The 144,179-nt window shown below is 35.2% G+C and overlaps 1 protein-coding gene across 3 annotated transcripts; it reads right to left on the reverse strand.

Moving 5' to 3' along the window:
* Positions 1 to 14,585: 14,585 nt before the first annotated feature.
* On the reverse strand, positions 14,586 to 81,820 carry LOC149802781 (netrin-1-like). 3 transcript variants are annotated; one of them, XM_089952212.1, is made up of 7 exons: positions 79,976 to 81,820; positions 39,327 to 39,515; positions 25,997 to 26,146; positions 24,836 to 24,898; positions 22,047 to 22,076; positions 19,081 to 19,146; positions 14,586 to 18,454 (listed from the first exon to the last, which is right to left on the reverse strand). In XM_089952212.1, the coding sequence occupies exons 1-7, from the start codon at positions 80,970 to 80,972 to the stop codon at positions 18,123 to 18,125; spliced, it is 1,827 nt and encodes a 608-aa protein (XP_089808338.1). In that variant the 5' UTR covers positions 80,973 to 81,820; the 3' UTR covers positions 14,586 to 18,122. The 3 variants fall into 3 exon arrangements, with proteins under 3 accessions (XP_089808338.1, XP_089808337.1, XP_089808340.1); XM_089952211.1 differs by lacking the exon at positions 39,327 to 39,515 and adding an exon at positions 39,570 to 39,758 and having other exon boundaries at positions 79,976 to 81,816; XM_089952214.1 differs by lacking the exons at positions 24,836 to 24,898; positions 39,327 to 39,515 and adding an exon at positions 39,570 to 39,758 and having other exon boundaries at positions 79,976 to 81,816.
* Positions 81,821 to 144,179: the final 62,359 nt, after the last annotated feature.

Here is a 144,179-nt window from a genome sequence, read left to right on the forward strand (position 1 = left end):
TTTTTGAAAACGAGTAAAGTATTTTTCTACTTCTTTTTCACTGAAAGGGGGCACTATAATATTATTTGCAAGATCAAAGCTTAAATTTGGATTTGAACTATGAATGTGCTTTTCGCTTGCCATTTCCATTTCTTTCATTCTACATTGACATTTCCTCTCTTCCTTCTCTCTTTGCATATGCTTTTGCATCTCTCTCTTTTCCTCTATTTTTCCTTCTGCATTTGTTCTTTTTGTTAATGCATTTGTCTTTCTTTCTCTTTATCTTCCGCTTGTAAATGCATTTTGTTCTTTTTGCTACTGCATTTGTCTTTATCTTTTTCTTCCGCTTGTAAATGCATTTGTTTTTCTTTCTCTCTTTCCTCTCTCTCTCTCACTCACTCTCACTCACTCTCTCTCTCTCTCTCTCTCTCTCTCTCTCTCTCTCTCTCTCTCTCTCTCATATTGTAACTGCATTTTTGTTTTTCTCTTTCTTCTTTCTGAAGTTTCAGCTTCCTCGGCTTCAGTTCCATCTTGTATTTTGATTCTAATACCATGTCAGAGTCTGATACAGACTTATTGATCGAAAACAAAGCATTCTTTTTTACCAAATACTGAACAAAAATATTTCTTTTTTTCCTGTTTTGTTAAGGAAGCCTTTACTTCAGAAAGATCGTATATTCTGGCAAGTTGAATCAATTCACCTTTTTTGAAAAGATATAATTGTTCCTGTGTAGGATTTGAAAGGATTTCCACTTTTGATGACCTTTTTGAAAACCTTGCAGATTTCACTAAGATTTCAACCACTATGGATTTTCAAATTTCAAAAAACAAGATTTTCTGAAATATTCTATCTAAAATTAAAAATTATCTCGGGCGAGCCCCCAATTCTTATGTCACGTGTTTAGGTTCGAATAAACAGTAACACATGAACGAGTGAAAATAAAACTTTGACAAATATAATAATTTTTTTTCCCGGAAAAAGTCTGTAAAAATGAATATATATGAACTTACGGGTTTTAGGAATCAAATCCAAAAATAATCCACGAATAAAATTGTAGTAGTCCTAATAATAAAATGTTCTAATGATTTCAAGTTCGAGTCCCGACGAAGAATCCAAGACGGAAGAGGATGACGTATGCTGTAATATGCAGTGTTGAACTCCACAGTTCCTTGTAGAAATAAGAAATATCACTCCGGTTTTGGAAATCTGAATACATTTTTATAAGAGCTGTTTTTATTTAAGAATTTCACATGAGCACATGTATTTTTCAGGGAAAAAAAGAATTATCCCTTTTGAATCCAAGTAATCTGAAACAACCCCAAACAGCACAACATTCAACTTCCAGTGTAAAACCCCAACTACAACTGAGAATATCTCTCCAAAACAAAGGTTATATCGTATTATAAAACGCAAAAAGGGGGTCATGTGATCATGTTCGTGAACCTTGTCAAAATTAATTACTTGTTAAAGATAACGTACACCCAGTGTGGCCCTGACGAAAACCAATCATTTTACTCTAAGAAATAAAAAAGTTGTAAAATATTGTTTAAATCTTAAACTCGTAGATCCATCGTGATCTCGACAAAAACCAATCATTTTTTTTTTTAAAAAATAGAACTTATTTACGTGGTTGCTACTAATTTTGAATCAAGGTCAGGATCTAGATGAACACCTGGTGTTTACAAAAACAAACAGTCAATGTCAAACTATTTTCTGGAAAAAGTATATCCAGTGAATACATTTACATTACAATAGCATATAATGAAAAATATAAAAGAATTAAAACTGACAAACAAACATTTAAATAGAAATAAATATATATTAAAACAGATATAATTAAATCAAATATACATAACAATGTACGATCTACCGCGTTTGTACTTTTTGTATCGAGCCAGCCACTGTTCAGCCTCTGCTGGTAAGAAGATTTGAACCTCTTTAATCCATTTTGGCTAAAATTATGTTGGTATCTGATTTTTGGATATATTAACATTAAAATTTCTCTATAAGCAGGGTGATGTGAGAATCTTGGTGTGCCCTGGGATTTGACTAATTTTGCTCACTCATACATTTTCGAATGTCTGTACTTGCAGGCAGGACGATGACGAAGCCAGGGAAGTAGATAGTTTCCTTAATATCACCAGATGCCAACACCAGTATGGTCAGAAATGCCATGTCTTTTAGCCGGCTCTGTGACGAGTGGGTCTTGTTGCCAAATACTGCGATTTAACAAAGTGCATCTTAATAATAACAACTGTTTTGTCGTCGTTGAGATGAGAGATTGAGGGATTTTTGTACTCCTACAATGTTTTCACAGGTGTGAACTCTTTTGTTCGAAAATTACGCTGCTATTGTAGTAGCTATCACGCCCCTTTGTTAGGTGACTCGATATCTGACATCCATTTAAATAGCACCATCTGGTAGGCAGAGATGCGGTTTATCGACTAACCCAAAGGGTCAGCTGCGATCCGAACGCAGGTACCAAACAGGTAGAGGATACTAATACATGACAAAAGCATAGAATGTCAGGTCAGTCACACGGTCAGTAACAAAGTAACAGACTTTAGTGTTGCGGAACATTGAGGACCGACAAGGTCGCCTACCTTTTGATTAAGCTTTTGTTCATCTCCAGCGCGCCATATATCGCCGGACTTTAAGCCCCTCAAGAAACTGTGACCAATTATCTTGGAGAAACTTGGTGTTTCTCTTTGTTTTTCTCCAATAACAGAAGCATTTGCCATATCAGCCGAGGCAATTATAGCGTCCTTCTCAATAAACTGTTAATTTTGCCCAGTAAACGTATGGGCTCGGTAAGCATTCTTGACCTGGTCATTCTTGTGGGCAGCTTTTGCATAGCAAGCCTTAGGCATTCTGGCAGTCTTTCCAATACCAATGCGGTGAAGAGCTTCTTTTCTTTTGACTGCTTGTTTTTTTCCTCGAATCTCCTCACATGTCTCCTTGGCGGTCTTTGCAGCGACGGCAGTGGTCTTAGCGGTCATCACTGGTTTATGAGAGAATAAAATCACTTGTTTCTCACCCATGTAACAGAGAAATCGCGCTGATTTGCTAACCTTACTTTTCATATCTCAGTCTAGTCATCGCAGACCAGTCGTCTCAACCAAAGTGTCCACGAGCTCATAACTACTTCTTTTAAAAGCAAACCTTGTCATGTTCTGCTGTCCCTGACGTAGTTGTTCTAAAAACAAACAACAACAACTGCAAGAACAACACAATATATAACCAAAAACATATTCAGTTACGGTCAATCCATCTTTGAGAACAAACCATACAAAACATTTCGAGACAGACACACACACGCACACGATGTCGAGCTCTTTGGTATTTCGATAATTAGTTTCACACAACATGGTCAATGTTATCCTATATGCGATTTTAGGTTTATCTGATTTAATTCATATTTATTTTAATGTAATTGCTTGTCAGTTTTAAATATTTTATTATATTATATGCTATTATAATGTAAATTTATTCACTGGAGATGATACTTTTCCAGAAAATTGGTTGACCTGAATCATTCTTTTCATAAACACCAGGTGTTGGCCTGGATGCTGACCTTGATTTAAAATTAATAAACAAAGTTCTATTTTTATTTTAAAATGATTGGTTGTTGTCAAGGTCATGATCGGGCTTTGGGTTTAAGATGTAAACAAATTTCTTTTTTTTTTAATTTCTTAGAGAAAATTATTGTTCTAATCAATGTCATATTCTGTGTACGTCATATAAACATGATCAAGTGACCCCCTTCTGATTTCGCAACTTGGGGGAATTTCAAAATCGTATAATACAATATAACCTTTCTTTTAGAGAGAGAGAGATCTCAGTTTGGGGCTTTTTTACACTGATATCAAGTTAGTTTTGTTGTAGACAGATTTTGAGCTATAATTTTCTTCAGATCAGTTGGATTTCAAAAGGATTAATTCTTTTTTCTCTGGAAATATTTTGAGGAGTGCTCACACACAGATTTTGGAAAGATATTGCTTGCAAGTTTAATTTGGATTTCCAACATCGGAGTGCCATTATTTGTATTTCTACAAGGAAATGTAGATAAGCACAGTACTGACCACATCATTACGTCATCGTCATCCATCTTGGATTTTCCATCAGGATTCGAACTTGAAATTATTAGAACATTTGTTACTAGGTCTTTTGCAAAATAATTCGTGGATTAGTCTTAGATTATTTTTGGATTTGATTCTTGAATCCGTACGTTCTCCTCCTTTTTTAATTTTTACAGAATTTTTCCAGGAAATAATTATTTGTTAAATTTTAAAAAGCTTGTTGTTTTCACTCTGTCTGTGTTACTGTTTCTTCGAGCTTAAACACGTAACCTCAGTACATTTTCAGGTCAGCGTCATTAAATGATGCTAAAGCTATCTAAATTTTAAATGCTTCTTGTGAAACAAACTATATAATGTTAGCTCCATTTAATGACGATTACCTGAAAACTGACTGTTCTACAGATAGGATAAAATTATCAATGCTGTGCGGAATGAACTATGACAGAAAACTCTGATCCATACACATAGACTAGACCTACACACTTCATAGCCTCGTGGAGAGACAAATAATATAACCTCTTAACTGGAATTTCCTTGTCTTGGTCCGAAATCCCAACAAAGATTCTATTAATTACGGGACACTCAGGCTATACACATAACGGGTCACAAAAACCTCAACTCTCTCAACAATTACAGAAAACTTAGGAGCAGCCAGAAATGTGTTAGGCCAAACATGCGTTCTTCTAATTTTGTTAAGCATCTGAAATTGTGCCCCAGTTAAATCAAACATATTCCTACAAACATTAATGATGAATAATGCACTTATCAGTCAGAAGGAATCATTTATCCATCCATAAATTAATCCATAAGCAAATTTCACTTGCCATATTTCCAAGACAGAAAAAGTAATTTTCATAGCAACCGTAAGATTGAATGTTCAGTACAATGTTATCCAATAGGGTCCGCATGGGCGGGGTGGGTGGGGGTGACTTTGACACACGGAGGTAATTTTACAATCAATATTAATTGCAACATAAGTATGTCACAACACAATTTCACCTCCTGTAAAGAAAAGGAGAGTTATATACGATAGTGACACAGATCTCTAATTACCAATGAATAATCTAATGCAACATGTTATTCTTCGTTACAACTTGTACTAAGCATAGCTACATTAGAGATGTTTATCCAGTATCGTTTCATCATTTGCAATATATCTTTTCAAAATTGTCACTAATGACTATAGCATCGAGATATTAAATGTTATAAAACCTCATTACTATGCGACGTCTTATGTTGTTATTTTTCTTTGCTAACGCGTATAAGCTGTCTACTTCGGATGCAACGATCACACCACAGCCCTCATTAAAATATTTGTATCAATGAGCCGAATGCAAACATTTGGACGTGAACTATATTGCACTGGTGAAGAGTTATTTTTACTTTAAAGGAAAATATTGGGTGAGAAAAATAATCTACGTTGGGGTTTGGACCGAGACAAGAAAATCCCAGTCGCGGGGTTACTGTATGTCTCATACTCGGCAAGCATCATGGGAAGACAAGTAATGTAACCCCTTCACTGTGATTTTCTTGCCTCCGTCCATCAACATAGATTCTTTATGTTGCTCCGTTGTTCGCCCGTGGTCGCTGACAGCATCTTGACCGCTAAAAAAACAGCGCCGGCGTTGATATTCCGCAGGATATCAAAGCGGTAATGATCGTTTGTTCTGGCTGCAACTGTGAAACACCTGATCCATTTTATCTTCTGTGTCATGAGGTTCAGCAGCAGCTGCGTTTTTCCATTGTCAAATAAGTAGCACGTAAGGCAGCAGAGCCCAGTGGTGACGCAGCTCTTTTGTTGAACATTTTATATCTAAAACGTCAATGATGTCCATGATTGGAAAGGATTGCTACTTACTTTAAAATGGTCTCCCATTGTCTACGCTAGAGGATAAAATACTGAGACTGTAAGCGATTATTGGGTGTTACTCTACATGGGAAATACGTAATCCAAGGAAAGTATGAGGTTTGCGGGATAAAAATGCCTAGCTTTTGTCTAAAGAACAAGTGCTTGTCGTTACGGCAGAACACACAGCGCATGCATTGGCAGGCTGCCGAAGTTGCTCTGAAGCACGCATCTCATGGAGAAGAATTTAACATGCTACAACTACCTCAGACCTAAATCTGATGCCGCGTGGTACCGTGAAAACCCGGCGTGCTAGCATATCAGCGACATCAGCGACCGGTTATTCTAACGTGAACATAATCAAAGACCTAAACAACATCCATAGTCACATGGTCTGCGAACGCCAATGCCACTATCATGTAAAGGGCGGCACGATCGCCAAACTGGTTCTGGGCGAACACCATTACTGTGTAAACAATTGGTCTCCAAAGCACTCGCTAGGACAGGAAGAGCTCTGCTCCCAAAATCAGACCAACATGAACTTATGGCACTGAGAGTGGTGAGCGTCTAAGCAAAATACCTTTTGAAAACCAAAAAGGTCTGCTAAACTAACGACAGAGGCTGCTGTGCAAACATCGCGGAGAAGATTCGCGAGATATCTATTATTTCCGGCCACTGTTTGTTCAACCTGGAATTTGCTTTTTTCTTATTGTCCGACATGGAGATTTCATAACTTTATCTGTCTCTGTCTCTGTCTCTGTCTCTCTCTCTCGGTTTTTGTTCTGCAACAAAGTGATACGTTTTCTACCTTGACGTTCATGGGTTTGGTCTGATCGCGTGTGATATCTGTATAGATACACAATTTTCATGAAGTATCGTTTCACTCGCTGCATTTAAGTCATTTATATAAATGTATTGATAGATGCAAAAGAAATGCCGGGAAACACTCGATGATAAAATCAATGTTGTATGTTTAATTCGTACAACACCTTTTTCGTCAGTTCCATGCTAGGCTCTCATGCTTAGCATGTTGTTTCTGAAAGACACGCATTTGATTTACAGATTGTGTGGCACTTTGACGGAACTGTGATACAAACTTTATTGCTACTGGCTAATCCCATATTTCTTTTTAAATTGCACTTGCAAATAAGCATCAACATGTTTTGGGGATTTGTTGAAGTAAAACTTATGCAATGTTCATCGAAAATTTAGAATAAATCGTTCCAAAGAAGAGAAGATTCGATCGGTGCAGATACAATTTGTTATTTGTATGGAATGTGTCATTTATAACCAAGGACTCGTCAATAATGATATCTTTTAATCGAGTGTTGCATTGGACATCCACTAATATATGTGATACTCGATACTCAGTACTGTCAGCCTTTTTCAAAATATAATTACTACATATTTGTACAGTCCTTTAATTGGTAAGAAATATTAAAATCTCCAGATTATTCACAAGCCGTCTAGGTCCTATATTTTGCTTATTCTTTGCGACTTATGAATGTTTTTATTTTAGTTTGCTTCACTTTATACCTTTAGCAGGATATGGAAAATAAGAACAAGGAATCTTGAGAAATCGTGATCACAATGAATTGTCATGACTGATTAGAGTCGCAATATCGTTTTAAACGCTTCTGCACTGTTACCTTTAATAATAATAATAATAATAATAATAATAATAATAATAATAATAATAATAATTAATAATAATAATTAATAATAATAATAATAATCAAAACCGTCGTCATTTTGTTGTTACCTTCATTGTATCTTGATGGAAAACTGTATCTAATAGAATGGCGTAGATGGTTTAAGCAATCGTTTTGCCTATTTTATTTACCAGTAATAATTTCATCCTTCATTATTGATTTTCTAGAATAATTAATATGTCCCTGTGATAGTATCAAAGCTATTTATTTGGATATCACCGAATGCAGATATATAACTTTTTATATTTAATTTTCATTATATTTGAGTTCCATATCAGAGAGACTTCTGTTGCCTTATCGCGGTTTATGATTCTTACTTGGCCATGACAAAAACTGCTGGATTTGTACATGCATATTTCCTACATCAATAAAAATGAACGTGCTAGAAAACTGTGGTATTGAATTTAATATCGAATGCAATATTGGCTGAAATACAGGAATAGGCTAAATAGTCGTGTGATTTTAATTTAAGAAGCAATAGCTGTCTCTGTTTTCACGAGTCAGCTTATGTGTTTCGCTTGCAAATTCATATGCTATTAACAAAAAGCAGTTCAACGAGCTTTACCTAATCGAAATTGAACCGTACCGTGGTCGCAATTCGACCATCGAATTAAGCTGCAGAATATTTCCTGCTTTCTTACGTCAGCATGCAGATCGGTTTACAGCAGGTCGAATGTTCTGCTATTTTCTGTAGCTTGCATGGCCGCCGAATGATGTATTCCGCCTAATCGTAATCCCCATTTCCATTATTCTATTATGGCTTATTTCAGCTGTCAACGCATTTTCCCCATCAGTCGAAAGCAAAACATTCCACCTAGAAATAACTCTCTATTATACAAACAAAAGAATTACAATGACTGCATATTCAAAAGAAAGTGCTGTCTATTTCTTACTCCTTGTTATACATTGCAGTAATTTTTACATAAATTCGGTATACTGTTCTAAATATGGTTTACGATATCTTCATAAACTACCTAACAAACAAAATGACTGATTTTGTAAGTATGTCTCGTCTCGACTTCTAAACACCTGTATGTATGTATGTATGTATGTATGTATGTATGTATGTATGTATGTATGTATGTATGTATGTATGTATGTATGTATGTATGTATGTATCCATAATTTTGAATACGAATAAATTAATGTCATAATGAGAGAGAGAGAGAGAGAGAGAGAGAGAGAAATGGAATATATAAGGTATGGGGGTCTAGTATATATACTTTATATTTTATATACTACGAGAGGTATACATTTCTCATTAATAGGTAGACTATGGGGAAAATGTAACTGAGACTGTGGTGATCAAGTAATTTTAGAGATATAATTACCACATTAACTAATTTCTTACTAGTGATGCATAATATACAATTATTGTATACTTAATTAATAAACAGTCCCATTGGTTTAACATTCTTGCTACCGGTAATTATCCAGTGGTATTGACCGAGTTAAGTGAAAATATTCACCGCTTTCTTATATGTTAATTACGTGCCGCGTTCTAAGAACTACATTTTGTCAACGACAAAATAAAAACGAAGAACTACTTTTGTCATAGGCAAAATAAAATGTTAGCAACCAACTCTGACTCCGTCCAAACTTTCTTACGTATTGCTCGGAATGAGTCAAAAAAAATAGATTTATTTCTTCGATCGTTTGAGTTGGAGACAAAGGTTGAGGCTAGAGATCTACACTTGAATCCAGGTGACGTAGAAAATTTCATTGAGAATTATAAACAGCAAAATACCAAAGTGGCAATGCAACGAGATGTAAAAGTGTTCAGCAATGGTTATAGGCTGTTAAAGGAGGGCGAAGCACAATAGAAAACATCCAATGTTGCGATGCATTTGCTGTTGGGGTTTTTTGTGTGTATTTGTATGGAAATCATATGGGAGGATAACTCTTTGACTTGAATATTTAACGTTACTAAGTCTGTAATCATAGTCTTTACATTAACCTGCGTGTTTTTCTTCCTACTTTTGCATTATCTGGTATGTTGTTGTTTGTTTTTTTTTGTTGTTCAGAAACTGAGACAACCTTCCTGAAACTGATCCATCTGAGCCAAGCCTACCACCAATAAACAAAACATTCGTATAATAATGGTTCATTGAAGCCTGAACATAATGCGAACTGGTCCTAAGAATTTAACTCATTTCAAAATGTATTTAAAAATCATTTAAAGAAAAGAACCTCATAATGTGCAAACTATAATACCTTTACGTCCTTCTGCTGAATTTGTTTGTGGTTTATTTTGGGTTAAAAAAAATTTTAGGATTGTTCCATCTTTCACACAAGCATTTAAAACTAAACGCAGTACAATGTAATACGATGAACTTCAGCGTCTACCAATATTGACCCCCACCCCACCCCCAATCACTACCACTTTGAATGACACAAAGCATAATAATTGTATGCAAGTTTCTTTCGAATAAGAAAGGAGAAGTTCCAATTCAAATTACGGTATGCTCCTGTGTTGAATCTACGTAATAGTACATCAAAGATCTTTTCAAACTCTAAGCATATAGCGCTAAACAATGAATGTTTTAAACAGCTCATAACACCAAGTGAGAAACGATCTTTCTACCAAATTGATCTCTCCCATAATAATAGTTTCATTTAAACCAACTGGAAAAGAGTCATTTTATTGTGTCATCAATTCATTCTTATCAAATATTTAGGATGAATAAGTCAGTGTTGCAGGTGTTCAAGTTTTAGAAAAGAAAAATAACAACAGCAGAAACATTAATTATTTTCTTTAGTAGTCAATTTATTATAGCACCCTGTTTCTGGAAGAATGGTTAATTAATTTCTATATTAGTCCATTTATTACAACACCCTGTTTCTGGAAGAAAGACTAATTAATTTCTATTCAATTGATTCCAATGCCAAATAATCCTTCCAGACACGTTTGGAATGTTAACGAGGTGAGCATATGGACATTAATAATTTTCATACTTCATGACTTTAGATTTTTATTTATTTTAGTGTTAGGCCGTTATTTACACTTACCATTCTATATCGAAGTTACAACCTTACGTCCCTCATAACCTTAATACAACCCGTTTCAAAACTTTTACTCATTTAAATTTTTAATTCAAGAATTTTACAAATGTTTTCTGTGTCAACATCAACCAACGTTTGATATTGGAATTTATCTAGACCAGAATGAACACTGTGTATGTCCATGGATAATACATACATTGATACATACATACATACATACATACATACATACATACATACATACCGGCCTACCTACCTACCTACTTACCTACTAACCTATCTACCTACCTACATACCTACCTACCTACCTACCTATCTACATACATACATACATACATACATACATACATACATACATACATACATACATACATAAATTAGTGTTAAACATGTCTTATTACGAGAAGGTATACCGCCCTAATTGGTTAGACATCTGGACAGTTTGCCCAAGATTAACATGATTAAGTTGAATGTACAATAACTTTATTATCTTTTATCTAAATTGCCTGAAATTTTCACTATCAATTGAAAATACTTCGCTCACAACGTTGTGAAAGTTTCACTTAAAAACCTTTGGCTTTACGTACGTACTATTCAATTGAGTATTAGTAGTATTAGTAGTAGTAGTTGTTGTTGTTGTTGTTTTAGCAGTCGCTATCTCGGCTCTGGTGATTCGTCAGTTCATTATATTTCTTTTTATTCTATTAATATCATCCTATTAATAGATGAGGCTTTTATTTAAGCACACGTCTATAACTTGGGAAGAAAGTACCGCATGTAACCGTAATGCAGGCATAAAGAGAACAGCTTCCGACCTTACTGTTTTACTTCCATCTTCCGTCATGTTTTATTTACAGCTATTTCCTATAATAAACATCGAAAATACCGAATTTGCCTTAGGGAATTGATGAACGTACATCACAGATTTTACAAAAACGATGTTTCCCAAGCAGATATTCATATATAACAGAGACCGCAATAGAGAAACCATATCACAAAACCACAATGTTATCTCAGCTTATGTTGTTGGACTGATTGTCATCAATAGTTTGTATCTATCTAACTTATCTACTTTACCTTTGAACCAGCTTGCATTGTATCTTACAACTGGTGTATTTACAACATTATTGCGCAGTATGAATTCATTGTCTTTAACTTTGAGTACTCTTGTCGGGTTAATGGACGCTAATTTTGATAGTAGGGTTATATTTGTCATAACTCCACCATTTTCGAAACTGATCATTACGAATTTGAGTGACTTAAGTTGTTGTTGTTGTTGTTGTTGTGGGGTTTAACGCCATTTTTCAGCACACGATAGGCTATACATGGCGGCCAGTATTAATGGTGGAGGAAGAACCCGGGAAAACCCCGGGAAGAACCACCGACCCACGAGAAGCTACTGGCAAGCTTTCTCACATACCCACAGTGGCCGAATCCTAGACTCGAACCCACGCAGACAGAGGTGAGATGGCAGTGATCCGTAACGGAGAGCGCTTTAGACCACTCGGCCACTCGGGGCCCCAGTGACTTAAGTAACTATGGTCATATCAACAAACTATCACTTCTTTCCATGACCAGTGTATATGTTGCCTTGATGCAATATGGTCGGTGATGAAAATTTAAAACATGCGCAGGGGGGGGGGGGAGAAAGAAAGAGGATCATGTAATAGATTCTTCATTATGTATAAATTTGAGTTTCAAACTTTAACTGCAAAATGTACTTCTTTTAAAATGGAGGTATAAATTCATAGAAATATTAATCTTTTAGTCAGGTTATTTTCTGTATCACAACCATTTTAGACAAAACCTGTCACTGAATTCGAAGTACTGCTTGAGAGTTTATGCAGCGCATCACTTTTCCGTGTGTGGAGCGATTGCATTCTACTCTAGTTTTCTATAAATAACTGCAGTTTAGCATTTTATATTTTAAAATTCTCTTAATTAACCCTGTTAAGTCATTTGGATAATTTATTTAATACATAAAAATATGATATGTAGTTTGTCATGCATGATTTATTACATGAAGCAACTGTCATGCAACGAGGTCTGAAAAAGTACGAAAATCAAGTATTCTATTCACAATATCCATCATTCTGTGTTGCTTCCACAATTTCGACAGCGTTGCTGCCATATATATATATATATATATATATATATATATATATATATATATATATATATATATATATATATATAGTTGGCAATTGCATTTGAAATGCATTAATGTTACAATCTACATTAACTTTCAATGCAAAGTTTCACATGCGGTATGAATGGCATTCAATACAAAATTTTATATGGTCTCTTTCCCATAATTATGTAACACTGCAATCTCAGTTGAAGAGGAAATAGAGTCAGTCAGTCAGTCAGACACACACACACACACACATACATACATACGTACATACATACATACACATACATACATACATATTCTCTCCTACATTATTAAAATTTTAATGATCAAATGTATTCGCAGATAAATTAATTTCTCCAGTAAAATATGGTTTCTAAGACTGTGTAGCTCATTTCATGGTATCTCTTGTGCAATACTTTTCACAGCAGCTATCCTTTTACGCATATCGACTGAAGGACGTAAAAACAAAGAATTATATACTGGCCGTTAGATTTAGTGGACATTTCTTGAACTCAATTGAGTAATCATATTTACAGTTACAGTAGAATTGGCAGTGTTCCACTACAAGACGCCTTTAAATGGGGGTGTGGGGATTTTCGTCTTGTGCTTTACTTTGTTTATTCTTCAGTCACTGTAGTGTTGTTCATGAATTTATGTTGGTGGTTGATGGTTGTATATATACTATGTTAAGAAGTCATCCCTATCGAACGCCACCAATGTTAGCTAATCAGGCGGAAATCATATGGGAAATCATTAAATTATGAACGTTGAACATACTTACGGTTAACACTTCTTACTGTCACAATGGTGCAAAACATGGAACTGATGGAGATTTCTTCATATACTTAGGCTCATGAATTCTTGTGGTGGAACATATATTTCCTCCAAATAGCAAAAAAAAAAAAACCCCACGTGTTTATTTCTTTCTCTTGAACAGCTTTATTATTCAAAATTAGGTCACACTGGTGGCGGTACAAGATTCTGGCTGACCAATTAGTTACAGCTGTTGAAAACAACGTCGTTGTCTTGTCTATAAGTGCTCATTATATTTAGAAATACAATGCATTTGCCAATTACAGAACTCATCTACTTAAAGATCAGATGTTCATAAAACGTTCATATAAGTTGAGCCTAGTGATGGCTCGACCTTAACGCAAACAGACATGCTCTGATATTGGTTTGGTGTACATGCGGTATATATGTAGAAAAAGATACGGCAAAGTTGCGATGACTTTTAAAAGAGTTTTCAGAGGGGTTGGATTGTATATGATGCTATAGTTGGATTGTATATTATGTATAGTAAGTATCACATATGCGTAATAATCTCCGTCGGAAACGTGGCTTCATCGTTCATCTGAGCGCCAACAGTCGCACACATGGTTTCCATTCTCGGTACTGCAGAGACACTTTTGGCAGCCATCCTGTTTCTTTCTCCAGAATGCAAACTGATGGCATAGTTAAGCAGATACTAGACTGCTTTTACATCAACCAACTATAAATTCAACTTCAGATGGAGCGCTAACTGAAAATGTATGAATAATTTTGAAAGTATGTCTCAGCATGTATTTAAACATGTATGTATGTGTGTGTGTGTGTGCGTGCGTGCGTGCGTGTGTGTGTGCGTACGTGCGTGCGTACGTACGTACGTACGTACTATGTATGTATGCATGTATGTATGTATGTATGTATGTATGTATGTATGTATGTATGTAGGTATGTAGGCAGATAGCGGTAGGAATATGAAGAACAAATATTCGTATGTATTACACATCCATTAGAGTTGAAACATCGCCGTAAAGACCATGTAAATAAGAAATCTCGAAGCAGCTTACTCATAAATATTTATCTACGTTCTAGAATGTAAAATGTGTCCAGAATGTACAGTTTCAGATTCATCAATTTAAAATGAACAAAGTGAAGAAAAGACATAAGATTAACGGGATGTATACTTTGATATACTGCTTGGTTCTTTTTTCACAACAAAGCCGTCTTCAACCTTATGGAAAATGTGTGTACTTATTGTTGGCGCATTAAGAACTTTAAAGGGCGTTATTTTAAAAGCTCATTATTCCATATATTTTTCAGTGAACAAAATTCAAGTCGATCAAAAATGAAATTAATCATTGATTTCAAGTTTTTAACAATATTCCTTTTAACTGAGAGACAAATTCAAATGTAACTTAGAAGTTATTCGAGTCACCAGCTTATGGTCTTTCTCTAAACTTATACTTATTCTTAAAAGATTTATTTCGTAACTCTCGTATAAATCTCTGTTTGTACTCAGAAGCTTTTCCTTCTGTTAAATATGTTTAGATATTTATACAGACAACATGTAAATTCCAGAAATTCCAGAGAAACGCACGGTTAAAAATCCAGTCCATTTCGTGGATATCTAGTGTTCGACTAATCAACGAGAATGTAACTGAATCTTTCCATTTATTATTCTTATTACCTTACTATGCATATATATATATATATATATATATATATATATATATATATATATATATATATATATATATATATATATATATATATATATATATATCAACCCTCGCGAAACCTTCTTTGTGTCTAACTGCAACACGGAACAGAATGAAGGTAACATCAAATAATGGAAAACCAATTAATTTGTCACAAATGTGTGCTTAATAATACTTGCTAAGTGTAGAAAGTTTAATTTGCGTTTTAATGAGGAGCAGTTCCATGTTCCTTCATATTACCTTTCTTTTGCACCTGTAATTTGCGTGTACAGATTAGAGGTTTATGCTGCATCGTGATTTTCAGATTTCGACCATTAAAACAACTAATTAACAATGCATGTTCCCACATATCCACGTAAATTAGAAATGTATTCATTAATGATTAGTGTGGTTGTTCTTTGCTTATACTCCGACTAAATTACATACATTTAGTCTGCTGTGTTATTCAGAACGAAAAATACGAACATTGCCTAACAATCAAACACTGATATACAAACATGTTCCCGGTATGATCAAATTTAATTTGTGTACTTTATAGATACCAAGTTTCATCAACACCATAAAGTCTAATCTTAGTATAGTATGTATATATGCCAAGTTTCATCGACACCATAAAGTTTCATCAACACCATAAAGTCTAATCAGAGTACATAATGCATATATGCCATGTTTCAACACCATACAGTTTCATCAACTCCATAAAGTCTAATCAGGGTACATTATGCATAAATGCCAAGTTTCAACACCATAAAGTTTCATCAACACCGTAGAGGTTCATCAACAAGATAAAGTTTCATCAACACCATAAAGTTTAATCAACACCATAAAGTCTAATCAGGATACATTATGCATACATGCCAAGTTTCATCAACACCATAAAGTTTCATCAACACCATAAAGTCTAATCAGGATACATTATGCATATATGCCAAGTTTCATCAACACCATACAGTTTAGTCAATACCGTAAAGTTTCATCAACACCATACAGTCTAATCATGGTACAGTATATTCATATCAAACTAGATTTGTTTGTAATGTTCAAAATTCTAGAAGGACGGTATGGAAATGTTAAAAAGATTGATTTTCACATTCAATGTAGTGGTAACTTTATCGTATATTCACTGATAGCAAACTAAATGAACCTTGGCACTTTAATCAGCAGAAAATACCAGGAGACAGAAGACTATACCCCTTGTGACTGCATTTGTATTAGTATCTATAAGAAAATTGACGAAAGTATATATTTTAATCTTACAGTTATAATACCAACTTTAATTTTTAATGTTATCGTTATAAAGCTTTTAAACAAACTTTGATATGTTCGTACACATGAATGTTAATATATTATTGCAGTTTCCATCAGTACTTCAACTTATAATTGCAGCTGGCTGCAAGAAAAACGTTAGTTGTTGTTGTTGTCGTCGTAGTCGTTGTTGTTGATTTAAGATAAAAATTATGATGATAAAAGGTTAGGTTAAATATTGTTCCGCACGAAGAACACGTACCGCATGAGATCACGCATGTATGTCCATCGTTATGTACCTCTTTAACTGCTACTTAATTTAGAGTGAATCTTATAACCTTTTTTTTAAAAAAAAGAAACACAAATTGTCGAAGTCAACCCACACCCACAAAGATCAAATATGCGAAAAGTGTCATTTGTTGGTTCAAACACAGTTCTAATTTGTTTCTTCCGAATTATATTAGTTTCTCGAAAGAGTATTTACACACATAATCATATACATAATACACAGTCATAAAGCGGCCAGATAATACTTAAAGATATCACTAAATATTGTAGGACCGATAACGCCAATAAATATTGAATATCATCAAAACACGTGGTCTACACGTGACAAACAAAATTTTACAAAATGTCTTTACAATATATTCACAACCTGGATAAAATAAATACATACACCATCAATCCATGCAGGATGATCACATAGTTTATGTAAATTATTGATCAAATAGTCTACTATCAGTACATATATCCATACCACAAATGGAAACAGATTCCTTTCGATAACGGTATCGGGATGTGTATCTTCGTTTTAGCATAAACGTCACGGAAAACTCCTAGGCTATCCGAAGTATTCTGAATCATCGATATTTGGTAGCTTAATCAACTTTATAAGAGTAAAAGAACAAAAAGAACATTATGTCATGTACACGTCATTAGAAATATAGGTATCCATCCATTACTATTTACAGAAAAAACGCATAATACTATTAAATGCAATACAAGCTAATGTGTAAACTGAAATTAGAAATTAGAAATATCGTCTAACTGGCCATTAGAAGAGGAGTGGTCACGACAGACAGATAAATATAAGTACATAATTATTCACCGCCTCCAAATTGTTTATGCAGTTCTAATGAACCACTCCTCTCCTTGCGCGAATTTCACGAACGATTCCAGTGTTCTCAGAACTCATTGGCATTTGTCTTTACTTGACCGAGCTTTTGAATTGCAAAGTTTAACTGGTTCATCCATTTATTCGAGACTACTGAAATAACCAAATGTATGGTAATGCGTCATATTGAAGGTGACCCCAAAACGTACTAACCACTGGATTGTCCCTCTTTACTTGAATTGAGTTCTCAGTCCTAAGTACTTTCTATACGTGACTACTATACATCTCTGTGAAGACAAACTATTTTTGCCGTTCAAAGAATGGAAGAATTATCCATAGAACTGAGTATTCCAAACGGGTAAATAAATGATGGGGTTAAACTTGGTCTGTCAATATCATAACGCGCTTCACAACTGAAGCACATACGTAACGATCACTGTTCTTATGAGGTATTTCAGATATGTACAGCATCAGGATTTGCCATGACGCCACCTTCTGTCCTCTATCCGACTCATCTTTGCAATCATGTAAGGCATCTGCCATGCCTATCTCTCTTCATGAACTTTCTCAAGTACTCCTGCCACTTCTCTTTCCAAGGAATCACTATACTTTTTCTGTCTGCGATGTAACCGGTCCTACTATCGTCTCGACTCTGTTTACCAAGAACCAGATACCGTCGTCTTGTTTTGATTCTTGGACATTTGCAGGCTAAATCCTCTTTTGGCACCCACAGATACGTTTCTCCTCGCTTATTAGAATTAGCTATTTTACTCTTTTTGTAAATGCTGATTACGTTGATGGTAAACTTGATCCACTCGTCGATGGTTTCTCTAGCAACCACTTCGACTTGAATAGCTGAAACGGAAACAGTAAAAATGGGTATAAAACAGGTACAAACTCAAGAATGAAGGCTTACATTGTAGATCGAATCTCTCTCTCTCTCTCTCTCTACATATATATATATATATATATATATATATATATATATATATATATATATATATATATATATATATATATATATATATATATATATAATTTTGAGAGTGTACCTGTCTTGTTTATCATCTGGATTTTATGAGAATTTACTGTTTTGATGGATACTAAATGACCTACACTTGGAAATTAATATTTACATGTATCAAAATAATTGTTCTCCTTTACCTGTTCATTCTAGGAGTACACGTCGGAAGACATTAAAAGTATATTTAACAACGAATGTCCAAGTATTTTAACGCATTTCACTTTCACGATTGATGCCAAAAGCAAAACAAAATGATGTGTAAACAATATGTTTGATAACATCATTCCAAGGCCTGTAAATTACTAAGGGAAAAATCGACAAGTTGTTTCAAAAGTCTTTGTTTAGAAAAACCTGAAATGTAGAGTAAACTATGATAATTGATACAATTATGCCAATAGAATAACTCAAATCAGTTGCTTTTGACAAATTCCAGAACAAACCATTGCTTAGAACTCACCATAATCACGGCGGCAATATTTCTTTGCAGTGAGCTTCTTTCTTTTTTTACAATTGCCGCATTTATCTATAAAAAAGACATTACAAAGAAAATCGTAAATATTCATCGGATAAAGAAAACAAAACTGTACCATGCAAAGACACACCACACCACACCACACCACACCACACCACACCACACTACACTATACTATACTATACTATACTATACTATACTATACTATACTACGCTACGCTACACTACTCTTCGCTACACTACGCTTCACTACTCTACGCTATGCTATGATGCACTGCACTGCACTAAACTGCACTGTACTGCATTGTACTGTACCATGCAAAGCTACGCCACATTGCACTATACTATACTTCGTTGTACTTTTTGGTTACTGGATTTGAATTGGAAATATGAGTTTTTTCTGAATAATACTACACTATCTTTGGGAGTAAAGTATCATTCCGAGAAAACGAGTTCATATTTTCCCATACAAATGCAGTAACCTTTAAATTATATACTCATTTTGTTATTCTACCTAAGGCTTAATTATAAAAATATACTACAAGAAACAAAGTATTTGCATTTATGCTGTATACACAACCGTAGATTCATCAATACAAAATAACAATATTAATGCGCACATAGCACCGCCCAGCGACCTTTGAACTTCTTCGCGCGGTCTACAGTAGTTTAAAAAAGAACTTTCGTTTTGGTCTTCTTAAAAGTGACATTTAGAGTCATATTGTGAATTAATGCAAATTGCAACAATTGTTCCATTTGGTCTGGATTTGATGTATTTTGTTTTTATGTTGATCCACCTCATTTCTGCTTTTCTGATTATTATAGACTGGATTATTCAGCGCAGATTCCGTAGGAAATGTACTCGGAATTTCAGTACAGTTTCGGTGAGAATAGGGTTTTGCAGGATATGTCATTCGGATTTAGCATACACCGGACTTCACACAATAAGTCAGCTACATTCCCTGGACAATTGTCTCGGCTGTACTGTTCATGACATTTTCGACTGTCTAATTTGGAGAATTTTGGATTTGCAGAACGTAGAAATTACATTTGTAGGAAATTCAAGATATGTGTGTGTGTGTGTGTGTGTGTGTGTGTGTGTGTGTGTGTGTGTGTGTGTGTGTGTGTGTGTGTGTGTGTGTGTGTGTGTGTGTGAGAGAGAGAGAGACAGACAGAGAGAGAGAGAGAGGGGGGGGACACATAGAGAAAGTGTGTGTGTCTGTGTTTGATATTTTTAAAGTAGATCTAACAATTTTTCAGTCATATCGCAGGGATGTCTGAAGTGTGGCGGTTTATAGTGATGTCTAGCACTGGGGCATCATGCCACAGACATGTAGCATGATGTCCCACCCAGTCACATTATCTTGACACCAGGCTGACCAGCCCTAACACTAACCTCTTAATGCTGAGCGCCTAGCGAGGCAGCTGTCACTACCATATTTATAAGTCTTTGGTATGACTCGGCCGGGGTTCGAACATAGAACCTCCCGCATCCGAGGTGGGCTAGGCCACCGGAGAGGTCGAAATTCAAGATGCATATATTTAGGTATTTTCATTATGATTAGCAGCTAAAGAAGATATATATATATATATATATATATATATATATATATATATATATATATATATATATATATATATATATATATATATATATATATATATATATATATATATATATATATATCACTTGTCACTTGCATCTCGCTGTTGGAAAGACCCCATCTATGACCTGTATCATACAGTGTATGTATTATATCGCTAGCCTAACATTGTATCATATTAGTTACAAGGAAAAATTGCGAAGCAGCGGTTGTATGACAGTCCATTTAGCCAGCGTAAATAATACTTTTTCGTCGTTTTGGCTAATTGGCTCTGAGGCTCTTAGTTTCCTACCAAAACCTTTACTGCATGTTTTTCTCGAATCTAGTATATAGACAGACTTGTTAAATGTTACATCTCTGATAAATATGCGATAGCCCTTGGCCTTAATATGCTTTTCTATGCTATATTTATTATAGACCTCGGAGAGCATTGGTCGTAGTCTTAATCATTCTATTTGTGAAAAGATACAAATACTTCTGGCAATTTCAGTTAATGCGTATCTCACTTTTGTTGTTGACATTGCGAATATCACGTTCAATCGTGTGCTTGTTTTAAAGTTTCGTTTCTGACTCAGTGAACTCGTCTACATCGTTACCTTTATCATCTATACTTTCAAACGGACGAAACGGCTTGTTTAGTTCATTCACAAACAAATTTAATCAACCAAAACATAAACGTCTACTACATGAGTGTATATGGTTTGTTTACAAAGTAGTTCCTAATACACAATACTATTTTTAGGCACGCGTGTTGTGCACGAGAGTGCAATATTAGAGTGCTAAGTATCTTAAAATCCTCACGATTCTGACAATGTAAAGTTAACGGAGACAAATATGACCATGTAATAATAAAGTGTACTGGATAATTATTGGATTGTACGTTTCACCCCTCTCGATCTTTCCTGTGGTTATCATTGTCCATTTTTTCAATAATATAGCACGTTCTTCATGAGCATTTGGTTTTGTTGTCATTTTCCCATTTTTATATTAAAAAAAAATGGTTTTCTAATTTGGTTTCGGGAACTGCCGTGGCTCTGTGGTTAGCGTGCGGAACTAACCCAAAGGTCAGAGGTTCAAATCCCGCCCCCCCCCCCCATTTGACTGATTATTTTGGTGTTTTTCTTGGCAAGACATTACATTCCCATTTCTTGCGCACTATACAGCATTTCACGTGCTAGTGTGCTAATGTGTCATTAAACACTAATGAAGTTTATTTTACAAATGGGGATGTTTGCTGTATTTTTTTTGAGGGGAGGGAGTTGAATATTTTATTGAATTCAATTTATAATAGTTTTTGTCTATACATGATGAATTGCTTTATTTAGAACTCAAGTAAAATGGACTTACCTGGAGGTCTCGTCGACACTGATGGTATCTCTGCAATAAAGAACAAGAGATGCATGTTGAGTCCCGGCTTGTATGTTTTTCAAGGAATTAATTCATAGATTAATGCACAATGTACTGTAGAAGAGACATTCTATATTCGTTTATTTCAAATAGTGTTTACTTGACGATGTAGTTTTGTGAACAGATATAAAATTGAACATGGGTATAGACTATGGACTTAATCGTGTCTGCTTTTACTTGTGTGAGTTTGGTATCCTTATTAACCAAGGCTGAATTGCGTATACAACTAGTTCATATATCATACGCGACAAACATGAGAACGTGAAGAAAATATGAATCTAGAAAGTTATCACTTATTATTTGAGAAGCAAAGGAGGTTCATGATTAGATACTGAAAAATTCAATAATAAATCCGTGACTTCTAGTTCCCTGTCCTTGAAAATACAGGAAAATGATCACCAAAAGAATGTTATAGGTTTAAGACACCTTCTGTCGATGATTAGTGATCGCAAACCATAATGTTTTCGACAAAAATATTTGAGAGTAACATGCTGCGACACACATATCACACAATATGATCAGATGTTGCCAAATTAATCATGCAGTTGTAGTGCCTATCATCATAATGCATTACCCTACGTGCGTCTTATGGGGTATTTTCATTTATGCACAACTGGGTTGTGAGTTATAATTATACAAATCATATACCGTCTATAACGTCTATACTCACTTATAAGACGAGTTACGAACTGCACAGACCCTTCTTTGCATTCGTATTGTGCGCAGGCAGATCTGACTGGTTCTGTGCAGTTTGTTAGGAGCAATCAGAAGAACAAAACACATAAACCATAATCTGCGGGCTCATTATGATCCTGCAGGTCAGGATCTTTGTTTTTGCCATTCAACTTGTTTTATAAGCGAGTAACGACGGTTATAAACACCATAACTCTACACACTAAAATGTCATATCTCTACAATACAAAAATGTCATAACTCTACAACATATTGTCTTCTTTAATGTCTGTAGAAAACTAAATATTTGTAGTCAGGTGATTATAGCTGTATATATGCATTTTATATTTTTGTTTTAGGTTTATAACACCGAAATGTAATTCTATGTCTTCCAGCATTTCTGTATGCAAATCCAGAAATGTCAGTTCTGTGACCTCAGTGTGAAAATTAGCATCAAATTCCTGACACGTAATGCATCTGTAACAGATGTTCGTATGATGTATAAACACACCCCCTTCAAACTGAACAGTATTGCCAAATGAAACATTCCATACGGTGTACGTGAAAAACGCTTCATCACCTTTAAGATGGCCTGTTGCATGTCATTTTAAGCGTCTACGGGTCTTCCTTCTACTTAACTCAATTGTACAAAATCCACTTGTAACCTTTTCAAATTCTACAAGTAGATTTGATTGCTTGTCCGCATGGCCATGACATTCCGTGAAGCAGAATTGTATCATGGTCCAAAAGTTGTCCCTGAGAGAAGCGGATTACAGTGGACGAACAACGATCTTGTGATTTGTGATGCTCATATGATCATAATGACTTTTTTCCAATTCCAGTAATTCCGTGTTTGGCACTAGGTCATGAACTGATTAATGTAACAAGTCTGATTTTAAAGATACATTACTGCATTTAAATGGCATTCGTGCGAATATAATAAAGGGGAGTGGTGAGGGTATCTTTATTCCAAGATTATTCACATCTTACTGATATATAAAAAAATACATCTGGAAACAATGATGCATCTTGAAGTATGCATGACTTCCAAGCAAAATAATAAAACCTTAAGCCACAGGTGACTGCTTAAATATGTAATTATTTTATTGCAATTTTCTCATGTAGGTAAAAAAATACCATTCATTGAAATGATTTCTTTTTCTTAAAAAATAATCAAACTCTGGTGAGAAAAAAACGTAGTGATAAATAAAGGGGATTGGAAATAAACTAATTTAATGAACTGTGAAAGAGAAAATAACTATGAGCTCTTGCCTGAAGTTGAAAAAATTTTATCTTTTGATTTTATTCGAACATAGAGGCGTGCGAGCGCTTTGCAATATCCTGTCACACTGATTCAGGGAATTTATTTAAAACCATAAAAAGATTATCTAGTTCAGTGATACCTTCAATTCATGGAATTTGCAAATGTAAACATGGATAGACATGAACAATAGCAGTGTCGGTCTTGAAAGTCCGTGCATAGCTTGAAAGTCCGTGCATAGCTTGAAAGTCCGTGCATAACTTGAAGTTTTTGAAACAGCAAACAGTTAGAGAGAAAATTGTTAAAGCCTAAATGATATAAGGTTAAAACCACACTCTAATATTACATTATTAAATGTTAGTATCGCGATTTAGAAAATAATACAAACCGCAAGACAAAACTGCGCAATATTTATTGATTATTGTATAATATTCTTGCAGTTATTGGTATATATTTGTTCTTGGTTTCGATAATAACAATAAACTATGCCCACTGGCCCTATGATGTTTCAGACCTATTTACAGAAAAGGTCTCTCACATATTTACCTCGTCAGATTTAGTGAATTTTCACAAATAAACACGCCTTATGAAGTCTACTGTCTCAGCAGAAGTCATATGGTGTGGAATAGCTTCAAATAGCTTTGACAAGTAATTTAAATTTTGGGTCAACCGCATTGTAAAGCTGTGGTTACTTTATGAATTGACTGTTTCAGCTTTAGACAATGATAAATTTGAGTCATGCCTTTCTATATTAAAACAAGCAAAACGCCATGCCAAAAATAAAACAAAAACTAACGATGGGCCGTAGTATCAACAAGACCTTCTTTTGGAGAAGTCGTAATATTCACTGCCTTTTGTCCTGCAACAAAAATGGCTTTATGGAATAAGAAACCGTGTACAAGTAGATAAAACATTACCATTCAATAGCCATAAACCTTAAATGTATTTTATAAAACAAAACACTGCATGGAATCCACGGCAATAACCCCATTCTGCACATTAGCTTCGTCTGTATGGAAGGATAAATATTCAAGGTAAGACACGAGATTTAGCAGGATATTTACTTTTCCAAGATTTTGTACCTAACCTGAACGATAGTGGAGCATATTCCCGTCTATACTCGCCTATGAGATGAGTCAAACTACAAACGACAAAGCTCCTGATCTGCCGTAGCATAATGCGCCCGCAGGCTAGAGTCAGTGTTGTTCGTTCTACTGATTGCTACTAACAAACTGCACAGACCTAGATCTGCCGTCATTATTTACGAGAGCAGAGCTAGGTCTGTGAAGATTGTAGTTGGACTCGTCTTATAAACCAGTATGTACGGTACCTTCAATTTAGAAACCTGGTGAATGATCAAAATGCATGCATGGAAGGGAACTAACAAATACATTCTGAAGTTAAAGCAGGGGAGGGTTGGGGAACTGGGTGGAAAATAAGGAAATTACAGTAAAGGAAGGTAAATATACATGAGAACTATAATGAACTTATTTCCATGTAGGGATCGACTGATTCGAGGACAGGTATCAGACGGAAGTTTAAATTAACGAAAACAGTAGGCCAAATAATGAGAAATGAGAAAATTGTGTTCACTCTAAATGTCATTTTCTTACGATAATATTATAAATTGATTGTCATTTTTAGATCATCTAACTTATATGAGTGTAATATCTAAATAATTATTAAAGTCTACGAAAGATTATGAGCTATACAATTTTTACACAACCTACCATGAACTTTAAGCATGTTTGTGTAATTTATTATTATTATTATTATTATTATTATTATCATTATTATTATTATTATTATTATTATTATTATTATTATTATTATTATTATTTAAAATTCTAAGTAAACTGTCACTGATCCAATAGTTTTAGAGGGACCAATAATGTAATGTAATATCATTTTACATAGGTGTATTAATCCAATACAGCTGGAGCTTAGAAAAACTTACTAATGCAGGGAGCAATTGGGGACTTGCTCTGTTGGTATCCTGGCGCACATTTGTTGCACGTCAGACCGGCAACTCCATCTTTACATGGACACTGTCCTGTTGTTTGGTTACATGTCTTGCCCAGAGCTCCGACAGGATGACAGTCACATGCTGCAATGTTAAATCAAGAAGTTTAGCTTCATCGTCATATACACGCATCACAGGTAATATCTCCACGTCATTGTGCTAAAAGCATGTTGTCAAGTACATGTCTTGAACGTCACACTTTAGCATGCTCTTTAAAATGTTTCTTACATTTTTTTTCACAATAAATTATAAATTATTATACCTTTCTCGTAAATGACCCATACAATTACAGATTAGTAAATTAAAGAATTAAAGTTTGACATTATACATAATTATCGACCTTCATTATGGAAAACCTTGCTCCTTCTGCTGCCAGATATATGCTATTAAAACATATATATATATATATATATATATATATATATATATATATATATATATATATATATATATATATATATATATATATATATATATATATATATATATATATATATATATATATATATATATATATATTGCTGCTGGTATATTAACCCTGGGATGCACCTTTATTGTCTACGGAACATCAAAGGATAGCGGAAAGTCCCCGCTGTGTTACAACTCGGCTATCGCCAGTTTCTGCTCTCCATGTACTAGGGCAACGTTGATTACCCTCAGGTTCACGATAAGGTTCGACAGTTCAGGCTTACACTTTACTCTCTAATCAGTAAATATCGAATGACTGCAGTTACTAATATGAACATTTACCAAGGGCAAATTCATAAACAAAATTATATAAGATAGAAAACGTTTGAGGAAATACTAAAATATCATCCAGCAAGTTTCGTAAAGCTATCATATTTTGAATTTGTCGGGGGATAACGAAATGTTTTAGGTATTTGATTTTTTTGAAAAAAAATAAGAATAGATTAAAGGCTTAAATATAAATTATCGGAATTAGTTGCAATCTTACATCAGAATTTCATTTTGTCCCCTAAAATTTCACTCAGCTTTCTGATATTCAAACAACCCGAGAATCATAAATTTATGTTATTGCTGGTAAGTGAAATCACCAAAATAACCAGTAATAATGTCTTATCGCATCCCACGATGACGTTTGATCTTGATAAGAAAAGGGAATAAACTATAAAAACGTTAATATCGTGTATTAAAGAAGCAGATAAAATAGTCTGACGTTCATTAACAAAATTTATCAACCACATTTTAATGTCTTCATTATCGTTGAAACTTATTGATTATAGATAAATCACACTATCAAATTACTTTTATTTTTTCTCTCGCTTCATCGTGGTTGGTCCCCAGAAAATGTATGAGATAATTATAATCCTCCTCATTATTCAGCTTTGGCTGCGATTTTAACAAACCAAGTCATTAATGAGCTCAGTTCTGAAATCTTTTCTGTCTCAAATTTGTTTGAATAGTCAGGAATACGTACTTGATCAACAAAATGCATTGTTTGTATAAAAAATATTAAGCATCTTTTGGAATTTTGGCAAATACTTTACCATCTTTTTGGGTTGAAAGATAATCTGGAAACATAGTAAGTTGGGTTCCTATAATCTTGAGACATCACGTCGTCGTAGCGGTGATAATAAAAAAAGATCAACACAATGAATTCATTGCTGTCCTGGTATAATAATTTTCGTCGATTCCCTCCAACTGCTACAAACCAAAACTTGAGAGACCCATACACCAATGGCCATATTGTACAAAACAATAGTACTCATTTCCCAAAAATGAGAACTAAAACGAGTAAAATATTTTTTTAAAGCCATAAAAATTTACCCCTATCCCAAAAACTAATCGAAGGTAATTTTTTTAAAATCTAGATGCTTAGCGACTCAGATCTTTTGTGTGTGCATGGTACGGACTGTATTCGATTTGGCATGAAACGGACTGTATTCGATATGGCACGAACGGACTGTATTCGATATGGCAAGGAATGGACTGTATACGATTTGGCATGGAATGGACTGTATTCGATATGGCATGGAATGGACTGTATTCGATTGGCACGGATTGGACTGTATTTGATATGGCATGGAATGGACTGTATTCAATATCACATGGAATGGACTATTCGATCTGGCACGGATTTGACTATATTCGATATGGCATGAAATGGACTGTCTTCGATATCGCATGGAATGGACTGTATTCAATTTGGCACGGATTAGACTGTAATCGATTTGGCACGAAAAGGACTGTATTCGATTTGGCACTGAATGAACTGTATTAAAACATAAATTTCAACTTTCATGCAAAATCAAATGCGACCGAATTCAATCTTCTGTTCTAATTTGCTCATCTGCATTATCATGTGATTCTGACACAAACAGCATCCCCATCTGGTTTACAATATCCGATAATGCCGCATTAAATTTCCTGCAGAAGCGAAATATTACAGTGTAGGTCTTTGGGTAAATAAAACAGATTGCGCAAGAATTTCCGTGGTCAATTTGTTTCTGTTCTGCACTCATTTTCGCAAAAATACTGTACAAACGGAAAACTAGTAATGTCTTGCCATATGATGTAAAATTCCATGGAAGAGAATTATAGTGCGTGCGAATAATTATAATACAGATTTTCTACACACACACACACACACACACACACACACAGCTTCCGTGACAAATAAAATTACATTAATAAAAGAATCGTTTATGTGAAATATTTTCATGAATATCTCACTTAAGAATAAAGAACAGTATGTGTGTGATTCGGATTTTTAACGTAGCTTTAACAATTTTTCGGTCATATCCTTACGATGTCTGCAATGTGGCAGTTTATAGTAATGTCTAGCACAGGGGCATCATGCCGCATACATGTCGCATGATGTCCCACCCAGTCAAATTATCCTGACACCAGGCTGACCAGTCTTAACACTAACCATTTAATGCTGAGCGCCAAGCGAAGCAGCTGTTAGTACCATTTTTGTAAGTCTTTGGTTTGTCTAGGTCGGGGATCAAACCCACGACCTCCCACGGACGCTCTAACCACTAGGCTACTGGAGCGGTTGAATAAGGAACAGAATTCAAAAATAAATTTTAAAATAATTTGAATGACACACACCATCCGAACAGTAGTATAAAATAAGAAATTTTGTGCTAAAATGAATACAGTTCGCTCTTTTATAACCGTCATATAATTTAAACATCAAATTTAATAGATCCCAGAAGAATGCAACAGTCGTAATGTAATATGCCGTGTATACCCCTGCATACAGATTTCGATTTCTCGATGTTGAGATGTTTTCTCTTTTGTATTCAGCCTATATGTCTACATTCAAGTCTCACTGTATCTGAATTTTCTTTTAAACGTCCATCTCTATCTATACAAAGCGGCAAGTATCAAACAGGAAAATGGAAAAGCTTGTTTTATTTTTATTCAGTCTAACTGTCTCTAGTGACACCTGTGTTTCTATTTATCGTTTAAAGTCATTTGAATATACTAAAGCCGACCTTTATCAACGCAAAATACAATACGTGAATTACCGTGTATACTCGCTAATAAGTCTAGTAGAACTGCAAACTATAAAGATCCTGATCTGGATGTAGCATAATTTGGTGGCATATCAGGGTCTATGTTGTTTGTTCTACTAATTACTCTTTACAAACTGCACAGACGCAGATCTGCTGGCTCATTATGCGACGGCAGATATGGGGTTGTTCATTTGCGAGTCAACCAGCGTCCTAGTCATACTATGTAACGAGGGAGCTGAATCAAGTCGGTTAATATTCCTATGGCGTATAGACTGGTAGCACAATATTGCGACTGGGGTGGGGTAGGGTGGGGTGGGGTGGTGGTCAACGTGTCAGAAGCTAAGATAGAATAAAAAGATATCCTGGTATGAAAGAAGAAATTCCCAGTTCTCCTTTCCTTCGAAAATTAAAAAGTAGGTCTTTGCGGAACACCATAAAAGCTGTTGTCGTTCCTAATACAGAGACAGAAAAGTAGGTCACACTTTAAGAAATTACCTTAAAGCCGCCTGTCATATTTAAATAGATGTTGTCAATGATCTTCTGGTTTCTGGATTCAGATGGTCTCTATTCGAGCGAGTTTGAGTCTCGGCTCGACCAACGTGTTTATGTCAGATAATTTGCTATTGGCTTCCAGTGGGTCGATGGTACTTCCAGGGCTCTTCCCGGGTTCTTCCAACGCCAAACATACTGGCCGCCATATATAGCCTATCACGTGCTAAAAAATGGCCTTACCCCCCCCCAAAAAAAAAAAAACTAACCCCAAACCAATCTTCGGGTTTACTGGAATATAATATAGAATATAATATAGACGCAAGTGTCAGCTTGGCTAGAAAACAATTCAAACTTTATAAATCTGCCCATTCCAAGGTTCCGCTATCGACCCATTTGGAGTAAAGATAATACTGAAGGTAGAGTTTGGCACTTTGGAAAGATCATTTCTTAAACAATTTATATAGTTATAAAATGACAATTCATGAACGAAATATAATGTGAGATTAAAGTTTACATTCGGCTGTGAGAACATTTCAAATGTGTAGTCATCAATACCACACATACCTGGGACGGCACCAATCTTGTTCAGATAGAGTGAGTATTTGTAATCGAGTACCATAATGTCTCAAAGCTAACGCATATCACAAATCTTCATTTTAGAAAAAAAACATGTCGGCAAAAAGTTTTAAAATTGATGATTTTGTTCCATTTTGGTTACATTCTCAAATTAGAATCAAAGCAATCTTGGAGAAGATCATCGGTATAAACATGGTTGAAGGTTGAAGGTTGAAACATCAATTTTGGTGTTCGATTGAAATGCCTGTAAATTTATGTTCTGAATTCTCTAAATTGTTTACAGTAGTAATTTTTTTAAAAACTAAACTTACTTTTCAAGAAATGTTTAGCCTTGTAAATATAATTATCAAATCCAATAATAATGAATGTGAAAGTTCACAATTTCTTCTACAAAATGAAATCAAACTAATGTATGGTACACACGTTGAAATAATATTTTATTGTGCCATATGTGGCCGGCACTGGAATGCGTACTTTTAGTTTTAAAGATATTCAAAATATCTTAAATATTTATATTTTTTCTTGATGGGGCGCCTAAGTTACTTTTTTATACTTATGAAGATTTTGTTAGGCATAGGCGAAGGAAAGACTAAATATAGACCTATGTCAGTATGACCATACCATAATTTGTTCTATCTTTTTTCATTGGTAGCCTCAGAAGTTTGTAATTAACACGCATATTTTGTTTCTTCATCGGATACTGTGTCTATTGCAAGGTCGCATATAATAGATTCTTCTGAAGGTCTGATTACAATACATAAACTGTACCTCTTCTGTAGTTATTACAATTGTCCCTGACTAAAGACACAAAAATACAAGTTATATAATGTTCAGGAAATGTATTTCAAGGAACTGGCTTGCGACATTGCACTCTGGAATAGCAGGAAATACCCATATTACTTTTATATTCTATCTTTCACTGCTCCTTCGTTGAAAGAAGCTTGATCTCTTAATGATCTGAATGCTGGCAGTGTAACGTTGCTATGTAGTGCAGGTGCATAATATAACTCTTGTTTGTTCCGCAGTTAGCGACGAAGTACACACACGTCCCATAATGATTGTATGAGTTGTTGAAACTTGCAACAAGACATTTGGGGTAGGTGTTAGTTTTGTGGTAATTTATTCAGTTGTCTTTCCTTCCTGATCTGACCATCAGCCACTAAAATACAATACATAATCACTTATAAGACGATTCCAGCTGCAAACTGCACAGACCCAGATTTGCTGTCGCATAATGCACCGGCAGATCTGGAACGGTGTAATTTGTAAGAAGTAATCAATAGGAGAAAGAAAAAATCATACAGCATAGACCCTGCTTTGCATGCGTATTATGCGACGGCAGATTGTTACCTACGTAGTTTGCAGTTGGATTCGACTAATACGCGATTATATGCCTTTAATTCAAGTTCACAATTACACACTCTAAACTTCGCGAGTATTTTCAGGCACGTCAGGAAGATGCTTCCAGCGTACCATCAAGTGAATAGTACTGTTGTGAGAGAAATACATCATTTTAAGTCACTTCCAGCCCCTCGCCTTTGCTTTTGTACAATTATGTCTCTTGAAAATCGACATTGGTCGGTAAGTAATAAACGTATAGCTGAAAAGGTCCACAAAATCAAACATCCTGGATGTAAAATTCCTGCGATTGTGTATCTTGAACGTTTGCTCTGTTCTTGTGAATGGAATCCGACCTCTGCAAAGCCTTTTAAAAAGTTACAGATCGTTGAATGTGTCGATTTATACTGTAGGTTTCTTATATGAGTAATTATGGTTATTCGTCTTCTCAGAGGGACTTTTATGTTTATTTCATATCCTATATCTATTCTTATGAAATCTGTTTTGAAGATTTTGGGAGTGCCTTCGCATTCTTTATGATGATAATTATACCAGCGGAGAATGGAAATTGCACCAATATTTTGGGTTTTGCAGGAAAAACATTCGTCTCTTCTGCAAAGCAACAGGAACTAAAAATCAAGCTTTTCTTTTATTAGAGTGTCTGCGCACACCACAGACGATGCATTATTGTTGGAGATAATCAAAAGTGAACAAATACAACATGTTGTACTGACAACTTGGAAATGCCCTCAGTTACTCCTCAAGATTCCTTCCACGGCTTCAGCCTCAGGTCATGCAATGTACGCATATGTGAGTTCAAAGTAATATCTAGAACAGAATACATTGTGAACAAAATGGATATTAAATAATTCCGCATTTTATGTGCAACAGAATAATAGACACCGACGACATTTGACACTTTTCGATTTTACTGTACCGGATATCCAGCGACAACTTTGCAGTCATTTACGTTCCTGGAGCTTGATTAGCAGGTACTTTTTTCAAATGAATGATCACCGCACCTTAATACAACATTTCGTGCAATTAAATTCGGGATGGTTGGTACTTGTATCCATACAGAGAATCTCCGGAACAAATTTATAAGATTTTCCAGCGACTTTGATAGTTCTCGGATATAAAGGAAATATTGGCGTGATGGAATGGTTTGGTGTAGTTTGGTTTAGTGCTTTAAGGCACAGCAACACAAGTAGATTATTAAATTCCGAGACAATTGGAATAAAGTACCGTGTCCAGTTACTCACCACGTTAGCTTACTCAGGCTGGTCCGATGGTAGGATTCGAACCCACGCACTTTCGATTGTGTGTCAGGAGACTGCAGCTCCTTTTTTAGCTAATAGCTCTGATTTTTACAGTTAAACCATTGACACAAAATTCTCGATGTTTGTAATTAATAACGAACACAGAAATATTACACCGAATATTAACAAGATTTCAAATGAACTTTACAGCAAGTTAGTCCGGTGAGATGTTAGAGAGACATGAAGATGAAAAACATTGCTTGCTAATTCTACATTTTGAACATGACACAAAATTCATGCAAAGGCTTGAAGCTTATTGCAAGACAGAACAATTGTTTAAAACAAGAATTCCCCTCACCCAACTCATTGCGGACCATCTTAAAAACTTCCTAAATGTTGCCAGTTGTTTACAATTAAGCTAAGTAATGCTTAGGATAAAGGAGCGACAAGAAACAGTTTACTTTTGCCAAAATACATCTTCAGTTGTTTATAGGACACTACATATAACTTTTAGCTTTGAACTTAATTACCCAATAGACAATCCCTGCATTTTTGTCATCATGACGATGGGCCTCTTACTAAGTACCATACTGTACCAATATACTGCAGCAAAAGACTCGTATATGAAAATCATTGCTACGTTTACCAAGCACGAGACCTCTGCTTATATTCTTTGGTATTACACGGAAATGCTGTTCTTTATACCACCCAAGTTTGTCGATAAGGCACAGTACTTGAAGCAAGAATTGATGCTTTTGCACTTTTATCTTATCACTGTATTATTCGCATTTAAATTGAAGATGAACAGCTGAACAATTCTTGCAATAGGGTCCGTCAATTGGGAGCAGGTTGGAAGTTTCAATACATTCAGATTTTCTAACATAAGTTCTGACAAGGATACGAAACAAACATCATTATTGTAAGACTAAAATATATCCTACACAGGTATAAAATAAGCCACAAGAGCAGCGATGATTCAAAGATAACGTTTATACTGTAGATGTCTTGTACATTGAGCAATTATTTGAAGTGTGTTTTCTAATTAGAAGCTCTTTCAACGGTTTCAAATATAAATTCCACACAGTTTATTTTTGACATTTGTTTTCGTGACTTTAATATTTTAGCAAAAAAAATCAATCTGAATAAATTCGAGCATGATGTGAACTTGAAAATGAAGCAGGACCCACCCCACCCCCGCCAAAAAAATAACCCAATTAAAAAACCTTTTAACTTCAAGCTTGAATCAAGTTTAGTGTTTCTTATGTTGCTAGACTGCCGCTGAATACTTTTTACTTATAACTCATGTAATGTAATAGACAATAACAAAAAGATTCATTTAACTGTAGGAAAAGCGTCAAATCAAAGGCTCTGAGAGCTATTCTGTCTAACAAATTAACAAACTTTGGAACAGATAACAGTTTATGAATCGACGTATTCGACAAAACAGTGATAGAATTACTTAGTTTAAGCCATAATGACATTAATATAATATATATTGCATCTACATGTTAATGACACGTTCTGCGCTTCTATTACACTCCATATATAGCTAAGGATATGAACAAAGTAAGATATGAATGTTCTTCTGATCATTCCGTCCATCCGCCGTACGTATCCATAATACATACATACATACATACATACATACATACATACATACATACATACATACATACATGCATGCATGCATGCATGCATGCATGCATGCATGCATGCATACATACATACATACATACATACATACATACATACATACATACATGCATGCATGCAGGCGTACATTCATACATGCATGCATACACAGACAGACGCGGTTTGATCAATTAATATATTACTAAATCAAAGGAAGGGGCAACTAAATAGGTAGCATTGTTAAATATCTTAAAAAGATCAATAAATTCTTTCTGAATACTGGGGAAAACCGGATTTGGAGATAATATTGAGACAGCTTTATCATCATGGCGATATCTTACATCTAGGTTAGGGATTAACTCCGCAACGAATCTATCTAGAATGCCTGTAAGATGTCTGACACGTTAACTAATCTAAGACATATCTATACTTTTTTGTTGCTGATATAATATGTCAAGTCTCTACCTTCCTAAACGTTATACGCATTTATTATTATTATTATAAATAGTATTATTATTATTATTATTATTATTATTATTATTATTATTATTGAACTTCTTGCTTGGATGCCATCAATAATGAAATTAATTGTCATGTAGGTTTACATAACAGAGAATATAAATTTACAAATATGAAACAAAATTGTTACACAGATGTTCTCAATAGATCTTTTGACGTTTCGAGTACACATCAATATCAAAATGTCTATATGGGCATGCGTCTGACACAGCCAGATAGTTTGATATTTTCCACACATTATAATGGTCTCTCGTATACTCACCTCCAGAGATGATTTGCACCGTACTTTTTATACATATTTTATATTATAATGTATGGTTACATTTTGTGGTGATGGAAAGTAATAGCAAAGATAACGCTTTTAGCAACTGATGATGCAGGTGTTGATAAAGTGAACGTGTCATCTAGGAAATCATCGTGTCATCGATGAAGCGTCACAAGGAAGAAGGTGTGGGAAGATTTGGAGGGATGAGTATTTTAGAAAAATCGAATCATCTTAGTTTTGGCCAACTTTTCTGTATACTACTTTCGGATTCACCTAAAACAGTGCTGCAACACTATCATATCTAATGCTTTCGCTCTTAAATAAGAAATTCGGGCACAAATTAGAAACAAAATTGCCGCAAAAGAAATCTAAAACATGCCTTCTTAATACTTTTTAGGCGGAATTTGTTTTGGCCTATTAAACGTTTTCAGAAAGATTATTTTAAAGCAGTCAAGGATACATCATTGATGTCATAGTTCTGAAACGATTCATCCCATATTAATACATTATAAATGTTTTATATTTCGCAAATGAGTAGAAAAATGACTACCCTGATATTTCTAGAATATCCGATTATATATTCCGATATTAATTACTATTATAAATGAGACTAAGCGATAAATATAGTAATAGCAAATTGAAGGTTCTGTCAATTAAGAAACAAGATATATTTGATTTCGGGTCCAATAAATGTTTTTAATGTGTAAAAAGCAGCTAAATGATGACAATTGTTAATAATAGCAGGGAAGGTTGCTTTCGTTTTCGATCAATCACCACTAACAAGTAACGTTACGATTGTAATTAAATTCTCCCTGTCGACAAAATTGCTGCACTGTACAAAGTGGATAAGAGAGATCGGTATGCAAGTAGACGCCTCAATTACGGAAACAAAGGAAATCGCTTGGTTACGTTACGATAGTATGACATGGGTACATGTTCACAAAATTGGCATATGCACCGATTTTAGAACGTATCTTCAAATTTAGCTCAACAAGAACCGCTCTGGTATTCAACACTGCAGGAAAACTCGTGCCAGAGAATTAATTATCTGCAGGTAAAAAAAAAAAGTCTTCTCACGTTCTTCTGCACGTGTTTTTCGAATTATGTTCTGACTTTAAAAAATTTAATATTATATTATAATCAAAATCATTCATATGCCTGGGTAAACTTTTCTTTTAGATGTAACCCAAACTTGAAAACAAAGAGATGTTCTACGACTTACATAGCGTAAGAGAAGAAGACAGTGGATACCTCCAAAATAGGCAATAAATCATCGTATTAGCTCGAAGTACGATTGGCCCAACAATTATGTAAACATGAAAATATTGGAAATTTGAGGTTACAAAATTCTTTAAGGGGGTGGGGGCATCACGAATCTGGATCTGTCCAAGGAGCCAATATATTATGTGTGTGTGTGTGTGTGTGTGTGTGTGTGTGTGTGTGCGCGCGCGCGCGCGCGCGTGAGTGTGTGTTTGTGTGTGTGTGTGTGAGAGAGAGAGGGAGAGAGAGAAAGGTTAGCACTCATCTTGGAAGATGCTTTTCTCGATCGTGATGAGAAAACCTTCGCTTAGTTTTCCTCACACATACACACAAAGCCCCAACCCCGTAATTTTAAAGGCAGCATTAACCAGTCCAGTGTATGTTTACTTGGCACGCCACTATAAGGCGCCGAAACGGACAAAAGTTAGTCCAATCAGAACGTTGCCGTTGAAAGTTTAATGTCATATGTTCAGAATTCCAATTTCACCGGTTGTATCAAACATTCCGTTCCTTAAAGTTCCATTCTTATGGTCAAGATTTTAGATTGTATCATTTGAATTAAACAGTTTTGGTTGAAAGTTATATTTTCTATGTCGAGGTTTTAAATTGTGTCATTACGCGGCGGTGGTTGAAATTTCGATGTCATACGTCGAGAATTCCTAATTTACCTATTAGTTCAAAGAGCTTATGTTCAAAGTTCTATTTCATATGTTGAATATTTAGATTTCATCAGATGAATTACACAGCGCTGGTTGAAAAATCGATGTCCAATGTCGAGATTTTTTAGATTGTATCTTCTGAATTACACGGCGGTTGTTGAAATGTTAATGTCATATGTCGAGAGTTTCAATTTAACATGCTGAATCACATTAATTGTGCTGAAAGTTCCATTTCGCATGTTGAGTTTTAGATTGTATCTGTTGAATTACACAGCGGTGGTTGGACGTTGTATGCTTGTCAGAATTTATATTTTTATATGGTGAAATGATGTGTTGGTGTTCAAAGTAACATTACACAATGCCTATTTTAACAATTCAAAATAATATCGAGTATTAAGATCAGCACTCGTGTATTCAGTTATGAGGCGCCATTACGTTTCATGCATTTAAAGTTTGAAAGTTAACATTCACAGGTCGAGAATCCCGGTGAATTTCTTCTCTAGAGGTCGCTCTCGTGAGCGGACCGCGTTATTTTTATACAATCATGCTGCTTCTCGTTGCTGTAAAATTCAACAGATGAAATCTAAATGCTCTCCATATGAAATGGAACTTTCATCACAAACAGATACAATGTGTGAATTAGGGATTCTCGATATATGTTATCGAAATTTCAACCACCGCTGAGTAATTCAGGATAGACACTGCAAAACGTCGACATAGGAAATATAAATTTACACCACAACTGTATAATTCAACATATAAAATCTAAAATCTACATCTAGACAATGGAACTGTAAGGACATGCAATTTAATTCAACACGTGATATTGGATTTCTCGACATACGACATCGAAATTTCAACTGCAATTTTCTCATTGGACCAGCTTTTGTCCGCTACGGCGCCTCCTACGACAAAATAGTGAGGGGAAAGTTTAGTTTTAAGTAAACATGTCAGTAAGTTGTATATCAGATAGATTCAAATAGTTTTAATACATATGTATCCAGCTCGTTTATCATTAATTCTGCTCACAGTCTATCAAAACAATATGTGAGTTCTATGACCATGGATGGCATGAATCTAACAATGTGCAACAGAATACGTAAAAATCAAGAATGTGTCATTTTACGCAAGAAAAAATTATGACCAACTTTCATGTTATGCTAATCAATATTTTTATAACGATATACTACTTGCGCGAATTTACTCCCACAAAAGTAATGTGCAGCGAAGAGGGTAGATCACTATTAACCATTGGTAAAATTAGCAAGGACAGGGTCGCTACTTTGAGTTAAAGAAACTTCAACATTTTTTTCCAAAATATCTGCAAAGATAGTAACATCGATATCCCACGTATCTCAATAATGTATTATATCAATTTGAGAAGTTTCTTGAAATATGTTCAAGGATTCTAATAAAGAAGAAAAGAAAAATACTTAATGAAAGAACAATGAAGAAAAAAGCATTGATAACAGTAGGTATATCAGCAGCTATAATGTTAACAACTTGGTGGCTCTACGGCTACAGTATACTGAAAGTTCGTTTGTGCACAAGTCTTGTAGCAGGGAGGCAAAAAAAAAAAAAAAGAAACGCTGCAAAAGTACGAGAAGTGCAACTTATTGGAATCCAGACCTCATAAATTACAGCAGATTTCTGAAGTTTAGCTTGAAGGATATATCTACAAGCAAACGTTCAAGCAAGAAGGCGTAGGTTGTTTTCCAAAGCTCGGTGATGAAAAGGTGGATAAGAGAGTGCCTTGGTGGACAAATTGTTGCCCCCTACCTTTACATGTCTTTCTGTGTGTGAGAGGTTTTATGGGGTCCCTGAAGAACCCCTCCTTACAGTAGTGGCAGTATCTACCGGCGGTGCTGTGTTTACAACGGAGACACACGCCTCCACTCTGGAATCCAGATAAAATGTACAGCTCCTTACTGAAGCGGCAGCTCCGCGCGTGCAAATTACAATTGCAGGCTGGAATACAAAATAATCAGAAGATAATAAATAGTACAATGAACAGAATCTTACCTCTACAAGCTTTTCTATGGGTAATGGGTTTCGTGTGATCACGATAAAATCCTTCTTTGCAGTAATGGCAGTTCCGGCCCGCGGTGTTGTGTCTGCAGTTTAGGCATACCCCACCGCTAGTATACCCAGATAATGTGTACAGTTCCATATTAAAACGGCAGCGCCGAGCATGTAGGTTACAATTACAGGCTGAAAAGAGCAAATAATAATAATAATAATAATAATAATAATAATAAAAAGTGTAATAATCATAATTAAGATGATCATGTCCTATTGTAACTTTAAAGTGATATATATATATATATATATATATATATATATATATATATATATATATATATATATATATATATATATATGCGTGTGTGTGTTTGCTACCTGTTTCATGCTATACAAAATGGGTCGGTCAATAGGAATAAGATTATTTTACTCATTCTTTATCTCCTTCCATTACTTAAATAATTTTCGTTTGTCAAATATATCTTATTGTGAATTCGAAGCTTACAAACTATATGCGAAAAGCGCTCAGCGTTAAGTTGTACAGAATGTTGATTTTTACTAGGCTCTTGAAACAATTGGTTGCCTGGTACCTTGGCTCCCATGATGCTCCGTTCTAGAGAACAGGCACGTACCGGTGAAAGGCCGATACCGGTGGAGAAATTCAAGATATGGAAAGTAATACAAAAATGTGTTGACAATTAAAAAAAAGTAGCATAAAAGTAATTTATTTCAAGCCGGGCTACTACCGGCTTTCCGTTGTATTAGTCACACCTGTGTCATTTAAATAAGAACTTTGGTGTTTGTTTAAAATGTCAATATGGAGTACTGTCATTTTCAGCCGTTAAGCGTGTATTTGAGAAAGGGAGGTACTGTGAGAGATTACGAAATTGTATGGTTGTGCTATTGCTTGTGTTTGTGTCGTATATGCTCTGTCTGAATTAAAGTTGTATCATTTATGTTTCACGGTTATTTTACATCAAGTTTTAACATTTAATAACAAACCAAATTCCTGGCATGGGTCATACTTATATTTTAGAATGCATTAATGGAATAGATAACGGGGTCTGGTGGAATTAGGTTAGTAATACAACATAAACCTATTTGTGCGGTGCAATTATTTGGAGCTTGACATTTCGCCATTTCTTTGCATCTTGTTTAGACAAATAGCATGTTGCCAGTTACGACTGGAAATATGGATAGGTGAAGTATTAATATTAACATTACATGAAATACAAAACTCAGGGAACAGACCTCCATCTTAAACGATTGATTCGTTATGACAAAGGAATTATTACATTTATGTAGATATTAACTGAGCGAAGTTAACGTGAAGAAAAGTCCTCTGCTGCTAGGTAGATACTAGGTTTACCAGATCGCTGTTAAGCATTGGCCATGTACAGAGATTTTTTTAACATAACTCATCTTGGAACTTAATATTTTCATTTAATTTAGTAAGTCATTGATTATACCTTAGTTTAGCATTTGGTGTAAAGCTATTAACAGTTTTATGCAGATTTGTAATTGGAAAATATTATATGTTGCAACAAAAGACCACTAATATGTCAAACGCACTAATACTGTTACAACTTTCTGAAACCCGAATGAACATATGCTGGTCGTATTGAATATGAATAAACTGCCACCAAATAGGTTATAATATAAATGTATCAGCGAAAGTGACTCAGCATGCACGGACTTGAGGTGCAATTTGTATAGAAAGATTCTGGTTTTAACCTTCTGTATACTTAGAATTTGAAACGTGTAACTGGTCTAGTACGCACGAATCATACGGTTGTCTATGACCTATAAAGCTGCTGCTAGCAACAAGAATATACAAGAGTATGTCACAAAACATTCAAATAATTTGAAAGACATTAAACTAGTATCTCGCGCTGTTTACTGGCTTTAGTATTGCTTGTTATCAAACTACAAGTTGTAAAATACAAGTATGCTCAATTACATGAAAATCGGTTTATTATAAAATGTTGAAACTTCACATAAAGTAACAAATGATCACTTTCATTGAAATAAAGCATCTCCGTCACATTTAAATGCATAATCATGCAGATGTACAATTACTGGCATACATAAATGGCTAAAAAATTATCGTACTGCATAGCGACACATTAAACAAACATTCAATATTTCTTTCATTGACATAGTTGTGACTAAACCCAGTGAAAAAGTCGGTTATTTTATGCTATTTCTTTATTGCCGGTGAATTTTTGTATTACTTTCGCCATTTTGAATTTCGCCACCGGTAGCGGCCATTTAACGGTGAGTGCTCTCCTCGTAAGCCTAATCTCAAATACTATTAACTACGAACAAAATGAAATCTGAACTGGTTTCAACATTCATTAGAAAACAAATTGTACTGTTTAAGTAAATACAAAATTAAAAATATATAAAACAAATTTGCAATTGCGACACATAATCATTACTAACTCGATTATCATGAATAATCAAATCCACATACAAACGTCACATATAAATATTTACATGAAATTAAACAATTTAACAGCAAAACTGCAAATTAATGCATCGGACACTTAAACTAAATTGAGCTAAGACGGAAGATCGTATCCTCAAATACATCAAAAAATAAGTCAATCGACTCTTGAGAATATAATGAACAAATGGCAACTGTTATGCATATTTGATTTAATTTATATTTTATTTAACTTAATTGTCTGTTTGTAAGTTCAAACTTTTATTTCTAGTTTCATTACATGTCAATGTAATGTAATTATGTTCACTAGGAGTTTAATATTTTTTAGAAAATTCAGTTTGACCTGAATGTTTTCATAAATACCTAATAATAGAAACACTGTTTCTATTTCTGACTTAGTTCCCGACCTTGATTGAGAAATCACTGAGACAAGCAAACAGCTTTCTATTTTTCTTTTTCTTCTTGGAGTAAAATGTTTGGTTTTTGTTAAGGTCATACCCGGAATATGTGACTTTTGATTGTAAACAGTCCTATTTTGCAATTCTGGGTTTTCCGAAATTGCGCAGCTGTTAGATTTATTAGTGATTTTTACAGAGATATTTCTCAGTTTGGGCTTAAAAACATTTAAAGTCAATGTGTTCGTTTTGTTGTGACCAGTTTGGAGTTGCCATTTTAATTTTTATTCAGATTGTTTCGCTTCTAAACGATTAATTCTTTTTCTTGGAAATATTTAAGTGCTCATACAGAATTTTTGGACAAAGATATTTATTTAAATTTTATTCAGAAATTCCAACACCGGAATATTATTTGTGAATCAACAAAGAACTATAGACAAAACAGCACAATACTAGCTACAGTATAAGTCATTGACTTCCATTTTAGAATTTTCGTCTGGACTCTAACTTGAATTCATTAGAACATTTCATTACCAGGACTTCTACATTTTAATTCGTAGATTATTCAAGGATTATTTTTTGATTTGATTCTTAAAACCGTAAGTTCTTTTTTCCCCATTTTTACAGTGTTTTTCCAGGGAAATAAATTATTTGTTAAATTTTGCAAAGCTTGTTGTTTTCACTCTTGCTGTGTTATTAGAGCCTAAACACGTAACAAAATAAACAGATTGCTACAGTTTGATGTATATGAAAACAGCTAAAATCATTTAATCGTACGGCTTTCTGGCTGGCACCCGGGCCGGACCGCCCACCTCGCACCCACTTTAGAACGCCACCGAGTATAATGAAATTTAGGAAATATTCAGTTTTTATGTTCTTTGAGATTTTGAACAAACAAAATCAAATCCTATGCAATATTTTGTTTCTGAAGGTTTCATGCAGAATCAAGTATGTTGACTACTAGCATTCGGATGACCGCGGTCGTATGGACAGGGAGCTGTTGATGTTTGATCTAACAGAAGTCTACTATACCAGCTATATAATACGCAAGAAATAGAAACTAATTCAGTTCAAAGATTCCCTTTTCATGCTACTGATATTGGTTTCGAAAAGTGCGATCAATGAGAGGTGAGATCGGCAGAGAAAGAGAGAATCTGTTTTATTCGTTTGCGTTGGTCGAAAAAGAGCGAAAGAATTGTTTACAAATATGCAGCTGTCCGAATGTCACCTGAAGTACCGGATTACGTATACAAGAAGTGGAGTTCCTCCCGCATTCAGAATAATTTACGATACTAGGAAAATGTTTTAGCTAACGAAATGTAAACAATGTTATAGTCTGATGCAATCATACATTCTCCATCAACGAAGCAATCCAATCACCTGTGCACATTTGGTCCTCGGTCCAAGGTGTACTGTATCAATGATCACTGCATTGTTCTATAATAATACGATCTACGATTGCAGGTTATTAACATTGGTTAAGATGCATTAAGATATGGAGTCCCTATCCCCATTGACAAAATATTTTAATAGTTTGCAGGATTCCTAGTTGTATCAATGTATCCCCAAAAATCTTCCAACCGTATGCTGTAATGTTTTCCGCAAACATTGACCCCATATACTTTTCACAATTACCCGACGTATATTCCTGCAGTCGTAAAAAAAAGAAAACATGGCTAAAACTGACTTTCTTAATACCAATAACGTTCCACAAGAAATTGTAGAATTTCATTTGTATATATGTATGCATGGATAAACGACGCAAGACATGATCAAAGCAAGCGATTCCTCTAGCAAAGTGACGGGTTAATAATCCGGTATTCGTATCAATACCGTCTTATCCGAAAACCCAAAATGTTATATATTAACTGTTCAAATGGGGGGGGGGGATCAAAAAAAATAAATATGAGGATGAATTCGCATTGCTGGAAGCTCCGTTGCCGAACAGTTTAATGCTCTTATCCATAATGGAATAGCCCACAATCGAGAAATCGAAACCATAAAAGAAAATAACTAAACTGGATTAGCCGAATCGTAACTCTCAGACTAGGCGGCTGGAATCAAGAAGAGTAAACGTTTCCCTCCTAAGAATTACATTTTTAGAACTAAACATTTAAATATCACCATATAACCAATATTGTGTTTAAGTACCATTAAACTGTATGTGTTATTTAGGAAGTACGTTATGTGTGCTCTTTGGATTATAACTGTATAGTAGATGTTATTAGGGACATACTTTTGGGTAGCCATACGTCTGCAGCCTTGACGTAACAGGTAACGTTTCTATTTTTTTCAGGCAGTGAAACGGTTCATGCTGGTAAGTTAGACACAAAATAATTTGTTTTTTTAACCAAATTGGAATACCAGATTTTACAAAATGTAAATAGTCCAAAGTCTGCAATTTTCTGCTTCTTTTTCATTTATGATAGTATCAGACATTTTAAATTTTGATTAACAGCAATAGTACGTTAAAAGATACTGAGTTAACGGTTGTATGCTTGTAATTGTTACTGGTGTTGCCCCCAATGAGAAAAGCATACTTAGATGTCGAAAGGCCCTCGCCGCATTCTCAGAATAGATACACCATGAATTGTTACATACACCAATACACTTTTCACCTAAATGTGCAAGAGGGTAGCAGTAGACAAATGCTCTGCTGTGCAATCACTTATCCATAATTCAACTTTACAAGTGCAGAAAACGAATTATGTCCAATCTTAATTTTGGTTTTTGTTTTATTTTGACGATCACAACTTGTGCGCTTCAGAGAATATTTCCCTTGAAGATCGACTGATGTTTAAGCGACACTCATTGTAAACTGCACATAGGTCAAACGGTGCAATGCATGCTCCCCAAAGATGATATATAACCGAAACTTCCAAAGGAATTCGTATTGAACAACTGTATTCTATACAGTTTTTCCAGCCTAAACAATTACGCCTGCTTCGGCGTAATTCAATGGTAATGTTCCCCTGCAAACGTGAGACCATTATGTGTAACGTATAAGAAGGTGCTTGTTGACAAGGACTCAAAGAGCGGTTACAGCTACACTCCTAAGAGACATACACTCTTAAGTACATTATGAATTCATTTTCTAAGCTTTCTATTCCAAACAACACAGTCAGGGGTATCGATAGTTTTAATTAGATATTACATTTGCTTCATGAAAATATTCCTCTTTTGAAATTAAAGTGTTACCTAAAGGGTGCGTGCTAATATTGTAATGAGAAACATTACAATAAAAATGAACTTGTTGTATACGCCCAACAACCTTGGGGTTCTCTCTAAGAACAAATAGAAGAGTGTTGAACTTGGGTGCGAGGCATCGTTCACGACAGTTTCAAGTAAGGCATCAAGTGCAAATTATGAAAAGAATCATGTATGTATTTAAATTAGGTTTTTTGGGTAAAATAAATAACACTATTTTGTCGTCGTCTCTACATTACTGTTGTATATGAGATATTTCTTTTTAATGTCTCTAAGAATTAAGGGACAGTGGATTTCAACAGAAAACGAGCACCTGTTTATTAGATCCACATTTAAGGACACCCTTTATTTATCGTTTCAGACCAGTAAAACATTGATTTTTTTGCGCAATCAGTTGGTTATCGATACTAAAATTTGTCACTAATGATCACCATCAGCGGAAGTAAAGTTTCTTCTTATTTTGACGAATTTTTTAATTTTTCATTCGTGTTAGGCAAAAAAAGTATGTATAGCTACTAACGGTAACCACAAAAAGAGCAGGAAGGTCGGTAATCATTTTAACGTTACATGTTTGAAGGTAAACTAAAATGTTGGTACTGATATTTTTATTTTTTTTATGTAAAATGATATAGGATCAGTGCAATTATAACAGGCTAAATTGGCTAACACACACACACACACACACACACACACATGAACATATAGGACATATACTTTTTAAATCCCTTCTGCCAAATAACGATCTATACACTTGAAATTCTACATTCAAGAGTACCCAGTTTATCCCAACAATATGTATTCTTTGTCAGCGCCTCCTAAAATATCAAAAATAGATAGGAAGAAAAGGAGGAAAAAAAAAAGATGATTTGGATATCAACATGCGTGAATGTGTGGTCAGGTGATTCCTGTCGCAACGTTTCAGGTCGATGTTACTTTCACCGCATTCCTTCTATATAAATTGACAGGAACGTGTGTCCGATTTACTTTCTTACTATATTTTATAAAGTCTTCATTTATTTCTTTTTGCCAAATTAGATACAATTTTGCAACGATTCATCTCTTTTGCTGTTTAAACATCACGAACAATGAATATTGTGAACAATTAATATTTAATCAATGCGTGCCATAAACAATTCATAGTAATTCATCTTGGAATAGTTCCTTCCATTCAGTAAGCAGACTCATAACTTTTACAAACGACGGTGAGCGTTGCTATTCGTATCTAGATCTTATCGACTGATTTACAGCCATCAATGACTCGATAGATACGCCATCTATATGAAATATCTGTGAACAACGAAAACTCTTGGAGCCTCGTTTGAAAGGCTTCGGAAAGGTGTATTCTCTTAAAAGTGATCTATGGCGCTTTTAAACCCAATTGGTTCCTTAGATACTATCATTTCTAAGATGTCGTATTGACACCATTTTAAACACGTGACGATTTTTTCACTGGAGGTCGCCGCACATTATTCATCCAGATAGTGCATGCATACCGCCAACGTTGTGGTTTCTTCTTTCAATAACTTGCTTATTGTGGAAACCATTGGAATACGAAAACCGGTCATGAAATATCATTGTACATTGCGCCATCAAAGTTATGGGCGAGTAGCAATGACACATATATGTTGAAACGGAAAGGGTTCTGCAAATGATACTGGTTTAAAAAGATAATAAATTAATGCAGTTTCAAAGTTGTAAGTGATTCATGGCATTAAATGAATAGCATAAAAAGTCTTTCTTCGCGTAAGTAATAGTGTGAACATTGACTGTTCAACGGAAAGGAGTGACATAAATATCGTAAAAATATTGTCACACCAGAGAGATAAGAACGAAAGCTTACGGGTATTTGATACAACTTCTAGACTGACACCATATTTTCAAGCGAATAAAGAAAAAAAAACTTACTCATAAAATGTTCAACATAATTAATTTTAAAGGTACCTATGTATTTTCTGTGAAGTAAAGTAAACATATTTTTGTGTGTAAAATACTACAGCCAATGCCGCAAATAGTTTGTTCATATATTTCATTTAAAACACTATTATCAGGCTCTCTATTTGAAAACAATACTTTCAATCATGCAAGAAGATTGTAAGAGATGATATTCGTCATTTGTAAAATTGGTTGATGGCATTAGTTTAACTGATTATCATAGTCAAAATAAATGTGGTAATGCTTTGTCTGAAGCATCATTCGCTTCAGCAACTAACAAGCGATTGAAATTTGCCATATAAACAATTGCGTGACTGGAAAGCCACTGGAAAACAGTTTTAGCGAAACATAGTGGAAGCAGACAGTGCTAGGTAGACGTCAGACTTGCATTCAATTACGTTTCAAATTTGATCTTAAAGTAACCCCACAGTAAAGTCATAGAGCAAACTGAATTAATCTAAATTAAGTTCGCTTGGAACGAAATTAAATTTACCTAATTTAAATATCGTCTTATCGAGGAATATTACATTTTGTAACATAAACCACAAAATAACACAATCATGGAATGGTGATTTCAACTAACCGTTTTAAGTATTATTTTTACTCCCCTCTTTTCCTACTGGCTGTTTCCATCATAGGTCTTTGTCTTTATGACATCACGCATGTAAATTAATTATTGAAACACGTGCCGGGATATAATGGGAAGTAAACTGTGTAAATGGGAATCATCTAAATCATCAAAAGATGATATAAATATGCTTTTAATTACTTTAAAACTGAAATAAAGTGCTTTATATGGAACGTTGTGTTTCTGGTGTCATGTAACAAATGTATAGGAATATTCCGATACAACATTGTATGTTTTAGCCAAATAAACTCGTAAAAACAGAACTCCACCTTTGACTTCGTAGTCTCCGTGATGTTCATCATAATATTCTCCACGTTCACATGCATAGGCATAGGAAATTCTTGCTTCATTAATTATTCAAAAACATACAATGTTTATCGCGGAGGAGGGGAGGGAGGAGCAAACGATTGGTCCAAAGCGCTCTCCTTCACCGTTCACTGCCATCTTACATATGTCCGAGTCTCGAACTCGGCCAATGTTGATATATGAGGAAGCTTGACACTAGCTTCCCGAGGATAAGTGGTCCTTCTGGGATTTTCCCGGACTCTGTTTTCTACTGTGATGCTGACCGCTATGTATCACCTATTGTTTGCTGATAACTGGACTTAAAACCACAACAACATCTAAATAGTTTATCGTACTGGAGACAGAGAAGCTGTCTAATATAAAGTGTCTTAAACGGCATTTAAGAAATATTTTTAAATTTATGTTGCATGTAATAGCTAGTTGATAAACATCAACAGTGTAGCAAGTGTATTGCAAGGCTATTGCTATCCGTTGTCCCCCTTTTGTCACGATTGCAGTTTCCGCTCTATACATTTTGAAGGACATAAATTTGGTATGAGGTATTATATTAAAAACATATTTGTCATGTCTGACTTTCAATATTTTCGAAGGACACTTTTTCGGAATTATGGATACTTTTGACTTCAAACTCCGCTCTTTATTTGCATCATATTTGCAAGGACATGTGAGTACAGTTATAGTTTCTTACACAAATTTGCACACTGACAAATTCCGTATAAAAAAACGCACTCTGATGTGATGACTGGTTTAAATGTACTCTGATGCAATGACTGATTTAAACCCAATCTGATGTAATGGCTGATTTAAAAAGTTTATACTTTGAAGCAAGCCATATGAAAATTTACAAAACTAAATTAATTTGTTGTGATTTAAAAATTAGTATATTTCCTGAAATATTTGATGCAATTCGGAAAAGGAAAGTGCAGTCCTTTGTAACATTACGAAATAAAATGCCACGTCATGCAGTTTGAACAATTGAAACAATTGCCGAAGGAAGTTTAAAGATATCCAGATTATTGTTATTCGAGCAATATTTCGATAAATTAATGACATTGATCAGTATATTAGTGAGAATCTGTCTAAGCGTGTTTTAATTATTATTCTTTTACTTTTAAGCATTGACGTTCAGTACATGGTGTTTATCTCTTATTTTTATCTTAAGTATAGCGCAGGACTCACACGCAGAACAGTATGGGTTCCAAACCTACTATTGGATCCACCCGAGCTGGATACAGTATAGTGACCTTGGATATAGGTGTATATCGTGAACAAACGTATTGTAGGCGCTTGCAAATATCAATCCAGTTAAAGGCTGATATCTTGCACAAATAGTTTCGCATGAGCAATTTCAGTCAAATTAGTGCTTGTTTTGTTAAGACAATATCATTAAGAACAAAATCAACAAAGTCTAATAATATCACCGTAACTTTTTGGCTCCACTAATACATGGTAATTTTTTTAATTAACTTAGTCACCCACGGTCCACCAACCTCCGTGTTGTTGAACTGTATTAACCCTTGGCAGTGTAACATTGTAGGTAGTGAATGACGAGCGTTGCGGCATGCATCGTGATAATAACTGCTAACTAACTGCCGTCTGCAGGTGGCGGGGTCAGGTAATTAACACACGGCTTATCAAGATGCACTGAAGTCAAATCAAAACCAATTATATCCGATATGCCGTATATCATACATTATGAACCAAACCTTGAAATCTACTTGCGTAAACTTAAGTTACTGATATAAGATGATGGTGTTTCTATTTTCTCTCCGAGCAGATGTAATCATCCTTTAAATGCGTTACAAGTGTGTCTGCAAAATTCACTGTTATTTTTTATCGGTAATTTTGGTTGAGCTGTCGAATTTGTTTGATCAGCAAGGTTTTGATCTATAAGGAATGGTATGGGTAATACAAGCATGTGTTTATTGTTTCCATACACCGCTGACTGCATCGTTTGTGACACTTAATAGTTACCCCCCTGCGAACTCATGACGAAGTTAAAACAACAAATTCATTTAATTTAATTAATTAAAATAATATGCATATGTACACATGATGTTGGTCTCGCAAGTCCAACAATTATAAAAGTTTTTTTAGCTTGATTTAAAAACAAATATTTAATGTGATGAGATACATGTCATAACAATTGCGAACCTGCATTATCCGAAAAAACGCAAGTACGAATAAACTTTACCAAAAGAGCACCGCTCTATTTAACGCAGCCCGCATCGTACTGAGAATTTCAAAGCGTTCACGTGCCTGACTCCCAGAAAATGAGGAGAAAGAGCGAAATCAAAAATAGAGTGACATGGTATATTCAGATATGAACTGCATACCAGGACGTATAGCCATATTTATATTCCAGACTAAAATTGCTCATTGGTGATAAGGTAATGGCCGATCGCCAGAGAATACTTTGAGAGTGTTTATTAATATCAGATTGAAATGAAACTAAATTAGTCTTTCCTTCAGAAACTAAGTTTCAAATTCAAAATCAAGCAATCCATTTTTCCGGTGGGAAACATGCACATGGATCTGTAGATTTGGAATTTCTATTAGACATTATGCAGTTAACTATAACGATATAGTTATTTAAAATTAAATCACGTACTTTATAACAAAACTCTCATAGCATGCCGCTCGACGTAAAGCTTGTGAATATAAACGTATCTGCATAACAGTATATAAGATAATGGATAGTGAGTTTCATTTTGACACAAAGCAGAATTTCTGCAAGATACGACAGAAAAAAAAATAATGGTTTGTAGATATGTCTTAAGAATGGCAATATCAGGTAATTTATCTAAAGAAATGAGCCGTTTCAAGACATTTTCGGAATAAAGTTTCGAAATGAAGACAAGATCCCTTCGATAGAATTCCATATTTACCCAGAGATGTCAGTGTTTAATTGGAAAATATACACATTAGAGTGCGAAATGTTGATAGGGTTCAAGGTGATTTCAAAACAACGCGTTCACTATTCGTACTAAAACTTTGAAGACTTGGGCGGGTCTTTAATTTGGCATACAGTTCTGTAAATTCACTTTTGAGCGTTAGCGAAGGTTAATCATAGAGCATCATGTTATATTTTATTCAATGTTGTTGGCAAATATAAATTATATATTCATTTATTTTTATTTTTAAAAATCAAAATGTGCATTTTATCCTAGATACGTTATAAAAATGTCGTATTACGGACATGTAAACCTACTTTTATTCGCGTGCTATTATTTTTAAGGAATTCATGAAGAAAATATATCCGCGAAATAAAATTTTAACAGATAAATGTATCCCCCAAAATTAATAACCGCGATGATTTTAATCAGAAAGAATTAAAGATACAAGCAATTACAGACCCTGAAGCTCTAGTACCCGCAAAATGGTTGGACACAGAAAAAAAAGTGTCCGCGACTCGATGCGATCCTAGTTTGATGTATGTATATGTATGGGTATTTATCGTTGATATGCCCAGTAACTTGAGCTATACATTAAGTAGATTATCATAGGTAAACGTCCTTAATACCATGTCCCCTTGAATAAATTTGATTTGAAAATCACAGGACACATAAACACGATAATTTCAGATCTTGTTAAAGGACCTAATGCTTATTAGCAAGTACTTATTCTTATTATGTATACGAGATAGCTTCGTGTTTGTACATATATATATCACATTGATGTCTGTATCGCATGCTTCTGTACGGTGTGCGGCCATTGCGCTGGCATTCCTTTGAACATAATACGGTCACATTAAATATATCAGTTTCAGTTTATCAAACTCATTTATGTGTGTATCCGGAAAATAGGGACGAAGAAGTACACAGACTACCGTGAGAAACATATGTTGAAAGCAATAATTGTTCGAGGTCAAAATCGCTTACTAAACTTGCAGGTAATAGTCATATCAATGCACACACACACACACACACACACACACACACATATATATATATCACTTTAAATTGGCAGGAAGGATCAAAGACAATTAGGACATGCATCTATTTTTTGTTCATAAGACAATATCACCTGTTACCGAAGTTCTAACTTGAAAATAGACCCTTTTCAGAATGAAAGAAACGAATCATTGAGGTGTACCGCAATTTGACGCCCAGCTTTCCTCCTGACATTTGTTTACAAACCTTACGCAGCGTTGTTTGGGGGATGTTTCTCAACAATTTTAGCAATGCATCAATATTTTTACAAAAATCCTTTTCTAAAGCACGATGATCTCTTTAAATTCAAAACTCCATGGTGATTCATTTGCTTCTACCACGGTATATAAACTGAAATTTCACTTTTTAAAACTGAACTATTAATATATGGAAAAGATATAGATAATGTTAATGTACATACAAACAAACCGACATCCATCGCATGCTTTTTTTAACAAGGGAACGTTATAGCAATAAGTGCCTTATTTATATGTTGTTGAATATTCAGACTAACTTATGCGTAATGCCTATCTCGATTCATGTAACGCTGGGATGATATCTCATCAAATATCGTTGCGATATCGATCTGTTTAAATCATCGACAACAGTAAATAAATCTTAAAGAATAAGGTCTTTATTATGCGAAAAACAATGTCGCAATTCCAAAAAAAGCTGAAATTAAAATAAGAGCTTATCAATGCTGAATAGTGCTTGGGAGTTAAACAGAGTTTAGGAATATTCTTGTATAACCAACATGAAATATTAATGTGATTTATAGCTCAGTGAATTACATACTTTTTAGGTTTACACGAATATATTCCAGGTGAAAACTAAATATGAATATAAACCAATTTTAGATCCTTCTGAACGTATCATTTCAGTTTATGAATGCCTTAATCCTGTAAATTTGATCCTGTTTTCAATGCGCTTTAATACACTTCGCAGTTATCTATCTCTCAGGCCTATTTACAAGAGCCTTAATACTTCTCTACATCTGTCTTTTTAAGGTGACACATTAAACCATGACATGTTAACTGAGAGGGTCCAAGTCTGAAATTTATCCTTAATCTGTATGAAACATCATGCCATATCCATGAGATTAAATGACACCTAGATACAGCAATTTTACGGATGCCACATCAAGCTATGACAGTCAGTTACTCACCAAAAGAGAGCTTGTGGTGAGCGCTGTATGCGTGAAATTTCCATCTCCTTCTCACAAAAATGTTGCCTGGGTGGGGTATTGTCTTCTGTATTTCATACTTATTGGATTAGAAAGTTACATATTTCCATCTTTATTGAGAACTGTGCTAAAATAACGCAGCAGAAAATGTGTCTTTCCTCTTGAACCGCATGAGGCCCTAATCCTGAATTTTTATTAAATTCCTCAGCGTAATTTGATTGATCAAGAACCTTGTAAAGCATTATACGAGATTGCTTATGATTCTAAAGCATCCAGTATCATTGAAACACTAGGGAAATTCGGGAATTTTAAGTCAGGAACTCTTTGATGACTGACGTTGCGGAATAATATTTTAGTGCGCCGGCCAGTTAAACTCCATATCAAGTTCAAGGGAGTGAATTAATGTGATGATCGGATTAAAAGTGACGAACGAAGTTTACAAGCAGTCATGTTGATTAATTTAAATTCATTCATCTACTTTTGCTTGATTTGGACAAAATATTTTTCCCTCTTCGCACTGCCTTTTCCTTAATTCTTAATATTGGAACCGTCAAATTGTTTTTGAATTCAAGTTTAACACGATGGCTGTAAAAATAGATTTTAAAACATATGAAAATTATACTGATCCTCACACACAGATGGAGTAACGCTTTAAATTGGGATAAGATTTGCTAATGCAAGAACGGAGAAGTATAAAAACCAGATAGTCATTGACAAAAACAATTAAATTAAATTTTTCGAAAACTAACTAAATATTTTCATTATAATTTTAAAAAATCTTTTCTAGCAACTTTCATTGATTATACTATAACAATATTGCTTATATTCTTTTGCAAACCCACAAATACAATCTCAGCCCTGAATTATTAAACCCCATACTAACATATCAACGTTTTCTGAGTATAGACCTTTATGTCCATCCTGTCCACCTCTTTCTTACCTTTAATCCATTGACATAAATGCATACACTTCTACTCAAATTTAAGGTTTTTTTCTGGATGAATGGATGAATGCCAAAAAGAAAGCTATAGCAGAGCTGGATCAAGTCAAGTGTTTTGTTTTTGTTTTTTTTTGGGGGGGGTCCAAAATTTCAAAAGGTCCCTGACTTTCCTCGAAAGGGCACCAAAGCAAAAGTTTATGTGTCTATTTCCTCAAAGTGTGTTTGATACCCAATAAACCTACGTAAGAATAAAACGATGTTAAAATGTCACGTGACAAGTCACTGTACGTTTTTGTGTGTACGTTGTTGTTTTGTTTATGTAGGGGGATGCCTCCTCCCCATCCGTGCCTTATGTAGTGTTCAACGATCACATTTATGACACCTTACATATTTTAAGACAAAGCATTTAAAGTAGATGCTACCAATCAGGCGATGAACCCTTTGAATTATAACGTTGAATGCTCATTTGGTGCTTATGCTATGTAAACGTACAAGTATGCGTATATAAATTTACAATTCAGTCAGCTTAAATACAGATTCAGTAATTACTTTAATACAACTGTAGTGGTTGTTGTTGTTGTTGTTTCGGGTTTAACACCATTTTCGGTGCATGTTAGACTATACATGGCGGGTTGTACCTGGTGCCGAAATATATCAAGTTAATAAAGCGATCCTGGCTCAAATCGTGTGCAAATTAATCATATTTTAATTAGACTTTGAGGTTCTGAAAAAAGTATGGATTTAATTTGATTCTTGGCAAGTATTCAATTTTACACGTATAATAATGGCTGTTGGGTTTTAATTACTTCAGAAACATTCCTGTCGGTAAAAATATAATATTTCAAAGCTTTGTACGTATTACCACCTGGACTTGTTAAATTGTAATGGAATGCATCTTCATGCAATGCGGTGATTCCATTGTTTAAAAGATTTAAGAAAAGAAAACCAAATATACTTAGATATTACTGATCTATGACGAGGCATTTCTTATGAATGCACCGGCTATAGATTAGACGTTGTTTATTGTAGGAATATCATTATCTTATTCAGTAATGAGCTGATGAAAATAATTAACTAATATATACTTTAGTTAATTAGTTAGTTAATTAAAAAATATATATTCGTTCTACGTGTACATTGTCCCTGATATTTAGTTGTAATCAATATTATGCAAATTATGTAAAGGAAAAACCACTTTAGCGCTGAGTTAACACATGCAAGACAATTTGAATGAGTATAGTTTCCCATTAAAGTACTAATATCACTACATTTATTAACTTCCTTGAAAAAGTCAAATATTATGACAGATGAAACTGTCTATCAAATTATTTGTGTCAATGGAGAAGGGTCAGCTGAAGTTGAACTCTAAACGACTCTAACCTTTTCGCGCCTCAGACATACACCAAGTTCAGACATGGTTTAAAATTTTTAACCCAGGTCTCTGAATGAACATGAATGTAGCATTATTTAAATATTGGCCCTTCACTCCTAGATACTTTTCAAAACTAGTGTACTCTCCTTGAATTGGAACTCTTCTGTTCACTCAGTACGCATGCGCAATTTGGCACCTCCACTTCCGTGGACTATTGATACCCACTGACTGTCACATTGTTAACGTAAGCAGTTGTAAAACGAAAATTAGGCAGATCAAAGCAAGCCCAACACGTTGAGTCTCGGACATTTTCTATCTTATTTCCGTATATCAGTAGATACTATTTCCCCGTAAGATATAAACATGTATATCTGGTTTTAGATTGACTTTATTCCATAATTATACAAAGGATAGATTGCATAATATGAAAACATTGTGTTCACTGAAATTTCCTTTGATACAGAGACCTTTTAAATAACTGTCGATCAGCACGAGTTGCTGTGATAAGTAGTCTTCTTGCAAAGATCGAAGCAATGCACGTGAAGAACTCATGATATTGGCTACATCATGAATGCTCACATTCTGTGACAGTTAGCTGCCCATAATCAAACGTAGTCTGATAAATCAACACATACACCCATATCTGTGTTGATACTGATGGACGATATGTATGTCTGATGACACCTGTTCAACCTGTTCACTAATATGTGCAACTTTGTTGCATGCAAATTTTTCCGGAACATACGTGCGTACACTTTAGACAAATAGCTGTAATTGGTAACAACCATGTCTAGCGTGAGATTCAAAATGGTCACATAAAAGATGGTTGTGCTATTCGACGTGGATTTACGAATCACCAAGCATAGAATTTGCTCGGGAAATATAATGTATGAATCACCCCAAAAGCCATTCAGCCGATGGTAGCCCCACAGCTGGGAGAAATTCCGGTAAGTGTATAAAATGTACACTGCTCTGTGCAAGCAAACTTTACTGCAGATTTTTGCAGCTTTTAATGAATGGGTGATATCATCCCCTAAACCGAAAATCAATACCATCACCGGTATGGGGCTGATTTATCGGCCTAAATCGAACGTTGCCAAAAAGAACGAAACCAGAGAAAGCACTACGAGTTCAATAGGATTTTGGTTTATGTTTTAGAGGTGTTTTATATTTCTCAATTTTACCGATTGCTAAACACTAATCAGATTAAATATATTTTTTTTAAATTGTGGAACTACCAAATATGAAACAAAAATCATAAAAAAATATACCTGAAACCTCCATATTCTAATAAAAACAAGAAGGAGAAGTGAGAAAACTGTAAATAAAAGTGACCAATGATTTAAACGAAAACGTTTCTGATATGTTTCACTTAATACGTAAGAGAAGGAGACAATTGGAATGTGTGAAATCAGCATAAATAGTTATCACATCCTCTATTCACTGTCTATTTCTTTCATAATTTTGCTGATATGTTTAAATTTGTCACTAGTATTTTGTCCTTATTTTCAATGAATATTGATATTTCAAAATATTCGATAATATTTCTTAATCAAATTCAGTCTATCCTCCTTGAAGAATTTACACTTAAAAAGGTCATGGAATTCGTCACGCAAAACATTATTTTATTATTTTATTTTTTCATATAAGCTTGCTATTCTATTGGCAAGTTTAAGCAGGTCATTTATTACTTGACATCATTACTTGCTAGATAGTTAAGTACACTTCATACAGGAATTTAAAAAAAACTTCATACAGGAATTTTTAAAAAAATGCTTCCAATTCCAATCGGTACAAATCGGATCTAACATAATTCATTTTGGTACTAATTTTATCATTTCTATAAATTCGCCATCCATAATATCATCCTAACTTTTGTTTAATTGTCTTTATATGCGTTATCAGTTTCAACGATCCCTTTATCCACGAACGTAGTTGTTGAATGCATATTCGCCGGAAGTGATTGTTGTCGCTGAAGAGCTTCCCTCTTAAGGGAGATAGATTAGTTTCCGAAAGGTCTATTCTAATCTCAGCACCTTCCGTCTCAGAATGGGCTCTCACACATGACAGGCAAACTATGTTCCCCTTACCCACCCCTATTCAAAGCACGCACGTAGTGAATATCTTTAAAAATGTTGAAAATCATAAAGTTAAATTAAACGGCAAAATGGACAAGTTGCAAGCACTCGAAGACAAAATGTGCACGTGTGTGTGTGTGTGTGTGTGTGTGTGTGTGTGTGTGTGTGTGTGTGTGTGTGTGTGTGTGTGTGAATTGTACATAATGTCCATCAAATTCTGAAGACTCTATTGATAATCCTGGTACACGTTTTATTCAAGCTATAGATGATAAATATGAGAAATCAGTATTTCTTTTTTTAATATAACCTGAGACTTTATAAGAGTATCTTAATTCTACCCGTGTAAATAAAACACATTAGTTGGTTTAAATTCTCCGGTCCAAGAAAACTAATTATTTGTCATAATCGGGGGCGTATCCGACCTTGTCTCTATTCTTATATCAAAACTTTGTGTAAATTCCTTCTAGCCGCTCCGTCTATTAGATATGTTACTAACAGAGCTAATTTACACTTCGGCCTAAGCAGGTGCGCTCAAGTACCTTTGACTGGAGAGTGTTTGAGAACAAACATATCACGCATTTTTTAAATAACGCAGAGTTGTTTGTGGACAATTATTTCAAAGAACTTGCTTTAGGAATGCAGATCAAGAAATTATTTATGGGTAGAGATACTGGGTGCAGAACTACTTTTACTAGTCAAAATCTTTATGGCAAGTATGATAAATGATTCATCCAATACTCATAACAATAGTCTTTTTCCGGTTCGATATTGACGAAACTGTGATTTTAGTCCACAGTATCAGAGTACGGATTCTAAGTAACGTCCATAAGGCGGAGAATTAAATATATTCATAATATTCGGGATAATTTCGCATCAATTTGATTTGTTTGCTTTTTTGTGGAAGGTGGTTTTCAAGAGGACGTTGGGGTTACCTTCCTTTTCTTCAAAGGAATTACTGATAAGGAGTAGAGCTATTTGGTTGGACTGTTCCGTAAAAGAGAGGTTTGTGGTATAAAAGACGGATGAACTAAATAGTGTTTTTTTTTTTTTTATAGACCGTGCAGGTCAGCAGACCTCTAAATAACACCTGTTTGGTCAGTTACGTGCCTTGCTAAATTCCTAGGCAGTCATAGAAATACATTTGAACAGGTGTAACTGGGTGGTTTGAAAACACTGTCGTGAACGCCAAGCAATATTATTTGATTATCTATAGATCGTAGTTATTTCTATGTGTGCTTTAATTCTATTTCTTTCTTTCATTTGTCGCCCAATAGTTCACTTTCATACTTTTCAAATACCTTTTGCAAAGCAATGTTGATATAGACTACTAACGTTTGAAAATTCAGTTGAAATATAGCTGAACGAGTATCATGGCTATTCTATACAAACTGACTGTACTATTAATACGGAACCATTACAGTCTTATTTTTTTAATTTTAATAGTTTACTTCAAAGTTAAGGCAACTTAAAATTTAAATATAGAGACAACTTTGATGCATATCTATGACACATTTTATTTCTGTTGAATCTACAAGATAATTTAAAACGTTGCCATCAGTGACTTCTCTATCCCAAAATAACAATTTTTGTCCCGGACTCCCAGTATTGTACCACTGAGAGTTTCATATTTACACGCACTATAGATACAATGCGGGTGGAAAGTATCAATTCGTGGATTTTAACATAAAGGTTGAAGCCATGTTTCCAGTCGATAAAAACATTCAGTTTACTCAGTTGTTATCAATCATCTCTTTTCTACATTTCCGTATGCATTCATAAATGAATTTCTCTAATGTATTCTTGAAGAAGCTTGCTAATTATATACACGGGCTAATTACGATATGTATTTTGTCCTAAAGTCTAAGAGACGTGTATTCATCATCAGAATTCAATGATATAAAAGGAAGAATATTGAGTAAAACACTTCTTCGAATGGTGGTCGATTGGTTGGTTTTTAATTGCACGTGAGGAAATGGAGTTGGACTTTGCGGATATCTTCTCAGCTACCACTGCATTATGAACGATACGCTCTACCAACTGAGCTACCATGGTTCCCTTCAAATGAACTAGAGAACTAAAAAAAAAGCAGTTTTTGACTGGTCGACTGCCTGTAGTTAACGTGATCACAAACTTAGGGGTCTCTGGAACTAAGTAATAGACACGTATCATTAAGCGTTAACGGCAAGTTTAGCTTCTTATGATAAAGAAGACAAGTGAGTCTTCCGCGATTTTATTCCTTACAGCTTAAATAGATATATTTTTATTTATTTATTTATACCACATGCATTAAAAATAACATGGCATTTACAGTGTTGGTATAAACCAAATTGATATACCAATAATATTGGTATATCAAAGAGTGATCCGCCCAAGGCGCAATAATACGAATATATAAAGATTCTTTCAACCGCAGGCCTATAGATCAATGACGAATTTCTACTCATTCATTAATCAAAAATGACATATGAAAATAACGATAAAAAGTATTAATAGTTCCTGTTTTCTAAATGAAATTAAAATGGTACACAATTTCATCGGAATCCTTTCTTTTTCCATTCCCCTCTCGTGCGTAAATGTCAAAATAAGCACAAATCTGGAGTGATAGAGAAAAACATATTGCGCTGGATGAAAACATTAAAACAGATCTTGTACCAAGTAACCTGCAGTAATCTGGTTCGTCGTAATGGAATGTTTTCCTTGGGATCTATCTAAAGTGGTCATAATATCAATGAGACATAGTTGCAATAGCCAGTGACACAGACCTATATGTTAAGTTTGTCGGTTACGAGGCACACATACTGTATTGTTTTAATCCTTTGTTGCTGCTTCTTAAACCCATTATACTGTTCTGAAAGTCGATTATTAATTATTAAATATAAAAATGTCCAAATAGTCTCTCTCTCTCTCTCTCTCTCTCTCTCTCTCTCTCTCTCTCTCGATTATACGGGCGAAAATTCATGTAAATACGAGCGTTGGGGATTTTCGCTTGTGTCATACGACGATGCCACTGGACCTATGAATGATGGTAATGTTAGTCAAGCCGTCCAAAGGAGAGAGAGAGAGAGAGAGAGAGAGAATTTTATAGTCTTTAAAAATATTAATTAAAGCATAATAATGACTTAGATGAACTGTCAATATATTAAAATATTTTAATTACCTCTTGCTGGTTCGTCATTTAAATTAGTTTCTATTCCACGTTAATTTCCATACGCCAATACGTGAATGCCTGACAGTACAGGTTCAGTGTACAAGTGGCTATCTGTGTTTGCAATGCACTACTTTCTTCATAAAAACCATATTTCATGTTTAAATCATGAGTGTGTCTCATATTGCTTTCATAAATGTGAATAAAAATAGGAACTCAAAAAGAAAAGAATCAACTTATCAATTTGTATATGTGGTTGTGAACAAGAAGAAAAATCGTAGAACTTCATTTCAAGTGCAAATATGTGAATTTGTATGTGATATAAATAAAATATATGTATAGCATGAACGCTGCATCAATGATATACCACTTGTTGTATAAATATTTAATTTAAAGGAAACTCGGGCAAGCCGCGTTTCCTTCCAATGATAAATTTATACATCTCGTGGTATATCATTGATACAGCGTACATACTATATATATATATATATATATATATATATATATATATATATATATATATATATATATATATATATATATATATATATATATATATATATATATATATATATATATATATATCCATTATCCAGTGCTGCTTTCTATGCTCATGCCACGCAGAAAAATAAAAGCATTTCAAAATGTCTCTAATAGGGAAACTTGGCGTTTTCTCTTCATAAATGTCTCTTGATAATCTATGTTCTCTGTTGGTAGACATTCCAGTCACTATGAGCTGATTTGGTTCAATCTGAGCAACGAGCTGTGAAATTGGCAATTTCTTCCCTAATGTGGGACAAATTACTTAATAAATGCATCTGTGGATTTATTATAAAGGTTTTACTATGTTAACGGATGGGTCTAGCTTGCAGACAGAGACAATTTATTTCCACATCAGCACCAGCGCATTGGGAGTTAAAAAGAGATAATAAGCACGACTAAATGAAAAAGGCTATTAAACATTAGAGAAAAGAAGAAGAAGAAGAAGAAGAAGAAGAAGAAGAATAAGAAGAAGAAGAAGAAGAAGAAGAAGAAATTGAAATATGCTCTAAGAGATTATTCTGATAGAAGAAATCTATGTAATATAAAAGTTTGTTCTTAAAATTTTAAAACTATTCAATAATTCAATCAATTTCGGAAAATCTCGGGACTATTATTGGTGTGGTAGTTATATATAGCAACTCCTTAAATGTGATTATTTGATTGAGGGATGCGCCTAAAATTGTTGGTAAGATTGAAGTATGAGGGCTATGGTATTCCTGTGAAGAAAGTTATTTATCAGAGATGGAATTCTGAGAATTGCATTCGAAGCACGCTCCCCAGCTTTGGTGCATGTCATGAATTTTTGTGACTGAGAACAAAGTTCGCTTGCGTAACTTTTAATACGGAACGCATCGGTCTTATCATCAAATTGGGGAACAAGTTGAATCACCCGAATAGCTTCGAAAGAGAGACATGCATCAAGTGCAGGCTGATGATTGACGTCCAAATTAGAACAAAGGTTTAGAGCAATTATCTTATATATATATATATATATATATATATATATATATATATATATATATATATATATATATGTGTGTGTGTGTGTGTGTGTGTGTGTGAGAGAGAGAGAGTATATGTGTATGCACGTATGTGTGTATTACCTTTTTCATGCTAAAAATTAATAAAGAACGAGAGGTATTACTGAAAATCCTCAACGCTATTATATTTTTCTTATTGTATTTTAGACATCTAAGACTGAACCCTTCCAAATAGACATTATTGTGCATACATACAGCAACTTCGCATATATATATATATAGTAGTTGTTTGTTTTTAAAACAATGAACGGTCTTGAATAAAAAATCGTTTAGATATAATAACAAATTATATATACATCTAATAGACTCTACTTGCAAAATTTGCAAAATTAGGGTTTAGCTTTGTATGTATGTATGCATGTATGTATGTATGTATGTATGTATGTATGTATGTATGTATGTATGCATGCATTCTCTCTCTTCATTTACTTTGTTGCGAGGAGACATACGGTAACTATATACAGATTCGTGGTAAAGCTAATATTTAATCGTTGCAGCACGATAAACATCATCTTGATATCGGTGTGCAATGCCTTCAATATAGCCAGAGAAAATACCATTAAACAAGAATGTCAGCATATTCTAATAAGTGGACAACTACGGGATTTTTCATGTGCTACATACATACGTCTGGTTCATAATATCAATCGACGCATAGCGAAATTCCTTTAAAACTATTAGTCTTCTGTAAACATGGAACAATTTGCAGAACCGTACATTTTGAACGTTATAGTGAATTGGTAATGTGGAACAATTTGCAGAACAGTACATTTTGAACGTTATAGTGAACTGGCAATGTGGAACAATTTGCGGAACCATACACTGTGGACGTGAATTTATATCTTTAAAGTGGTTTGATTATTATAAGACCATTTTTTTGTGACAATATTGATTGGCAGTTTACAATGGACGCTGTGGGGGATGGGGGGGGGGGGCAGTTTCAGAAATCTCACCGCGCTTGACAGAGGACAGGCTTCTAATAGTAAATAGATGAGTTTGTATTATAACCGAGGTGGTTGAAATAATGTACTCACTTAACTCTTGTGTTAATGTTTACATAATAAAGTCTTGCTTAATGTACAAAGCCAAGCTATCAAATATTTTCATCGCAAAAATCTGAGATATTCCTATTCATGTACGTAACATAACACCGTATCTGTCACTTTATGGCTTTTCAAAACTTTTAATAGTAATTTTATTCTGCTATGTAGAGCTCAGGAGCGCAGTGAATGTTAGGAGTTTCTTTGTGAGTGGCAAATCTCGTTGGGGTTACTGCTCCACGCAATGCGTGTTGAGATTATGAGATGACATTTTAATAGTTTTCTCGGGTATTGCAACGTCATCTACTTGTTTTTGATGAAATAAAGATAGCCAATCCAGCTTCATACGTGGATTTAGTTTTTAAAAATAATAATAAGCAACAAGTACTCCTCAAACGTTTCTGATTTATGTCATTTACATATTATCAATTAAAAACGAAATTCCATCACCGCAAATAATAAATAATACACGTATATTGTGAATTGTTTAACTGTTAAATTAACGTATTCATTAGAAACTGCTAACTTAGCACGTTGCATCCTGCATCGTGTTTTTTTTTTTATAGTTGAAATCGTACAGATCATGACGTAATACTGTGTTTCGCATACCGTATACATCAATCGCAAACCGCACAATACCCAGATCGGATGTCGCAAAATGTGCCAGCAGGTCTGAGTCGATGCAGTTTGTTGGGAGGAATCAGTAGGCGCATTTTTCTACAGCCGATCAGGAATTTTCTTGTTTACACTTTGACTCAACTCGGGATCTGTCATTTGCACTTTGACTCAACTTAGAAGTAGTACTCGGGATCTGTCATTTGCACTTTGACTCGACTTATAAGCTAATACTAAGGGTCTTTTGGGTGTTTTTGCACTTTGACTCCACCTATAAGTAAGTATCAGGGATCTTCGTTATTTAGACTTTGACTAGATTTATAAGTGAGTATATACCGTAGTGTAATAATGACCCGTTGAAACTTGTCCAAGGAGTGCTTTTGTATTCTAATTCAGATTAGTCTTTCGCCCTATCATTCAAGTGTATGGTTTAGATCCAAAACATTTACTGGGTCATTTAATGATGAAATGAATAAACGAACGACATTGATGGAATGAATTGATTTCTCTCTCTCTCTCTCTCTCTCTCTCTGTGTGTGTGTTTGTGTGTGTGAGGGTGGATGGGGATACTCGTTTTTATTTGTGGTCTTCTCCATGATAATTGCCTTTTGAAGGAATTGTTATGCAGTATTATGTCCTGTATGTATGACAAATTCGAATCACAAATCTGTGACACAATAGTGTCGAGATTCGCCTTTCGGCAACGTGATTTCAAGTGCCAGACATAATGTTCTTGACACGTTTGTGACTTTTATTTACAGCGACATTTAAAATCTATTATTCAAAGAGAAACAAAGCTAGTCGATCGTCGTAAATACAAAGAGAGATTTGTGAAAACTGACTACTTTCGGGGTAAAACTTTTTAAGTTACGCAACAAATGGCACGAGTGAATCGAAACTTTGATTGATAGGTATACGCCATTGGGAGGTAGAAGATTAGCCTTGAGGGTAATTATAACAAGGTGAAGTCCCACGCTTGGAGAATATACCTGGATGCCGGAAAGCTTGGTTTACCATAATGACTGCGATCGTATCGGAAACATTATCACGGTAATTACTAGATAGGCATCCCAAGTGAAGAATTAAACTTTGATATCACTGTCTCGAATTTCAAGCCCATCCGATGACATCCAGACATCAAAGATTCTGGCACTTTGTGTGGCCATGTGTTTCCATTGCCGAAATTGTCTCTCTGACTGTGCCATTTACAATCTTCTTGTGGTACAGAACTGCATCAAGTACAGATTAAAACGAAATTAAAATGTCATTGTCATTTGATTTACAAACTCCCCATCAAATCTGTACCGCACTAAGTTGTAATTTGAATTATCCAGGACATCATTACAGTGAGTTAAAAATTGCCCTAACACGATCAGGTTCACGACGTAACCACGATACGTGTATAAAGAAAAGATACGTCGGATAAAACAAATTTTCAAGCAATATGTTTTAGTAAAATTGACCCTAACTGGTGTTTCGTTCTTTTGCATAATTGCCGTTGAATTGTCATTATTCTAAGGAACATACAATCTCATTTAAGGTTCGTGCACATTTACAATTCTGCATTGACTACGGCATTCTAAGTGGTATTTCAATAGAAGAGCCAATCATTACATTTAAGGGTTAAGACCGATTTATGAAAGAATTTGAACACTGTATGTTAGCTAAATTATAAGAAGAAAAAAAATGATATTTTTCGTAAGGTTTTGGAGAAAGTGATCTTATATACATTTTGTCCGGCGAAAACAAATAATTATGCAAATAAAACATGGAATGTCGGGGGGGGGGAGGTGGATATTATTGTTCTGCACGTGAAAGTAATGCTCAATTTCAGATGTCTACATCAAGCATGTGCAGACAAATACCCCAAATAAGGTCATGCAAATATATAAAATTTTAGATACGATAATGTTTATATGTTTACAATGGCATATTCATTTGGTAATTATTTATGTAAAAGTAAAATGTATATTTGTTTTTGTTTTTGTTAATGGAACAAATGCGTATGTTGTTTTCCGCCTAAATCCCCAATTCTTAAAATTATTGGTGAATCTATGTTTTGAAAAAAAAATAGATTGTCATATTTGTGTGGATTAAAGAAAAAATATCATACCAAAATTACATTAAAACTTCACCTCGACGAACAGGTACCATACGAAATGATCATTATGTGTCTATGTTCGCCGATTAAGGTGTCATGCCATGCGTGTTTTAATGTATATTGATTGTTATCTTTTTACGCATAGGACTTTAAAGCAAGCAGAAACCAACATCCCTGAAATAAGTTTCTTCTTCATGAATTCAATTTAAAAATTTGGGATTCTGGGAATTGTTTTTGAAAATAATCGCTATATTTGCAAGTAAATTTATATATTTCGAAGAGAGATGCCCACAATGGAGCCATAAAGCCTGTCCAGATGCCAAAAAAATCCAAAATGTCATTAAGTTGCAGAAGAAAAAACAATGTAGTGGCATGAAAAAATGGCATCAAGCCATGAAAATACATAAACTCACTATCTCATGCCAAGTGGCTTTTATACAGTTTTAATGCTATCGCCTCAAAAACATGTTTTCAAAATGTGCGAATTCTTTATAAACATTTGAAAACTATTTGCATGATGAGAAAGTCTGGTCACATTCTCTACATATGCAGAAACATACCTATACAGTTTAATTATCTATGTGAAGTGTTTTCAGCAATACTTGCCGATAAACTTTTCACAATAATAACAACAACAACAATAATAATAATAATAATAATAATAATAATAACAATTTCAAAATGTAAATTTGTTTCTTAAGAGGGGGGACCAATTGCTTTAGTGGCATGAAAGATTAATAAGGTAATTTATATACGCATATAGACATGTTTTCTAATTCTTTTGTCGGCAACATATGGTTTCGGCGCATGCGAAAGACAGACACGAACAAACATTATGATGCCCCCACTGCAAATACGAGGAGGTGGAGAATAAAAAGCCGCGTTCTTGCTAATGCCGCTCCGTAGATGAAAACATACCAAGGAGGGACAGCCTAGATCAGCTACCCTTTATGCCAATAATCGTTCCACATTATGGGAAATTACAACATTCAGATTTTTGTTTGTTTCTAAACTACAAATTAAAGTAGTAAGTAAGGACACATATACGAGTACAGAACTTTCAAGAGGAACAAAATTTAATATCGAAATTTTGTTTCAACAATCTCTTTTTTACCGAGGAGATGAATGAAACAAACTAGTAACGAGATAGCAGAATTGTTTTAACGACATTATCCCCACAAAATTAACATTTTATTAATTAGATATTATTTCATTTGGAGGACGTGTCCTGCGTCGAACTAGATTGAAGTATTATACCTAATGCATAAGAAACCGGTTCCTTACAGCTTCAAGGACAATATCAACGAACGTTACTGCCAATATCATTTCTTTTAAATAATAGGACCCTTTCCTCATCATATTAAATAATAGGCATGTTTTAAACATATTTATAGATCCTAATGTGCCCTAGATAACCTGTGTCGTGCTGGTGTGCACAAATCAACAGTTCTGCCAAGAGAGTAACAAATCAGGTAATATGTTATAGTCACAAGACGATCTGAGCTCACACTCATATCCCTGGATTAGATACCATTAAAGACTATTTGCAATTGAAGTAGAACAAGAGTTTAGTATTGACTTGTAACTGTCGAAACTGTTTGGATAGGAGATAGGAATTTTCTGATAAAGCACGTAGGTTTACAGGCAGATATTGGATCGTGGTCAACACCTCAACAGGTTGTAGAGTACTTCAGGATGAAAAATGATACGATAATAAAGTTTCACAGGTGTGGATGGGTTATATATCATCTCTTAGAAAACAAACAAATTCCCCAGACCGTCTTGTATCAGCCCTTGAAGGTGTGAGCCATGATAAAATTCACTATTTGCATATTTCACAAAGCAAACTCTATATTTCAGCCTTACAAAGAACTGGTGTCAGTCAGTGTTTAGAAACATAAAATATACACCCAGTACCCAAAAAGAGGTAAGAGAACCAGGTTAATTTTTTTCCAACTCGAACGTCAGCGCTTGTTTACGCTTCCCTTACCGCGACTATCATATATATCGCTTATTATTACTGTTAGTATATTTATGGCTTGAACGGGTATCTTGTGCTGTGAGAATACGGGTCTGCAAATTAAATCCAAATGTATGGTCATGTTTGATAACAAAATTGTCTTGAATATTAACGGTGGGCTGTTTAACTTCCTTTATATTATTTTCTATCCCCAGGTCACCCAGCAATTTTTAAACACCGCTGAGGTTGACAGGAATGGCACAGATCTGAAGCATTATTCAATTTAATTTATTATGAAGCTGTTCGATAATAATCAATGATAGCTTGTAAATATAATTAAACCTGTTAACATTTGAGGGCACGTAGTTATTACGAATCAGAATATTCAGGCTGGTACATAAGATAACGTCACTTCATTTAGATTACATTAAAATCAACCGTCCAAAGGTATGTGCTGGAAAATAGTTATACATTGAATGCTCGACTTGGATCTAAACAGAATGACTTGCATTTGTGTGTATCCTAGGTCAAAATAAAACAATATATAGAATAGAATAGAATAGAATAGAATAGAATAGAATAGAATAGACTAGATAGATAGATAGATAGATAGATAGATAGATAGATAGATAGATAGATAGATAGATAGAAATTCGCACAGATTAATAAATAACCACACCAGATACGATACTAAGTGCTCATTATATAATGTAGTTAATTTGAATCAAATTTTAAAACGATGGGAAAGACATACATGCAGTTGATTTTGTTTGTTTCAACCAATTCTTCAAAACCAGCAATTTGTTACATACATTTATGTAGGTTTTGCATAGTCCAATATGGAAAAGTGAAATAATACATTTTCCCCAAGAATATATATGACTTAGATACAATATATATATATATATATATATATATATATATATATATATATATATATATATATATATATATATATATATATATATGACTTAGATGCCTAGAGCAGACCAAATAACCAGGGAATCAGTTTTAGAATATATCTTTATGCTGACAATCTCAAGGTGGATTTCGTTTCAAGAGCTTAAAGTAACACGGTGGGGGGTATAGCAAAGTTAGTCACAGGTTCCCACCTCCCACCACGATGATGATCCAATGACTAATGGACTGATTTATCTACAGAACATATAATGTCAGTTCGAGTGGTAACTAACACCCTTGTGTTATCATAGCTCAGCAACTTAACTTACTGTTCCTTTACCAAAAAAGACCGCCTTATTTGTTGGACACACACACACACACACACACACACACACACACACTGATTCCCTTAATTATGTTCGATATTGTTGTTTGATTCTTGAAAATATGATTTCTTTTCAAACGATTGCAACATGTGTTGAGTTTAAAATAAGTCCATGCAGGTAGCGGCAAGAATATATGGTTTGTGAAATGCATGTAAACAGACATAATGTAAACAGATGCATGAGCATAATACATTTTGAATATAGCGAGGAAACTGGATCAGTAAAATTAGAATTTGCTTCTATACAGTTAATCATGGATTCGTGATTTTTTTTGTGTGCATAATTCATAAATGTACAAAATTAATGAATATTCGTTGACACAAACATGATTCCCATGATATATTCGGACTATCCATTCGTCACACCGATACTCGTTGTTTACTCAGTGATCTATCACTAACACGTGCTTTACCTTCGGTGCCGAAAATATCAGTTTCAAATGACTCATTTAATCAAAATGTTGTCCTACAGTGTACAATTACGATTAGAAGCAGCAAATGCGGTAGATTAGAAAGGAAGAAATTGTTCAACGAAAATGTATATCTGTGGATATTCTTTGTATTCAATACATAAACATTAATAACAGGAAAGATAATGATTAAAAAGAATGACAATATTCTTGCCGTGTTTAAAACCATGCAAACGTGTAAAACCCTCAAGATGTAACTATTCAATCGGTTAACTATGTCGTTATAATCTGTTAACACAGTATATATTCTGTCTATATATTGATGTTATAAAACAACAACAACTCTCTCTCTCTCTCTCTCTCTCTCTCTCTCTCTCTCTCTCTCTCTCTCTCTCTCTCTATATATATATATATATATATATATATATATATATATATATATATATATATATAATATTTCATTATCCAATCTCACCAGGAACGCCTTAATATATGGATCTGATATTTACGATTACAACTTTTGAGAAGAAATTTTCAATTTGAAGAGAAGAGAACTATCTACAAAACTTGACAATCGGAGCTTCTTCGGCATCAATCCGTTACATGACATCTTGAACAAACCCGTTAGTTTGTTTATCTGTACTTGTTGATTCATCAACGATTCAGACCACAAATAAAAACATAAGATTACTTATACAACCAAGCATTATTTAGTTAATGTGGTCACCTTCTCCACATATAAAGCCCGGCACCTTCAGCGAACATACAGTCATGCATGTATTTAGTAAATGTGGGACGCCATCTCCCATGCCGAGAAAGGGACATACAGCCAAACATGTATTTAGTAAATAAGGGTCCCCTTTTCCCATACTGAGACAGGGACATGCAGCCAAGCATATATTTAGTAAACGTGGGTCCAAATTTCCCATGCCGAGACTGTGACATACCGGCAAGCATGTATTTAGTAAATGTGGGTTCCCATTTCCCATGCCGAGACAGGGACATAAAAAGCCTGGCAGGAATATTGAAGGTACACATTTCCCAACTAAAGACAGCGACATATAGCCAACAATGTATTTATTTAACGAGGTTACTATTTCCGATGTTGAAACATGGATATACAGCCGATCATGTATTCAGGAAATGAGGGTACCCTTTTCCCATATCAATACAAGGGCATACCGCAAAGCATATGAATAGTTAATTAGAGGACCCTTTTCTCATGTTGCAACATAAACATACAGCCAAACATGTGTTTACTTAACGAGCGTACCCTTTTCCCATGCCTTAAAAGTGGCGGAAATAAGTCACAATATCAATATCTAAAATAAAACATCTCTCTGACTGAAAAACTGTCAAAATTAAAGCACACCCTCTCTGTCTTTCTTTGGAAACGGAATATCCCATCGGCACTATGGTCTAATCTCTCCAAATGTTTATTTCATTGCATTTATGTCAGTTAAGCATTCAGTGAAGGACGTACATTTGTCATTTCTACCTGAGTTCGATTATGATTTTTTTAAAAACGCTTTTTAAATACTAAATTGACTCAGTACTTTTTTCATTTAATTCCAATTTAAATTTAATCCAAGTATGAGCGTCAGCAAATACTCCTTTCAAATTGCTTACATTTCACCATAAAATAAAATCTGCGAGTGTTGTTTTCTTCTTTAAAGTTTCATTAATCCTTCATTTGCATTTGCATTTAAACCGGTGTCCAAAACCTTGTTGACAGTAAGTGTCTACGTCTAACGAAGACGACGAAACGGTCACCATGATTAACAAGCTCTACAGAACTTCGATGACTAAAATGCGAAACCGGTTAATACCGGGTCACTTTGAAGACGCTCAGCTCCGATTCTCTTTTGGACAGGTCAGCGTTTAATTATCCCTTAGAAAGTGGCCCATTTAAGTCGTTCCATTGTAACACGTGGAATTAATTGGTATTGTGTTCAGAGCGAGAGTTCAGACTTTGGTAAATATCTTTTCAATTTGTTACAACAATGGATCTGACAGCAAAACACTTGAGAGAATAAGAATTTGTCCCCAGTTTAACAGCTGGTCGAGAAAATGTTTAATCCAAAAGATCCACAAAGAGTTGTGTAAATAGCAATTTGAGTTCTCAGCTTTCCATCGGGGTGGTTTACTGAGGCAGGAATTTGCGATGTTTGATTCTTATATACATACATACATACATACATATATATATATATATATATATATATATATATATATATATATATATATATATATATATATATATATATATATATATATATATATATACCTAAAAGAAATTGTGATGGACAGTACTCTTGATCCATGAAACATACAAATATTTCTTCTTGGCCAGGATTAGTTACACATACGTTTGTAGTTTATAATTACGTAAATCCAGGTGAAAAGTGAAAGCCGTTTTCGCGAAACTAGAACATATATTTGGCATTATTGTTGTTGTTTTTACATCAAGAATTAATCAATTAAATCTGTTATTAATGATACATCAACAAGTTGGTCGATCTACACAGACAAACGATAATTAAAAAACTATTGGAAGATGTAAATAATTTATTTCATTTCATTTGAATAAAAATGGGTATAAAATCAAATAAAGTAAGTGTAGTCAATTTTGTGTCGGCACATTCCTTATTCACCCACCCATGCTTCTATCTATTTGTCTGTCTACCTGCTTTTCTGTTCATATAATTTTAATAAAATAAACGATCCGGCTGAATATTTCCATCCTGTATACACTCCACCCCTCCCCAAGAAAGAAAGTTGTGATAGAACTTTGATTGAAACGAATTTGTAGTCCTTTCGTTCAATTTGTAAACGATGAATTTCATAAATCACTTCTCATGAGTGCTTAAGCATACTTGATAAAAATCCTTTCTTCCATGTTTCTCTATATTTACGTGCCTTAGTTACAAGTGCTCTAAACACAATATCTTGAATACAGTTAATAAAGCACGCTTAAAACTAGATTTCTCCTTAATTACTCCGTTAGACTAGCCCAGTAGAACTTTATTTTCTAGTATATTTTATCCCCGGGGGAATTTGTAGGCATCCTTTTAGTCCTCTCACCTTTTGTAATGCCATCCTAGTACTTTAATTAAGGAACACTGGCGATATCTCATGCCACCGTTGTATAAAGGTTTTGCCGACTGCCCCAATCAAGATTGTCTAATGGTCAGTTTATCATTCGAGCTCCATGCGTTAATATTGACAGCTCCAGTAGGCACAAGGAAATGTAGCAATCTAAATGGTGTATATGGATTTGTGATTCCAGAGCGCCAACTGGCTTGTATACGCCAGAGGCGCGCGAATTACTAATAGTTTTTGGAAATACCTTCTTTTCCTTGAATGAACACCGCGGCGGGATCTGATAATGCAACGTTACTTCATTATTATTTTATAATTACATTACTGGGTCAATTAAGCGTCCATAAGACGAGTAGTGTTATAGCCCTTATGATTGTGTGGTTAAGTTTCTCATCCGGTATAGTATGGCAATTTGTATTCAACTACTGTTAACGCTTCTTACAGCAAAAGCCGAAAAACGAAGAATTTCGATAACGTAATTAGCGATGAAAGAGTTGAAATAAAGCATTTGGGTGCGAAAACAATTTCATTGTTATTAGAAATATGTAGTTGTTTTTGTTGGGTCCCCCGGTGGAAATGGGGGACACTACATAGCCCTCGCTATTACAAAAGTAACTTTGGTAAATTGAATCAGAAATGTAAGTGCCGAATGAGGCAGATGAGCAGACCAACATTAGCAATAAAAGCATCATATGTTGATGAAAATGACACTAAAATAAATCTGCTGTGTAATGTGACACACACACACACACACACACACACACACACATATATATATGTGTGTGTGTGTGTGTGCCGTTCAGTCATTTCAACCCTCTATTCCTCTTACCTAGGATTTTCTTCCAAACATACGCCGTAAAGGATACTGGTCTGTCACAACACACAAATTTAACTTTGACGTGTGATCCTTGGCACTATTCCGGCAGGTATTCAGTTACATAAGTATAATATTGAATAAACATTAATACATGCAACAGTTTGATGTAAAACTTCAACCTCATTCAAACTCAATCTAAACTAGTGAATGAATTGTGGATAACCAGAACATTCAACGGTAGTGTATAGAACCTACTTTAACACAAAATCAAAATCGTATTGAAGGCCATATGCTGAGTCAATGAATTGCAATGAAAGAAAAAGTGAACAGAGTTTATTATTTGATATTCTGATACTTTTCTAACTTTCCATTTGTAACATATATTTTAAACATTTATCACAAACTCATAGGAATTTTCATTAGTTTAGGTTGCTTCACGTGCGTTTTTAAACAACACAACTTTGGTTGTTACAAACTGCAAAACGTGAAGTGTTTAGTTTTCAAATGCTCTCTCTCTCTCTCTCTCTCTCTCTCTCTCTCATCAAAGATGTTTACAGGTCAGATGATTTTGTATCAGTTAGAATCTTTTTCTTTCGTTCTAGCGAGGGAAAATATAAAATGGGAAATGTCAGCATTTTAAATTCCCGGTTCTGAGAAAGACTTGGATCGGAGAAACGAGACTAAGTATCAGGGTAAAATATAAAGAAATTTCGATGCATGTCAGCATGGCTCTAAGCGCAAAAGTACTGGTGGTTCAATATTATGTGGGATAACAGCCTACCAAATGGCTATTATAAAGTTAAACATGGTATAAATTTATCGAAGCATAACGTGAACTAGCAATTCTGATATCCGTAACTACATATTGCAAACTACAGTGATAAAGCATTTTTAAAGAAAAAAAACTTGACTTTACTCGATTGCATGCCATAAATATGAAACGTTTAGTTTCACTTAACTACACGAGTCACGAAATTCGGCCAGAAATGTAAACGAATCGCAAAAAAATGAAAAGATAGTACCTTAGCTGTCCGAATATAGAGAAATCACCAATGAATGACTAAAGGATCATGGCTTGAATGTTATTCCGATCATATATGCCCATGTATGTGCTCCAACATGAGTCTATGATGCTGATGCCAACCCGAACAAGTGTATGAATAAAAGGCATGAACAAACATGTTGTCGCCTTCACGTTCGCAATTATTATCTGACAGTCCACTCTTAACGAACACGAAGGGGTGTTTTCTACTTTCCCATGTGAAATTTGATAAACGTTTTATGTAGAGAAAGCAACATAACTAATACAACATATTTGGTAGCCCATGACATTTCAAAGTCTAATAACTGTCTAATAAAAATGGTTCTTTACTCTTTACACCGGTCCCCATTCTTTATAACCCGGATAGATGAAACTTCTCGAGGAACACCTAACAAAGGTCGAGCGATGTGTCTGACGTGCACAGTTTATTTTTCTGAATTTTCTAGTTAACATGTTGTGAGATTCTAAGAATATTTTATTTTATTAAAAGATCATATATATTTATGACTAGCATCATGCTACCAAGTTTATATTTTGTGATTAATAGCCTAAATTTATGAATTTTAGTGAATAAAGAACTGAACGGAACTATCATACCTTTCCAAGGAAGGGAAACTACACTATGCGGTTAGGCCATATAAAACAAAACCGTTTTCCACCTTGAACTAATGGAAATTAAAACAAAGATAATATCCTGGTATTTCGACTGTGCAAGTGTAGAATGAAATTTCGATTAATTAAAGAAACAACAGAAAGTTTAAATGTGTCAAGAGTACTTTCCCGAACTTATAATATGTATAAATAATCTTTCAGAAAGAAACAGGTGTACTGTGTTTATTGTGTACATAAATTCATGCGTGTATTTCAGCCACAATAAATTCTGGCATAATGTACTCCCGTTCTGTGTCGGATGACACAGCTGAACATTTATTACAGATATGCTGTATGGAACTAACTATCGCGTTCGTGTACATTACAAGAACTCTTGCAAGAAAACTGGCGACTGACTCACGGATAGACAGAGAGACGCAAGAAGAGCTAGGAGAGAGAGGTGAATGAATGCACAAAGAATCAAGAAAACGAAACACAGATAATTGCGGACATTAGATAAATACATACGGATCAAGTACACATGCTTTCTCATACTGAAAGCGTTAGTTTCATAAAAGCCCCTTATGCCGTTTATAAACAAACGCAACAAACAGACTGGCAGGGTTTGATTATTTATCTGTAGAATCGCGCTTTACGCTATCCGTGAAGATCTAACTATATTGAAATGAAGATGGTGGCTGTTTGCGTTTTGCCAATAGTCAACAATTTGTTATTACTGATGTTTTAATAAACCATATTAAAGGCATATCTTTTGGTAAACAAAACTGAGGATATGTTGTAGATTAATACACATATTTAAATTTGATTGTTGTGTCTGGATTGTATCATTAAACGTTCAAGCCGTGAATATGGCTTACGTCTGCGTGGTGAGAGGTTCCGGCAGGTGTGTGTGTATGTTACATGTATCTGTCTAGACTATCAGTCAAACTACATCTTCGTACACCCTCATCTTTCCGGTAAACAAAATCTACTCATTCTTCATTATTAGTCTGACTAATGAATTGCTAATTTGTAAATAAATTTATCACACAGCATCGGCAGATAACTACACTTGGCAGGTGGCATGTCTTAGGGTCAATTTTGAGTGCCCCATTCCTGATTACGTCACATATAACACGAAGGATTTAATTACAGCAAGAGATAGATTAACTGCAATGCCAATTCTGTAATTGCATCTCAAATTGCGAAGAGATCGGAGTGTAACTTCGGTAAAACAAGTACAACTTTAGCAATTTTGTTAGAAAATGCAGAATAACAAAATTATACAGTTAATGGATTATTGAATTAATTATTTTATGTGTACAAAGAATGTTAACGAATTTGGCCCTAGTCTTGTTTGCATGGAGTGGTAATAGAAACATTTAAACCTTTATACCTACCTTCAAAAGAACGCATGCATGCAACCATCCATCCATCCACCCATCCGCCCGCCCGCCCATCCGTCCGTCCGTCCGTCCATCCATCCATCCATCTATCTATCTATCTATCTATCTATCTATCTATCTATCTATCTATCTATCTATCTATCTATCTATCTATCTATCTATCTATCTATCTAAAATATGTGTTGCTCATATTAAAGAATCCATTACAGAAAAACCCTTCAAGTTGAAATCGAGAAGCAATGTTTAATGTTACTCTAAAAAAAAAAGGGATAAATAACGTGTTGCAAAACTTTCATTGTTGATATTGTTGTTGTTTCTGTGCTTCACCTGGTATATATTAAGAGGAGAGATTTTAGTCTATAATTTGGATTACGATAAAACAATTCAAGCGTCCAAAATTTATTTTAAGATATTTTTGAATGGGCAATCCATCAAACCATTTAACAGCTTGAGATAAGAGTTATCGACTTTGAAAGAAAAACGTTTATCGCATTTTTTCACTTAGGTAATATCTATAATTATCACAAAAATACAAATTTATTTGTCTTTTGTCATGAATGGTTTAACCGCTTTATCACATAAAATAAGCGTCCTTTCAATATTGTAAGATACACCAATGTCTCGCATCTTTTTGCCTGTTCAGTTTATGCATACCTTTGCAAGAGAAATATTTGTATAGACATATTGTCTAATTTCATTATTATGCACTGAGAAAATAATAATTGCAAAACCAAATAATATATTAATCAACGGCAACCAATTACCAACAGGCGATAAATTGTTAGCATATATTTATTTTTGGAACTTAGTGAATTTCTGCCTATTCTGGGGCTTCCTGTAATGGATTTAGACATATTTTAAAAAATTCAGTCTTACGGATGTAATTCTTTGAGTTTTATTTTATTTATCTAAGAACGATATTCATTACAATGGTATTATTTTATTATTTATATTATGCGAAAGAAATAGCAACATCAAAATGAGATGAAATAGTGAAATGAAATGATTGCACAAAATTAATAGTAATAATAATTTTAAATATATCTTGAAGGACTGTGATTTGATACTTAGGGAAAGAAATTTAACGCCTAAGAGATATAGCGTAGGAGAGAGAGAGAGAGAGAGAGAGAGAGAGAGAGAGAGAGAGAGAGAGAGCAAACATAGTAATCTAAAGGAGTGAACATAATTTTAGACACATACTACACACATCTGGCTAAATAAATTTTAAGAAAGACAAATATCCACATTTGCAATATGTTTCCTCCATGTGTTACGTATATAGATTGATATAAGACAAGGGGTAGATAACTGTTTTAGAGGGTTATTAATCGATATTTTGAACTGAAGCATTTCAAACAATTAAACCACAACAAAGAAGAGGATATTCTAATAATTAATTTTACATTGTGTGCTTGTGTATGTTTGTGATATTATGACTAGATTTTGTTCATTTTTAAAGGATTTAATTTATAGTAAAAATAAATATAATCTTTATATTGAATTTCTATCTATTGAGTAATTAATCCACTAATGAGTAGTGTGATTACCCTTAGAAAATTTCAAGGATTAAAACAATCCTTAAATTTGATATATACCAAGGATTTTCGACCTGACTTTGTTGTATTTTTTCCGATTGGCTAGACTTTTAACAACATATTAGCAAAGGTTTATCAAAAATTGCATGTACTGCTTAAATATTCCCATTTTTTGGACAAGCATTGGAACACCACCCATTGTTTCCATCTGTCGCAAATTTTGAATCAAAGTATAATCCGGCTTGAATACAACTTAAAAGTTTCTACTGGGGAAATGGTAGATTGATTTGAAATTAGATTAGATTCAATCTAACGCCTGTCAATCCCTTAAAAATGTTGCATGGCCATTTACATAACTTGGCTCACATATACGGGCAGTTTGAAAAAAATATTCATAATGTATCTTTCTCGTGCTTTTTTCGTGCCATAACTCAGTGTCAAAAGCAAGCTATAGAGGTGCAGAACACATTGGAAGTTAAATGTTTGGTTTTGGCGGAGTATTAGCTATTTATTATTACATGTTGTCAGATCTCATTAGGAGAGTAATTCACTCAGGATAGCAAATGGGACGGAAACATCTACTGAGTATATGGCGAACTGTAGGCACTAACTCCACTTACAGATATATGGATGGCAGAACGTATATCCGAACACTCATCCATCGTCTCAGCTATTGAGTGAAACTTATATTTGACTAACGGAATGCTTTACTTGTGTTGTGTGTATTTTATGGAGGCGTTGTAATTTTGTTCCTTTCTTCTAGCAATGTAGAAACGAATGCTACGGTTCTTTATAGCTATGAGAATGAAGAACAAAAATGCAAGAATTGGTCGCAGACAGCCAGTTGTTTGTACTGCCACTGTACAAGTGATTTAAAACCATCGCATAGCCTTTGAGTTAATTGATAGTATGATAGTTTATGAGGATACATTACAAACCGTACTGATCAATTATGCGTAGTTAGACATTATAACATATTTATTTGCAAAACGTTCTGAAAATGAAGCTTTATTGTCTCCCAAATTTCAGAATATCCCAGCTATTGTTGGATGTACGAGGAAATAAATCCTGCTTCTTGAGATGGATACCTATAGTGGCTAACAAGCAGGTTACAATTGAAATAGTTATCAATTATTTAATATTGTTGTTTGGGTGGCTTAACAGAGAAGGTACTATTAAGTTCATTCAGAATTTTACTTCAGCTATCTATCAAATTTGCACGTGGGGCATTCTCGGCTATCAAAGGGGAAGAGTATAGTAGTCATGGGAAGCATTCCAAGTGGAAACCAGGGGGAGTTGTTATATATAGATAAATGAAGAATTAGGTACATAGATCATGATAAATCACTTACCGACACATTCGTTCGCTTCTCGTGCGGTTGCTCTTGCCCAGGGTCTATCAAAATGAAAAGGCTTGCATTTTTCACAATCGTAACCGGCCGTATTATGTTTGCAGTCACATTGCAAACGGCCATCCCTGTTTGGTGTGCAACGAGATGCGTGACCGTTACACTTACATCTACCCCCGACGGCGAAGTCCGACAGGGCGTAATAGTAACTTTCCCGTGCTGCGTCATCGTTGTTTGATTCATCTCCGTACGTGTTAAGTTTGTTGAACACTACTTTAATATCGGTGGCCGTGACCCAGTCTTGTAATACTGGGCTATTATCAAAATCGTAGGCTGATGGACGCCCTTCTAAGGTGCTGAAGGCAACCCTCGCCCCACTCAGGGGGTCAATGTTACTGTAAGCCTCCGTACACAAAGCTTCTTGTTCGTTAGCTTTTGTTACCAGCGCTTTCGGAGATTTGGCGTACATTTTTTTACAATCACTGGAATAGTATTGGAATGGAATCCAGGTTTTTCCGTAATCTACACTTTTGTAAATGGCCATGGAATCCGGCCTTGCTGAGCAAAACTGTAAACTAATATACGTTAATTCATATTTTTTACCTAAGGAAAGTGTTAACGTGACATTCTGTGGATATTGAACAAAAGGTTCAGACATCCAGCAAGTCAGATTATTAGGGTTGTTCAAATCTGTAAGATAGGAGGGTGGGTGTCTTCGCTGTGGATTATTGGCGTCACATATGAAACAATTTCTGATAACTTTTCCTTCGCGATCAGTCGTCGACTTGCAATATCGACTCGGTGGCGAGCCACAAGTACTGGTCGCCACAACATCTTTGCTGAAAGCGGCATTAACAAAATCAGGAATACATCTTCTTGGTTCTTTTACATCGTCATAACATGGATCAGGTGGATTTTGTTGTGGTGCAAACAAACTCAGATATTGTGATCCCACCACAAAGTGAACAAATAGTAATCCAAACAGAAAATGTAAAGACATATTGTAAGCTGGCTTGCGCTTAAATATCCTCAAGGGGAAAATATTTAAAATCAGAAAATAATTTAATTTAAATTAATGATCTACAGTAGCTCACACTCACTGACATATACAACACGCGTGTATCTTATTTGTTTATTTTCCGTTCCTTTTCCTGCAGATGTGAAACTGGATTTGGCAGCACGCTAGCCTGCCGACAATTTAAAAGATAAATTTCCCATTTGAAAAGCTATATACCCATCCGCTGTCCATATTGTCTCATCAGATTTCTTCACCATTACTTCATATCGTATGATTAATAATCCATAAAACCAGGTTTTATCATTTCATTTCAAATGTAATATTTTTCCCCCGATAAAAATCAAATCACATTATATTGTTAGTCAACTTGATTTTCAGAACGTGTTTAAACTGCACCTCCTTTCCGTTTAAGTTGTGAATGTACTCCGATTATAGGAACAAGTAAACCTCCCTCGTGTTGTATCTCCAATATGTTCTGATGAATAAATCTGTGGATTCTCATTGACAAAAAGCAGTACACAGCAAGAGGTACTGATAGCTTGTGATAGTTACCCAAAACTGTTTGGATTTAATCTTCCCAGATAAAAAGAAGAGGGTTCAAGATTTTAGCACTACAAAATTGTCCAAGAATTCACGACTGTAGAGGAATTCAAGTTTTCCGCATCAGAGTGGAAGAATAATCCGTCCGAAACAAATATAAATTGTATCCAAGCACAGGAACTTAGAGAACAGTACCATACTGACAGCTTATTTGATTGGCAGTTTGAAATCCAGCCCGCCCTGATTCAAGAAAGAGTAAGCTCCCTAGTCGACAATGGCAAAGCGACGTAGACTGTATTCCCTCCAGGTGACTCCGCCCAGTGATTGTGCGCATGCCTACTAGTAATCAATGAAAAGATATTGTCATTACATTATAACTTTAATTCCCTTGGATTAACTTTATTCACGCTTACTGTTAGTCTAATAACGGCAGTTCATGCAAGGATTAACACATACGTAATCTTCTGGAAAATCTTTGATAGCAAATTACCTACTTACAAAATTAATTACAAAGCAATCTCGGTACATATTGGATGACTTGTCTATCATATTTGTCTCTGCTGAAGAAGAGTTTGAAGTTATTGTCTGAAATGCTATAACTATTAATATAACTGAAAACGATGAAAAACACGATATCTAACACGTGCCAAAGAACATGTCTGAGTTCTTATATACGTACTTGATAGATTTTCTCCATTCCCGGAGATCCCCAGCAAGGGGGTCGATAGCAATAAGGTACGGCCTCGGCTCAATCAATACCCACTACGGGGAAGATCATGGTGGTATTTTATCAACATTTCAATGTATATGGGGTCAGACTACAAGCGTATTCACACATTAAAGAGAGAAGCTATTGGACTCTGCGATATCAAGTACCCGTGGTATCGGTATCCAATATAAATGGGTTAGAAGACATGAATTGCAAATTTGAAACAAAGTCACTAGCTTGTGGCGAGCGGCTTTATACACAGTTAAATGATACTCACGTTGGTATGATAGAGTCATCAATGGAGAACAAGCACAGGTGGCGAGAGAGAGAGAGAGAGAGAGAGAGAGAGAGAGAGAGAGAGAGAGAGAGAACAAGCTTACTCTAATGGTAAATCTCTTGCTTTTATGTACAGTTAGAATAGTTTAAATTTATTATATACCTATTTCATTTAATATAAATCTCTATTACGCACACCTACTAGTTCATCTTCAGACAGTTTCAAGTTGTACGCAAGCGCTATCCATTCACTTTATGTGCATGATTTTAATTATTTTCTCGTCAATATTAAACAATGATCTGTACGACAATTGGGATCTTTGAACGTATAAATGTATGTGTGCCTTACATCGTAATATGGTATAAACGTATGTGTGCCGTACATTGTATAAACAAATAGATCGATGTGTGCCGTACAATTGATAGATGTAGGCCTATGTGTGCCGTACATTGTAATAATGCATAAATGTATGTTCGCTGTACATTGTATAAATATATAAATGTATGCTCTTGCAGTAAACTTTGTTTAGTACGACTTTCTGTCACCGCGAATGTATCGTTATATGAGTGCTACACAATAATTAATTGCATGTGTACCGTACATTGCATAAATGTGTGTGCCGTACATTGCAGAAATGAATGCGTTTCATAGGTTGCATAGATGTATGCGTACCGTACATTGCATAGATGCATGTGTATTGTGCATTGTATAAACGTGTGAATGTGTATGTTCCGTGCATTGCATAAATGTGTGAATGTGTATGTGCCGTACATTGCATAAATGTGTGAATGTGTATGAGCCGTACATCGATTAAATGTATGTGTACTGTACATTATATAAATGTGTGTATGCCGTACATTGTATTAATGTATGTGTGCCGTGCATTGTATAAATGTGCGAGTGCTGTACATTGTATAAACGTATGCGTACCGTGCATTGCAAAAATGTATAAATATATGTGCGTCTAGCATTGTATAAATATGTGAATGGGTGTATGTGTGACGCACGTTGCATAAATGCAGTACATGCAATATAGGTGTATCGTGTATAACAAGTAAGTAAGAGCAAATAATGTTTGTTACGGATATAAGGGTGGGGACTGTGAACAACTGAACAGAATGAGAATGCAAGCTGTTCTAATGCAATAAATGTAATTATCAATTGAAATAATCCTCCTATAATAACTTTGCAGTGGTCTAATTGTTATTGTAAATTATTAACGTTCGAATTAAAACCATTTTGAGCAGGCTTTAATTTTTTTTAAGTTATAACGTTATTTTTGTTGTTAAACCAGTCCACAACCAAATGGATCTCAAGTGCTCAAATGTCCTAAATCATTGATTTATACTGATGAAAATGTGCATACATCTAAACATTACGTGTTTGACCACACTTTGTTGAATGTTGTGATATTATCAAATGCGTACTTTTGAGTTTTTGTATCTGTATGTGTTCGAGCGTGCTCACACGTCTTCATTCACACAGTCGTCATTCGTTAGTATCATCTCCACAACGTGCCTTTTGTCAAGAGGTCGGGTTGGATACATATTTATACATTTATACACTTACATATATACACCGATCAAAGTATCAAATGCTTCTGTAAGCTGAGCATGTTTATGCTGCGTCATGTCGGATATTGTCAAGGGCAGACACTTGATACGAGGATATAATTTTTCGAACGATTAGATTATGTATGTCCAACACATGTTATAACTTTATCTGTCCATAGACATGATTTGTGGCCAAGAACATTGAATAACGAGATTGGTCTTAAATTATGTAATTATTATTTTGTTGTTACAGGTATAGCGCTTTTAGCAGGGATCTGTATCAACATCAGTTTATAATTTTTCTCATATATTGCTTAATGTAACGTCTCAGAATGTACGTTTATTTTGTCAGTGTTAAGATTACTTCTCTCAAAAGCTTTAAAATTCCAATTATGACTAATTAGCATCTGGCTGAATCAAGAAAAAATACATTTTTTATCCTTAGGAGTGTATTTTACAAAAGACTATAAAAGTAATCAACTACGTTTTTTGTATCTGTCTCCATCTTCTTTTATTTCCAAATCGCCATGTCTCTCTTTCTCTATGTTTAACTATCAAATTTTATTATTCTTATAACGTGCCTTCCTGTTATTTTCTCATTTAGTATATTATGCTAATAAAGTCCGATCCAAGTTGTGAGAACTCGTGTCCAATCCCATAACGTTTGGCAATAAAACTTGACATGCATTAACTTAACCATTGGCGACATGCGAAAAATGTAAATGAAATCCTTAATTTCTCTCACATGATTCAAGCCTTCAGATACCATTCAGATATAATTTTGTAATTAAATTATAAAAATTCAATAAAATATAACTCAAACATCACAGAGGAAAATGTCAAGATAAACCGAAATATGCTAGTTAAATGGACAGAAAAAGGCGCAATTTATACAAATCATTCCAGTAGTTAAAATTAGAAATTCAGTCAGAATAATTGGCATGTGTATGAATAATGCATTGCATCTTAAGTATTTAAGAAACGAAAATATTTGTACATTGAGAATGAATTGGTTGACTCTGTATTCATTTTTTACACTTTATTTAATGAACGAGCTTTCCTATGTACTCTCGTGTAGCTGTGCGTAATATGGAAGTAACAACACTTGCAGTGTTACGAAATACCGGAACTATTCCTTCATTTACAGCGGAGTGCATGTCTGAAATTCCCTAATGAATGAATGAAATTTTGGTCCCCCAGTTTGATCTTTATTCGACCCTTTACTCAAGTTTAGCCGAAGAATGCATCGTGTACCGGGTATGAGGTAGGTCCGCCGTGAGCGAAATGCTTCGATAGTGTACACGCTGTTTTAAAACGCCATTAGCGAAACAAGCTGTCTCTCGAATAACGTGGAATTAAACTCATTGACCTTATCGAAAATAATATCTGCTAACTGCGTAATCTATGTGCAGTGAAGCGTTGTTTAGAAACAAGCTACTGAATTCTTTGTTACGCTTTCATCTCCATATATAGCACCTCCTCTAATTTCAACTAAGGTATGGTGAGATAATGATCGCGAGAGTTATTACGTTATAACGACTAACACTTTTAAAACATTGATATGTGAAATGTCCACCTTTTTTCTTATTACATTACGTAGTTATTGGCTGCATGATAGCAATAAAAGAAAATTAAGAATAAAAACATTTCACTCAATGAAAATGTTGAAAATTACCTTTGTTTTTTTAACTACGTTCCTTGCTGAAGATTTGTAGAGCTCCAAATTAGTTTCATTTCCTTAAGAAACTAGACCCAGAGTGTGTGTAGATTATCACAGTGTGTGTAGATTAACAGAGTGTATGTAGATTATCAGAGTGTGTGTAGATTATCAGAGTGTGTGTAGATTATCAGAAGATCATTTGAAGAATTAAAACAATAGATTCGAAATATTGGTATCTGTTATGAAAAGAACAATCTTTGTTTTCTTTCTTCAGATATATATATATATATATATATATATATATATATATATATATATATATATATATATATATATATATATATATATATATATATATATATATATATATATATATATATATATATTAACAATCGAAATCGTGCATTTCAGCAGATGTTTCCAATCGTTATTCATACGTTTAGCGCTAAGAAATTATTTGTTTTATGATAAGATGTTCTGTTGGGCCGGGAATTGCCTATCAGACTCTAAGACATATGGAAATATTCTATATTTACTAGTAATGACTGATAAAAAACTTTCTTCTTTTGTTTCTCTATATTAGACATGACCATACCTCTTTTATACGATTCTTGGCCGAAGCGTTGCTGCTCTCTTTTTGTTGCAATGAAACTAGACTTTGGTCGTGTTTGCCATAGTGGGAAGCGACTGCAATGGTTGCAAAAAGACGGAACGCATTTTATTGACCTCTGCCCACCTATATGCTACTACACAGGGGTATTAATAAATACTGGTTTATAGGCTAGATTCAACGTAAGCTTGAGGCAACAGTATAGCTTCTTTTTTAATATTAGATTTATAGGTATAAATATGAGAGAAAATCTTTCTCGACATTCAGCTCTTACTCCCTTTTCATATTTCTATATTTTTACTTCATAAACACTTATGTATAATAATATATACCGCTAAATAAAAAAAAGTTAATAATAATAATAATAATAATAATAATAATAATAATAATAATAATGATAATAATAATAATAATAAAACAACAACTACTACTACTACTACTAATAACATTAATAATAATAATAATAATACTAATAATAATAATGATAATAATAATAATAATAACAATACTACTACTAATAATAATAATAATAACAATAATAACAATAATAATAATCACGAACCACATCAGTTGCAGTACCAAGTGGTAATTTTATTAAGTAGTTAATTTTAATCGAATTTTTAAAATTTTGGGAAATACATATATGTCGTTGATTTTGTTTTTTTCTAGTAAGACTTCACATCCAGCAATTTTTTATATGCATGCATATTGCTTTTGTGTAGGCCTATATGGAAAAGTAAAAGAATATATTGCATGAATGATCCAGTTATTATGTCTCTCTCTCTCTCTCTCTCTCTCTCTCTCTCTACATATATATATATATATATATATATATATATATATATATATATATATATATATATATATATATATATATAGAGAGAGAGAGAGAGAGAGAGAGAGAGAGAGAGGTCATATTCGTTTTGTCTTATACTTTACTCTTATTCTGTTTCCCTTTTTAACACCTTTATTCATTTTTCTGATGAAAAATTCAAATTTTATAGAAGTCATTGTGTAGTACAAAAACACATGTATCAGAACAGAAAATGTCAGCTAGTTTCTACGGAATGGTTCCATACGCATAGCTACCTATGTTGGTGGAGTATTTAAAATAAAGAAATAAACAGCAGCTAATAGGTTCCATTGCTACTGGACTACTTGATTTTTTGTTGTAAGTGCATTTTCTCTAACACACTTACATGCACTCTTACAGCTAGTTATATCATTATTCGTTCATTAACTGTATCTAAAAGGGCATTTATTTTGCTTTGGTTTTGTATTCCTTTCCTTTCATTAAAACTGCAAACAAACATCTTATGTCATTTACTTAATTTATCAATACAATAGCAAATAAAAGAATGGCATGGTGAATATATATCAAGGGATAGATGTTTATGAATTAGTCATTTTTGTTCACCTTTGATCGAACACCTGGATAGTTTTCGTACTAGCTGTATCTTATTTACGGTTAAGTCACAGGCCAGATTCAGCACACAAAGACATAAAATACTGTAACAAGCCTATTCAGAGTAAATGCTGTAAAATTCAATTTAAATTTTGGATTTTATAACACCTGAATTACGTATGTGCCCGTTCTTGACACTCCCCCAACTGAGAACAATTTAGACCAGGATCTACTGTCACATAATGCGCTATGAAATAACGATATACCCTGTTCAAGAGTAAGCAGTATTGAACATGATCTACGTTCGCATTCTTTGAGGGCTGATAGCGGGGGTAAACAGGAGTTTGAAGCAGAACATACCTGAGGAAATACTGTACATATGGATAGTACAGGAATGTGATCAACTTTGTCAAGAATTATCACACGATCAAACGAGATATATTTCAAGGCTTCTGATCACTAATAAAGGAATTTCATAGCTCATTAACCACGTAGAAGATTGAATTTACATATAGACCTTATACCCAGGTGTGAGAAACGAACTCTGAAGTCAAATCACCTTCTCACAATTTTCATATAAAGTAACAATTCTTGAATTGATAATTTTATTGACAATTTTTGATGAGAATTTTAAATAAACATTAATGTAGTTGAAATAACGCAAAAAACGTTGACAGTATTTATCAGATATTCTGCCGAAAATCTGGAGATATTTTTAAACGGGAAAAGGCAACGATTGGCTCAAAACCAACATCTCGGAACAAAACAATGATTTCACATAACGGTTAAAAGAGACTTTTAGTTCCGGGTTCGACTCTGCGTTGTCCAGAGATTAGCGATTAAATAGCACGTTCTAAGCACTTATTTCCAGTCGTCGATACATTTTTATCTACTTCAGAAATACTAGTCATTTCAAGGTGCACGAAGACATGCATAACGTGAGAAGGTTAAGCTTAAGGTACGGAGTTGCAAAGTGAGATAAAACTGAGATAAAATTGACTTACCATAGTTGCAAACTGAGATAAACTTGATGTACGGTTGCTGCAAACTGAGATAAAACTGAGATAAAATTGACTTACCATAGTTGCAAACTGAGATAAACTTGATGTACGGTTGCTGCAAACTGAGATAAATAAACAAATGTAGTCAAATTTACATATAAAAAGAGCTGATAAAATAGCATTAAGGACAGCATTTAACAAGTTTAATTATATTGTTCTAAAAATTTCTCTATATTTAAAAGTAATATATACACTATTGGTTCAAAAGAAACTAATCAGACCAGATCAGATAAACACACACACACACACACACACACACACACACACACACACACACACACACACACATATATATATATATATATATATATATATATATATATATATATATATATATATATATATATATATATATATATATATATATATATATATATATATATATATATATATATATACTGTGATGACAACAGGTGAACGGAATGAAGTGAACCGCTGTTATTTATAGTGAAATAATCAAAACGGAGTGAGGTTTTATTCCACCAATCCCAATACGCGTTACAAAGTTCACTCACAGTACGGAGTCTGTCTTCCAATCCGAAGAGAGCTGGCATGTGACGTCACATTCACTGTATATATGAGCTAGCATCTGTGAGCAGTGAATCAATGCGACAAAGTTTTCAAACATGACGGCAAGTAAGAAGACGATGAATTGGGGTGCACCGGCTGTGGAGACTAGAAGCGATGGCATATCAGCGGCTGCCAACGTCAAAACAGTCAATACAGGACTACTTCCAGAAGAGGCCGATTTTAATTGGGATTTAGTGGATTTTCTCTCTTCTTCGCAAGAATTTGTTCCGGTACCAGCACCTTCGCCACCTTCTCATTCTTTACCACACGTTGAGGATGTAAAAAACAAACAAACACCCAACGGTCCTTTTCAGTGCCACTCACGTCTCTCGAAAAGAGATAGCATTCATTTTGCCAAAATCAATTAAAACTCAAAATCCCCTTTTTTATGCCTATGGTGTACGTGTGTGAGTGAGTGCTTGAGTGTAGGTCCATATTATAAACAATCCAAACCAAAAAACACGTGTTCTGTCTATGTTTTCTGTTGCAAATTTTACAATCCAATTCACAAAACAGCACTTTAAAAAGTTCATCGGCTTTTTCTGTGTGTTTGTTCACTCTGTCGAATTTGTTTTTAATTTCTTCACTTTCAAAGGTTTGTTTTCCTATTCTTCCTGACTTTCTCCTCGTGTTCATTTCCTCTCTTTTTTCTCTTTCTGTACATGTCTGGGTTCTTTCTTTTTGGATTGTACCTCTTCTTCCTTTTCTGAACCATACTCTTCCTCTTGATCCTGATGTTTTTTTTTTTTTTTTTTTTTTTTTTTTTTTTTTTTTTTTTTTTTTTTTTAGGGAATTCTGAATACCAATGTCCTTTCTCTTGACAATGATAACAGGTGTCATCAGCAGAAGCTATGCCCTTTTGTTTGTAAAATTCATCCAGTAAAGACGATAAAACTTGAATAAAACCAAGGGATAATCCGACGTGACCCTCAACGTGGGTATAAACACTGGCTATCATTGTCACGGATACTTTGCAAGAGATCATTCGTAGTTTGCCCGTGGAGTTGAGAGAACGCATTTACCAAGAGTTGGTCAAAATACAATTGAAACGCCAACTCAAAATAATTTCTCCATTTGTAAAATATTTTCTTTTCCAAAGTAAACGAAAACAGATTATGGGAGAAAACTACTTCAGGCACATATTTAAACGACGCTCTTGGCCACCTCCTAGCGATTCCTGATTCATCGAGGACACTGAACGGATATTTTACAAGAGAACATTCGTGGTTTGCCTGTGGAGTTGAGTAAAAAGATGAGAACAACTGCATCCGTTACATCACCGATACTTAAACCACTGGTACTTGAGTGCTATACGAGATCTGATTCAGATGAAAGTGTTTCCAGTGGTCAGACATTGTTAAACTGGACATGGACGAGAAGGATTGGTTTGCTGTGACTGATTATTTTAACTACAAGGTGGATATACTGCAACGAATTCCAGAAGAAGAGTTAGAGGATTATCAAAATCTTTTACACAATGTAAACTTAGTTCAAGAGGAACCTTTCCAACGATGTGTGATGTGCAAGTTAGTGACTAAATCGTTTAGATTCGCCGCTGGAGTACGATCATCTCTGTGCAGAAGGTACACTTATTGCGTCCGACAGAAAGAAATATAAAACGGGCTACCATGCCACGGTCTTAATCAGTGAAAGGAAATCAATGACACTATTCAAACGGTGGAGGATTATCAACACTTATTACATGAACTGTGTCCCATGAATCGGGGTTGACGTGTGATGTGTTTCTTACTGACTTCTTCTCTGGGGTTTCATCTACCAGCTGATTCCTTGTGGGCTTTTTACGAACAGTACTTACCACCAAATAAAATATTAATGTAGTCCCTTTTAATGTCCACGAGAGACTCATTCTGTTAAAAGCCTTGCGTTTTCATCTGGACACTCTTCGACCTCTACGGGCAGAAAGATTCGTCAACATTTAGGTACTGAAGATGTATACGACAATGTGTGTAGCTTGTGCTTGTGACTTGGACTTACACTGGATAGATGTATATGACTAGAAAAGTTGGTGTTTCAAGGCTTGAACCAAAGAAGTGGCCAATTATGCGCAGGAGTTGTGATCATAAATTCAAACGTGCAGCGAAAAAAGTAACATATAAAACTATGTTAGTGACAGTGCCAGAAGAATCCGACACCAAGGAAAATCACTCCCTTCATGACAGGACTGTCATGGACATTCCCGAAAGACCATTCTGGGAGGACTCCTGTGTGACTGTACCCAATGTCGAGACTGTAAGAACATTACACACTGTCCCTATGACACCTTTGTTACCAGAAACATATTGTACAGTTCTTTTTAATATTCCACTTTGATCGTTGTGATGTGTATTTTAATGATGTACGTATCCATTTAGCTTTTATGTATTTTTGTCTTTATTGTTGTTCCATTTTAAACATGTGTTGAAATAAACGTGTCCTGAAAAAAGTATAAAAACTCTTGTCTTGTTTGTCTTCATGTCAAAAGTGACATTCCCTGCACTATGGCTACTCAACTGGCTATGCTCCTTCTTCCTCCACTTTCAAAGTCATCGACGAACACTTAGATCGTGCCAATTTGGAGGCCGTGCATCTTCGTCATTTCCTTAGCGTCGTAATTGCCGGACCCAGGTGTTCAGGCAAAACCAATTTTTCAAACATATGATCGAACATAAACATCATTTGATCGATCGTCCACCTCAACGGATCGTGTGGTGTTACAAATAGTGGCGATCGGTGTACAGCATCTTGCGAGAAAGTGAAGGCGATTCCATCTTGTTTGTGCAAGGCATTACTGGCGAAAACGACGAGATCGTGTCTGACCCAAGAACCCATCTGGTCATCTTCGAATACATCTTAGGAGAAGACGAAGAAGAAATTATTATTTGTTTACGCTCAAACGGAATTAGTTGTAATGCCAGTGTCATTTACATCACCCAAAATTTGTTTCAACAGAGTAAAGCCCATTGCATCATCAGTCGCAGTGCTCATAACCTGATCCTGTTTAAAGGACCTAGATATAAATCGCATGTGCAAGTGGATTCCAACCCATCAACCCACGATTATTTGCGATTTCGTACCCATCTGTTTCACCACTGGTGCCAAGATGAACGGCCTGTCGTGTACACGCCCCCGTTGTCGAATTAACAACAGCAACAAAAAAATCTATAAAAACCTCGGACACTTTGGGTCTGTCTCATCCAGAGTCATCATGATGTCCCTTCAGTCTCATCTTCCTGTCAAATTGATTCGTGCCTTTTGAGGCATCAGTCGCGAAAAAAAAAATCCACCAATACGTATTCGTGTCTTTGAAGGCAGTCTCAAAGAACTCTAACAGCACGTAAATTACTGTAAGGCATCATTCATATTCCTCATCAAACCAAACGCCTTTTTTAGAGGAACAAAGTAGCCTTGGCGCAACTGGCTGATCCTCGCTTCGACACTCAAACCCAAAAACAAATCATTTTAAAACCTGAACGTAGCGGTTCTTAATAGGTGTCATCATTCGCTCCCTCTTAAAATGGGATCCCATTGCCGCCAAAGTTATCCCCTATAAAGAAAACATTCCCCAAAGGTCAAACTGACGCAGCAACACACTCTCAAGTGTTATGCATATTTGATTTAATTATATCTGATTTAATATACATTTATTTAAATTTAATTGTTTGTCAGTTTTAATTTTTTTATATTTTTCATTACATGATATTATAATGTAAATTTATTCACTAGAGATGATACTTTATTTTATAAAATAGTTTGACCTTGACTGTTAGTTTATAAACACCAGGTGTTGATCTAAATCCTGACCTTGTTTCAGAATTTGTAGCAACCTTCGTAAACAAGTTCATTTTATTTTAAATTGACTGGTTGTTTCCAAGGTCATGATGGGACTTTGTCTTTAAGATATAAACAATTTTTATTTTTATTTTTTAATTCTTAGAGTAAAAATGATTGGTTTTCGTCGGGGTCACACTGGGTAAACGTGAGCTGTAACAAGTACTTGCTTCTATAAAGATAATCACGTGACCATTGTTTCCGTTTTAGAAAGCCCTGATAACCCATGTTTTGGAGAAATTATCTCAGTAGAAGCTGGGCTGTTAAACTGTTGTATGTTGTGATATTTGGAGTTATTTCAAATTACTTGGATTCAAAATGATTAATTCTGTTATTTTCCTGGAAAATACGTGTGCTCATGTAATATCGTGGAACAAGGACCGTTTTATTTAAAATAAAAATTTATTCAGCTATCAGAAACCGGAGTGATAACTTTCATTTCTACAAGGAACTGTAGACTTCAATACTACGGATTGCAGCATACGTCATCGTCTTCCATCTTGGATTCTTCGTCGGGATTCGAACGTGAAATCAGTAGAATATTTTGTTTTTAGGACTACTAAAATTGTAAAATTGTATTCCCTGATTAGTTTTGGATTTGATTCTATAAAACCGTTCATATTTATTTTATTTTTACAGAATTTTTCAAGCGAAATAAATGATTGTATTTTTCAATGCTTTTTGTTTTCACTCTTTCTTGTGTTACTGTTTATTCGAACCTAAACAAGTGACACAAGACAAGTACATCCACGTTTTACAGCACCTGGTTAAAGAGGACAGCCACTCTTACCATCGGAGTATCGGATGTGCATCCCCAAGACGTGACTCTCGACAATGAAGTGACCTTTTTTGAGCGCCTGATTGGTACGTTCCCGACGGTGACAATCCCCCACAAAAGTGAAGCGTTGGCAGCAGGAGATTGGGTGCGTATTGGCAAAACCAAACGCACTTTTGACAAAGGTTACTTCCCCAACTGGACCACTAAATTGTTTCGTTGCACTGGACGAGTGCGTGGCCGTCATCCTGCCTTCTATGAATTGGAAGACATGCCACAGTTACAAGGCTTAACCAAAAATGAAGAGGAAGTGTACGACGTTGAAAGCATTCTCGAACGAAGAACCCGAAAAAAATGGGAAAACGTCGTGACAAAGAAGACAAAGTTTTGATTCTTGGATCGACGCTTCGCGAATTATCTACTATAAAAGAAGTGACCATCATGTCCTTCAACACAGCCTCAACCGCTACCACCGCAGTAACCACTCCTTCATCGAGTTCATCTCTGCAAGATCTACAAAAGCAATCCTTTTGGGCGTGGTTTGGAGAGCGTATGCCTAAAACGCAAATCGTCTTTTTCTGTCAAATTCTTGTGGTTTATTGTGTCATCGGTTCTGCTATTGCAAACCTAAGTTAGCAACAAGGAAACAAACAATTGCGGAACATTCTACTGAGCAGCTGCATCGATTACCTTCTTCCCAATGCTACCTGAAATTCTCCTCGAGCGGGAACATCGGGAGTCTTGCGCCAAACGTGAGTCACCATTCCAACAGTCACCATTCCAATAGTACTCCTCTTTTAGGTACTCCTCTGACTTCGAGTTACCCTTCGGACAGCAGAACTCTGGAATTACGAACAACAACAATCAATTGTATTTACCGTTATCCAGTGCCAGTTTCATGGAGGTGTTTCCCAACAATACTTTGTGTTTTTACACCGCCAAATTACCCCAGGCCATCCAACTGGATCACGAGGACCATTGGGAAGTGGCTTTGGTAGAAATGGTTTACCCTACACAAATCAAAGACATCACTGAAACTCAAAACACTTTCCAGGTCGAAATCCTGAAAGTTCATTTGCAAGAAGAGATGAATACAATCGGGTTTTCAGGTGACACAAAGTCAGCAAACAATTTGTCATCAAGCATCTACACGTTGAAAATTTTGTCAGGCTATTATTTTAGCGGTGAACATTTGGTGGACACAGTTGCTGACAGGTTCGAAGATGCCTTTGGCAAAGTCCTGAACAGAGTCAAAACAAGTGTTTAGATTGAGTACCATGAAGTGGCTCGTCGCCTAATGATGAAATTTCAGGATACCGAAACGTTCTCCATCAGAATTATTGGTAGTTTGTTTGAAATTTTGGGTGGACATCCACAGATGGTAGTACGTAATCGGAGCCCAAAGACCAACAGTAATATGGATTTTTACAGGGCTTTTGGATCCTCTGTAGAACTGAACGAAGTACTCAATTTGATGTTTGTGTATTCCGATAAGGTGGAGTGAAACCTTTTGGGACACACCTCCGTACCGTTACTGCGTGTCATTCTATCACGGCCAATGACAAGAAAGGTGGAAACACCTATCATATTCCCCGTGAAGTTGTACATTCTTACTATTTGTCCGTCAGTAAGATGTATTTTGTCTCTGTCAACATTGCTATAAAAGGAGATCTGTGACAATATATTCCATTTTCCAAAGGGAATATCACGGTGAAACTCCATTTTCAAAAGCGATTATCTAACGAGTTGTAAGTCATGAAAACAAAAGAAAGATACTGCCTCACCTCATGCTGAGAACTCTGTGTGAGGTCAAGCCTGAGTTGCGGACACCTCCACCACTACAACCAGCACGAAAGCCACAACAACTTCAGCTACAGTTACCGGTACCAGTGCCAGAGATAAAGAGACCTCATCATCCCCGACTGCAAAATAGAAGACAGAACGAAGTGCTTCACTATCTCACAAAGTGAAGACTGGAATTATGAGGCTACTCAACCCATCTTTGCGCTTCCAAGAACAAATGTAAATTGGGAGCAGGACTGGAGTAGACGTTGCGTGTGTGGGACCAGGCCTGGGAGATGTCAGCATTAAGCAGATGTATCTGAAGCTCAACAAAGACCCCCAGACCTTCTCAGAAAAGACACTATTCAAGTTGCCAATTTGTGTGAATGTGGAGTAGTGTGTCTATAAGCACTCATTCCACTGCTGATGTGATGTGTGTGTGTGTGTGTGTGTGTGTGTGTGTGTGTGTGTGTGTGTGTGTGTGTGTGTATGCGTGCGCGTACGTTGTGTGGATCGTATGTTTGGGGTTTGTTTTATTCTTCTTCCCGTACGTGGATAGTAGAGTATGTGTTTGTATGTTTTCGTGCACGTTTGTGTGGATAGTATTTTTAGTATTATTCTTTCTCCTTTCCGTGTGTGGATATTATATACTGTGTTAGATTTTATTACCTTTCCGTGAGATAAAGAAGAAGATAACAGCAATAAATATACTAAGAAGATGGTGCAGGAAAAGAAGAAACTAGAAGAACAAGAAGAAGAAACCCAACGGCACTTTTTCAGGGCTACTCATATGCCTAGAAATGATATTTATTCTCTTTGCCTAACAAATGTTTAGTCGATTTTATAGTTTAGGTGTGATAGATTGATGTTCATCAATCTATATGTATGTGTTGTGTATGTCTGTGCCTATTTGTATATCTTTACGGTATCTGTGTCTCCTTAGAGTAGTGCGTATTCAGGTCAAACCCTTGCCACATTGTTACCAATGTTCAGTACCGTGACGTCACCTCACCTGTTCCATTTATATTATCGCTATACACCAACCCCGCTTTCCCATGATGATATACAGGCCCAATATTCCCCACGTTCAATTTCCCTTCACGCTAAACGTTCCCGGGGGTGGGGTGGGGCTGCAAAGTCTTGACGCTAAACGTTCCCACAAACTTTTTGACTAAGTTTTTCCCATACACTACTTATATATAATACTATTGTTTCCTTTGTGGACACGTCCAGTGGTGAAGGAAGAAATTCTCCCCTCCCCACTTCCATTCAAAACACTTAATTCCGGTTCCTCCTCCATATTGATAAAAATGTTTTTAGATGGGAATGTTGGGACCTCATAAGGCCGGGGAGTAGTTTGGAAGGTTGTACTGTTACTTCGATAATGGCCACATCGTTTTCTGGATTCATTGTTTATATTAATTTATATTTTGCATATCTAATCATAATGTATTAAATTTACTCGCAATATAAGAACTGTAGCAAGGCATGTGTAAGAAATGTTCAACATGACGGAAAGAGAAGATGCTTGTGTATATTATTCAAAGAGTTTAATAAATTTGTTGTACAGCGAGTTTCATAAATTATATGATTGATTGAGTTCTGCAGTGTTGTCTTTGATGAACATGCATTCTATAATTTCTTTATAACTAAATCTTCAGGAGACTTTGTAATCCTGAATAATTTTGCTATGTGGTGTTTTTAAGAATTATGTTATAGTAAACATTTTTCAAGACATGACGTTATGAAATGCATAAGAGTGGATTTTATTCGATGAAGGAACATATTAGTGTACATTATAGTTTAGATAACAGGAAAATGTAAAGTGGGTTAATTACGCCTTAATCTGCTGACAAAATCCGCAAAAATGCTATTTCCCGATAAGTCTGAAAAAAATCTCATGTAATTCAGTAATTTATGGAAGAATAAGTAATTATGTTACCTGTACAGTTTATGCTTTAGGTGTAGAACGTTCTTTTCCAATAACAAGATCACACCGGTATTAATCAGATTAATCCGGATAATCCGTATGTGTGTAGAGGCTCTGATCATATATTTCGTAAGAAGCATACATTTGGCAGATATTTGACTTTTGGGGTATTCAAGGCGGTATCTTGTAATCAGAAAACGCCTATATGTGAAAAAAAAACAGGAACTGACACAAAATATACAACGAGGAATTATCAATATCGGATATAGGTTGCAGTATTTAAAAACCAATTAAAGCAACAGACGACAAGATTTAGTGACGAAAACCATGTTTTGAAATTCGGAATCCCATTCACTTTAGCACTGCATGGTTGTCCAATTTTATCTATAAAAATACCATGCACTTAACAAATGGTTGTCTCCAAAATAATCGAGAATTCTTGGAAAATGTACCCTCTCCCATTTACATGACAGCTTGAAATAGATTGACACACAAATGGATACACTTCCGTTATTACCACAGTATTTTCCAAAGGTCCAGTGAATAGAATGATACTTTATTTGCTAAATCGTGTAAGAACCGAATCATTTTGGTGGGTCACAGTCATTGTTTCATAATAAACTATACTTACGGTACGATACTAGCTTATAAGTCGAATAAAACTGCAAACATCATATATCATGATCTGCCATGACAGAATATGCTGGCAAATCAGGGTATATGTTGTTTGCTCTACTGATTCTTCCTAACAAGCTGCAAACTGCATAATGCAGGTCTGGGTAGTTTGCAGTTTGACAACTTATATAAACGAGTATAGACGATTATATATAATGTAATAATGTCTGCGGTCTGTGACGTGCAAAGCGGTCGTAAACAATGTTATAGTACTGGACAGAAGATACAAACTGTGTAATAAATAAAAAGTCCGATGGTTACCTTATACAAGTGCCTATATGGAGAAAAATGCACACTATATTTTGAAGGTAAGCCTCAGAAGATACCCGCCATTATGAACATTTGCCATAAACAGTCAAAAACTTAAATCATACCCACCCCTCTTAAAATTTAATACACTGTAGTCAAACGAAAGCAGGTAAATGTTAATTAATACAGTGGAAAATTATTTCAAACAACATCAAAGTACACTTGTGAAACAATTTATAAATCTGAAAATTATAAGGAATAACATTTCCATGATTATGCTGGCTGCACATGCCATGCTGCTTGTGCATGCAGTTTCAGAATCGTCTCGTACTAAGTAATATAACTAATCTCACATACAGGTTTTCACATACAGTACACATAGTCCTTATTTGCGACAATTCCGCGTCTTCTTGTAATCAAGCAATCAGGTTTTAATTTGATCATTGATTCTTTTCTTCTGTCCTTTTCTTTGAGAAATTAATCACTTATTTACCTTTATTTCAACCCATATAAAGGCACGTTTATTTAGTAGAGGCCGCAGTTGGTGGCATGTTATTTACTAAATCTAATTCAAATCAAATTTAAACAAGCTACCACTCTTAAGTCGTTGCACCTATTTCACGCTATGGGTTTAAGTAATGAATTTAATGTAGCGTGTATGTCACTGGGAGTGGGATCGACACCATTAACAAAACAATTTCACTGATTAATTTAAAAACCTCCGCACCTGATGCTTAGCCGAAACGGAAATTAAATAAACTGATTGTCACCTCTAATTCAGTCTGTTCCTGCATATACTGGATGTACGTATGATCATAAAACCGTTACAGTGGTATACCGCTCCGTCCGTTCTCCTATTCTCAGAACGAGGGCTGGGGGTAGGGGAATGGAGAACGACTGATACCCTCCAGAAAAAGAGGCTATCTATCTATCTATCTATCTATCTATCTATCTATCTATCTATCTATCTATTTGTATGTATGTATGTATGTATGTATGTATGTATGTATGTATGTATGTATGTATGCATGTATGTATGTATGCATGCATGCATGCATGTATGTATGTATGTATGTATGTATGTATGTATGTATGTATGTATGTATGTATGTATGTATGTATGTATGTATGTATGTATGTATGCATGTATGTGTGTGTGTGCGTGCGTGCGTGCGTGCGTGCATGTATGTATGTATGCAGTTATGTATGTATGTATGTATGTATGTATGTATGCATCTATGTATGTATGTATATATGTATGTATGTATGTATGTATGCATGCATGCATGCATGTCTGTCTGTCTGTCTGTCTGTATGCATGCATGTATGTATGTATGTATGTATGTATGTATGTATGTATGTATCGATTGATCGATCGATTGACGCACTTGGTACACATTACCCTTTTTATTTCAATCTTCCTGAATCTGCTAAGAAATGGATATTATTGTATAAAAATGTTTTACATTTTATGCGAAACTTCAGAGTTTATAAAATCCAGTGAAATTTCAGAATATTTGTTTACATCGCTGGTTTGTGCCCTAAAGAGATTATCAACCGATTAAGTCTTTTAATAAACCAGACACAATACCATTTTTATTATTTATAGTTCAGTTATAACACAAAAAGATTAAAATCAATATTTTACCTGGGTAATAAGCTATCCATATTTTCTAAAATAATATCCTAATAACAAAAACTAAAACAAGCCAAACGTTTTTAGTTTTCTGGATTGAACACCATTTTTTCAGGCTATACATGAAAGCCAGTGAAAGCGGTGCGGGAAGAACTCGGGAAAACCCCGGTATTAACCACAGACCCACGAAATATACGGGAGAGTTTTTTTTTCTCACATGCCCATATTGACCGAGAGTGAGGCTCGAAATCACGCGAACAAAGATGAGATTGCAGTGATAGGCAAAAGACAGCGCTTTAGACCACTTAGCCACCATGGCTCGCACAAACGATTTTTTTGTTTTTGTTTAGATGTTTGTTTCAACGCCGTCTCTTACGATAAAAACGTAAGATTTTATTTTATTCGTTTAAGCCCTTGAAAAATATTTCGTTAACAGGCTAAATATTAAAAAGTACGTAATAAAGTAACAAAGAAGAGTCCATATTAATGTCATATTGGTTGACATTGTACGTAAATTTTCGCATGTTGGAGTTTAACCTTCAACAGAAAAGCGAATCGGAACATCACGAGTTGAATGTGTCCGTTCATTTGCACAAATCAAGTTCGAAAGAAAATAATATCCAGTGACACTGTTTATATCTTTCATCTGTGCTTTATAAAAATAAAAAAGCCTTTTGAATCAAGCCAGCTATTTCAGACGGGAGAAAGCGTACATATTAAATTTAAAATAGAAACATAACCAAAAACGTAATTCATATCTTTGACGTTTGGGTCATAAATTTGATTTCGGCAGATGAAAGCATTCGGTTAACTCATACCGTATCCTCAGTTCGAACTCAAAATTCATAAATCCTTGTAATTTACGTTTTATTGGAAATAATACTCTACCAATCTGAAGGATGGCTTTTTAAATGCTATTAATGTGAAACATTTGTCTGTAATAAAAGCCCCACGCAGTTTAAGAATGATATGTAAATAGTGGGAACATGTTGAGTATTCGGAAACAGTCAACCGGTTCAGACGCTTGTCAGCAACCTTTTTCCCATTTGCAAAACCATGTATACACCACTCTTAAACTTAATGTATAAATCGCAGTCCACTATTGTAGGAGTACAATGAGAACCTCTCTAGAAAACTGGGAGGTTTATCACATTATAGTTCCTTGCCACTGAGTGGAGCGGAAACAAAGATGCAATGTTGAACAACATAAATAATGGAACAACTAGACTGAGATATACCACCGAACAGAAATCAATAAATTTGACGTGAATGAGCAGGCGATACTGAAGCTTCCCTTATAATATATAATTCTACATAGAACATGGCACAGGGCACAACCATTACTTCCTCAGTCTCAAACGAATTTTTTTATTATCTTATATTGTAAAGTTTAACAAAATTTACGTTTTGTTTTGTTTCTGTGAGGAACATTTGCATCTATTTCCAGCCTTAGATTGAGAGTTATTGCTCTCTTTTCTACATAGAACCAACAGCGTCTGTCCCAGTAGCCTTTAGGTAATGAGGCATATAGTATATATATTTGCTTTTCTTTATCCAAGAATGTTAGGCCATCAAGTAAAATAAAATGAATGTGCAGGTATCTTTCCAAATGCAGGGCTGATCATGTTAAATAATTACTTAGCATGTGCTGATCAGAATTAAGTTCATTTCACACCAGCCGAATACATTAGTGTCGATGACTATCGGAGATCAGAACAAAATTTAGTTCACACTAGCCGAATACATTGGTGTTGATGACAATCGATGTCAGAATTCAAATTAGTTCACACCAGCCGAATACATTAGTGTTGATGACTATCGGAGATCAGAATTCAATTCAGTTCACACCAGCAGAATACATTAGTGTTGATGACTATCGGAGATCAGAAGTCAATTCAGTTCACACCAGCCGAATACATTAGTGTTGATGACTATCGGAGATCAAAATTCAATTCAGTTCACACCAGCCGAATACATTAGTGTCGATAACTATCGGAGATCAGAACAAAATTCAGTTCACACCAGCCGAATACATTAGTGCTGATGACTATCGGAGATCAGAATTCAATTCAGTTCACACAAGCCGAATACATTTATGTTGATGACTATCGATGTCACAATTCAATTCAGTTCACACCAGCCGAATACATCAGTGTTGATGACTATCGGAGATCAGAATTCAATTCAGTTCACACCAGCCGAATACATTGGTGTTGATGACTATCGATGTCAGAATTCAATTCAGTTCACACCAGCCGAATACATCAGTGTTGATGACTATCGGAGATCAGAAATGAATTCAGTTCACAATAGCCGAATACATTAGTGTTGATGACTATCGGAGATCAGAATTCAATTCAGTTCACACCAGCCGAATACATTAGTGTTGATGACTATCGATGTTAGAATTCAATTCAGTTCAGACGAGCCGAATAGATTAGTGTTGATGACTATCGGAGATCAGAATTCAATTCAGTTCACACCAGCCGAATACATTAGTGTTGCTGACTATCGATGTCAGAATTCAATTCAGTTCACATCAGCCGAATAGATTAGTGTTAATGACTATCGATGTCAGAATTCAATTCAATTCACACCAGCCCAATGCATTAGCGTTGATGACTATCGATGTCAGAATTCAATTCAGTTCACACCAGCCAAATACATTAGTGTTCATTACTATCGATGTCATAATTAAATTCAGTACACCAACCGAATACATTGGTGTTGATGACAATCGGAGATCAGAATTCAATTCAGTTCACACCAGCCGAATACATTAGTGTTGATGACTATCGATGTCAGAATTCAGTTCAGTTCACACCAGCCGAAAACATTAGTGTTGATGACTACTGATGTCAGAATTCAATTCAGTTCACACCAGCCGAATACATTAGTGTTGATGACTATCGGAGATCAGAATTCAATTCAGTTCACACCAGCCGAATACATTAGTGTTGATGAATATCGATGTTAGAATTTAATTCAATTCACACCAGCCGAATAGATTAGTGTTGATGACTATGAGAGATCAGAATTCAATTAAAATCACACCAGCCGAATACATTGGTGTTTATGACTATCGGAGATCAGAATTCAATTTAGTTCACACCAGCCGAATACATTGGTGTTGATGACTATCGATGTCAGAATTCAAATCAGTTCACACCAGGCGAATACGTTAGTGGTGATGACTATCGGAGATCAGAATTGAATTCAGTTCACGCAGCCGAATATATTAGTGTTGATGACAATCGATGTCAGAATTCAATTCAGTTCACACCAGCCGAATACATTAGTGTTAATGACTATCGGAGATCAGAATTCAATTCAGTTCACACCAGCCGAATACATTGGTGTTGATGACTATCGGAGATCAGAATTCAATTCAGTTCACACCAGCCGAATACATTAGTGTTGATGACTATCGGAGATCAGAATTCAATTCAGTTCACACCAGCCGAATACATTAGTGTTGATGACTATCGATGTTAGAATTTAATTCAATTCACACCAGCCGAATAGATTTTGTTGATGACTGTCGGAGAACAGAATTGAATTCAGTTCACCCCAGGTGAATAAATTAGTGTTGATGACTATCAGAGATCCGAATTCAATTCAGTTCACACAAGCCGAATCCATTAGTTTTGATGATTGTCGGAGATCAGAATTGAATTCAATTCACACCAGCCGAATACATTGGTGTTGATGACTATCGGAGATCAGAATTCAAATTAGTTCACACCAGCCGAATACATTAGTGTTGATGACTATCGGAGATTAGAATTGAATGCACTTCACACCAGCCGAATACATTTGTGTTTATGACTATCAATGTCAGAATTCCATTCAGTTCACACCAGCCGAATACATTAGTGTTGATGACCATTGGAGATCAGAATTCAATTCAGTTCACACCAGCCGAATACATTAGTGTTAATGACTATCGGAGATCAGAATTCAATTCAATTCACACCAGCCGAATACATTGGTGTTGATGACTATCGGAGATCAGAATTCAATTCAGTTCACACCAGCCGAATACATTAGTGTTGATGACTATCGGAGATCAGAATTCAATTCAGTTCACACCAGCCGAATACATTGGTGTTGATGACTATCGGAGATCAGAATTCAATTCAGTTCACACCAGCCGAATACATTAGTGTTGATGACTATCGGAGATCAGAATTCAATTCAGTTCACACCAGCCGAATACATTAGTGTTGATGACTATCGATGTTAGAATTTAATTCAATTCACACCAGCCGAATAGATTTTGTTGATGACTGTCGGAGAACAGAATTGAATTCAGTTCACCCCAGGTGAATAAATTAGTGTTGATGACTATCAGAGATCCGAATTCAATTCAGTTCACACAAGCCGAATCCATTAGTTTTGATGATTGTCGGAGATCAGAATTGAATTCAATTCACACCAGCCGAATACATTGGTGTTGATGACTATCGGAGATCAGAATTCAAATTAGTTCACACCAGCCGAATACATTAGTGTTGATGACTATCGGAGATTAGAATTGAATGCACTTCACACCAGCCGAATACATTTGTGTTTATGACTATCAATGTCAGAATTCCATTCAGTTCACACCAGCCGAATACATTAGTGTTGATGACCATTGGAGATCAGAATTCAATTCAGTTCACACCAGCCGAATACATTAGTGTTAATGACTATCGGAGATCAGAATTCAATTCAATTCACACCAGCCGAATACATTAGTGTTGATGACTATCGGAGATCAGAATTCAATTCAGTTCACACCAGCCGAATACATTAGTGTTGATGACTATCGATGTTAGAATTTAATTCAATTCACACCAGCCGAATAGATTTTGTTGATGACTGTCGGAAAACAGAATTGAATTCAGTTCACCCCAGGCGAATACATTAGTGTTGATGACTATCAGAGATCCGAATTCAATTCAGTTCACACAAGCCGAATCCATTAGTTTTGATGATTGTCGGAGATCAGAATTGAATTCAATTCACACCAGCCGAATACATTGGTGTTGATGACTATCGGAGATCAGAATTCAAGTTAGTTCACACCAGCCGAATACATTAGTGTTGATGACTATCGGAGATTAGAATTGAATGCACTTCACACCAACCGAATACATTTGTGTTTATGACTATCAATGTCAGAATTCAATTCAGTTCACACCAGCCGAATACATTAGTGTTGATGACTATCGGAGATCAGAATTAAATTCAATTCACACCAGCCGAATATATTAGTGTTGACGACTATCGGAGATCAGAATTCAGTTCAGTTCACACCAGCCGAATACATTCGTGTTGATGACTATCGGAGATCAGAAGTCAATTCAGTTCACACCAGCCGAATACATTAGTGTTGCTGACTATCGATATCAGAATTCAATTCAGTTCACATCAGCCGAATAGATTAGTGTTAATGACTATCGATGTCAGAATTCAATTCAATTCACACCAGCCCAATACATTAGTGTTGATGACTATCGATAGCAGAGTTCAATTCAGTTCACACCAGCCAAATACATTAGTGTTGATGACTATCGGAGATCAGTATTCAATTCAGTTCACACCAGCCGAATACATTAATGTTGCTGACTATCGATGTCAGAATTCAATTCAGTTCACATCAGCCGAATAGATTAGTGTTAATGACTATCGATGTCAGAATTCAGTTCAATTCACACCAGCCCAATACATTAGTGTTGATGACTATCGATAGCAGAATTCAATTCAGTTCACACCAGCCAAATACATTAGTGTTCATTGCTATCGATGTCATAATTAAATTCAGTTCACACCAGCCGAATACATTAGTGTTGATGACTATTGGAGATCAGAATTCAATTCAGTTCACCCCAGCTGAATACATTGGTGTTGATGACAATCGGAGATCAGAATTCAATTCAGTTCACACCAGCCGAATACATTAGTGTTGATGACTATCGGAGATCAGAATTCAATTCAGTTCACACCAGCCGAATACATTAGTCTTGATGACTATCGAAGTTAGAATTTTATTCAATTCACACCAGCCGAATACATTAGTTTGATGACTATCAGAGATCAGAATTCAATTAAAATCACACCAGCCGAATACATTGGTGTTTATGACTATCGGAGATCAGAATTCAATTTAGTTCACACCAGCCGAATACATTAGTGTTGATAACTATCGGAGATCAGAATTGAATTCAGTTCACACCAGCCGAATATATTAGTGTTGATGACAATCGATGTCAGAATTCAATTCAGATCACACCAGCCGAGTACATTAGTGTTGATGACTATCGGAGATCAGAATTCAATTCAATTCACACCAGCCTTATATATTAGTGTTGATGACTATCAGAGATCAGAATTCAGTTCATTTCACACCAGCCGAATACATTAGTGTTGACGACTATCGGAGATCAGAATTCAGTTCAGTTCACACCAGCCGAATATATTAGTGTTGATGACTATCGATGTCAGAATTCAATTCAATTCACACTAGCCGAATACATTAGTGTTGATGACTATCGGAGATCAGAATTGAATTCAGTTCATACCAGCCGAATACATTAGTGTTGGTGACTATTGATGTCAGAATTCAATTCAATTCATACCAGCCGAATACTTTAGTGTTGATGACTATCGGAAATCAGAATTCAATTCAGTTCACACCAGCCGAATACATTGGTGTTGATGACTATCGGAGATCAGAATTCAATTCCGTTCTCACCAGCCGAATACATTAGTGTTGACGTCTATCTTAGATCAGAATTCAAATTAGTTCACACCAGCCAAATACATTAGTTTTGATGACTATCGGAGATCAGAATTCAATTCAGTTCACACCAGCCGAATACATTAGTGTTGATGACTATCGGAGATCAGAATTCAATTCAGTTCACACCAGCCGAATACATTAGTTTTGATGACTATCGGAGATCAGATTTCAATTCTGTTCACACCACCCGAATGCATTTGTGTTGATGACTATCGATATCAGAATTCAATTCAGTTCATACCAGCTGAATACATTAGTGTTGATGACTATCGATGTCAGAATTCAAATTCAATTCACACTAGCCGAATACATTAGTGTTGATGATTATCGGAGATCAGAATTAAATTCAGTTTGCACCAGCCGAATACATTAGTGTTGATGACTATCGGAGATCAGAATTTAATGTAGTTCACACTAGCCGAATACATTAGTGTTGATGACTATCGTAGATCAGGATTCAATTCAGTTCACACCAGCCGAATACATTAGTTTTGATGACTATCGGAGGTGGGAATTGAATTCAGTTCACACCAGCCGAATACATTAGTGTTGATTACTATCGGTGTCAGATAACCGCATAGCCCCTAGGCAGCATAATTCAATTCAATTCGCACCGTTGGATGTGAAGCAAGAAAAATTGATAATCTCTGACTTCCCCAGAGTGTCATGGAAACAAAGTATACAGAAAGTTAATTTTAAACAAACACATCAATTCTTCATAGAACATGTGTAAGAAAGTGATGTTAGCTTGATAGTTTGATAAAATTGACTTGTTATACAAATATAATAGTATAGATTTAAACTAATTTATTTTAATGTGTTGAAGATAGGATGCTCTTGAGTCATATGTACACATAAAATACGTGATCACAAATGACACATATTTAGGCTGAACATCATTACGGACATAAAATTGAAGCACATGAATCGGAAAATAATTTATATAAATGCAAATTACGTTTTTCATAGTATCCATAATTTTTTTTATTAAACTGATAATAAAATAATATTTATTCCCACTGTCTTTATATACAGGTATCAATGCATGCAATATCTATTGTACTCATAGATTAATAATTAGTAGTAATATATTGTTGTTAAAATAAATTAACTATGAACACTTCGATGCTTGATTTACCTATTCCAAAGCAAATCAGAAACAATATGAACGCTCCTTTGATACAACTTCTGAAAAGAAAATAATTAGGATACACGAATAAGACACGTTTTAAATGTAATTAGTGTACGATAAATTAAGGCTGCAAAATTCAAAACCCATGGTACTCGCCAAGGGTGATTAGGCATATTTTAAATGAACAATAACGTATCATATATGTGATAGTAAAATGTTTAAATACAATATGAGTGAAAATAATAACCCGATATTAATGTATATTGACACACAGCCGAAGCCATCGGAAAGTCTTGGACCGTACGTACAGTACATTCAAATAATTGAGAAAAGACATTTACCCATGTGGACCCATTGATATTATTTTAGCATTTAAGGAACCAGCAATACCCGAGATAGAACCAATGTATTAAAGTGTAAATGATTCAAAGATATTCCATGATGATTGCCAGTACGTGTCAACATTAACAAACTTGGTGGTATTCACAACTGTTACGCGAAGAAATACACTTTGGTGCAATGTGACATTTTTTGGAGGAGTTTAGAAATTTACGGAGTTCATGATGATGCGAGCTAAAAGAATCTGGTGTTGAGTTAGAATATTTGAGCGATTGGGACATGTTTTTATTTCGTGGCCGAACTAGCATTATATATGGATGATGAGCGAATAAAAAATTGACGGCCAGTAGAAAAGATCAAGGTTAAAGTCATTTATTATGAACCTTATAGTAATTAATTGATATTGCTCGGCCATGCATCAACACTTTTGCACGTAAATAATGCTAGGAGGGCATGTGAGAAATAAAAAATATGGTCTGAAGAAAGTCTGAAATAACGATACATGTTGCATATTACCATTGAACTAGGAGGTTACATTATATTTTATTAACTGGAAGACAATTGGTATTCTACACCGCGAACTGCCAATAATTTGCGTATTACCTTTCTTGATCTCAGCTTCCTCAGTTTATTACTCATGATTTGTTTTTCAGTCTTGTTGACTCTAACAGAAACAGATACCAAAATCTTTAACGAAAGTTCTAATAACTTGATTTGAAATGATGATCGCTTCCGTGTTATAAAGTAATGCGTTCACAAACGTTTTACCCAAACTGGTTACAGCTGAACTGTTAGCGTCCACATGTAGGACATGAAAAAACTACCGGTACGTTTGTAGTTAAGATTTGGTATTGATTTACGTAAAGTTTTATGTTTCTGGTGTAATCGTCTTTTTTGTCCGTGATACAGTGATGTGTTGAAATGAAGTATTTGACTCCTTGCGGTATCTTTTTTGCTCTTATTAGTAGCTATGCATGTCTCTACGTTACCATTTGATGTGATAAAACGGTCGATGCTCTTTAATGGTACAAAATCGTGTAAGCAACATACACATAACACCACAACGATGCAAAGCATATGTCTTTATATTTTACATGGTCAACGTAAGGATGGTTGGAAATCATTCAGTTTTGGGTACCGTAGTTTTTCAACGACTTCAATATTAGTAGACGTATGCGGATAAAAAGCATGACTCATTTCACTAACGCTTTTTCTCCCAGTCTTTCATTCAAGTAGTCTCAAGTGTCTTTGAGTTTTTAGTCTATTCAGTGACTGACCACCTATGGCAAACGATCTGACTTCTACGAGTGTATCTTCATGTTTCGTTTACACTGCAAATGGTAGATCCTGGTTAGGTTTTGACGTCAAATGTGGTGTAAAGCTAATGTAAGCTTTGTGTAATAAATCTTACTGGTTCATCACTTAAGTTGATGAGAATTATGTGCATGCCTGGTTTGTCAATTACAATGACGTATATTTGTGCATTACGTTCGGTGTACAAATTGTGTTCAACAAAACACGATGAAGCATAGTTAATTCCATAAATATCAGCTGATGCTTGGTGTGCTGTTTCTCCGCTTTAAAAATGTCCAACAACCGCATTGATTCATAGAATATCTAAAATACCTCCAAAGTCGTGGCATTTATACTTATTGCTGATTGAAAATACTTTAATTCACATGTAGGTCAAATACCATCACTCCAAACTCAATACTATGCTAAAGTTGTAAAACAAAAACTATTCTGGCATTAGTTTCGTTTTATCTTCAAACTCACTTCGCTATAATACTCATCATAATACTGTTTAATCCAATTTCCTTCTTCAATTTGTTTTGAATGCCTCCATGATTCCTTTTTTTAGGTTTTATCTGCACCGATTTATATCTCTTATTAGGTATTTTTCTTAGCAACTATAAGTTTGAATGTATGTTTGTCTATCGTAACATTTGTTTCAAATCATTTTAAAAAATTCTCATTTGTTTGATACTTTTGTCTTTTTTTAACGTACTGCATTGCATTACAAAAATATGTTGAACAAGTTCTGTACCAGCATATTCTTTTGGTTCTCTTTAAGACTGTTCAACATATTATTTAAAATTACGTGAATGTAATATATATTTTTTTCGTTTGTTTCCGTTGCAAATATGTAAATGTATTGAAATGTCAACAACAATTGATAGGACCTCTGAGACATATCTTTAATAATTCCAGACATAAACTACACTATTTACTTTATTTGGAAATATATGTTGCAGGCATCACTTTTCCATCTTCATCTCTGATGTGGACACTCAATCTGTTAATCGTATCCACCTGTAGTTGTTTGTAATGGCCATCATTTGTTGAAACAGAATCTCCGTGAAAAAGTTTTTAATTGCCAAGACTCTAGTAAACACGAATACCAGTCATTAGAGCAATTATCTGTTTTACTGATCTGATCGAGGAAACTATTCATACTTTTTTTTTACCGACAAACATTTTCATATTCAAGACATTCCTATATAGTTCTATAAATATAGAATCTTAGCAATTTGTGAATGTAGTGGTGATACGCTCGATGCCAACGAAAGACAGAGAAGAAACATAACTTAAATATCCGCTTGAAAACATTGGTGTCCAAAGGCAACTAAAACAAGATACAGGGGGTATACCACTGCTGAAAGAAATTTTGACTTGTACGAAGGAATTAACTAGTGGATTAACAGAAGGTGGTATATTTTTTTAGTATAGATTTGTGAATAAAAACATTGTGGATGAATTAAATTTGTACATATATTTTGTCCCAAAAACGTCAGTAGTTGGCCGAGAATTTGTGGAAATCGTCACTGAACCATCTTTGCTTGGAACATGTCCTCATGAATGCATCGACATATATGCTCTATGCATGATTCAAAATTTTGATCGAAATAACCTAGAGCGTAGTTGTATTTTTTTATATCTCTGCTCTTTAAAAATTTACATTAAATCAACTGTATATTTTAGAATGTTATTTCTGTTCATTTCTTCAGTGACTTCATTTAGCGCCATGCTTGGACATTGCCTATACTATGGCCGTCTTATTGCTGGAGGAGTGGGTGTTGCTGTGGAATATCTCTTGCTTTGAACAGGCAAAGAAGTGTGTTTTTGCGTCATCTTGTTTGTAAAAAATGGAATGGTGATTTCATTTAGTATCAAGTTTATAAACTGTTCGTCATAGTCATTCCCATTTTGCAAGTACATACAATGCTTACATTTCCTATGGGATAGAAAATATTTTCAAATTTATATATGCCACCATGTCTGTGGTTTGAAGATAACTCTTGTTCGTAAAACCTGCCCTTGAAATCATTATCTTTCTAGTCTTTTAAGTTTGTAATCACTAACATCATCTGCAATACCTGCCTTGTTCTTAATATTTATTTAGTAAAGTTAAGGAGGCAGATCTTTGCAATGATGTTTCTAGGTTTCGAAATTAGGATTTATTGATCAATTGTGTATTTAGAAATTCCAGATCAATAAATTATTACAAACTGAATCTACTGTTCCATACTTTCAATCACTTTCGTTGCTCACTTGACAAGAAGTCATATCTATTCAGGTGTATTGAGTGTTAATGTATAATTAAGTTTTTGTTAAAACATCAGCGCATTTTCTTGTTTCAGCATGAGTAACAAACTTCCACATTCTAGGCTTCTGCTAACTGTTCAATTACATGAGCGTTTTCTAGTCTTAGAAACTTGAAATGTATGAAGTGTTTTTCTTTTCCAAAAAATTCTTACCATTCTAACTGTGAAACTCTTTTCCCTCAGCACACTGTATCTTTTCATGCTTTCGATTTTTGACAAATGCTTTCAAAGAGCACAGTGATTGTCATCTTTCGTTTGCGTTTACTTTCTCATCTCAAGAGTATTTTATACTGTCAATCTATACTGGCATCCATCATTTTAGCTTTCGTACTCTCGGGTGTCAACAACACCTGCCTGCCCGTAGCCATCCACATGGACTTTTCTGTAGAGAAGTATATTTATCGATTGCATGTGTAATGGGCAATAAGATTGTTTTTCTTTTAAAACCATTCTTTAAATACAGCGTGTATAATTTTGTTTAGGCCCAGATTAAATTATTTCCCACAATCTGGTAAGCTTTGCGAAGGAATTTGTCCTGTCTCAATGTTGTGACTATATTTTACACACCGTTCATTGTTGTGCTCTGCAAAGAATCTGATATCAGTCATTAAAAACAGTATAAAAACATTATGAGAATTCTTTAAGCCTGTCAGGTTGTCTTTACTGTTTATCATGAGGCCTACATAACATCCTTCAAGAATTTTAAAAAAAACCAGCAATTTTGAACGTTTCGTCAATCCTATCATCCATATGAATGGTGTCGTTTTTATTATTTACGTCAGATTGTTTTCTCCCAATGGTTTGTTCAATTGTTCTCACTTCATTTTTATACATTTATATTTATAGACACACACAGACAACATATAATGTGGTGAAAGAATCTATTCATCGGTTGTCTATTGCTAAAGTTTATCTTAGCGTGGCCTCCAGTTGTAAATCTGGTAGGAATATATCTTTGATTCGTGCGAAAATGACGTAAATATATTTTTCAACAGGCAAGTACATATTATGTATCACCACCTGTGGTAAACATTCCCCGTTGATACCTTAATTTGGATAATTTGCCAATGTCAGTAATATTGTTGACCCTTTACCTCCGAAATGGAGCGCTTTTCGGAAATACAAACATACCAGATAGCTTCAAGCTATTTAATAATTCAAATACTATATCATGCATTATCCACAGTATGTGATAACTTATATATTGGTGTAAATTTCTCGCCCGAAGGATATAGCACGGCAAATAATTATTTTCAAAATTTTGTTTTACATTCTTTATTTTGCTCATTGTCTGTGTTTCATTGTTACATGCATAAAACAAAATACGTATTTTTCTTCCATGTAAGCAAAAAGAACAAATTTGACATGGGGTAGGTTTGCGTCGGGGACGTAAAGACGAAACGTATTTATGCGCCATATCAAACAAATTATTTCCATCGACTCAGAACAAAACATGATGGAATATATCTTAACCTGTACAATGCGAATGGACTTCATTGCAATAGGAATTGACACAAAGTTCGATTCGGTGAATGGAAAAATGCGATTGTTGTTGTTTTAAGGCCATTTTGCATCACATGACAGGATATACATAACGATAACGTGCAACCTGAAAACTCTGGGAAGAACCCCCATCCCACTGGAAGCTACTGATTAACTTTCTCACACAATCACGTTGAATGAGCCCGAGGCCCAAATCCACGCGAGCAGAGATCTGTCAAGGCGAGCACCTTAGACCACTGAGCCATCGGGGCCCCGTTGAAAAATGGAGATGTGAAGACGCAGGTCCGGCCCTAGGGCAAGATGACAGAGGTAACAGCATTGAGCCCCGCGCTTTCAGGAAATCAACTCCGCAATGCATTTTTGTTGTTGCTTGGGCCCCGCACATCCTAGGGCCGGGCCTGTGCAGACATCAGTGAAAGTACCAAATAGTTCGTTCTGGGTGTGCGATACGGATTTGCAGAGCACCAGTATCGAACAAGCGTATTACCATTTAAAATTAAGTATCTATGTAATACAACTATAATGAAAGACGCTTCATTAGTCTATTATTCTACATTCATTTACCGTCATCAATGCAAACTAAAGCAATATCAGACTAAGTATAGATAATTTGTGGTGTAACTTTAGAAAGCAAAGTGTGAATTCTTGATCACTGTCAGGAATATTATACAAAGTTCAAGGTATTAATAGAAGATGGCACTGTAATCGATATTATAAAAAGGTGAAACTTAGAAACAAGTCAACTGTCCAGACAGAATGCCACAAAATTTATTATAAAATTAGCATGTGCCACATATGGCGAAACAACGACGTATTTATCCACAATTCTATCACTGATATCGTCCCGGGTACTAACAAATCGGAACTTGCTTTTCGTTCATCTTACCACGTGATTGACCCAGCTTTTGTTCGTACTGTTCCTTTGCTTATCAGGGTGCATACCATCATTAAACGCTGCTGTTTTCATTTTCTTTCTTCAAAACATGTTTTATCACGTCACATGATAAGAGATCCATTCCTCAATTATCCTAAGCTTTATTTCAAATTAAAACTAAATTGCTAGAGCTGAGATTTCTAGCAAAATATAGACTTGCGATACGGTCGGGAAAAAAACCCGAATTGTTTTTACTATCATAATTCTGACAATATCAATACTATTTTCCTGTGTTGGATGGATTGTTTTCTTTCTGTCAGTATACACCAAATATGCGTGGGTACAATGCGGAGAAAAAAAGAGAAAAGAAGAATGCTACAGTATTAGAAATAAATAGCCCTCTGTGACCCCACTGTTACGCTTAATTTATTCTAGCTATACTACTCTCTGTGCGTGCTGAAAGAAAATAAACCCCAACATTTCTGCATTTAATGAAGCAAGATTTTAACGAAACTCAATCCAAAGGTGATGTCCCTAGGACACTGCTCTGACGTATAAAAACGATGACAGGTAAGATTTTAATATAAAGTGGAAAATGGCCTGCTCCTCGCCAAAAATTACTAGGTTTATAATGAAATGCAAAACTACATTTATTATGATACTATTTTTAATCTAAAGGAAAAGAAGGCGATTTATTTTCTAATCTCTGTCTGAACGATTCCCAGTTTGATTGTGCAGTAACTTGATGACTCGACACTATCGTATGTCAATTATATTATATATAAACAAAACAAAATCATACCATTATATCACAGAATCGATGTACAACATTTCTTAACATGTACAATGGTTCGTTTATTATTCCATGATCATGTCAAAGGAGCTTGGATTTAATGCCTTAAAGAATTGTTACCCGATCAAAACATATGAGGTATTCTATAAAATATACGACAGATATAAAATACTTTGATTTATATTTCGGATTTTCTATCGTCTAAAGTGGATACGCCTTTCGTTTCAGCTCATAAAAAATGTTCTGCTTAACTTTCTATATTTATAAAAATGTATTATGGGAGAGAGAAACGGTAATACCTCTTCAAGGTAAGCTACAACTTTAACAGACTATTAGTGAATGAATTCTTCCGTACTACATACATACATACATACATACATACATACATACACACACAAAAACACATACAAACACACAACTGAATTACTATGTACGATAAAAGAACTGTATTCCTGTATGGCATAAAAAGCTGATGAACATACATACAAAACAGTTACAAATTCCATATAGTTAAATCTGTCTACAGCAGGCTCACATGGGAAAAGGCGAAATGACCTTTGTCGACCTCTGAAGGCAGATCTAGCTCTCAAATTTAGTACATAAGAAATGTACGAAGTATAGCATTATCATCATTATTAGCAGCATTATACCTATTATTATTTCACATGTATTATTATTAGCAGTAATAGCATGCTACCAAGACACATATATTTAGTTTAGCTGTTTGGTAAAAAGAAAAAGAAAAACAACAAATTTTAATAAAATAAGTTCCACACAAGAATACTGTATCCTCACGTGGATATTTGACTTGTCGATGAGAAGATGTGTTAACGTCTCTACTATAGAGAAATAACTGTGCATTTATCAGGACCTGACTCTGCTTGTCATGTATTCTTTCATAAAACCAGTCTGATAATTTAAATATACTACAATCAAATCAAGAAAGCTGCAACTGTGCATATGTACTCGTGTATTCATCTCTCTCTCTCTCTCTCTCAACATGTAAATACTTTTATCTCACTATCAACAGAAACGGCTACAAAATACAATTACCGACAGCTTTCTTACGAGTCTCCTCAGCGGACAAAAGCTGGTCCAGTCAGAAAGTTGCAGTTGAAATATCGATGTCGTATGTCGAGAAATCAATATCAAGTGTTGGATCAAATTGCATGTCCTTACAGTTCCATTTTCGAGACCGAGATTTTAGATTTTATATTTTGAATTATACAGTGGTGGTTTAAAGTTCTATTTCCGAGACTCAAACCAAGCAGACAGAGGTGAGATGGCAATGATCTGTAACGATGAGCGCTTTAGACCACTCGGCCACTCGGGTCATATATATATATATATATATATATATATATATATATATATATATATATATATATATATATATATATACTATGCCTTCCTCATGAAAAAACCAGTTTAATTTGCACGCTAAACTGTGGTGTCTCTTAGAATAGGTTTGAACGCCCTCCCCCCCCCCCCTTAAATATTTGTATATCTTGTATAACTTGGACAATTTCGAAATTAATACTATCGACTGTGACTGTGGCATGTGTAGCGGGAAACTGGTCTCTTCCACATTTTGCCGGTATCCTACGTTATTTTTTCCCTCTTCTCTCTACCTTATAATTAATGAATTTTGCTTATCTAAACGTCCCACTCCTATCCTGTGTCATCAGTTCTCCTAATAACCTTGCAAAGGGTTTTGCAAGGAAATGTTCTGTTTTTCTTGAAATCTTGCAGATGAAGAAGCCGAGAGGATGACTAGAATTTGTCATTTGTCATTACCCATTGAGCTACAGATTCTTGAAGGTAATTGCTTCCGAAAACAAATATCGCCTTTTCCCATTCCTTATACTAATTCTAAAATCAAGCAACCATATTTAGGTGATCTTTCACTTCCGTGCAGATGCTATCTCTATACGGCCCACAAGGTGACATACATAAGGTTGAAAAGATTATAGAAAAGAAAACCGATGAAAGGTAAAAATATACGCATTGATGAAATGAAAAGGATATGATGAATATTATACCATTAAATACATGAGAAATCCACAGGAGGCAAAGGAAGCACAATAAATAAACAGTAGTATTATTATAGTGCATGAAAACTACGAGTTACTGAAAGATAACGGTTTCTTAGAATGTGACAGATGTGAAATATCGGCTCATTAGAGCATAAAGGTGTTAAAACAATCACGACGTGCGAATTTACGTTGATGGCTAAACCAGAGGGAAGAATGAAACACCATTCCTAAACATGACCAGCAAACAACTAAATGGTATATATGAACCACATGATTAGCCGATTACAATGTAGAAAATGTCATGACAAATAACAGTATTGAAGAAGTGAAAAGAGACAGATAACATCTGATAAAAATGTGAAGTTCAGAAGAAGATAAAATGCAGATAAATATGTAAAAGACTACAAGCTACTCTTGGAGAATTGGTACAAATAACGAACACCATATTAATGCAACCGTATTTCATTCATTGAGAACGCGTACCAGCTACAAAATCAAATATGCATTATTCATGGACGCATCTTTAGCATGAACAATGTTGAAACATCCATAGACATTTTACTGCAAACAATTTCCACGGCATTAACCAGAAATAAGTGATGTAGGAGGAGCATTCTGTAAACGACATTGACGATGTAAAGTCTGGTAATCTTTCACAGTTTGTAGATATGGATACTTTAACAAATTAATTTTCTCAGAACTTTCAGTCGACATATGGCAGCAATCGTACAAACAACACCATTATGCAGTACAATCATTTGTAAAATGTCACAAATGCAAGACTGAATATGGGTAATGGTTTAACGATATAGTCATCATTTAGTGTTATTTCAGAATTGATACAGAACTAATTCATTGGTTTCTCTTATTTAAATGCAAACACGAAACATGAAACATATGTTGTAACTTGACTAACTCTGGAAAGTTCTTAGATACTAGTAGAAAATCACACAAACAGCTTGTGTCTATCAGCCATACTGACCATTTTAAATGTTATTGCTAAAATGTCAGGTTACACTATGTACCATATCTATCTCTTATTGTAATGAAGAAAAGAAAGCAAATACATGATACCATACATTAATCGGCCTTCGACACACACAAAAAAAACCCCACGTCATTATGCATGGAACAAATACAGTATGGCTTTCAATGACGACAGCACCAGGTAAGGTTACCGTATTAATATAAATGTGAGACAATATTGTGGTCGTAACTGTACCGCATTGTTGTGCAAATAGATGATATTGCTGGCTAAAACAACAATTTAGCAGAAAAGATAGACTTTCAGCTCATAACAAATCTAACAATCAAAACAAAGTAACGAAGGTTTGTACAAAAAAGGCTGATAAATAATTTTGACAGCAGGACGAAGAATTGTAGCAGACACAAGAGATTACAAAGGGAGCAATGACTACGCCGACAAGAACCGTTATGACGATGAAAGTCCTACTGCGAGATCTGCAAATGCGATCGGATATTCTGACGTTTGTATGACACGTTGCATTTACGTAGTTCGGAAAAATTACAATTAATGCACTAACAACAAAACCTATTGATCACTAAAGAAACAACCACTCATTTATATTGATTATGAGAATGTCGTGCGCTACTAAAATGTACTCTTTGAAATGGTATATGAAGCTCTAACCCTACTCGTGCTTTGTTACATTCACAACACATAAACAGCAAACCCACTGAAACAAAACGTCAAAGAAAATAACGCGTTCAACTAAGAAACAAACAGTCTTCTAAACCTCCAAAGCAAGCATTGTATTACACTTCCAATAACCAAGGGGAATGGTTTTGCTGTGTTTCATATATCTAAAGCAAACAAACATATATAAATATTTATTAAGCCCTTTTAATGAATTGTCAACGCACTAATCATATTTGTAAATTGTTAGAACATCATCTCATCTCTTGACAAACCCTACTAAATCCTATACTAAATTTGCGCTTGACATAGTCACTGTACATATCGTCGTAGCTTATGTAGTGGTTATAGTAGTAATTGTAAAATCAGTTTCTTTATAGTTATTTCAGCGATCCGCAAAATGGTAGTTTTTCTAACCTTACGTTAATCATTTCAATATTCTCTTTAAAAACTCCTTCCTGCTGTGCCAGGTATCCTGCATGAGCGTTTCTGATATCATTACATTCAATTTGTTTCCATCTCTTTCCTTGATGATGACGTTTTCAATTATTCAATCAGTTGTCATTAAACTCAAAGCTGGAATTGATTGAATCTGTCTTCGGATTGATAAACTTAACTTACAAAATCCTTAATATTTCCTCTCATGTAGTCAGTGCACACTACGGGCGAAAACTATACATTTTGAATTGTAGAGTTGTATTCGACAATGTTTGTCTCAGCTACCCTTATCTACTTATCAAACGGCTTGTTTGCAGTTATTGCTTAAATCTTTATTTTATCGGGTACTTTTACATATTGTCTTTGAACATCAGTATTTTCATGGATGTACTTAGGTTGTGTCGCAGGCTTTATATCGAGCTGCTGATTCCATTTAGTTGGAATGTATTGTTCGACCTAATGCGATCAACAACTGCTTTACAGCTTGGCTATTTTATCATAGATCTAGGAATCGGCATTTACTTGATGATATCTTTCATCAAAATAAGAACGGACTTGGATTTGCCACAAGAATTACATTTTACATGATTGAGTGTTTTGTCTTTGATTCTATGGTTATTTCGCTTTTGTTGCTAATGCGCTTCAAAAAAGTTACGTACTTTTTCAGTACAGCTGGTGTGGTTTCAGCAAGTTGTAGTCTGACTACATTAATGTTTCAGATTTACAGTGTCACCAATTACTGTTGAGCATGGATATATATATATCACAATATCATCGCAAACAAGCTTTTAAATTGGAAATCAAATCCTTAAATAACATCTGCACTGAACTGTACTTGAGAGTGCTATTAAGCGACACGATGTGCAGCACATTAAATAGATGCTTTTGCTTATTTCAGTAAAACGCATTGCTCATACGTCTACAGAAACCGAAACTTGCAGACGGTCATTGAACATAGTATTGAAAATGTAACTTAGAAAAAAGTGACCGTAAAATTTAATGCGCAACCAGTTGAAAAATAAGAATGAAGAATCAATATAGAAGACAAGACATGTTCGTAAGTACTAAAACTGTTCAAATTTCCAAATCGTTGTCATTTACAAATTTGTTTCACTGGAAAAGATTTATTACAGTATTAAGCGAACGATGATTGCATACGTCAGTTGGTATTAGAAACTTTCTGTCATATAAGCTATGCTGGCCTACATTGCAGCCTTTAGTGAAACCAGGTTCGCAGAGGTGGGTTCTCTGACTGAGCTAGCAAGCGGCTACACCTTGTTCTGGAAAGGAAAAAGCCCAAACGAGGACAGGATCCACGGGGTCGGCATGGCTATCAAATCAAGTATTTTGAAGCAGCTTCAAGACCTGTATGTTTGTGTCAATGGGAGTCTAATGAAACTGCGACTACCTATCAGTCATAAACGCCACGCAACAGTCATCAGTGTCTCTGCCCCTACCCTCTCAAGCCCAGCGAAAATCATTGAGCAGTTCTATACGGACCTCAGCTCTGTACTTAGCTCAGTTCCAGCGGACGACAGGATCATATTACAGAGGGACTTCAACGCCCGTGTTGGCTGCGATTATGGTCGATGGAAAGGTGTGCTTGGGAAGCACAGTGTCGGCAAGATGAACAACAACGGCCTGCTCCTACTCACAAATGCGCAGAATTTGACATCCTAATCACAAACTCAATGTTCAGAATGGCGAACAAACTCAAGAACATCTGGATGCACCCAGATCTCGCCAATGGCACTTAAATGACTATGTAATAGTCCGCCAGCGCGATGCCCAGGATTTCCTCATCGCCAAGGCCATGCAAGAAGCGGAATGCTGGATAGACCATCGACTTGTCGGAACTACCCTAAAGCTGCATATTGCCCACAACACCCAAGGCGTCCTACGCTTATTCCCACAGTCTTCAACATTGTCAAACTGCAGCAGCCTTCCACCCAGCTCAATTTCCAGAAGAGCCTAGATGACAAGCTGTCTACCAACGGACCTATACGTGGAAATGCCTCCGATAAATGGAACAAGCTCAGGAACATGATAAGAGAAACAACTATGGCGACTCTGGGACCTAATAAGCGAACCCAACAAAACTGGTTCGACAAGACGAACGGTGCCATTGAAGATCTGCTTGACAGAAAGAACGAACGAACAAAGCATTCATGGACTGGCAGAATGACACAAACTCCATCCCCCCCCCCCCACACACACACACAAAATCACCGCTTCAAATCCTATCTAGCTGAGGCTCAGAGAGAAATCCGCAAGATGCATGACCATTGGTGGGAAAGGAAACCTGATGAAGTGCAACGCTTTGCCGACACTAACAACTCCAAAGAGTTCTACAAAGTCATCAAGTCAATCTTCATCCTTTCGAAGTCTGACTCTGCCCCCCCCCCCTTCCTTGCTGAAGATGGCAATACACTAATAAAGGACAAGGCTGGCATTAAGTCAGCTCGTAAACCTGCCCTCATCGGACAGCCAATCTGTTCTTGACCAAATACATCAACAGCCAACGCACGAAAAACTGAATGTTCCGCCAACGATAGAGGATATAAGGACGGCAATTAAACAAATGAAATGTGGCAGGGCACATGGAAAAGATGGTATCCCAGCGGAGGTATAAAAGGCTCTCAGTGAACAGAGTTTGGAGGCATTCCACGATGTGCTAATCAGATGCCAGATGACCTCCGCGACGAATCAATTGGGACAATCTGTAAGAATAAGGGCACACGTGCTGACTGCAGTAACTACAGAAGCATCTCCTTGCTCTCCATAACTGGCAAAATACTTGCTCGCTTCATTCTCAACAGGCTTATTGTGGCAGCGTCAGAAGATAATCTCCCCGACTCTCAATGTGGTTTTTGGCCAGACCACAACACCGTTTACATGATCTTCGCAGTTAGATAAGTCCAAGAGAAGCGCCTTGAGCAGAACATGAATCTGTATGCGGTCTTCGTGGACCTCACAAAGGCTTTCGATACAATCAACAGAGACGCAATGTGGGTTGTACTCAAGACGATTGGGTGTCCTCAGAAGTTTACCAACCTGACCCGACTCTTCCACGATGATATGACTGGAGAGATTCTCTCAGACGGTGAACCCTCTGAGAAATTCTAAATATCAAATGGTGTCAAACAGTGATGTGTACTCGCTCTGGTACTTATCAACCTCTTCTTTACACAGGTACTGCTTCATGTCATCCGTGACCTTAACCTTGGTATCTACATTAGATATCGCCTGGATGGATCAGTGTTTGATCTCTGTCGCCTAGCTGCAAACACCAAGACACTAGAAAGACTCATCACTGAAGCACTCTTTGCGGATGACTGTTCCCTCATGGTCCATGAAGAGACTCACCTACAGGCAATCGTGGTCAATTTCTATGAAGCCTCCAACCTATCTGGACTCACAGTTAGCCTAGGAAAGACAGAAGTCCTCTTTGGGCCCGCCCCAAATACTGTCCCATCACAACCACGCATCGCCACTGGCGACACGCAGCTGACGAATGTGGACAGTTTAAAATACCTTAGCTGCACATTAACCAGTGATGGCTCCCTGGACAAAGATATCACTGCGAAGATACAAAAAGCCAGCCAAACACTCGGACGACTTCGAACCAAGACCTTTAGCACAAAGACATAGGCCTGTCAACAAAGATGAAAGTGTACAATGCAGTTGTCCTCACGCCTCTCTTGCATGGCTGTGAAACGTGGACTGTCTACCGAAGGCATATAAGTAAGCTGGAACAATTCCAAAAGCTCTCCGGAAATCAACCATGCGGATCAAGGGGCAGAACAGAATCACCAACCAGGAAGTCCTTGATAGAGCCAACACAACTAGCATCGAAGCCAAACTAATTCAGGCCCAGCTTCGTTTGACTGGCCATGTCATCCGCATGGATGAAAATAGAATCCCAAAGCAGCTGTTCTTTGGCGAGCTAGCCCAGGGCAACCGAAACCATGGGCCCCCCTCGCAAGAGGTACAAAGACACTCTCAAGACGCACATCAAATGGACAGACCCGCAACCCCATCATTTCGAGCTCGCTGCCTCAGACAGAAACCACTGGCGAGCCCTGACCAGAAAAGTCTGTATCACCTTCGAGGTTTACCTCCGCAGCGTCTTGCTGAAGCTCGTGAGAGACGTAACAAATCTGTATCCCAGCCTCCCCCAACCATCGGTATCCCATGCCCCACCTGCAACAGCCTGTATGCATCGGAAGTTGGACTTCGGAGCCACATGCGCGTCCGCTGTCGATGAGATTGCACAACGTGTCTTCCTTGGCTCGAGAGATTACCAAGAGAGAGAGAGAGAGAGAGAGAGAGAGAGAGTGATGGGGGGGGGGGGGGCTACCTCTGAATTTAGAGCAGATTTGATAACATTTAAAAATATCGAGTTTCAAAGACCAGCAGATGAAAAGAAGACACTGCAGAACTATTGTTTAGCAAATAAGTGCATCTGGTTCATTTGTTACTGATACATTTGCACCTTAAGCAACATTTTGTAGAACAGCTTGTATTACCGGTTTAGCTGCGACAATGTCGAAGGCAGCCATCTTGAATGGTTCAACTTTATCTTACACTTTAGAGTCTCTTTCGTTTCCTGGTAGACATATTGGCATGTTTTGATCTGATTGCACCCGATACTGTGCCGCGGGTTTTTGACAAGCAAAAACATTTTCATTTGCTTCTTAGGATTAGAAGGATAAAAATGGGACTATGGTTTGATATGATCCATGACTAAATAATTTTCGCCACCTTCAGGTTTGTTAAATTTAACAGCCATTGATAGAAGTCGAAAGATGCAAAATCTATTCGTTTTCAATGTTATATTTGATTTTTGTTTTTTCTTTCAAAATTCTGTTTTTCATTGGTGTGAAATTCAGTGACTTTCATTATTGTGGTATCTCAGACTATGGTATTTGTATTGTGCTTTCGATTCTCAGACTATGGTATTTGTATTGTGCTTTTGATGTACTTAAATTTAATTGGTGTACATTTGCTTTTTGTGTTTGCTAAGCTTAGCTACATATAAAATTTATTAGAATTTAGAACATTTCATTGTTTTCATTTTTTGTATGAACTTTTATTAGATTTCAAATTTGTTTTCCTATTTATAGTAACATTGACAGATGACTAACAACTATGCATTTTTTGCCACTTGAAACCATGCTGATGTAAACTTCCATATTTCCTTGCAAATAAATGGAGGAAGAAAAAAGACAGAAATAAAACTAAAAATAATGCCAAAATAATCAATATTGAAAATAAGTTCACTGAAACCAAAAGATCTACGTACATGTATACGAGGGTGGCAACGTAAAATCGTTCAAAACAGTTCTAGAGATCAAAAGCAAAGCGATTTAAGGTTCAACTACAGGTGTATAAAACCACAAATGTATGAAACTTCTGTGTGTCAAAAGCATGCCCTTAGCACACATGCAATGCATCATTCATCATTTGATAGATAGCGCCATAGCTGTGTATCATTTTCATATGGTCAAAGTTAGATTGTTTCTGCTTTTAAAACTAATTAAACTGGAAACTGCACAAAGGTGTCAGGAAATCAACACAACTGAAGAACAACAGCAAAAGCCGTATGAAGTTCAATGCTGCATGGAATTGTCTGACTGCATGAGTAAAGTATTGATATTGCCCAACACATTGTCAGAGATGAATTATGTGATGGTCTTTCCCTACATCATGTTTTGGAAATCGTCGCTTAGGATGCCAAAAAGTCAAATTTGGTCCTGGATAAATGTAAAATCTATTTTCATTTTTATTATGATTGACGACATGATAGCACATTGATTGGACACAACTGGCATCCTGTAAGATATGATAGCACATCGACTGGACAGAGCACTTACCCCGTAAGACATTATATAATATCGACTAGAAACAATTGTTAACATGTAAGACATGACAGCACATCGACTGGATTCAATATTAACCCTTTAAAACGTGATAGCACGTCACGTCGTCTGGACACAATTGATACTCTGTAAGACAAACATAAAACCAGACTTACTTCACCAAGTGCTTTAAGGTTTTATGCTGACAAATAACACGGTTTTTACTTAAAGAAAGGCGTACACTGAAACGAATAGGTACCTTTGAAAACGCAACTGAGTTTTACATATTGTGAATCTAACTTTTCCAGATTAATTTATGTCCTACACTATTAACTACCCGGATGCAAATCGATTGCTATCATATAAATTGCAACCATTAAATGAGTACTCCTGGTCCAAAGATGCACTTTCAATACACGTACTCTGCACGATTACATTTTTATTTTGAAAATCACACCAAAGAGTAATGGTAGAAGGTTTAAAAAATACAGATGTGCAGTCAAACAAAAAGGTAGACCCTGTGCAAAACGCAACATATACAGAGTCAGAAAAACCGAATACCAGTCCAGAATTTAAGCAATCTGTTTCCTTTATAAAAATGACAAAGAAAACCAACTAAGTGCACCGTCAAGCGTCTTCAAATAACTTGGGCCATTGCACAGTCTAACTTGTTAAGGACCTGCGTGAGATGGCTAGGCTTTAAGTAGTTTTACTTCAAACATATACACTTTATGAAACATAGGTTCTAGTAGAGAAAGTAATATCCCTGTTTGTAAGAAAAGAGAACATTAAAACTGAACAATACAGAATAAACAAAATTTTAATGGATACTGAGTATCAATTGAGCTTTTATCTTTGTCATATTGCATCTAGCATTCACAGCTACATCGTACCTATTTGTTCGTAAGGTAATGTGTTTATAATGATAACCAAACATAGCTTGTCGTAGAGAAGGTCAACTTTTGTTATTTAAATGCGATGCATTTCATTGTTGTATGGTTTAGTAAACACACATCTCTAAATAATTTTAGCTTTTGTTAAAGAAACTGTGTACATTTAGAATTTTAAATTCTTTTTTATTTTAATTTATATTCAAATAATTTGTACATTTTTATTAGTCTTTAATGAATAAAGTTTTGATTTTATTTGGTGATGAAATTTTTTGAAATTTATATATAAACCATTTTGCAATCATTTTAGCTGTATAGTTCAAAATTGTAACATACTCTTTTATTTCAATAAATTTTCTGGTGTATAGAAACGAATAAAACATTTTACTTGAGTAGTTCTGCCCACACTTGTCATTTTGCTTGTGATGACACCACCCTTTAATATATTTTATTTCAATATAATTGTATCTTCCATCTGTATAGTCGTTAGGGCAACCCTAATGAAAAATGATTAAATGTAAGCATATTTCATTTTGTATTTCATTTATTGAAAAATGTGTTATGCAAGTATCATGAAAGGTAATTAAACTTTTCCATACATATTTACAGGCATATGTAATTCATTTGACATTTTCTTAATGTCTCATTCTTTACTTTTCATTATTCAAACCAATGTGAGTATTTATATCAATGTTTTCTGGTGATCTCGATTCGTGATCGCGTGCTGTATTTAACATAGATCCCACGGCATAAAAGAAACATCGTCGGTCCATATATTTGCGCGTAGTCTATTCTGGCAGATTTGTACAAGGTCTTCATGTTAGTGGTGATACCTGTTAATTTTCAACGTTGAATATTCCATCCTTGCAATCTCCCGTTTTGTACGTTTACTCATTTCTTGCCCAAATTTTGTGTGAAGCAATTATTTGTGCAATGTCGCCAGTGTATGTATGTATGTATGTAGGTAGGTAGGTAGGTAGGTAGGAAGGTGTGTGTGTGTGTGTGTGTGTGTGTGTGTGTGTGTGTGTGTGCAATTATTTGTGCAATGTCGTCAGTGTTTTTATGATAAGTGGATCTGTCATTTAGTAAAACAAAATATACCAAATGTGTTCTTTATATCAAATGTTTTATGATAAAAGGCGCTAAATGTATGCATGTATGCATGTATGTATGTATGTAGGTAGGTAGGTAGGTAGGTAGGTATGTATGTGTATGTGTGTGTGTGTGTATGTATGTATTTATGTATGTATATAAGTATGTATATTATTACATTGAGACTACATATATATATATATATATATATATATATATATATATATATATATATATATATATATATATATATATATATATATTTATTTATTTATTTATTTATTAATTTTTTATAAAAGACACGTCAAGAAAGCAATGATTATAAGAATATTGTGCTATTTTAATTTCACTATTTTCCCGTACTCTTTATTAACCAACTTTTGATCAAAGGCCTTTAATATTCAGATTTTCAGTTTCGCACGACCTTAGTATTAATCGACACAATTCTTTCTTAAAGCTGTTGCTAGTCTAAAGTATTACATGCAAATAAGCGGTGCTTAATATATCTAACACTGCACCAAAGTAGATAATGCATCGTACTTTTGTAACTATTTCTTCTTATAGTTGTACCCTAGAGTTTGATTCAAATAACGCAGAGGGGGTAATTTGTTCAAAATATTGATTTTCCCATATAAAGAAAACGAGATTCAAATCATATTTGCCTAGTGAAGGCTTTTCGTAGGATTATGAGAGCCCCATTAGGGTAGAACTGAGACACAAGTCAACCTCCCCCCCCCTTATTTGGAATTTAGTTATACAACGGTATGCCTGTTTTACCTTACATATAATACGTCAACATGCAATAATTCTAGATAGCAATTTAGTATTAGTGCTTCTCACTTTAAAGTTCTGGCAGCGGATATTGCAAGACCGTTTGATCCGTATTTTGGATAAATTATGTACTTAAAAAATACCCAGTATGGCATATAGGAATCCATGTCATCTGTCACATCTTTCATATGACAATCTCCCCAAATATGTGTCAAAGATCAGAAAGATCTTCGAATCTGAAACTGGATAATTTTTGTACTTTGCTTTCAGATACGTTTAGAAAACAAATATACCTTAAAGTGCAGTATGTTCAGCGGAAGTAGAATTTGACGCTTATTTCTGAGAAGTATTTCATATGGAACCAGCGTTAATGTCTAGTATTTTACACAGCGTTGAACAAAATGAAACTGTTGTTTACATTAAATGATGCTAAGAAAGTAATTTTTCTCCATGGAAAATTGACTTCCCAGACTGTCGAATTTCTCTTCTAACCTGCTGTATATACAACCCAGTGGTCAAGTCTTAAGTGGCGGAAGCTTGGCTTGCTGTGTTACCAGGCCCCGCCCTAGGGCAAGGCGAACGAGGCAACCGCCTCGGACCCCACGCTTTCAGGAAATCAACTCCGCAATCCAATTGTTTTGATTGGGGCCCCCGCTCATCGCTTTTGCTGCCTTGAGCCCCACATGCAGCCTTGTGCCCAGCACATCCTAGGGCCGGGTCTGTGTGTTACTGTCCATGAGTGCTCAAGTTCCAGTGACGCTAAACATATCAAAGATTCTTCATAACATTAGGCCGGTTCCGTATCTTACTTATTGCTTGGTTGCTAACAATGATTTATTTGGCACAGGAACAGATTTGTAGCAATGATGTGGCACAGGAACATATTGGTAGCAGTTATTTGTCACAGGAACATATTTGTAGCAATGATGTGGCACATGAATATATTTGTAAGAATGATGTGGCACAGGAACATATTTGTAACAATGATGTAGCACAGGAACATATTAGTAGCAGTGATTTGTCACAGGAATATATTTGTAACAAAGATGTGGCACATGAATATATTTGTAGCAATGATGTGGCACAGGAACTTATTGGTAGCAGAGATTTGTCACAGGAACATATTTGTAACAATGATCTGACACAGGACCATATTGGTAGCAATGGTTTGACACAGGATTATATTGGTAGCAATGATTTGGAACAGGATCGTATTGGTAACAATGATTTGGCACAAGAACATATTCGTAAAAATGATATGGCACAGAAACATATTGGTAACATTAACTTGGCACTGGCAACAAAGAGTTTGAACAGGAATATATTGGTAACAATGAACATACGGCGTGCATTAGAACTTATTTGCAATCATAAAATCTTTAATTTTACTTAAACGTCACTTAAACGTCACACATACACTATTTTTGAGAAAATTTTTCAGGATTCAATTAATCTGAAGAATTCCTCTTCATTAATGACATATATATATTTTTTTAGTGTTAAATAGTGAAGCTAAATAGATAACAGACGCTCCCATATATATTTAAGCTATGTATGTATGTATGTATGTATGTATGTATGTATGTATGTATGTATGTATGTATGTATGTATGTACGTATGTATGTATGTTTATTATATGTTCATTTTGCATTCGTTTAACTTTACATTGCCAGAATCGTGCAGCATTTAATGATACTGAACATCTTGAACGATGTACGTTAATGTAGTAGACGTTTTATTTAATTTTTTGGTTCATTAGATTTATTTGTGAATGAACTAAACAAGCTGTTTTGTCCATTGGAAAGTATAGATCATAAGGTCAACGATGTGGACGAGTTCACTGAGTCAGAAAAGAAACTTTCAAACAAGCACACGAATAAACGTGATACTGGCAATGTCAACAACAAGCGTGAGAGACGCAGTAATTGAAACAGTTTATTTAGGAGAAATATTCGTATCTTTTCGCAAATGGAATGGTTCAGATAATGAGCAGTGCTCTCAAGGGTCAATAAAAATGAAGCATAGAAGAGCAAATGGAGGCCAAGGGCTATCTCATATATATTAGAGACTAGAGGCGTAAATTTTAGAAGTCTGTTAAAATACTAGATTCGAGAAAAAATGGAACAGAAGGTTTTGGTAGGAAACTTAGAACCTCAGAGCCAATAAGCCAAGACGACGAAAAGGTATTATTTCCGCTCGCTAAATGGACTATCACAAAACAGCTGCTTTGCAATTTTCCCCGTGTAACTATTTTGATACAATGTTAGGCTTGCGATAGATGGCGCATACTGTATGATACAGGTCGTAGATGGGGTCCTTCCATCAGCAAGATGCAAGTGACAGGGCATAAGCATAGGTCTTCTTTGGCTGGAAATAAGAATGGCAATGAATATACTTACATTTATGCACACTGAATGTCCTCAAAATGTACGTTCTTAGTTTTGAAAATCTGATTGAGTTGTTCAGCAAAACATGATACATACCAAAATTGTACTGGAATTTCGAGTACATTTCCAACCGAAATCACATTCTTCTTACTGCACGCAATTGACCTTATAACCCAGTCCAATCATATTCAGAAGAAAAGAAAAAAAAAAAAACGAAACTGAGTTGGATCAACATATAAAAAAATGCACAATTTCCAGACCAAATGGAAAGGATGTTGCAATATGTGTCGATCGCGCGACGATGTTCGAAGGTCGCTGGGCGGTGCAATGTGCGCATTAATAATGTTATATTTATATTGATGATCTACGGCTGTGTATTTATTTTGAATTTAGCATAAATTCCAACTACTTTCTTTCTCGTAGTGAATTTTCTGAATAGTTAATTCTTTGGTAGAATAAGAATTTAAATATACAATGAAAAGGTTACTGCATTTGTATGTGAAAACATAAACTAATTTTCTCGGAATAATACCGTATTCCAAAAGGTCGTGCAGTATTCTTCCGTGAAAAATCTCGTTCACATTTTCAAACACAAATGCAGTAACCTATAAATATAAATCGTTAAAATAAAGGAACTTGATCTGTGATTCACTGGATCCATCGCATAGTTTTTATGTACTAGCGTTCTAATCCACTCGGCCAAGCATTCACAATCCTCATAAGGTTGGGCAAGGTTGAAGGAACGGGCTCGAAGTGCACGGAACCAGCTAGCTTAAACAGAAGGATACAAAATCATTTTGGAACTCTCATACTACTTCTTAACATGTTCGATTGCGATTCTATCTGCGTGTTCACTCTTTTGTTTCATTGACTTTCATTTTTGTGTCTTTGCTTTGAATATGTCAAATGCAATAGAAGAGACATAAGATTGCTCTTGACTATGTTTCTGAAGCATGTCATAATACAATAAAATGAAATTTAAGGTGCTGGTATAAGCAATTTGATATATCAATAAAGCCAGTATATCAAAGCGTTATCCGGCAATGGCGTATTAATACACCTATATAAATACTGTAGACTATCACTTTGATACTCTCTAGTTCAGTAATGACTTTCCACCAAGTAATCAATAACGAAAAAAATAACTTGGAAAGATTAAATAATTCAAGCTTGATAGTTGAATTAGATATGCCACAAGATTTCATTGAAAACCCTTCTTCTTTCCATTCTCTCTCTCTCTCTCTCTCTCTCTCTCTCTCTCTCTCTCTCTCGTGTATAACGCACAAAATACGATCAGATCTGTGGAGTGAAACAAATAATTTGGTATTCATGAAATCTTTGAAACAACTTGCGCCATGTAAGCTACAAAAAGCTAGGTGGTCGCAGCGGTATATGTATACTTTCCATAGAATTTAAATACAGTGTTACGATACCAATGAAACAAAGTTGCAATAGCCTGTCGAGACTGCTCAAACATACTGTAAAAATCTATGATAATGTTATATAAACCAGATTGGATTTAAATATTAAAATGTCAGAAGGACGCTATCCCCATCTAACTCAATGTCCTGGTTGGTCGGGCGGCATACTAATTGACCAACAAACATAGGGATGGACAATGTAATATGACCTTATTGCAAGCTTCCCACCAACACAACCACACCATTCTATCCCTCCCTCTCTCTCTCTCTCTCTCTCTCTCTCTCTCTCTCTCTCTCTATATATATATATATATATATATATATATATATATATATATATATATATATATATATACACACATATATACATATATTATGTACGCTGAATCATTGATATAATATTTGTTGTATAAACATTTCATTAAAAGTAAACGCGACAAGCCTCATTTCCTTTCAATTAAAAAGTTTTACATATCTATCTATCTATCTATCCATCTATCTATCTATCTATCTATCTATCTATCTATCTCTCTCTCTCTCTCTCTCTCTCTCTCTCTCTCTCTCTCTCTATATATATATATATATATATATATATATATATATATATATATATATATATATATATATATATATATATATATATATATATATAGATATATATATATATAGATATATATATATATATAGGGCCCAGGTTAGCCGAGTAGTTTAAAGCATTCGCCTTTACCGATCAATGCCATCCCACCTCTGTCTACGTGGGTTCGAGTCTCAAACTTGGCCATTGTAGGTAAGCGAGAAAACCTGCCAGTAGCTTCCCACGAGTCAATGGTTCTTACCGTAATGTATAGCCTAGCATGCGCTTGAGAAATAGCATTAAACCCCATAGCAACAACAACAACAACAGTCATACTACCTATCTTCCTCAATATATATATATATATATATATATATATATATATATATATATATATATATATATATATATATATATATATATATATATATATATATATATATATATAAGTTTCCATTCAACACACATCTGTGTGGACAAAAGGTTAACCGTGATGATATGCGCTAATTTCAGTGCTGAATGGATATCAATTCACGGCAAACCACAGAGAAAGCTGTAACAAAGACGGTTTGACATCGGATGCGACTGTATCAAGTACTCCCTATTAGCGCCAAATTACACACCAGTCCCATAGCATTAGTGTCTACTAGTTTCATCCGTGCCCCAGTGTAGGCAATGGAGCGCAACCCCGATCCATAATTCAAGGTTTATAAAGACAGCCTATAATTACAGGATTTGATTTCTTACTTTGTGAACATAAACGTTGTAGGTTGATCGCATGCATTTCAAAGTGAAACTCGTGATATCAAGGTATACCTAGCAGTAAGTGCATCTCTCTCTCTCTCTCTCTCTCTCTCTCTCTCTCTCTCTCTCTCTCTCTCATTATTAAGAAAACAGTAAATACATGTATGGGTACATATCAAATAAACCAAAATTTAGCCATATTGTCACCTCTTTATTGAAAAGTTAGTATTCTAAAATGTACCGTCTTTATTAGCTTATAGCTCACCGTTAGAGAAAGGGCTATATTGTTGGTTCGACTGATTTTTCTTATAGCTACGATGTCTTAGCCTCAACTTGATTTGCTGTGGCTGAGACTACGAACTGATCTCATATGATGTAATGGAGCAAAAATAATCATCACTAAAGTCAGAAAATCAAATATTGTAGAAATCTACTACATAAGTATAATCAAGTTGTGAAAGACGTTTGGCTTATTTTGAATTTATTAAGTCCTTACACGATAAAATAAATTGGCATGGTTACACTAACCTCACCGTGTCCGCCATGACAGAAAACGCGAGACTCTCGCCGTGACCCATTTTATATAAGAGGCTTGCCAGAACATATTTTGGATATTCTACGCTATGTCATTGTCAATCATGTGACAAATAATGGGTTCTTGGTCGAATTTCAAAGCTGCCGATAACACGTTTTACTTTTAATGCGCAGAATTCCTGACTCAAACCGCGCCATATTTTTGCTACAATTCGTTTACGTTTCCAAATAAGGCCTCAATGTCCTTATAAGACACACAAACAAACGAGGCTGAGTACGGAAGTAATCATTATTTGAACTAATATGGCGGACGATCTAAACGAAAATATCGGATAAGAAAGGTAAACGAGATTTTACAACTATTTACAATGATTTGCGATACTTCCGGTGTTAAATAAGAGGACCACTCAATTTATTTCATTATATGCAAGGTATATGTTCAAACTGTTGATATTTGGCTAAAATAGCGCAGGATGTGAATCACACCCGGCTTGCTCCATTGACACACACATGCTCATGTTATTACCTCTTCCACGCGGTAGGTGTATGGATGATAATAGTAGTACTAATTAGTCTTAGTAATCTGCAGAGACCCGAATCTGCTAGCCCTTGTTGTAACAGCAGATCTGGGTCTATGAGGATTGGGTTCCATCTTCTAAACTAATATAGACGGTAATGTTTTTACTATAGTTGCGGTTTCTCTGCAGAATAACTGATGATATTTATACCCTAATATCAACGAAATGCTGTTGTGTAGAATGTAACTTATATCTAATGCGAATACTAAATTCTCATTTCTCAATAACGGATTAAAATATATCATTTTAAATGTATTTCTCAAATTTGAAAACCTACTCTATGGGATCTGCTTCGTGATTTCGTGGGCCACACATCGTAATGTAGTAAAGAAATATGGGGACCCATAAAGAATTTGGGACATGTATTTGAGAACATTTTTCAATTGGATTTCTTTCAAGCAGACATTTGAAATATCTTTTTCGTCTACTTTTATGCAAAACATCGTTGTTCACTGATAAATTTACATGAGAATGATTTATATCGACGGCATGAAACACGACGCCTAACCTAGACGAGCGGTAACATCGATAAGCCTACATTATCTGATAAATGCGCAAAATATTATTTCTGACCCAGAGCTACCGGAGCAATGCAAATTCTGCAATTTGCTGGAGTTTCCAAAATTGCGGTCGGTTTGGATTAAAATTCACCTTGGCATCTCTAGATTGTACGTTTTATTTGCTGTGCATTGCAAATGGCCTTGACCCACATTAGTCGAAAGATTATTCGAATGTTTCCATTGTTCAGTTTTGTTTTAATTCTGAGTAAACAACACCTTTCAGGCACAGGGAGTTTGAACTTCCAAGAGCATTCTGGTCTGGTTTATGAGTTACAAAAGAGGATTTACGGTACACGAGGCATGTTGCGAGGATTTAGTTACGCCATATGTTACAGAGGAGGGAACAAAGACAGATATAAGAGTAAGATACATTGATAAGTAACGATAATGTCAAAGATAGCCTCGATCTCCATATAGATGATGCCAGAGTTAGAATTAGATGAATACAGGGATTTGCCAGTATTTTTCCAATAAAGGCAAATCAGAGCTCACCTAATTTTCTGATATGGGAGATAGGTGGGGTAAGTAGGTGGGGTGGGGATACATTTGGGACATAATGCTTTCGCGACGCAAACTGATGGCATTGTAAAGCTATGAACTGAATGTGATTTAAATAGTTTCTGTATTTTTTTCATCCAAGTTCTCCCTTTATGGGTACGATCGCGGCAGTCTATATGTGTGATGCTTGATTTGTATTTTTAACGTAGCTTTTAACAATTTTTCAGTCATATCGCTACGATGTCTGCAGTGTGTGGCAGTTTATAGTCATGTCTAGCACTGGGGCATCATGCCGCAAACATGTAGCATGATCTAACACCCAGTCACATTATCCTGACACCAGGCCGACCAGTCCAAACACAAGCCACTTAATACTGAGCGCCAAGCTAGGCAGCTGTTAGTACCATTTTTGTAAATCTATGATATGATTCAGCTGGGAATCGAACCCACGACTTCCCGCATCCGAGGCAGACGCTCTAACCACTAGGCCATCAGATGCGGTGGCCATGGAGAGACGTGTTATGGAGAACGATCTGAAGGTACGTGTATGTATGTATGTATGTATGTATGTATGTATGTATGTATGTATGTATGTATGTATGTATATATGTATGTATGTATGTGCATGTATGTATATGTATGTATGTATGTATGTATGTATGTAAATAGTTGTGTAAAAATACAGATATATGTATATATTATAGTCACATGTGCGAAAAACGCACATGAAAGGAAAATGCAAAAGAGACAACAACGACAACTATCGTGCTAAAGAAATGAAAACATCTTAGAGATATTGGAAATATTAAACGTTTTACTATCACTCACATGTTCTGAGTCCTCTGAACATTTTTGCTTTTAATAAAAACTCAGATGAATATACGAAAATCCATTCTTCATATTATATTTCCGATTTAACTAATCTATATCCTTCTTGAAGTAGACCAGAGTCGTGTCTGAAATTCTATAAACACATCTAAATAATCGAATTCATATCGAAGCCTGACAAAACTATAGGTATTTTATGCACACGAGTATCTCTGTTCAAGCAGGAATTAAGTTACATTGTAGCTGAAGTGGCAACGATGTAGTCTGTCGTCTTCATTCGGTGAATGCGAGAAAGCGTAACCTTAAACAAATACAGTCAAGAGCCCTTACTGCAGACAGACATTCTGTGTAATTTCACCTTCATTGTACCATGTATATGAATATATTAAACAAACAGTAACCCGTGAATAAGTAAAAAGATGTACTTGCAGAAGAATAATATTCATTCCGGAGGACCACAAAGTTCGTCTGATCACCAGTGACCTTTATGATTGTTTAAGAGTTTGTTATACTTGTAGTATCTGCCAAAAAATGTTTGAAACGCCAATTCTTTTATTTATTTTCCTGGCATGAACTGGAGAAAGCGACTAAATTACTGTATTTTATTTTCAACTTCAAGACGAAAATTACTTGAGACATGATAATTCAAATATACTAACTTGAAATGTTGACAAAAATATGTGAAGAACAGAGACAACGGTTCTTTTGAAGTGGACTTCTTGCGGAGACTAGAAACACTTCTCAAGGTCAATATAAAACGATCGAAAAGAAAAGGTATGCTATAGGCCTAAACAATGTTTTGATAGTTTTTGTTGAGAATTGTCTAATGACTATTTCTTTTAACATTTGTCATTGTTAGTATAAGTGATCAGACTTTTTTAATGATATCCAAGGAAGAAGTTGGTTGTTGCTGTTTTTGCTGATGTTGCTGTTGTGTGTATGTGTGTGTAAATGTTCCATTTCAAGGCAATCAACACTCATCAATTAATGTTTATATGGCTGTGCGGATGTGACGTCCTGATCAGGAAGTATATTAGATTCATGTATACATGTTCGCATTACCGTCGCGCTATGAGCACCCATTCACAGGAAGTCGGGTTGGGATAGGATTTAGCAACGACACTGAAAGCAATTTTGTGATGAGATGTTTATTTATAATGTAACTGAACGATGAATGAATCTGACAATATACTGATGCGCAATAAGTCTAACAACGCATTTAGCAAAATGAAGCGCACATAGTTCAACAACTGATACGTGGAAATGATATCATTTAGAATTGGAACTTATCAGAACGCAAACCTTCAACGAGTAATCAGACGAGAATCAACGTAAGGAGTTTATAAATAAACATAACTGATATATGGTTCAACCATTATGGATGATCGATGTATATAATTTATACGCACAGATGAAGAATGTATGATTCTATCACCAAGGGTGATCAAAGTATAGAATTTGTACGAAAATATAAGTTATTTATGGTTATATCACCAATGATGATCAAGGTATTGAATTTGTACAAAAATATGAGCAATTTATGATTATATCGCAAAGGATAATCAGGGTATAGAATTTGCACAAAAATATGAATAATGAATGTTTCATATACAAGTAGGATTTGTATTATTACTTTTCTCTCAGTTAGTGATACTGAATAATATTGATTCAAAAATGGGACATATGTATCTTGTGACATTCAGTTAATGAACACGACACATTTCCGGTTCCACAGCTCTCATCGAATGGACAAGGAGGGTCCATTAAACAAGAACCTTCGATACCTCACTGCATGTCAACCAATACTGACCTCTTAATCAACGTCACCCATCGACCACAGCATATAGGTTACGCTCGGACTGATAGGGAACTGGCCAGATTCACCATTCCAGATATCAGCCCTGAGTGAAACACACCTCTCAGAGGAAGAATAACCTACTGAAATTAGAGCCGGATACAACTGTTTCTGGAATGGCCGAAGTAAAGATAGCGACGTGAAGATGGTATTGTGTTTGCAATAAAATCAAAGCAAGTCAGTAAGATGACAAATCTCCCAAAGGACATGAATGACAGACTAATGCAGGTGAGGCACCCACTATGTGCAAAGAAATATGTAACTATAAGAGCGCCTATGAATCCACCATGTCCAACCCAGACTAAATCTAGGACAAATTTTATGAAGACCTGAAGTCTTTTATCGCAGAAATACCGAAATCAGACTAGCTCATTATCCTTCAATGCTTCAGCTGGCACATATCACCAGACATGGTCAGTTATCAATGTCAAAAACGGCTTTGGCAAATGCAGCAATAATGGGATCCTCCTACCTAGAAAATACACTGGATACGACCTCCTAATAACATACCCAGTCTACCAGCAGTCAGACTGCTATAAGACGTCTTGGATGCACCCACGCTCCAATTACTGTCATCTCAATGATGACGCCATCATCATCAGGAGAAACAAGCAAGGTGTCTGAGTGACTGACCACATAATCATACCCCAATATCCAGATTCAGTCTAGCAGACCACCACAATTCAAACATTTGGCCCATATTCAGAAAGGGGAATGTGAAATAAACATTTGCCGAAGAACTGTGCAGCCAGCTGGAAAAAAGTAGTGATGTAAACTCTAAGAATATCGAGAAAAACTGGGTATCCTACGAAGAATATATGTGTTCTTCTGTATCCTAAACACCGGTCCCATCATCAGTAAACATCAACATTGTTTTCATGAGATTGATGTTGCTATACAGAGAGTACTCAATGCGAAACAAATTAAAAGGCCTGTTTTGAAGTCAACACTGAACTATGTAAGAAATCAGCCTTCAACAACATCCATGGGACTGTCCAGTGCCAGCTCCGAAAGTAGCAAGGCTGTTGTTAGAGCAACAATACAGAGGAGATTCTGTCCTTCGCAGAAAGAAATTACATGAAGAACTTCTGTGATGCCTAAGGACAATCTATGGTCACTGAATCATTGGAGGATCTCACACAGGATCGCTCTACTTGACGCAGTCACATCCATCCTGGAGCTGCAGACTTTGGAATGAAGAGAATTGGAGAGGGATTGGTAGAAGCGCGATTAATATAAATCTCAGAACTGTACCATGTTCTATTTTGGTCAATCAACCCCAAGCGACATCTCCGGTCACGTGTGCCACAGACTATTCAGAGCACAATCGACCTAATTGTCCACTCGCAGAAACCAAACCAGTTAGTGATCAGAGTCTCGAACTCGAAGAACGAGTAACATTTGCACTAAATAGTTTGATATGTCGAATTATGTTGATTTCTTTGTATTGTTATAACTTTTAACCGCGTTAACGTATATCTGCAAAAATATACTTTGACAGTAATGCAGATTATACGCAGCACTATAAAAAATTGTGTATTTAAATCCTTTGTCTCTGGAATGCGATTTATTTACTAGCCTGGTCCGCTGTCGTATTTTCACTGGGGCCGGGAACTAGACCTCGTAATTATTATTTCATGACTTTGCTCTTTTTGAATTTTCCTGATGTACTTTTTCAAGCATAATATTGTGATCTTCAGACAAATAATGACGCATTGTAACTCAGTTTGCATGATTAACAAATATATTGACAACAATTAAGTGTCGTCTTGTGTACTTCATAACCTGCATATTTGACCTTCGTCAATGTATATATTACACATACACACTTTCACATATAAAAGCAGCTTGCGTAAGGTCATTTACAAAATAGAACAATAACTATCAAAAATACAAATCTGGATCTTTAAGTCTAAAAAAAGTTTGGACTGCTTGTGTGTAACCCTCTTGAAATATTCCTTTGTGTTATTGTTGCTTCTGGCTTTATATATCAGTAAAATATATCTTTATAAATCAGTCCAAGATATCTTCAGTCCCGAAAGTCATAAATTTTGTTACTTCGACACATGTAATGTAGGTTTGCGCCGTTTGTTGCATGTATTACGTCAATGAAACGGCATTCCATTTAAACTAGTATATTAATATTTTCCCAGGATTATTTGCAGCAAGTCAAAAAGTCAGTGATTATCTGAAGCCCATTAGAATATAATAACGTGGAATCCGAACTGAGGTATCATGTGGAAATTGGTTACAAATCATACTAGTTTAACGAATCATTATCGGTCCCGTAATAACATAATTAATATAGATTTTGATATTAGTTTACAGCAAGCGTCTAGTGGCAGTTTCACTTTGCTATGACTTTATATTTCACATTTAATTCCCATGAAACAACCGCCATTGCTTCTGCTAATTTCAACCGTGCATTGTATTGTATTAATTATGTACTAAGAAGTACGGCAAGAAATTTATCCACCTTGCTCCGAAACCAGACTAACTTGTGGCTTTCTTCTGAAACAACCGTATCACCTAAGTCCATTAACTGTCTTTCTTTTCTTTCTTGTTTCTGTTCTTTTGTTTGTTAGTTTGTTTAGTGTAGAGATCTCCGATCTAAACCCCAAAAGGGTATACATTGTCTGCTATCATTAAAGTATAGCATGAGAACCTGCGTGAGTCTGTTACAAGTAGGACAAATATATTTCGATAACTTCTCAATGTTTTATAAGGTACCACACATCTTCTCAACTTATGAACGCAATTGTATTGAAGAATAATGTATTCTGTATTGAAGTGCTCACCTCCGAGATGGTGAGTAAAGAGTTCTGAGTGGATATTGGATGTGCTGAATTATTTAGGGAGTATTGAAAATTGTATAATATAAGAAAACTGTTTGGATTTAAGTTTATTTTTTTATTTTTTTTTTTGTTAGCTGTGATGCAATTGTCAATACGTCCTTACTATTCGCAAATAATGTCATAGATCAGGGTTCGTTAAATGTTCCCAGCCATCGAACAAGCGGTCCCTTTGTATACAGCATTATCATTTATCGATCGATCCCAGTATCGTACTATAATGAGCAAATATATACTACAAACAAACTAATTAGCGCGGTGAGAAAAGAAAAGAATATTCAACACCCTTGAGGGAGGAGGCTCTTAAGAACTCAACCAGCATGAACAGGGAACTGTAGCAAGTTCACCAAATGGAAAATCTGTTTGCTCTTCTTCGTTAAGTATCCAACCAAAAATCCTTCCACAAATATGAAGTGAAAAGACCATGAGTTCGACAGAGTACATACTCTTTACTGACAAATTCCAATATGCATGACTCCGAAACCAAATATGAAGTTATTTCCTATCTTTTTGGTAAGGCGTTGATCAAGAAAGTGTGAATCGTTCGGTAAATAAGGCAAAATCCGTCTGTACAATATATTGAAATCTAAAGCAGCTTACGTATGTTTGTTCATTTATTCGTTTATTCTTTATGGGCAGTGAGATTTGAGAGTGGTTTATGGTAAATGTCTGAATATAGGCGGAACTGGTCTCTTGGAACTGTGTGTGGTATTTTCAGTTTAAGTATGCATGAGAGTGAGAAAAACCACAAGTGACAACCGTCACTGTCTCTCTTTGCATTTTAATGTATATTAGTACTAACAAAACTATGAAAAGACTGGATGGGTAAAACCTAATTTGCACACTGTAATAATAGCATCGGTTTCAGATGACCAATTATAAATTATATATATATATATATATATATATATATATATATATATATATATATATATATATATATATATATATATGTCAGCGATGATCAAAATGATACACATGTATATGTTATTGCAGGGCAATAAAATCAAAGTGCTAAAGGCAAAATATCTTTAAATCTCTGAAGCATTTTGTTATTTTTGAAGCTATTAAGATTGACTTGGATTGCTTTTAATTATTATGACACCATATAAAAGATATATTGATTACGTAGGTTTTAGAAATGAACCGGAACTCTGTTGCAGTGCAAATTTCTACATAACGTACGGTGGTAACGGATTCAAGAATGATAAAATGAGAGAACACGGACCCGATAAGAGATCATAAGCGGCAATGTCGGCATTTGGAAATGAGATAAGAGATTGACAAATAAATAAAAAATGAATGATGGGTAAGGTTGTGTGTGCATGTGTGTATATGTATCTCGGCTGGGAAGGAGCGGGGAAGAATATGCTAAATGCATTTCGCCTTAAAACCTTAACATCGGTTAAGCTTTGTATTTTGTTTCTACACGTGTTCGTCATTGACTTAACTTACTCACCGCTCTCTTGTAACACTTACATCATGGCAGGAACTGAGGTAATCTGATACAATGATATGCTGATGTCAGAGTTCTTAGATTCTGCATCCTCACAAATGTACTATATTACGATAGAACTGACGTTTGTAATCATGTATTACCCAGGACGAGCCACGTCGTCGTAAATAGGTTCTAACATTTATGAGGTTTACTGGGTTTATTATTCAGTATATCTGACATATAACCTACTATCTTTCCTTTCAAAGTAACGATCTTGACAACCTGTCCAAGACCAACCTGTTCACATAAATCGAATCATTTGAAATTTAGCTGGCATCAAATGTAAGCCCAAAGAAACAAATCATAGTTTCTTCGACATCTCTCAAATATAAACAAACCTCAAAAATATGTATTTTTTCATTAAATATCACATTTCTCTCTTGAGAAAAAAATATTATTTTTTAGAGACAAAGCCTTTATTTTTCAGCTATATGCGAAACTAATGATACAATTACGTATCACTTTAATAAAATATACATATTCATCATTTTTGCACAAATTAACTGTATAAATTAGCAAATTCTTTAAAATTCTTAATCTTTGAACGTACATCAAAAGATGTATTATCAAGAAACACCTCTTCCATTGAAGATCTCAAGAAAATCTAACACTCGAAAATAATTAAACATAAAATGTATGAAAAGCCTATCAATATTAGTAGTTTTTAATATATAAATATATGTTTTCAAAGTTGAGGGTGCAGCTTTGCTCTTGATAAAAGTTATTATACTATAAATGACCATTGTTGAGGTGAATATAAAGTTATATGGACCAGTAAGCCTAATATTGACCAACGCGTGACGTCATGGCATCTAATAAACAAATTCTCTCATGCGAATCATGTAATATTAGTTTTTCAAAAATGTGTCTTTTTTACCTTTACCTGTGCCGGGGTGCATAAGAAGTTGTATGAACTAGTTAACATCATGTTGACCTCGGTTTTCTTGCCGGTTAACATGACCGGGTTTGCTGGTTCATTTATCTTCAATATTTAACAAAAGAAAAAGTCCATAATTGTTGGCTTGCATGATTTAATTTGTTTCAAGAGAAGGAAGAAAAATACCGTCTCAGATGCACGCGATCACAAAATTAGGCAATGACGCCACGTAAAAGTCAAAGACTCCACGACAGCGCGGTGTGTATAGATTGTTAACTAAGTATTGAAAACTATTGGATTCGAGGTCAGGTGACGCAGGTGTCAGAACTTGCGAAAGAGGATATAATATAAAGTAGGCAAAGAAACATAAAGAAATATTAATATTATGAAAACAATTTCGTAATGCAGCCTTGAAATTAAAGTTATCGTTATGAAAAGATGAACCAGAAAAATTGAGTCGAAGGTTACAGTATCGTTTGGTTTCTGTCAAGCTGCTGCATGATGGCATGTTAATTTGAAAGTGTTATGTGCGCCATTGATTATTGGCACGTTGTTATGATAAATCGGCCATAAAAAAATGACAAATTCATTTGGAGTCACCTAGGTTTCAATAAATGCCGAGCGAAGAATCAAATAATGCCATTCAGGGTGGATACAAGTTTACTGTTTAAGTGAAAGAAAGTTGTTGACTGATACATTGTATCAAAGGTTAGTTTGACTCTCTCTTTCTCTCTCTCTCTCTCTCTCTCTCTCTCTCTCTCTCTCTCTCTCTCTCAGTGTTAAATTAAAATATTCTAAATATATGTAAAAGCAATTTAGAAGTAGAATAAGTTTGTTTCTCTCTCTCTCTCTCTCTCTCTCTCTCTCTCTCAACCAAACTCGAAATGGAGTGATAGGATTTTTTTGAAATTTTCGCGAACCGGATAGTTGAAGGCATAGTT

This window comes from Sinohyriopsis cumingii, chromosome 3 (assembly GCF_028554795.1).
Source record: "Sinohyriopsis cumingii isolate HCF-2022 chromosome 3, ASM2855479v2, whole genome shotgun sequence".
Classification (NCBI taxonomy): domain Eukaryota; kingdom Metazoa; phylum Mollusca; class Bivalvia; order Unionida; family Unionidae; genus Sinohyriopsis; species Sinohyriopsis cumingii.

Bases quoted from the DNA above. Each gene is read 5' to 3' on its own strand.
- LOC149802781 (XM_089952212.1), bottom strand. From the start codon at position 80,972: ATGTCTTTACATTTTCTGTTTGGATTACTATTTGTTCACTTTGTGGTG. The intron at 26,147-39,326 runs GTAGGGGGCAAC...TTAACATTGCAG, and splicing joins ACACAGAAAGACATGTAAAG to CATGTGACTGTCATCCTGTC. The intron at 19,147-22,046 runs GTAAGTCCATTT...TCTTTTTTATAG, and splicing joins AGTGTCGACGAGACCTCCAG to ATAAATGCGGCAATTGTAAA.